This window comes from Dendrobium catenatum, unplaced genomic scaffold (assembly GCF_001605985.2).
Source record: "Dendrobium catenatum unplaced genomic scaffold, ASM160598v2 original_scaffold_67303, whole genome shotgun sequence".
Classification (NCBI taxonomy): domain Eukaryota; kingdom Viridiplantae; phylum Streptophyta; class Magnoliopsida; order Asparagales; family Orchidaceae; genus Dendrobium; species Dendrobium catenatum.
Genome location: NW_021385752.1, coordinates 675537 through 802619, shown reverse-complemented (window position 1 = coordinate 802619; position 127083 = coordinate 675537). Strand labels below are relative to the sequence as shown.

The 127083-nt window shown below is 35.7% G+C and overlaps 2 protein-coding genes across 2 annotated transcripts; both read left to right on the top strand.

Annotated features, from left to right (window-relative positions):
* Nucleotides 1–10388: 10388 nt before the first annotated feature.
* Nucleotides 10389–15771, top strand: LOC110101786 (3-dehydrosphinganine reductase TSC10A). The gene is made up of 3 exons (XM_020829853.2): nt 10389–11075; nt 11406–11553; nt 15138–15771. The coding sequence occupies exons 1-3, from the start codon at nt 10533–10535 to the stop codon at nt 15440–15442; spliced, it is 996 nt and encodes a 331-aa protein (XP_020685512.1). The 5' UTR covers nt 10389–10532; the 3' UTR covers nt 15443–15771.
* Nucleotides 15772–19556: 3785 nt separating this feature from the next.
* Nucleotides 19557–51735, top strand: LOC110101784. Its single transcript, XM_020829846.2, has 5 exons — nt 19557–19733; nt 19821–19870; nt 19971–20076; nt 20169–20227; nt 51434–51735. Exons 1-5 carry the CDS (start codon nt 19611–19613, stop codon nt 51480–51482), a joined length of 387 nt encoding a protein of 128 aa, XP_020685505.1. The 5' UTR covers nt 19557–19610; the 3' UTR covers nt 51483–51735.
* The last annotated feature ends 75348 nt before the right edge of the window (nt 51736–127083 follow it).

Below are 127083 nucleotides of genomic sequence, written 5' to 3'. Positions count from 1 at the left end.
CGCCGGTGGCGGCAGCGGCGGCCGACCGGCTGGTTTGGCCGATTCGACTGCCTACTCAATTTTAGGTCTGATTTTCACCCTCGAAAGGCCAAATCAGACATTTTTGGGGTCCTCAGGACCATTTTTCGATGTTACGGACTCAATTTTAATAGTTTTAAAGCCATTTAAGGTTCCTACAAGCAAGATCTGATTTCAAATCACATGGAAAATTCTCCCAAGTTTGTGATGCATGTTTTTGGACTCCTAGAGCTTTGAAATCTTAAATAGGAGGGAAACAGATATATCCTATATAAAATTATCTTGATCGGGCACGAATCTTGAGATAAAATCAAGCCATAAACTTCAAAAATTAAATTTGGGATCACCTAAACACTGATTTCAGCAAACTTATATTCAAACTGGCCATCTCAGAAATACAAACCCAATGACACCATATATATATATTGGGCTAACAGCTCGGGCAACCTCCATCGACGGGCCCGAACCGGCACTCGGCCCCAAACAGCGCGGGTCAGGAGGAATGAACGCGGGCAAATACTAGGCCCATGCGAGTCTTGGAGTGGGCTGCGGGCGGGTTGAGTAGGGCTGTGGGAGGGCCAATCGATCGTGGGCCAGGCAAGGCACAAGAGAGAAGTTCCGTGCCGCCGGTGGTGGCAGTGGCGGTCGACCGGCTGGTTTGGCCGATTCGACTGCCTACTCAATTTTAGGTCTGATTTTCACCCTGGAAAGGCCAAATCAGACATTTTTGGGGTCCTCGGGACCATTTTTCGATGTTACAGACTCAATTTTAATAGTTTTAAAGCCATTTAAGGTTCCTACAAGCAAGATCTGATTTCAAATCACATGGATAATTCTCCCAAGTTTGTGATGCATGTTTTTGGACTCCTAGAGCTTTGACGTCTGAAATAGGAGGGAAACAGATATATCCTCAAAAAATTATCTTGATCGGGCACAAATCTTGAGATAAAATCAAGCCATAAACTTCAAAAATTAAATTTGGGATCACCTAAACATTGATTTCAGCAAACTTATATTCAAACTGACCATCTCAGAAATACAAACCCAATGACACCAAATTCGACTCAATCCAAGTTCAAATCAAGGACCTGAAGCATTCTAGAAAGTTCAAACCACAATTTGAGTTACCAAATGATTTCCAAATATGATGTTCTTATAGTCAAATCGAGTGGCCCGATGAGGCAAATCCAACATGCCTATGTTTTCCAAATTCTGACCTTCAAATGTTTGATGAATGGTACACGATCAAGGGATTTAATATTGGCCATCCATCCAACAACTCCCTATTTACCCCTAATCTCTCACCTATTTACAAGCCATGCATTACCAGAATATCTATAAATATACCCCTCATTTCTCATGAGAGGGGACCAAGCAAAAAGAAGAGAAGAAGGAGAGAAGAAGTAAAGAAGAAGAAGAGAAGGATAGGAGGGAAGAGCTCCTCCTCGACCACCGCCAGAGTTCTGCCCGACACCAGAATTCTGTCTGACTTCCAAACGATGTCGGAGTTCTACCCAATGCTCAAGTGACGCCAGAGTTCTGCCCGACGCTATAATTCTTCCTGACTTCTGAACGACACCGGAGTTCTGCATGATGCTCAAGTGACGCCAGAGTTCTGCCTGATGCCAAAATTTTGCCTAATTTTCGAACAACGCTGGAGTTCTTCCAGATGCTCAAGTGACGCCAATGTTCTGCCCGATGTCAGAATTCTGCTCAACTTCTGAATGACACTGTAATTCTGCCCGACCTCTTAAGGACGCCAAAATTTTGCCTGGTCTCCAAGTGACGTCGGAACGTAGCCCGATGTTGTAACTAATTTTCAGTCCTGAAGTGATTCATTGTAATCTGATCATCCTAATTTTTAAGGATGAGTTGTATTTCAAGCAAACACTAGTGAAACTCTTTTAACTGGGTGTGGCCCCATATCTTTTCCCCTTTTAGGGTTTTCCACGTAAAAATCCTGGTGTTGCTATTTCTCCTCTGTTTGTATGCTATATATTCGTACAATGCTGAGACGAAAAATTTTTAACTCTATCGTCGCGTATATTCTAGTCTGCAACATGTATATACATATTTTTAATGCAAACTTTTTAAAAGAACATTAACCATGCGTATAATTATAATTAAATGTGTTAGGCGTATACATATTTTTATACTATTTTTTTAATTTATTTTTTCTTATATTAATCCTTTATTATTAAATATATAAATTTTAAAAGGATATTTTTTATAAAATATATTCAATTATACTATATTATTTAGGGTGTGGGGGGACTAAATTAAAATAGTTATGTTTATTATCTAATCTGGATTGTTATAATACATTAAAATAGTTTTATTTGTCATCTCATTAACAGAGCCTAGAGGAGGGTTAAGATCAAAATTAAGAATGCAAATAACATTGCTCGGGGGGGGGGCGCACATGCTCCCCCTTGACCTTGGTGAGTTTGAGTTATTGCTGGGCTTTCTAGCTCATTTTGTATATTTTAATGATTTTATGTTAGGAAATGGGTTAGGAATAGTTAGAGTGTGATTGACACAGATTTTAGGGTCTTTCTTTAGATTTCATTATATATTTTCTCTTACTCTTTTATAGTTAGGAGCTTGTTATAGGTTATTGATTGTAATGATCTCCTAAAAAGTGTATTCAAAATTTTGGTAAATAAAAATAGTAAAATATTTTGATGTATATGTTTCAATTGCTTTTATTGGATATTTGATTATATTGATGATTTATAGAAGCTCTGATATATTATTAAAATGATAAATATATAATTCTTTTATATTTAATTATGAGCCATAATAATTTTTTATCATGACAATTATTGGAAGAATTAATTAAGTTATTACCAAAGCAATTGAAAATAAATTACGAGTCAGATAGATTGGGTATATTAAAGTGTATTGGTTTGCATCCATAATTAATTTCATAAGTGAATGATATGTGATTGAGTGAACTGTATGAATGTATGATAGGAATTGAGTGAGTTTAATGAGTTTGATTTGTGATTTATTTGATTCAATTTGAGTTTTGATTTTACAAAAAAAACTTGTATTGATTATGTGCCCAAATCCTTAAAGAAATTATCAAGGATGACTTTTTTTTTTCAAAGATTGGTAGATTGTAATAATTCAAATTTTGAAATAATTTTTTTAATTAAAAATTTTAAATTTTAACATCGTGTTTTACCAAAGAAGGAAGAGAGAGGGAGGAGAAAAATATTTGTTTATGAGCTTTTTCTTCTGTCAATTTGTTTAAAGATTTCTTACATTCGTTGTATGTAACTAAAATCTTATTTTAGTTTTTCATGATTTTGAGTTTGACAGATTTCTTCTCACCTTAATCGATAAAAATGTATTTTTTTGTTCTAATTTATTGAGTTTTGACCATATAACTTTTTTGTATATAATAGATATGAATAGTGTTGACATTTTGATAGCAACATCATTGAATTTAATTAGGTAGAATTAAAGTAATGATTTTTTTTATGTGATAGATATTATATAATTTTTTGTATTGAGCAGAATTGACTATTTATTACTATATTTTGATTGTAGTATTGGTATAAGCAAGATAGGCTGGTTGTTAATACTATAAAATAGATTGATTGTTAAAACATAGTACTCTATATATGAGGGTGGGCCGACAAACATTTCTTTAAAGATGATTTATGATATTATTCTGGTTGTAGCATATAACAGATGAATGAATTACGCCGAAGGGTAAAGGTGCGACTCTTAATAATTTTTTAAAGGCATATGTAATAATAATGATAAAAGATGAATGATAAAGATACAATTATATAAAGAATGAACAAATGAATGGTTGAAAATACAATATTAAAAATAGATGTCCTACCATGCTGAACTACATCATGATGCATGTATATACTAATAACATTGATAGATAGAGTAGTAATATGTGTACATATATAACATATGAATGGATACAAGTACTTATTATATATAATTGAGATGATGGGTGTAAGAGAATAAGATTGATAATATTGGTAAATGTGTACCTATAATTCTTTTTACTAATGCTTGAATGATTGTAGTACTGTTATTTTATTGATTTATTAATTCTCATACCCATAAATGATTCCTAAATTCATTGTAATGATTTCCATACATTTATTATTGATTTCTTGAGTTATATAAATGATAATTCATCATTGATGAGATTAATTTTATTAATTGAATTGAGTATGCATATTAATTCTTCTAGCCTTGTGTTGAAATCTTTGGTGAGTTTGAGTTACTGTTGGGCTTTCTAGCTCATTATATAGATTTTAATGATTTCAAGTTAGAGAAGGGATCAGGAATAGATGGAGTGAGATTCATAGATATTTTTATATTTTTTTTAGATTTTTTTTTTGTATTTTCTTTCAGTATTTTGTAGTCAAGAGTTTGTGATAGATTAGTGGTTGTAGTGATCTCCTAACAGGTGTATATAAAATTTTGATAAATAAAAATAGTAAAATGAGTTATATTCTCTTTTGGAATTATAGAGGGGCCAATTAAAGGGAGGCCTCTCTTTATTTGAAAGAGGTTGTAGAGAAATGGGATGTTTTGTTTGTTGGTTTAGTTGAAACAAAATTACATCTTCTGATAAAGAAGAAGTATGTAAGAGTTTGGGGATGTTTTTATCTTCCCGTCTGATGGACAATCAGGAGGCATTATGGCTATGTGGAGGACAGATTTAGCTATGTTCTCAGTTTTAAAAAGTTTCTCTCAATGTGTAGTGAGGGAACTGATATCTTTGAAGAATAATTCTAAGTGGCTGATTTCTACTATCTATACAAAATGTGATTTGTATAACATGAGAAGCTTATGGGAGTTTTTGGAATCTATTTCTTGCAAAAATCTTCCCTCTATTCTAGGGGAAGATTTTAATTATATCTTATCTCAAGATGAAAAAAGAGGAGGGAAGAAGTTTAAATTTTCCCTAGGACCTCAAGAAATGAAAATTTTTATGAATTTGAATGATTACCATGAAATTGGATTTGTTGGACCAAGGTTCACTTGGTGTAACGATAAAAGTGGAAGTGCAAGAATATTGGAGAGGCCAGATAGATGTTTGTTAAATACTAGAGCTCTTCAAGTTATTCCCCAAGCCGCAACCAGACATTTGAATAGGATTGCATCGGACCATTGTCCGATCAACCTGAATATCTTCAATTCTATTGAGAGAATGGAACATTGCCTAAGGTTTGAAGATGTCTGAGTATCTTACCCGGCATCTACAACTATCGTTCAGAAAACATGGAATAGAGAAATCTAATGGAGAGACTGAATTCAAAGTTTGATAGAACTCTAAAAGCGCTTCATTTCTGGAGTAGAGAAAAAATGAGAAATTTGTCTGAATTAAAAGAAAAATTAATGGTTGAAGTGGCTGATATGCAATTGGAGGAGTCTAACAATGGACTAACAGAGGAAAAGTTAATGTTGCTTCAGGCAAAGGTGCATGAGCTCAACGTTAAACTTGCTAGGATCAACACTTAGTGGAGGCAAAGAGCTAAAGTCAAATGGTGGAGTGAAGGAGACAAGAATTCAAAATTCTTTCATGATGTGGCTAATGGCAGGAGGAATTCTAATGCTATTCATCAAATTAAGGATAATCAAGGTAAATTGGTTGATTCTTAAGCTGAAATAGAGAATATTTTGCTGCAGTTTTTTAAAAACAAATGGAGGGAAATGGATTGTAATCTATCTGGTTGGCCTAACTCTCTATACAAATTAAGCTCAGAAGAATCGAATTGCATGGAAACGGATCTGTCTTTCCAGGAAGTGGAGGTTGTAGTAAGAGAGCTTGGTTCGAACATTGCCCCAGGTATGGATGGGATAACTTATTATTTTTTTTTAGCATTATTGGAAAGTTATCAGTCAGAATGTTTGGATTGTGATCCAATATTTTTTCATTCACGGGAAGATGAGTGAAAAATGGAAGAAGACTATGGTGGTTCTAATTCCCAAAATTAAAAATCTAGCTCTTCCTTCTCACTACCGTCCAATCAGTTTATGTGTGTCTTTTTATAAGGTGATTGCTAAAATCCTTTTAAATAGGCTCATGAAAGTAATCTTCAAATTGGTTTCAGAGGAGCAAATGGCTTTCATTAAAGGAAGATCGTTGTCAGACAATATCTTCTGGGTACATGAAGTGTTTAACAAATTTAAATTGTCCAAAGCTAAAAATAGATTGATTACTATAAAAATTGATATAGAACAAGCCTATGATAGTATGGCTTGGCCGACTATCAAGCAAGTCTTGAATTATTTTGGCTTTCCTAATATATTTGCTAATCTAATTTTGGAATGTATTATGGATCCAAAATTTACTATTTTGGTAAATGGTACAAAGTCGGATTGGATTGAGGCTAAAAGTGCGCTTCGTCAATGTTGCCCTCTTTCTCCATATATTTTTCTACTTTGCTCTCAATTATTATCTGAAGAGTTTCATTGCAACCGGAAAAACTTGAGAATTAAAGTGGCTCCAAATGCACCTAGAATAAGTCACTTGATGTATGTGGATGATATTTTATTATTCTCGGAAGCCAAATTTGATCATGTTAGGAGGATCAGGAGAATTATTTCAAACTATTGTTCTTGGACAGGACAAACTGTTAATAGAATCAAATCCCACGTTTTGTCAGGAAAATAGTGGGAAGGAGAAACAGAAAGAAAATTCTTAAAATTTTCAATTTTAAAGAAGTGAAGGAGATTATCTATTTGGGGATTATAATGGCTTGTAGGAGAATGATGACTTCGGATTTCTTAAACATCATTGATAAAATTGCTTGCAAGCTCAATGTTTGGGGCAATAAACTCATATCATTAGCATAAAGAATTGTGCTGGTTAAATCTGTGTTGCAAGGCATTCCCGTTTTTTTTTTTGTATCTCATTCATTGGTTCCAATGAATATTTTGAGGAAAATTGACAAAATATGTAGAGTCTTTATTTGGAATAAGTCTGGAGGAAATCTAGCAATGCACTATCTGTCCTGGAAAGAACTTTGTAAACCAATTTCAGATGGTGGAAGAGGTCTTAGTTCAGCTGCAACCATTTCCGGTTCTCTGAGAGCCAAATTCGCATGGAGCTTTCATAAAAAACCTGAATCTTACTGAATAGAACAATTAGAACTAAATATGGGGATTTATGGAATGCTAAAATTAAGAAGAACAGTTCTATTGCTTGGAAAATCCTCATAAATGGCATGAAAGCTCTTAAATCTTTGGTGAGATGGAAGATTAGTTATGGTGCTTCAATCGACATCATGAAAGATGTTTGGATCTTAAACAAATGTCTTGAAAAGTGGCCAACTTATTGGCAGTAATTTATGAAGAATTTCCAAACTTACAGAAATTTATATATGATTGAAGTTGGAATTTCACAATGCTAACAAGATGGTTTGGAAGGGAATTGCTTGAAAACATTTCTCTAATACAAATTCATAAAAACTGTAATAATCAATTAGAACTCATGTCAAAATTTTTTGGGTACACTATCTCGACAATGCTGGCTAAGAACAATATAATTCATAAAGAGAAGGAATACATCAATTGTTTCAAAAAGTTCAAGCTATCTCCACAGGTTGAATGCTTCTGGTGGCGTTTTCTCAACAATGCATTACCTACAAATGATTTTTTATTTTATAGAAGAATGATAAATAACAACTCTTGTCCTAGGGGCTGTTTTGATATTGAAAAAAATAATCATGTGGTAGGTAATTGCTCTATGATTATCTTGGTTACAACCAAACTGGAGGAGTGGGGGTTCAAAATTCCAATGGCTAATTCGTTAGTACATTATTTTTCTAAAATGATGGTTTTGTCTGAAAGAACTATTTTCATTGGTAATCTATTTTGTTCTATGGTGTTTTTTACTTGGAAAAGCAGAAATCGGGTCAAGCATGGAGATGAAGAATACAGCGTAAGTTTCATTGCTTCCAATGCTATCATATAGCATCCAATGCTTTAAAATTTAATCTAAATTCAGAATTTTGGGGTACTAACCAGCTTCGTCTGAATTCTTCTTATTGGCACTCTCCACCTCCCGAATGGATTAAATTCAACTTTGATGCTGCTCTGTTACAGTCTAATAAGGCAGGTATTGGTAGAGTTTTTAGAGACCATAAAGGGAGGTTTCTAGCAGCATTTGGTGTGAGCTGTAATCATTGGGATATAGGAGCTTTGGAGTTGGTGGCTTTTCAACATTTGAAAGTGGCAATTAAAGATTGGATGATGGAAGCTAAAGGAATGATAATAGAGGGAGATAATGCTAATATTATCAAGTATCTTCAATTTTCGATGAAAAGGGTTTATGCGACCTTTTTAGAAAATGAACTTGAAGACTTATCTTTCCTTAAAGATTTTGGTTCATTCATTTTTAATTTTTGTTATAGAAATTGTAATAAGTTGGCACATTATTGTGTCAACTTAACTTTACATGGTGATTTTTTTTGGATCACCTCTTAGGCAATTAAACAGATTGCTAAACTCTTAGCAAAATTCCTTTATTTTGGTGATGTTTCGGCTAGAAAATTACATTTGGTTTCCTGGGTTAACACTTCTAAACCTAGAAATAAGGGAGGTTTGGGTTTGCCCTCTCGTTAATCTATCAGATATGCTTTTGACTGTTCACTTATTCTCAGAATTTACAATTCTACTTCCCCCCTTTAATCTTTGGTCTTATCCTACTACTGCTCTCCGTGGAAAAAACCTTCTACTTCTTCTTCTTCTATGTGGAAAAGTATACATTCTTCTGCTGGTATTGCCAAGCATAATTTGAATTTTAGAGTTACCACTCACTCTCTCATTAATCTTAAATGGGACCACTGGTGTAGGGGTCGTTGCATCCAAGAGCTTCAGCAACATCAATTTTTAACTAGTTTATATCCTGATAATGCACCTCTATCCAGATTATATGTTTCTGATGGTTGGGATATTCCTTCTGCATGTCCTGATACCATACACAATCTCATTACTTCTATACCCATTTATTCTGATGTGCCCAGCTGTTTACTTTGGGGATCTGAGGTTAAGACTGTTTTCAAAAAATTCATTGTTGATTACTATTCTGATGAGAATGAGGTTGATTGGTGCAGTTCTTTCTGTGTGGCATGCATAAACATTATGCGCTGAGATATTCGGTGTATGCCTGGTTTTGTTTTGTTGGAGGGCTAAAATTTGTGGATGAATTGGAAAAAAGAAACATTATGGTGGATAAAAGATGCATTTTTTGCCTAACCAGTGATGAAAGTGTGTCACATCTCTTCTTTGAGTGTGATTACACTTTTAATATCATCTCTTCTCTGATTTCTCCTCTTGCCTCCTTCCTTACTAGACCGAATCTTTACCAGGCTTTGGATTTTTTCTCTGGTTGGCCCTGCCTAAGTACTGACAGGCGGCAGTTTTTTCTACTGGTTTTATGGGCCTCTGTCTACTATATATGGAGGGAAAAAAATGAAAGAAAATTTATGAATGTTGCTAAAAGCTCTAAGACCATTCAAATTTTGATTAAGAAGGTTGTTATGCTTAAACTTCAAAGATGGAAAAATGGTGATGAACTCAAAGCTATGCTATAAGTTTTTTTGCTATGTTGATGCTTGGTCCCTTAGACATCCTCGTTCGGCCTTTCTTATCTGCTGGGAGTCTATTTTTGATTTTGGGGGAGATGATGTTCAGGGAACATCCTCCCCCCCAGGATGGCAATTTTTTACAACGAATTTTTATTTGATGGCAATTATGGCAACCGAGGGATTGTGTAGATGGAGGATGTTCTCTATTTATTATGCTGAGCCCGTCTGTTTTACTACTTCATCTCTTCATCAGTTTTTCAGTGGGTTAAAGTTACGATTCTGGCTTCGTTTCCAGTTGTTTGATCACTATTCTGAATATGATAATTTTTTGGGCATGTGTATTTTTGTACCAATTTTTGTGACTGATTTTAAGCCAATCCTGCTGGTTTTTCTTACTTTTTATTCTGAACCTTTTTTACACATGTAACTAGTTCTTTTACTTAATGAAATTTAGGCTCTGCCCTCAATTTTGCCAAAAAAAAAAATGTTCCTCCATGTTTTATGTCTATTTCGATGGAGGACGGTGATATATGTGCTATCACCTAGTAGCTTGTATTTAGGCTTGTTTGTTTCCTTTTCTTCTTTTATTTTAATACATTTGGCATTTTCTTCAAAAAAAAAAAAAAAAAAGGTTCCATTTTAAATTTCTGTTGAGTTATAATTTTATCTTATATAATTATTTTTCATAATAAATGAAAGAACTTTTTTCTCACTCCTCTCTCTCTCCACCCCCTCTCTCTCTCCACACGCACGTGTTATCTATAAGATGCCCGTTTTATCAACGAAACTTTTTAATGAATAAAGCAGCCGCCCAGTCCATTCCAACAGCCGGCCGTGTCCTTACCGGCGACTTTCCATCATTTTAATATCTCCTCTTATCCGAGCAATGCGTCCCATCTCCACAGGATACACAAATTCCCCACATCCTTGACATCCATGTCTTCCTCTCTTTTTTCTCCCCTCCTCCTCATCATCATCGTCCCTGTTTCCGCCCTCCTCATCTTTCTCGCCCTAATCACTCGCCCCCGCCCCACCCGCATTCCCATCAAAGGTCGACATGTCTTCATTACCGGCGGATCAAGTGGCATAGGCTTCGCCATTGCCCGCCTCGCAGCCGCCGAAGGCGCACGGGTCTCCATCCTCGCTCGTAACCGCCAGCGCCTAGACGAGGCTCGAGATTCCATCCGCCTCGCCACTGGCGTGGAGGTTGGCGTTTACAGTGTCGATGTGCGAGATGCCGAAGCGGTGGCTCGTGCGATCGAGGTGGCGGGGCCAATCGACGTGTTGATATGTAATCAGGGCGTGTTTACGCCGCAAGAGCTTGAGAAGCAGGAGATGGATGAGATTAAGTTTATCGTGGATGTGAATTTGATGGGCACGTTCCACCTCATTAAGGCTGCTCTCCCAAACATGAAGCGGAAGACGAGAGAGACTGGCCTTCCTTCCTCTATCGCGATCATGTCCGCACAAGCTGGCCAGGTTTTGACTGTTCTCTCTCTTTGATGCTGGTGACTTATCGCCGTTTTTAAGGTTTCAAGGGCGTTTCTTTTTCTTTTTTTTTTTTTCTCACCTCTTCTATATTTGCTCAGCGAGATTGTTATCCGATGGCTTTCTTTTCAATCCCTGCGGCCTTTCCTTTTCGAAAATTGAGGAAAATACCCGCCCGCCGGATTATATGATCACCAGTATCTTATGATTTACCATGTCGATATATGCCTATGAGTGGCATAGTTTATTCAGGAAGTAGTTATACTGGGTGCTATTTTAGGACGTTGTTGGTGTTTTTCTAATTGTATCTTATGTACCTAGGTGGGCGTCTATGGTTACACGGCATACTCAGCAAGCAAATTTGCACTTCGAGGATTGTCAGAGGCATTGCAGCATGAGGTCATTGCAGATAACATTTTTGTTTCTTTGATATTTCCTTCAGACACCGACACCCCGGGTTTTTCTGAAGGTTTGCAGCAGAAAAGCTATCCTGACTATCTTCTATCGCTATTTTATTTGATTTTTCCTTTAAGCTGAGCATGGTAAGGGTTCATTTTTCTATGAGTTACTTGACTATATTGAAAATCCTATAAAAATTATACTTAGCAATTCTGCGGAGATCTGTGTAATATTCCTTAATTTCTTGTACTGTCAGCTTCTAATTGATAACTAAGAATCATATCATGCACAAATCAATTGAAATATCGTACTTATTAAGCTCGGAAATCATCATGGACACAATTGCCTCCTGCTACGTGGTTCTAGTGAGCAGCTGCTACTACCAAAGGATGTCCTTATATTAGTGAGGCCTGCTGGCCTATACTCTTACCGTCTCCTGCTACTTGGATTTGTTGAATGGCTTTTTATAAATTAGGTTAAAACTTTTACTGAAGTTTGGGAGATTTTCTAAGCATCTTTAATGATTGTTAACCAGTGTTAGTTCTGAAAGGTTTAATATGTTCTGGTGTTACTACAACAATAATGTGGGGTCAGCTACATGAATCCATTTTCTACATTGTGTTATGTTAAGAGTCAAATTCTCATCTAAATATAAAAAAGAAAGATTATTTCTAATATTTTCTAACCAAGCCTTTTTAGATCTACCTCTTAATATAAATCAAATCTAATACATCTGCTTTCAAAACCGGATCATCGGAAGGCCGTCGTTTTATGTGACCAAACTATCTAAGGCGACTCTATCTAATCTTATCTTCCATTGGAGCTACTCCAACCTTTTCACGTATATGCTCATTTTGTATCCTACCTTTAAGAGTAAAGTCACTCATCCACCTGAGCATCCTCATCCTTGTAACACTTAACTTAATATTATGCTTCTCTTTTAATGGCTAATATTTTACACCATAAAGCATTGCAGGTCTCACAACCATCTTTTAGAATTTTCGCTTAAGTTTGAGAGGGCCTTTTCTATCACACAACAAGCCCGATGCAGTCCTCCACTTCAACCATCCAACTTGACTTCTACTAATACGATCCCCATGTATATCACCATCACTCTGAACAATAGATCCAAGATATCTAAAACGAGTGCTCTTATTAATGACTTGATCGCCCAAAGTCACAATCTATTGTTAATTTGGCCTCCATAATAGATCCAAATTAATGACTAGATCTATTATTACTAAAATTACACTACATATATTCAGTTTTAAATCTATTCAAACGAAAGCCTTTCGACTCTAAGGTTGACCTCCATAATTCAAGTTTAACTCTAGTCTTATCAACAAGAAAAATATCATTAGCCAAAAACATACATCAGGGTACAACCTCTTGCAAATGTCTAGTGAGAACATCCATGACTAAAGCAAAAAGATAGGGGCTTAAAGCTGATCCTTGATGTAATTGAATTGAAATTAAAAAATACTTAGTCAAACCACCTTGTGTCTAAACACAAGTAACAGCTCTTACATACATATCCTTAATGACTATAATATAAGCATTATTAAACCCTTTCTTTTCTAGAACTCTCCATAACACTTCTCTTGGAACTTTATCATATGCTTTCTATAAATCAATAAATATCATATGTAGATCCTCCTTATTCTCTCTATGCTTCTCCATCAAACCTCTCAATAAATGTATAGCTCCATAGTAGACCTACCCGGCATGAATCCAAATTGATTTTGATAAATGTTAATATCACACGGTAACCTATGCGCAATAAGTCTCTCCCATAGTTTTAAAGTATGACACATTAACTTAATTCCTCTATAATTCGCACTATCTTGTGCATTACATGTTATTCTTAAAAATAGGAATCAACACTCTCATTCTCCATTTATCGACATCTTTTAAAATATTTCGTGCTACATGGGCTTTTTTTAATGATATATATGTAATTAATCATTACTATAGATATGTGAAAGCTTCTATAATTGGATGGTTGCATTTTTTATGAGTTTCCGCCTTTTTATGATCATTGCATTTTTTTTAACCTAGTTTGCTTTAATTTTTGTTAACCAATATTTTTGCTGGATTTATATGCTAGTTTAACTTGAAGATATTTATTTCATCGGAATTCATATCAAGTCATGTTGGAAGATTTGACTATTACTAAAAGAATTTTGTTATTGAATATTAATATTTTTCACAGTTTTGAAAAATACTTCATGGAGGTCTTCTTTTTTACTGGATTATATAAGCCCAAGTTTTTAATGTGAAGGGTTTCAAGTCTGAATATATTTTCTATACTTTATATTGAGGCATCATTTCTTGATAAAGGAGATGTCAGAGATGGTTAACCTGTTATTTAGTAACCTATGACTGATTTTTGCTTGTGTATACTTGGTTCATCTTCATTATTTACAACCTTAAACTTGGCTTAATCTCAGGGACATCAACGATTGAAGGATGACCTTTGGAATTGGTGTTGCATTAAAGTCCCTATTTTTGAACTTAGAACACTTAGGCGTTGAATAGGCCGCTTCTGTTGCTTTTCTTTGCAGTTTTATGCTCATGAAGGGTTCTAACTTATCCACAGGTTATTGTGGGGAGGGCCAGAAGGCCAAGCTGTTAAGTTAGTTCCAATGGCTGCTGTGATAACAAGCAAAATTATCACCTTGTTGGATGTCTAATTCAGTGGGTTTTTGCCAGTTTATTATTAAACTAGGCAAAGCTGACTAATTTTCTAGATAGTTCCGGTCGAAATACTAGAGTTTTGGTAGAGTTACAACTAAAACTGCACTAATACTATCAAATAGTCCTCAAAACCTACCAGGTTGGTTTTCTCTAGGCCGGGAAACCATACCATGCACGTGTATGCTCGAGAGTCGAGTCCCATCAACTCTAAGATCGCTTACCAACCTTTTTTTTTCAGTATCTTGAATCATTTAATAAAGCTGTAAAAAAAGGTCCAAAAAAGACAGTAGTAATTTTTAGATTTTGTACTCATTGAGTTAATCTTATGAGATTGAGACAAAAAAATTGAGGGCTCAAACTATAAATTATTATCTATGTAAATTATGTTTATGATTTTTTTGAATCTCAAGGGACGAACTTAACAAGTGTCTTTGATTAAGAATTAGTATTATATTATTTGTTTTTAAAATTTATATAAAGTTTGATGATCCTCTTAACCTCTTTATTTTAAGTACTCATTGTTTAATTATTAATTTTCATTAATTTGATAATATTCAAGCAAATGGTATCTATGGCAGCGCAATTAAAATTGTTGAAATCACTGAAATTTACAGTTCTGCGAAAATTGCGTTTGATTTCCTCATCTAAATATATAGCATTTTATGGGTGCACATAATATTTGAAAATCAAGCAAACACGAAGTGTTTGGGTTCTTTATAAAAATATAGAGCTTGGTTGCTACTTTAAGAATTTGCTTCCGAGTCTAGTTTTATGAGAAATATTTAGTCCTGTTTATGCATGGCTTTCATCTGAATAGTTTAGTTAGCAAAGATTATCATAGGGAACAAATTTAATATGTTAAACATCATTGTTTGATTTGGCAATATTATCTTGTGTTGTCTTCAATTTTGGATTTAGTTGAAACAATTTTTTTTTTTTTTTTCATGGTTGTTTCAGAGCTTCGGAGAAGACCTGAGATAAGCAAAATAATTGCTGCATCGTCTGGTGGAATGAAGGCAGATGATGTTGCCAAAATATCTTTGAATGGCATCAAAGCGGGAAGATTTAGCATTCCTTGCAACTTTGAGGGAACCATGCTTTCTATTGTCACTGCTGGTTTGTCACCTCAGAGTTCATTCATGGCAGCATTCCTGGAGATTTCTTTTGCAAGCTTCATGAGATTTGTAGCTTTATGTTTCCAGTGGAACTGGTTCTCTTCTATAGAGAAGTGGCATGCCAAAAACTATAGCAAGCAGAATTAGACTTTTTGAATGCCTGGAGTTTGATTTGAAGAAGTAAACAAAAGGATCAAAATCTCAAGTTAGCAGCAGCAGGCTTTTAATCAAAATGTTAAGGATTTGCTAGAATTCATTCTTCTTTTTCGTCATTTTGTGTTATGTTCTTTGGGATTATATCCAGCAACGTTTTTAAGTATTTACATTTTACCTTTCGTTTTAGTAATTTGATAGTGCTTCTAAGAAGTCAGTTTCCGTTGTTCCTCCCTCTTCGCTCTCTCTTAGTTCATAATTTCACATGGACTGAAAATATTAGTTCATAATTTCACAAGGTTTTCACTGTTGTTTGTTTTCTATGTAATTTTGAGTGCCAATGGTTGACTGCTGGAAACATTTATGCTTAGAAAGGGAGTTTGAAATGCTTATAGGCTTCATCCTGATGTAGATAAAAAAGAATTCGACACAGATTTTAAAAATTCTCTAAACTGCCTCGAGAAGGCACATGAGGAAGTCAACCTGTTGAGCTCATAGCATGAACTGTTCTCACCATTGCCCAAAAACAAAGAGAAAAATTGGCAGCAATAAAAAGGAAGAGTGTATGGCCCATCTTCAGAACTCAGAACAGTCAGGTCTCCTTGGAGCAACCAATGCAGCCTCACGGTAATAGCAGTTGTGGAGGAAAGTAAGAAAAGGTGATCAAATAGTCATATTTGTGATGCGATGCTAAAAAATCAACTATTCTGTTCAATCCAAAGAGAATGAGCAGAGATTTGTACCGCAAGTAAAAAAATAAAAATAAAAAATTGTATTAACCTTGTCCGTGAAAAATGGGTTAGGATTTGAGAAAAATTAAAACCCAAATGAAAAAAATACCTATAAAAAATATCATGCTTCAAAGTGTAGAGGGAAATCAAACTTCCAAAGAACATATATGAAATAGGTAGAAATCATAAGATTTTATTGATTTTTTCAGAATTTGATAATTCTTTATTTAAAGCATGTAGGGATGTGATGATTTATGTAAACCTACTGTATATTTCAAATGTGGATTCTCTAGGTTTTATGCGAAGGAGTTCATAATCATGGAGCAGAAAATTTAACCTAAATTGTTTCATTTCACTTGTTACTTTGTAAGTAATGCATAGCATGTCCTAAATTTCTTTACTAATAGTACAAGTAGATACACGCATTTAGCATTAAGTTCGGTTAAATCTCGATTATCTGCACTCCATTCAGAAAAATGTATTTCAATTTTCACGCTATTTATAAAACGTGAAGGTGCATAATATCCTTCATAAACTAACTTCCACGTGCGATAATCTATATATTGCAAAAAGGTAAACATTAATTTTTCAAAAAGAAAAAGAAATATTATCAAATAAAGGTGATCGTGTGATTGAATATCCTTTCGCAGTATTACGATTTCTAAAGTTAGTCATTGATTGTTTTTCAAAAGCTATTTAAAACTTAATTTTTTAATTCTACTTTGATACTACTTGAAAGTTCATGAAGGTTATTAAACCTTTAAGAACTAGCCCAAGGCTAAACAAGAGGGGGAGTGAATTAGATATTTAAAAATTTTGTTAGGGAAAAAAATTCCTTAAAAACCTTTCACACCCACACACGAGAACCGACACATCGAATGCAAAATAAGCAAATTCCATAACAACGAAATAAATCAGATTTTTTAACCACACATATAATTGTAGAAAAATAAAGTGCAAAAAATAATCAGAATGAACATACCAGAATTTATAGTGGTTCCGTTAACTTGACATACGTCCACTCCTTAGAGATTCTCTCTCTAAGTATTTGCACTAAATAATAGTGACTCTCGTTTTACTCTCACAACAAGGTGGAGAAGCTCGTACAGATGTTGTTTCACCAACCCGGTGCGGCAGATAATCATGACACTTTTACAGGCAAAGAACCTCAACATTATTTTCACCCTCCAAGTGATGGTAAAAAAAATCACAACTCTATTTTCACCCTCCAGGTGATGGTGAGAGAATCATAACTCTATGTTCTCCCTCTAGGTGATGGTCAGAGAACCACGATCTTTCTTAAAGAACTTCTTCTCCAGAGTCACAGAGAATCCAGACAGACGCTTGTAGATACTAAGCAAGATTCTTACTTGGAACAACCTTATGAATCCCCTCATAAAATCTCCCTCTCTTCTCTCACAAATCCCATTCTTCTCTCCCTTAAGGCTCTCTCTCTTGAAGTCTAAACAATCAAATATTTTTTAATAAGAGTATTAGAAAATCTTTAAGTAGTGGGCTTCAAAAAACCCTAATTTTCAAGAATTTCATCTTATGTTCGTACGGTATGATACACGTATCATACCATACAATCAGTGTAATTTAGCCCCGTCCAACAATTTCTTGCAAATGAATTGTTCAACCTTTATAACACTTCGTATAGTACAATCAATATATCATTCGCTACAAACTCTAGAAATTCCTTCTATTCGTTTGAGATGACTCTTGGGACGGTCAACTTCATACACTGTCGATCGTCCAGCACTATGGACATTGTATAGTACGATTAGTACAAAAATCATGGATTTCATTTGGTACGATATCTAGGATGATCAATTTCGTACACTATCAATCATATTGTACAAACTGTATCATACAGTATGATCAGCGATAATAATTGTCCATGATTTGATTGCCTGATATCGAGGAGTTAATTAAGAAATATTTTAATTAGGTGTACAATACGAACCAAATCATATCATACGATCATCACATAATTAGTATATTCCTTAACCTCTGGCAGATAGGATTTTGACGGAGCACAATAGTTCGTATATTACAAAACAAAGTCGTATAGTACGAAGTAACAATTGTACAATACGATTTACTTAAAAAATTTCTCTCAAAAATGATTTTCTCTCTCCCCCTATGTGTGTGCAATATTACTCAATAATGATATCCACCCAATTACATGATACGACTAAAAGAAAGAAAAAAATACATAACAAATTGAAAATGCAGACTGTAACCCTAGTTTACCAAGTGTTGAGCTGATCAAAATTGCAAGTGAACGGTGATCTGATTTCCTGAAATGTTAGTACACATAAAACAAAACAAAATATCACAGAATCAGGAGAAAACAATAACATACACAATAATATTTGCTATAATCAAAATCATAGCATTTGGATCAGATTTGCAACATGAGGAATCATAATGAAATTAGCTAGAGTCATGTAAACCTTGTGAAGTCATTTGAGTATGAGTCAAATACATGTAAAATTAATGCAACATTAATTGAGTTCAAAACAATTTCATTTAAGATGAGTTCTTAGTGATCCAAAGTTGGGCTTAACACATGAAGACATGTAAATGCAATCATCAAGCTGACTATCAATCACTTAGAACTTGTATCCACCTTAAGGTTACATTTAGCTTTAAATGCATATGACAACCCAAAGTGGTGATTTACCTATGAGCAATCAATAATGCTATTTATAAGTCCAATAGGTCAAGGTGTTTGAGGTAGTGGGCTAGGTCAAGGCATCAATATTATATTGTAAGGGTCTAATTTTGGTCTATAAGATATTCGAGCATGTTTGAAGTTGTGTGAGTGATCAAATTGGATGAAATAAGTGTTATTAACATAACACAAGATATTTATAGTGATGTGTTATGCTAGTTTGATGATATATTTATCATAGTCTGTGCTCTTATTTGTCCCGCATTTTTCTTTTTAATGTGACGAAAGTCCATGATGAATTTGACAACATATATTTGAGTGTTGCGTTGGATAAATATAAGTTATCCTAATTTTAACTAAATATGTGGTTCATTCACATGGATGAGCATTAATTTAATTAATATAAACTTAAATGCGGTTCATTCACATATATTAGGATTAATTATTAGTCCTCACATCCCTAAGTATATTTAGTATCAATAGGAGTCCTTTTGAGTATTGAGCATAGAAATATGATAAAATTTTATGTTAAAATCAAGTTCTTTTAAATAAAACAATTCGAGCTTATCAAAAGCCGAATCAAATTAGTTATAGATCAAATCTTTAATTAGCCCTAGTAATTTTTTATTTTTTAAATAAAAAATTAATTATTAAAACGCAAATCACACTCATTTATATACCCAGCTCCCCATTTCCTGGGAACCAATTTAGTACAGCGGCGAAGAAATCTCAGCCGCTGAAATCGAAATCGATGGAGAAGTGTTTTCACCTCCTTCCAACTCCTCTCTGTTTCTTGTTCAACTGTTCCTTAGTACTGTTATTGATCTCCTCTTGCACTCCCTCGGCTCTCTCTGCAACTCGTCATCCGATTTCCGTGAGCTCTCCCACCTCTCCTCTCCTCTCATCATAGGTATTGATTCTTCCATTCTGTGCTTTGACGTCCTTTATCCACCTAACGCAGGAGGCTGAGATCAGGGAGAAGAAGAACGCCTGCTATGCGGACATCGAAAGGTAACCGCTCGATACCCTGTCTTCGTATTTTGCGGAATCAATTTGATTTGGTGAATTGTTCGTGGCTGATTCGATGTTATTTATTTTGGGTTTTGGAAAGTGGATTGTGGGGTTGGAAATGCAGATCTTCCATTACTGAGAAGGAAAACTGTGCTCTGAGATGCCTTTCTTCGGCGTGCTATCAACTGATCTACGAGAGCGATCCTGTATGATTTTATTTAGAGCTGTGTATTATTTTGGTTTGTAATATATTTGTTGGTTTGTGTGGTTTTTTCGTTTATTTATTTATTGTATGCAGCTAGAGGAAGGGGAGAAAGATCACAGCCGTAACCACGAGTACAAGTACTGTTTGCACAAGTAAGATTAATAGATTTAAAGTTTCATTTTCATTCTTGGCAACTTGCCAGCGTTTTTATATAAATTTAATTTATCTTTTTTGCTTATTAATTAGATAATAGAACCGAGTCTGTTTCCAGAAATGCATGAAAACCCTTGTTCTGCTACTCTGACACTTTCTGCCATAAGATGTCTATGATGCTCTGAAAATTCTACGTTGAACTATACTAAATTTATTTTTTTATGAAAGCGTTGTTTAATTGCTCGCTCGATGCAATTGAGTTCACCTACCTAGGTTTTTATTTTTATATTGGACTTCTTATGAAAGATTTTATCAAGAGATTTCATGATTTTCCAAGACCTGCAAGAAATTCCAGACACAGGAAAACAGAACCTGAAACAGAGAAAAGAGAGGCTCACCTCTCGTTAGGAGAAGAAGACGATATAGGCAGAACGAAGTTCTTCTTGGGGAATTATCAAAAGCTGCTTGATTACAGTAATTTCTCCTATATGTATTGGCTACCATTTGTAATTTCTAATATTACTAAAAGGAAATTACTAATTAGAGCAGAGCAACTAAAAAGTAGTATTGTACTATAATAACAGAATTGGTACTAGGGAACGTGAGGCTTGCTGAGACGTTCCATTGTGCCGGCGGTCCATGCTAAGCACTGCATCAGTCCTCCCCGGACGACGAAGTGCTCGACTCCGACGAGCTGATTGTGATCGGTGAGGAATCCGGTGGATGATACGGCCATATATCGGAGACGTTGAAAGTTGGGGGCCGTGTTATGGCCGGCTGGTAGCTCAACCGTATATGCATTATCATTGATTTTTGCAATGATAGGAACAGGACCAATTTTACGACGGCTGAGTTTGTTGTATGTGCCCGGTGGAAAAAGCTCACGGCGCATGCGAACCATAACAAGGTCGCCTACATTGAACAATGTCTGTCTTCGATGGAGATCAGCAGCCTCTTTGTATTTGGAATTGGCTTTCTCAAGTTGTATATGAACGTCAGTGAGCATAGTGGTGTACTGATTGGAGAAGTTGGCTGCGGATCCGGACTTGAACTTCGGTAACACAGCTACATCCACAACAAGGTTAGGAGGTTTGGTATAGACTATGTGGAATGGTGGCTTACCGGTAGAGCGATTCACTGAAGAGTTGAAAGCAAATTCAGCAATACTAAGTACTTCTTCCCACTGTCTTGGGTGGTCTTGTACCAAACAACGGAGCATGCTTCCCAAAGTACGGTTCACTACTTCGGTTTGTCCGTCCGACTGAGGATGGTAAGCCGAGCTAAGGCGCAAATCGGTACCCAATCTCTCCCAAAGTTCCCGCCAAAAGTGGCTTATGAACTTGACATCCCGATCGGATGTTAGACTTTGGGGAATGCCATGTAATCGTACAACCTGGTGAAAAAAGAGATGTGCTACATGAAGGGTGTTGGAAGTTTTCTTACAGGCGATGAAGTGAGCCATCTTCGAAAAGCGGTCGACCACCACCATGATAGAATCATTCCCCTTTGATGTGCGGGGTAATCCGAGAACAAAATCGAGACTAAGGTCTTCCCAAATTGAATCTAGTACCGGTAGAGGAGTATAGAGGCCTGTATTTTGGGCACCCCCCTTGTAGCTTTGACACACGGCACAGCGTTCGACAAAACGGAATACATCCCGTCGGAGGCGTGGCCAGAAGAATCGGCATTTCATCTGCGCTAAGGATTTATCCTTCCCCAAGTGAGCAGCCAGGGCGCCACAGTGCACTTCACGGATGAAGTGTTGTCTCCAGGATGATAACGGAACACATAGCAGGCCATTATAAAAAAGAAAACCATGCTTAATTGAGTAGCAGGGAACAATTTCCTTTTGTTGGCATTTGGCCCAAATGTCAGAGAAGTCTCGGTCAGTTGGATAGAGTTCTTTGAGGCAAGCCAAGCCCGAAAACTCCGTCTGAAGCTGGTTGACGAGTAAGACCTTTCAACTAAGAGCATCTGCGACCTTGTTGTCTTGTCCGGCTTGATGTTTCAGAACAAATGAAAACCTTTGAAGAAAAGCCACCCAACGAGCATGCATCCTATTTACATGCTTTTGACTGTTTATAAATTGAAGGGCCTTGTTGTCAGTGCACAAAATGAATTCCTGGTGTAGGAGGTAGTATTCCCACTGCTTCAAAGCGCGAACAAGTGCATACAATTCTTGTTCATAGGCCGACCAGCGTTGTCGAGAAGGGCAAAGTTTTTCACTGAGGTAAGCCATGGGTCTACCCTCCTGTGATAGAACGGCTCCAATACCGATAGAAGAAGCATCAGTTTCCACCATAAAAAGCTTGTCGAAGCTAGGTAGCCTTAGAACCGGAGCAAACGTGAGCGCCTCCTTAATGGCAGCGAAACTGTGTTGTTGTTGTTCTCCCCAGACAAAGTTTTTGGATTTAAGACAATCCGTGATAGGACTCATTATCACACTAAAGCCCTTTATAAATTTGCGATAAAAATTCGCTAAACCATGAAAGCTACGCACCTCAAAAAAAGACTGGGGAGTTGGCCAATTTTGTATTGCCGCGACCTTATCGAGGTTCATTTGGACTCCAATTTTTGACACCACGAAGCCCAGAAAGTGTGCCTGCGAGGTAGCGAACTCACATTTCGGTAAGTTGAGAAACAACCGATTTTCCTGTAAGATAACGAAGAGCTGTTTGAGGTGATCAACATGCTGCAGCAATGTATCACTGTAAACTAGGATGTCGTCAAAGTAAGCAATACAGAACTTTCCCCAAACCGGCTTGAGAATGTCTTGCATCATTCTCATAAACGTGGAGGGAGCGTTGCACAGGCCGAACGGCATGACTCGTCATTCATACAAACCGGATCCTGTCTTAAAAGCTGTCTTCCATTCGTCGCCGGGACGAATTTGGATCTGATGATATCCACTACGTAAGTCCAGCTTTGAGAAAATACTAGCGCCTTCCAATTCATCCAACAACTCGTCGATCCGAGGTACTGGAAATCTGTACTTTACAATGATCTTGTTTATGACTCTACTATCAACGCATAAACGCCATTCACCATTTTTCTTGGGCACCAACAATGCGGAACGGCACATGGACTGATACTGGACTGGATGAGCTGCTTCTTCAGAAGGTCTTCAATAATGGTCTGCAATGCTTGCTGCTCCTTGGGATTTAATCTATAATGGGGAAGATTTGGTAAGACCGCTCCAGGTACAAGGTCTATTTGGTGTTGAATATTGCGAAGGGGCGGAAGAGTGTCCGGTAGCTCACTAGGGCAGATATCCTGAAACTCCCGTAATAATTGTTGTACCTCCCCAGGAAGTTCCAAGGAGTTTGGAATGAACGGCTCGGTGATAACCACTGCCCATAACGGATCTGCTTCTTTCCAAGTAAGTAGTAGATTAGATCCTGAGACTAAATGCATTACCGCAGAAGGGGATTGGCCAGCAGCAGCGGGAGGTTTGTTTTCACGGACACCTGGAAGCAACTTGAGTCGTCTACCCTTCCACTCAAGTGAGTAAGAATTGGCCCGGCCGTCGTAAATGGCGCCCGAATCAAACTGCCACGGTCTGCCTAAGATCAGGTGGCAAACATCCATGTCCAGAACGTCGCAGAGGACATCGCATACGTATAAGCGGCCTATAGAAAAAGTGACTTGGCACATCTCAGAAACAGGAATATCAATTCCTTTCTTGACCCAACTGATTTTATACGGTTGGGGATTCTTTGTTGTTTTCAGCTGCAATGCTTGGACTACTGACCGGGAAATCATGTTTTCGGTACACCCGCTGTCCACAAGCAGATCACACACTTTTCCGGCTATGGTACATCGTGTTTTAAAAATTGCGTGGCGTTGCGAAGTGTTATGATGCCTAGGAGCGATTAGCAATTTTTCTATAACACAGATTACTGGTTCACCTTCATCACCCTCCAGTTCGTCTACATCCCGATCTCCCTGCTCATCAGGCTCTAGCGAATTTCCCCCCTCTACATTTTCCAACAGTTGTAGTTATTGTCACTGTGGACACTCATTCGACTTATGGCCCGGCTGAAAACAACGGAAACACTTCAAAGTGCCAGGCTTCGCATATGGATTATTCTGCTGAGGAGCTTTTGTTTTGGGCTGTGTCTTGGCATCCGCATTTGACGTAACAGGGGCTGGCTGCTTGGATTGTAAAGGCGTCGGCAACAGTGAGCCACTGCCTACATTTTGGAATTGAAGGGAGCGCCCCCTTGAAGCTTCGGCCACTGAATCAGGAGTTGGTCTTCGAGTGAACGTTGATCTGGATGAGCGACTGAGTTGTATTTCTTCCCTTAAGGCGAAATTGATGGCTTGCGACAGTGACCAAACCGCATTTAATTCTAGCCGGTCTTGAATACTATATTTAAGTCCCCCGATATATCTGGCGACCAGCTGATTCATGGACTCATTGAGATTGTTTAGAGCACTTAATCGATGAAACTCTTCCGTGTACTCACTTACTGACCGATTGCCTTGCACACACTGTTGATACTTTATGTAGAGGATTTGTTCAAAATCGGTCGGTAGGAATTGCGCTCGAAGGAGTTGCCGCATCCGCACCCAGCCACGGACTGGGCCTTTTCCCTCCCTTTGCCGCATTTGCAGTAATTGAGTCCACCAAGCACTCGCTCCACTCCTCAATCTACAGGCGACATATTTGACCTGTTTGGTCGGCTCAATCTCCATGTAGTCAAAAAAATTCTCAACGGCTTTCTCCCAATCTAAGTAATCCTCGATGTGTAAATGGCCATCAAAAAATGGGATGTCTACCTTGACTTTAAATTCTGCTTGGTGTTGATGGTGTGCAGGACGTCGTCTGCGACGAAAGTAATCTCCCGTCTGATCAAAATTTATCTCCTCCTCAGTTTCGCTTCCGCCTCTTTCTGGAGGTTCTTCGAAATCTTCTTCGGAATCGGATACTCCTTGTACAGGAATGGGAAGTCGACGCCGTGGTCGATCAAAACCCGCACCACGCCGGCCACCGCGAACAGTTGGCGGTGTCTGTCCCCGGCGAGGATGACAATTTGCTTCAGCTGCCCGGTTGAGATTTAACTCTCGGTGCAGTGTCAGAGAAAGACGTTGCACATCCGCGGACAACGTCTCCAGTTGGCGCAAGATGGTTGTCTGGTTTGCCCATAACGTTTCGAAGCTCCGATCGTCGTCGGCAGCCGGTTCTTTGCCCCGCTCCGTCATCCTTCCAGTCTGGATTCAATGGCTCTGATACCACCTGATGTTCCCAAGACCTGCAAGAAATTCCAGACACAGGAAAACAGAACCTGAAACAGAGAAAAGAGAGGCTCACCTCTCGTTAGGAGAAGAAGACGATATAGGCAGAACGAAGTTCTTCTTGGGGAATTATCAAAAGCTGCTTGATTACAGTAATTTCTCCTATATGTATTGGCTACCATTTGTAATTTCTAATATTACTAAAAGGAAATTACTAATTAGAGCAGAGCAACTAAAAAGTAGTATTGTACTATAATAACGGAATTGGTACTAGGGAACGTGAGGCTTGCTGAGACGTTCCATTGTGCCGGCGGTCCATGCTAAGCACTGCATCATTTCAGATCCTCCTAGTATAATTAATCCAATTGTTTCTTCCGGCTGTGCAAATGGTTCTCTGATACGAATTCATTGAAGGATGTGGTACCTCAGAAGGAAAACGCAGACTCTCGATTTTATTTCATGCCAGCATCCAGGATAGCATCGAGATCATATTTAAATTAATTTGTTGTGATTGTTAGAATAAATAATTGACCAATTGGTTATCTGGCTGTCTGGAACTTTTTAAATGACTACAATAACTGATGAGAAAGGAATATAGTAGAACGTACCTGAGTTTTTTCTTCTCTACCCTTGTTTTTCTTTCTTATATTTTTTATCTATTTTTGCATTCCTCCCTTTTTTCTGTTTTAACATCATTGGCAGTAACGGGTTTCATAATTGATTTATCCTCCTCGATCTCTACCTTCCATCCTTCAGCAAATTGTTGGTAAGTGCCACAACCGTGGCATTCTCATTCTTACCTTCTGCAGTCATCATCATGAGCCTTTGACAATTGTTAGATTTGGCTAATAGTGGGTGACACTTGTGTTATGGCTCATCTGGCATATGACTGTTGCATTCAAGTCAATAATTTGGAAGAGAAATGCACAGGATCATTCTGGGTGAAGATAACTTTGTTTGAAAATGCATAACCCAGAAAGTTGGATTGTGTAGCTTGTCTACAATACTTATTTATTGACAGCAAATAGCCCTTCCTCTTGTAGCACGACATCTTGGGTGGGAAATTCTAATTCATTTGGTGATAATACTGCATTACGAAAGGCAATCAAACTTTCCCTTGTTCAGTTCAGCAGTGTGGATTCTTGGGTTAGGATCTAAAAGGCAAATCCATATTTTTTCCTTATATCAAGATACCAATATGCAATGGCTATATATTTCTTCTTTTTATATCAATGTACTAGATCTTGTTGGTTAGAAAAGAATCATCATCCTCTTCTTGGCAAGATTTCACCCAATAACTTATTCATTGATTCAGTCCTTTTAGTAATGAGATTTGCAAGTTGAGCTTTCCAAATTAGCTTTAGATGATATCATCAGTTGCTTATTTTTCAAGTAAAGTTATTGGATTGACTGAATCTTTTTTTGCAATGCTGTTTTGAATCTAGATTATTTTTGGATATTCATTGGGAAATAAGAGCGTTCCTAGTAATCTTTTTAGTTTTAGGCCACAAGCATCGTTAAACCATGGGAAGCTAAACTCATGAAAACAAGCAAGAGATATTCACCACCTTTCCCATCTATTACCCAGGGTTGTTACCACACCCCCAAAGCCTTTATAGAATGCAACTTCTACAAATAAAACTTAGATGCCATTCAAGTACATGATTGTTACTGAAATGGTGGATCATCACGAGAAAGGTCTTTATTACAATTCCAATGAGAAATTCCATATAATCATGCAAGTAAAGAAAAATTACATGAATTACATGTAGAATCAGAAATTAAGGATTTAATTTCAAATGACATCCCTATTTTTTGGAGCCTGAATGACTTTACTCTTTAGGAAGTGCATGAGGATGAAATGGAACCTGAAATTACTTGTCTTGCTTTAGTGGATAACAGTTTGGCGGATAATAGTATCTTCATTCTTTTTGGCTTCAAAGTTTTCTTAATAATCAAGATATTCAAATCTCGGTTGATGTTTGTTCAACCCATAATTTCATCCAAGAACGTCTTGTTCCGGCTTTGAAATTACCGGTATACTTCTAGGCATTTTCAAGTGATGGTTAGCAATGGTGATCCTTTTCTATACCCCGGAAGATGCCCACACTTATCAATTATGATGGAAGGTTTTGAGTTATTCAATAATTGTAATTTCTTAGAGAATGAAGGGACTGATGTGGTTCTTGAAGTTTAATGGTTGTGGCTTTTAGGTAACATGTTTACCACTTATCGATATCTCACCATGAGTTTGATTGGAACAGTAAATACATTTGTTTGCAAGGTGCTAAGACATCTCTTTCTAAAGTTATGCATTATCATTGTCTTATAAATTGCTCTCTGTGGTCATTGTTTTCTGAATCTTTTGTTATTGGTAAAACAGAACTCCGACAGCCTTTTGGATTCCTCTATTTTGATTCCTGAAACCCAATCTTGATTAAAGGAATATGCGCATGTATTTGTAGTACCAGACTCTATTCCTCAGATTGATATTGATCATCATATCTCCTTGCAACCCAACTCCAAATCAATTAATATTCCTCAAAAATCTGTTTCTAGAGAGAGAAGGTCCAGGTTTCTAGAGAGAGAAGGCGATTTTCAAAAATACGTTTTACGCGTTTTCAGGTGTCCTATGGTGGTGGAAGGTTCGCCGGCCTCCATCGGCTGGTGGTCCTTTCGATGGTCGGCGTTCAATTTCTAGTACTATTTTTGGCTCATTCAAGTTCGGTCTCGTCTCCACCTGCTTTTGGAGACGTAAGCTCAGGAATTATGCAAGATGGGAAAATTGAAGTTTATGTCTGGTAAGCCTCTGATAATCAATGAAGGTGATATGTTTTCTTCTAAAAAACCTATCAAAGATATTGGTAAAGGGAAAAATATAGTGGCAGATAGCTTGATTAAGGTTTCAAATAAATCTGGACCTCTCCCAGAACCTATATTTGATTTGAAATCAAACATTGATGCTATTTCTTCGTCTGGTTCAAATAGGGGTTTGAATTTATTGGGGGATGCTAAGAATGCGGCTGAGGATTCCAAAAGGTTTGTTACTAAATTAATGGGTTATGATGGAACTAATATGAAGATGATTCATTTATTGAAAACTGATAAGAGAGATTTCAATCTTGGGAATTCTGTTGATACTTCAAAAATTGAAGATGCTCATTCTGTTCAATCGGTGGCTGATCTAGAGAAGGTCCGAATTTGTGAAACAAGTGATCTGGGTGAGTGCTATAAAGTTGACTATAGGCCGGCTATTCCCAAACAACCTTCTAGCAATGTGTTGCAAAATGCTTGGAGCAAGAAGTCGAATATCAATGAAATGGATTTGGATTATGGTGAATGTTTTACTGAAAATGGTTCAATAGTTAAGTTGCATTTACAAAATGAATTGGAAAACTCAAAGAAGCTTCAAAATTCGTTGTTGATCAAAGTTTTTGGTGAGAATGTTCACTTTCATGTGATTAGTATGGAATTGAGGAGACAATGACCTCAATTTGGTAGATTTCACTTGACAATGCTTGGAATTGGATGGGTTTTATGTGTCTTTAATGAACCAGAAATATTGGAATCAATTTTTTCTAATGGTCCTTATTATGTTAATGGACATATCATTGGATTGGATAGAAGGTCACCATCCTTTTCTCCTAGCTCTTTGAAGGGACTATCGGCTCCTATTTGGATTATATTGCTGAACTTACTATTACAATGTTGGGATGAAATTAATATATGCAGGATTACTTCCATGGTTGGTACTCCGTATATGATTGATGGAAACATGTTTCAATGGGGTGGAGTAGGGAATTTGCAAGAATTTGTGTTCATATCAAACTGGATGGAAAGTTGCTTTCGGATGTTTGGGTTGAGGGAAGCTCAGGTAAATTCTTTAGAAAATCGAATATGAAAGGATAGCCAACTTCTGCTTCAATTGTGACAAGATAGGGCACTTGAAGAAAACTTGTATGGACGTAGCTTTGGAGGTGAATAAGGCTTCTAATCCATTAGAAAATTCAGATAAAAATATTAGTCCAACTGGGTTGGAAAACTCAAGGGCAGCTAATGGGGTTGTATTTGATGCTGATGTAAGTAAAGCTGGATATGGATCGTGGGTTCATGTTAATTATGGGAAGAAGAGGTTTTAAAGTTACGGTTTCAGGAATTATGATCCCGTCCATTGAAGGAGGGTGGTGGGAAGGGGAATGAACCTATGAAGCTTGCTGGAATTGAAAAGGAACCTGTGGTTGTCAAGATGCCTAACGGAAGTGGAGAATCTGATCCAGTGTTGGGAGAAGTGTTATCTGAAGCTGCAAATCCTATTCCAGATCCAGTGCATATGCTGGCTTCGGAAATTGAAGGGGGTATGGTTTCTAATTCTTGTATTCTTCCTATTGATGATAGCAAATTTAAAGTACTAAATGATATGGTTGAGGAAGTGGAGATAGTCCTAGAGAAGGTTGTTGTGACTTCTCCTAATATTTTGGTTGATAATATAAGATTGGGTGAAGGAAATTTGGAAATGAAATTCGAGGTGATGAATGTTGATTTGGGCTTCAAAGATGGTGGTTCTTCTAATATCAAGAAGAAATGTTCTAAACAACTTAAAGGTTTGGGTCCTATTAAATTGGCTCCTAGAAGTAGGAGAGTTGATGGTGAACAAAAAGACAAAGTGGGGATCTCATCCCCTCTTGGACAATGATGTCATCTATAACTTTCTGGAACTGTAGAGGAGCTAGAAAAAAGAAAGATTCTCTATATCTTAAGGAGTTCGTGAAGGATCATGGTGTATTTTTTCTTGGTTTGTTGGAAACAAAAGTATCGTTGATTGATAGAAGGGATGTCAATTTGTTAATTGGTGCTGATTTGGATTATTTCCATGTGCCATCTGAAGGATTGTTAGGTGGCATTCTTGTGGTATGGAAGTCTAGTAAAGCTACATTTTATGTTTTGGAATCTTCTCCCCAATTAGTAATTGGAGAGTTAGATGTTGTTAATATAGGAAGATGGAAGATTGCATCTATATATGAGAATAATGATGTTACAGAAATAGGATTCTTTGGGAGAAGTTAGAATTTTATTCTTCCAAAGAATTGCCTATGGTGGTAGGGGAAGACTTTAATTGTTTACTTACTAAGGAAGACAAAAGGGGAGGGAAAAGATTTATTTTTTCCCAAGGACCTAAAGAAATGAAGTCATTCTTGGCTAGTAATGACTTTCATGAGGTTGGGTGTGTTGGCGTTCACTTTATGTAACAACAAAATTGGTGCTGATCTGATCCTAGAGAGATTGGATAGATGTTTTTTGAACTCAGTGGCATTAAGTTCTTCCCATCGTATGGTGGTTAGGCACCTGGCTAGAGTTGCATCGGATCACTGCCTGATCTTTTTGAATCTCCCGGAATTCAATCCTTTGATTAAGAAAGCAATTAAATTTGAAGATGTATGGGCTTTTATCCTGGCTTCAGCTGCTGCGGTGAGAGGAGTTTGGATGAAGAAATAAGTTGGAAGTTCTGCTCAAATTCTGAACAACAAAATGAAAAGAGCTTTGAAGGCTTTGTTTTACTAGAGTAAAGCTAAACATAAATCTTTAGTTCAATCAAAGGATTGCCTTTTGAAGGAAATCTTGGAGCTACAAGTCAAAGAAGCAGATAATGGAGGTCTTTCGGCAGAAGATAGTTGGATTCTTAAATCAAAAGTTGGGGAGCTTAACTCAACTTTGGCTCGGTTGAATACATGGTGGATACAGCGTGCAAAGGTCAAGTGGTTGGTTAAGGGTGATTGCAACTCTAAATTCTTTCAAGCATTTGCTCGCGCAAGAAGAAATTCTAATTATATTTTTAAAATTAAAGATGAAAATGGTTCTCTAGTGGAGAATCAACATCAAATTGAGGATGTTCTTTTTCGATTCTTTAAAGAGAAATGGAAAGATAGAAAATGTATTATGGAAGGTTGGCCTATCCCGTGGAAGAGTTTGGATTAGAATGATACAAGGATGTTGAGTAGAGAGTTCTCTTTAGAAGAAGTGGAAGTTGTGGTTAAGCATGCTGGCAACAATATTGTTCCAGGTAATGATGGTATTTCCTATTCCTTTATCAAATCTTATTGGGACATGATTAAAGAAGACTACTGGAATGCTATTAATCAATTATTTCATACGGGGGACATAGTGCTCTGTTTGGAAAGAGACCTTAATTGTATTGATCCCTAAGGTGAGCAATCCTATGGCTCCTTCAAATTATAAACCCATTAGCTTGTGCAACACTATTTACAAGGTGGCTGCCAAGGTTCTTTTGAACATATTGTCTTCTATTATTCCTAAATTGATTTATGAAGAGCAAGTGACATTTTTGAAAGGGAGATCGATGTCGGATCATATTTTGGTTGCTCAGGAAATATTCCATAAATTCACGTTCTCTAAATCTTCCAAAGGTTTTGATTGTTTCTTTTAAATTAGATATGGAGCAAGCTTATGATTCTATGAGCTAGCTTACTTTGGTAAAAGCTTTGGAAGATTTTGGGTTTCCGTCTAAGTTTTCTAAGCTGATTTTAGAATGTGTTCAAGAGCCAAGATTCTCTTTGTTGGTAAATGACAATCTTTCAAGTTGGATTAATGTTAGAAGCAGCTTCCATCAAGGTTGTCCTTTGTCACCTTTTTTTTTATTATTTGCTCTCAGTTATTATCAAATGCTTTTAGCTAAAAAGGTGACTCAATTGGAGTTCGAGTGTGTTCAAATGGCCCAAGGATTTCTCATTCGCTTTATGCAGATGACATTATTATCTTCTCATAAGATAAAATAAAGTTAGTAAAGGAGATAAAAGGTATTTTGAAGGAATTTTGTGGTTGGACCGATCAAAATGTAAATGTTAATAAATCTTGCATTCTTTTTAGCAAATCTGTAAATAAGAGGAAAAAGAGAGTTATTTCTCATTTTATGGGATTCAAATCAGTTAGTGAGTTTTATTACCTTGGAGTTAAAATAGCATTGAGGAGGCTAGTAGGAGCGAATTTCAAATTCATTATTGATAAGGCCTTGAGGATGCTGAATGTTTGGGGAGGCATGTTCATTTCTTTAGCTGGGAAAATCACTCTTGTTAAATCGGTTATGCTTTCTTATACTACATTCCATTGTACTCATTCTTTGATCCCAAAAGGTCTTCTTGATGATATTGATAAGTTATATAGAAGTTTTATTTGGAACAAGAGGATGGAAGGTTTGGACTTAATTTTGTGAATTGGAACATTATGTGTAGGCCATTGAAATAGGGAGGTCATGCTCTTCATTCCTGTTCAACTAAAGTTGGGCCTTTGGGGGCTAAACGTGCTTGGAAGTATGTACAAAATAAAGATTCCTTACTACATAAGGTTATATTTCTGAAATATGGTTCTCTGTATGAAGATGGCTCATTGAAGACTGGTTCAATTGCTTGGAAACTTATAACTGATGGAGGAAAATTTCTTAAGCCAATAGTTAGATGGAGCATTTCTAATGGTGAATCTACTGATGTCTTCAAAGATACCTGGGTTTTGGATAAAAGTTTAAATAGATGGCCGACGTTTGTTATGTCTCAAGATTTCAGTGAATTGAAGGTGGACAAGTTTATTGAAGACGGTTGTTGGAATATTGTCGAACTCGGTAAGTTTTTTGGAATTGAGCTTGTAAAACTTATTTCTCAAATACAAATTTTGTCGGGTTTGGGTGATAATAAGATGGAACTAATTTTTCAAAAATCTGGAAAGTCTATTTCTGCATTGGTTCTGATAACTATCATGATCAAATTTTGGAATGGATTAAAAAGGAGAAACTTATTCCACGGGTGGAGGTATTTTGGTGGAGAGTTTTTAATAATGCTATTCCTATATATCAATTCTTAAAATATAGGAGATTACAAAGGGAAATTGGTTGTCCTAGAAGCTTTAATGAGATTGAAGATATTGAACATGTTGCAATCAAATGTAAGAAGCTGTTAGAGGTTTTTCAACATCTAAATAGATGGGGCTTTGGAATTCCATCTTTTGTTTCTTTTGAAGAATGCTGTAAGTGGTTGTCTTTACAGAATTCTTGAGAGTCGCCTTAGATGGTTTGGTCACATAAAAAGGCGGCCTTCCGACGACCCAGTTAGGAGAGTAGAGGTATTAGATTTGACTTGTGTTAAGAAAGGTAGGGGTAGACCTAAAAAAACTTGGTTAGAAAATATTAGGAATGACCTTTCTTTATTAGATTTAAACGAGAATTTGGCTTTTAATAGGACACAATGGAGAAAAAGGATTCATGTAGCCGACCCCACGTAGTGGGATAAAGGCTTGATGTTGTTGTTGTTGTTGTTGTTGGAAGGCAAGAAACAAATTGATTCATGAAGGAAATAACGAAAGCTCAATGGTCATAGCTGCTAATGCTGTGAGCTATGCTTCAATTTCTACTCATAATGCTGCTTTTAAACCGGGTAAATGGTGTGCTAATCAACTTTTTAGGTTGTTGGAAAATCATTAGCATCCTCTTCCACCCGATTGGATCAAATTAATGTTGATGCATCGTTACTTCCATCATATAAAGCTGGAGTTGGTGGTGTCTTTCGAGACTTCAAAGGTAGATTTCTTCTGGCATTTGGACATGCTTGTGTTCATTGGGACGTATCTAGACTGGAGCTTTTAGCTATTCAATCTCTCAAGGAAGTTATCAAAGATTGGATGTTCAATTATAAGGGGATTATCATTGAAGGTGACAGTGCTAACATTATTGAATTTCTTCAAGCTGCAATTATGAATGGTGGTCAAGGAATGGAAGATCTTACTTTTATCATAGATTTCAATCATGTGATTTTTAGATAGGGAATGTAATAAGTTAGGGGATTTATGTGCTAACTATGCTGTTTTTAGTTCTTTTATTTGGGAAGACATTAGTATGGAAAATGTTCCTCCTTATTTTATTTCTCTGTTAAAGGAGGAATCTAATGTTATTAGTTTGTTGTTTGTACTTTCTTTTTTTTAGTGATTAATGCAATTGGTTACATTTTCTTCAAAAAAAAAAAAAGAAAAAAAAAAAGAAAAAAGCTATCCACGCTCCTAAAAGTCTGAAATTGAAGATCTGGTACAGGACATGCTGAATTCCAGAATCATACGTGCTAGTCGCGTTCCTTCTCGCCAATCTTAGTTAAAGAGAATGATGACATATGATGCTTTTGTGTTGATTACTGAACTTTAAATTAGCTTACAGTGACAAACTGATTCCCATTCCAACAGTAGATGATGCTTTGATGAGCTTTTATTCAATGTTTGATTTGCAAGCTGGTTATCTTCAAATACTAATGGCTTAAGGAAACAATCCTAAGTCAGTTTTCAGAATGCATGAAGGCAGATATTTTGGTTGTCATTTGTGTTGTCAAAGGCATTAGCAATTTTCCAAGAAACTATGAATAATATTTTCAAGCTTTTTCCGCGCCATTATGTTTTGCCATTTTTCAATGACATTCTTATTTATAGTGTGTTATAAATTTGCAGATTATTTTGAAATGTCTATGCATGTTAAGTTCTTTAATAAAATGAGAAAATATGTTTTTGCAAGTTCTAAGATTAAGTATTTGGGACCCATTGTTACTCAATAAGATATTGGCTCTGATCCATGGTTTTAAAAATTAGACCGGATCGACTGGTTCAACTGCAAACCGGTCCGGTGGCTGGTCTAGTTCCTTGAAGAAATAGTTTGGAGATTGGACTGGAAAAAAATCGGGTAATTAACTGATTGAACCGGACAACTACCGAATTTGTCAGTTTTAAAAGAATTGCCCGGTTCTTAGTTTCGTAAATCTTAGCCGCCCATGTAAGATCGAACGTCATAAATTAGCTAGGCAAATGTAATAACTTAAACGACTGCCCGAAGATACAAAACATGAAAATAGTTCGTCGAAATTCTCTTCCAGAACGCGATCCGGCAGCTTCTTTCCAGGCTCTCCATCCCTTGCATTTTGAAAGGCTGCCGCTCATCGAAGGCTTGAATTTGGATTTCTTCCAAGAGTTGTAGAAGGTACGCGATTGTGAAACTTCCTTTCTCGGCTTCTCCGCCCATATTGTTTTCTCTGTTAATAGTTTGTTTTCGACTAATGCTTAGAACATGTATCGATGAATGCTTAGAACATGTATAGATTATGTAAAATATTGCACAAAATCACTATGCATATATGTAGTGAATGATTCAACTAAATCTATAGGTTTTCTAAGTTGATATTTGTGGCTATTTGAAAGAACTCATGGTGGTAGATATACTGGTAGATGAGTTATATGAAAGTTTTACCATTTATCCATACGTAGCATTAATTCTTAACTCAATGCATGATCTCCTAATAAACATTGTGAGAAATAACATAAATTTTGGAGAAGCATGTAGCCAATTTGGTGAATCTTTTATCATTTCTTTGAATATGAAATGCTAAATGAATGGGAAAATCCATAATAATATACCCCGATAATGAATGTGGAATTGTTATGATTTGCAAAAATCACCATTTTGTTTATTTCCATTAATAATTTGGCATGCTATGCTTTGTGGATTGGTATGCTATAATTTGGCATCTTTACCAAAATTTCTAAATGCACTAGTAGGATTGGTATTATGATAGGCTTGTCCAGGATGGACTGGCCTGGCTGGCCCAACACTTGGGTCTGCCCCTTGTTTACACCTGGTGTAAGCCTGCTGTTTTTCCCCCCTAGTGGGTTCCGCCCCCTCCTATGGGGCCCATGGCTTAAGGAGAGAGAGAGAGAGAGAGAGAGAGAGAGTGAGGGATTAGGAGGAAGAATTTGAATTAGGAGGGTTGTTTAGTCTTTTTGTGTATTTTATATAGGGGGTTGGAAATAGGGTTAGGGTTATCTTGATTATTGCTTAAGTTTTGTATCCTGGGTGTTCTTGGGCTCTAGCGGCATCTAGAGAATCGCAAAAGAAAGATCCTCCTCTCGAATAAAGGATCAATTGTCTATTATCATTTTCTTTCTCTTTCCATTAATTCATATAATATAATTTTTATTTTTTCTGAGTTTGATTGGAGATTTGTGGTGAAATCTTGTTGAAATTTATATTGTTATAATATTTGCTTAAGATCTACAAGGGTTTCCTATCAAATTGGTATCAGAGCCACTTTTCGAGCTATTTTTTTGGCATTTTCCTGCAACCATTTTCTCTTCCGAACATTAGTTTTTTGGGATGAAATCGAAATTTTTGAGTCTAACAAAGATCCGGGTATTGATGGCGGCCAAGAAGGTGGATGCTTTGGAACGTTTGGAGGGGAGATGAACCAAATTAAAACAATGGTGGAGAATATAATTTCTTTAATTTCTTTCATGGAAGAGCTATTCTCGGACCTATGTGACATGGTGAAGAAGATGTTAGATCTCCACAGCCAAATGGCGGCATCAGAGGTGAGAGGACCGGAGGGGAAAAATTCATAGGGATGAAAAAGATGTGGAGATCATTGAGGGAGAAGGGAGAAGACCCCATCTGGAACCGTTCCAGAGGGAGAAGAGAGGTGGAAGATATGGGGAGAGGCGTGGATATGTAGGGTATGAGCAAAGGGGTATTGATTGGGAAAGCAAAGACTGGGATTACAATGGGAGAGGTACTAATTTTGAAGGAAGGAGGGGTGAATTAGAAGAAAGGTTTGGCTGTGAACGTGGAAGGGAGGAAGGGGGTACCATCCACTTGGGGAAGGGGAAGTTGTTGATGAATTAAAAATGGAGGGGATCTAAAGGTCAAGCAGTTGAAGATGCGCATCTTTGAGGGGGAGAATGCACATGGGTGGATTACATGATAGAGAGATATTTTGCCGTCAATGGGTTGATGGAGGAGGAGAAATTGATGGTAGCTGGCCTATATTTGGAAGGGAAGGCATTGGCTTAGTACAAGTGGGGAGACATTAGGCGGCCTATATAGAGTTGGAGAGAGTTAAAAGAGTACTTTATGAACGTTTCCAAACCAATAGGGGATGAGACTTCTATGATTAGTTATTTGCCCTAGTACAGGAAGGTTCAGTGGCAGAATATTATGAGAGATTTGAGTACCTCGCGAGTCGACTGGATCGGACGTCTAAGACTATTCTTGAGGAGAATTTCAGGAAGGGGCTCAATTCAGAGATCTGACCAGTAGTGATAGTCATAAGGCCTCGAGACTTGGGAGCGACAATGGAGCTAGCTTAGCCGGTAGAGGATTAGAAGTACCAGGAGAGGGGAGCCAGATGCGTTAGTTCAGGTGGTTCATACAGGATGACCACCACTTTCTTAGCACCCAAGGGGTCCAAAACCGAGCAACATTCGTGAGATTCCGAGGGAGAAGCCTGTAGGAGGAAGTGGAGAAAATTTCAAAAAGCTGACTGAGATGGAGGTGTAGGAAAAGAGGGCAAAGGGATTATGCTTCCGATTTGATGAGAAGTATACTTCGGGGCATAGGTACAAAGACTAAATTTTTCGGGTTCTCACCATTTGAGATGACGAGGAAGTTGAGGAGGGAGGTGGGAGTGAGATCGGGGTAGAGTAAGAGGAAAAACTGCATCTTGATGTGGTGGATGTCTCCTTGAACTTAGTGGTAGGATTTACTCTTTTTGCCGCACCATGAAGGTGAAGGGGGAAATAGTAGATTGAGTGGTGGTAGTGTTGATCGACAATGGGGTTACTCACAATTTCATCTTCAACTATGTCGTAGACCAATTGGGGTTGACATTGTTGGATACAAGAGCTATGGAGCTATGTTTGGCACGGGGAAGGTGGGGATGGGTTAGGGCATCTATAATGGAGTAATGTTGACTATACAAGGGATTCATGTGAGAGAGGATTTTCTCCCATTTGAGTCAGACAACCTTGATGTCATTCTGAGGGTGAAGTGGTTTCAGACTTTAGAAAATACCAAGGTTAACTAGGGGCACTGATTATGGAGCCGATAGTGGAGGGGAGAAGAGTAGTGATTAGGGGAGATACAATGCTATCTCAAGCCATGGCATCCCTTAAAACCATGGTGAGGTGCATACAGGAGGTGGGGGGAGGATTCCTGGTGAAGTTACAGAGATTAGAGGGGATCAGATTAGAGGAGGATGTAGACATTCCACCTTTAGTACAGCCGTTGTTACAACAATTCAATGTGATCTTTCAGCCACCTCAAGGATTGCCACCACTATGGGAGTAAGAATATGCCATCACTCTGAGGGAGAGGGTCTCACCCATCAGTGTCAGGCCATACCATTACCCTCAATTTCAGAAGGATGAAATTTAGAAATTGATCAGAGAAATACTGGAGGCAGGGAATATCCGGCCTAGTGTTGTGGGCTCTAAAAATTCGGCCCCGGCCTCCCCACCGCGCTGACTTGATGCTTTTTATTTTGGCGAGGGAGTTTTAACGGAATTAGTTCCGGGGTAAATTTTGGAAGGCAGATGGGTTTGTAGATAAAACACTACCTAGAGATTTCACCCTCATTTTGCGAGGACTTTATGATCTGAGTTCTGGTTTCCTATAGGCGCAAGCCCCTACAGTTAATTACCCCTCCCGATCATTAGAGAGAACTTTCAATTAAGGCTAGTCGCAATCAGATACGTATAAATACGTATTATCTGGCATATAGTAGCAGCATGGATTTGGGTATTTGGGATTTGGGTTTGGATTTGGAAAGGTTTGATATTTAAAATGGGAAATTGCACCATCTTGCACTTAAAGTGGATGGTGGGGGAATGAATGATCGACTCGATCAAGATCCCATGGTCCGTCATCCCGGGCCATCATGATCCCTGGTCTACTTAGTTAGAGAAGGTAGTCGGCCCAACCTGACAGAAGGATTCTTGTCGATAGTCATGGGTTGCTTCATCCAAGAGGATCTTGTAGACTTGGGTTAGATGTTTGTCTAAGAGAACAAATTTGAATCCACCTTAGCTGACCGAGGGCTTTGTGCCCTATCGATCATATCCTATTGATTCATATCTAAAGGATTTGATGTCACTAAGGAGTGTATTGACTCTGACCATAATCAATATTTCGTGGTGCCATTTGGCGGAAAACCCACTCGGTTCAGAGGGCCCGGGTCATAACTGTTTATCCTACAATGCCATTTGGAGGAAAAACCGCCGGTTAGAGGACACGTACCACGTCCTTATTGGCAGTAGATTGTTTGAGAATGGATCCTAGTGATATTTTCGACTAGGCATTTGGCTCTTTGTGAGCTGAAGTAAAATTTAATTTATCCACCTCGGCAAACTGTTGCGGAGGGTGGATGAATTTTGCTTAAAATGATTGATGATTGAATTTCAATTTTAAATATTTGATATTGAGATTTTTCTTGGAGTTTAAATTTTGGGGACATTTGGGATAATATTTTGAGATCATTTTAATTATTTGTGGATCCCTCTGGTTGAGATAAACATTCAAAACGGCCATCATCGGGGTGTTTGGAGGTCATTTCTCTTTTGTTGATCGAACCCTGACAACTCGACCAAGCTGTTGACCGAGAATCGGGTTTCTCGTAGGCTTTGTGCATTTGTTAGTGAATTCATATTGTTATAGGCCTTGAAGGCCTAATATGAATATATAAGTTAAATATTCCGATCGATTTCGTGACCGCATATTTATCCGATGGTTTGAACTTTGTCTACTCCTATTTACATGCTTAGGAGGATCGGGTTTCGTAGGCTTCATGCCTTTTGTTTAGTGAGTTCTTATTGTTATAGGCCTTGACGGCCTGATATGAATGCATTAAAACAAATATACCAGTCGTCGCAACCGTATACTTGTTTGTTGATTCGAACCCTGTCGACTTCTATTGACCCGTGTAGAAGGATCGGGTTCAAACTTGAATTCATTTATCGACCCGCGCAGCATCCCTAGACGTCACGTGTGTACCAATAACACGCTCGCTACAAATTATAGTGCACGTGCAGGAGTACTTTGAAAATATTGTAGTTGTGTAGATAATTATCGTTTGGATGCACACAACTTTTCATTTAAGAGTTTATACACGCCTTTTGTCCACTAGTACGAGTGTTGCGGATCCGGTGGCGGTATGGTCTTGATGTTATGAGGCATCTCCTCTTCTTGATGTTGACTCCCCCTTTCTCATTCACCGTAGAGGTCTTTTTAGGCTTTAAAATTAATGATTCCTACTTTGAAAAGAACTTCTTTCAAGCTCTTTAATGTCGTAGGCTTGTTACATCCGGTGTTTGTGGACACCAAAATGATTTTCTTCTTAAGTATAGGACTAAGAAGAAACTTTAGAACACCAGGAAGTTTAGTTCTAATTTTTTCAAACTTTCCTTCCGTTCTGCCAAGGCTGTCCTTCTCCGTACATCGAGTTGCCCTCATACTTGGAGTACTTGAAAATCTTGATCACCATTGTCGCAGGTGATATCCGTACTTGTGTCCACAGTGGTTTGTTGTACTTATAATACACTGTTGTTATCCATAAGTATTCGTTTGCAGGGAATCATTGTATCCACTACGATCTCCTGAAAATATTCGTAGGAGAACCTTTGTCCTTGCATCACATCCACCTTTCACCAATCTCAGGTGGTTTGCTGATTGTACTTGTTTATAGGGGACGGGTCTTCTATTATCATTTGCAGTGTTGCCCTTTCAATCTACAGGCAAACTTGTAAGGATTGTTTATAGAAGTCCACTGTATCTATCAGCATCATTTATTGTGTATCATATATTCAGGTACTGATGACTGATCCTCATTTGTGGTAACTCATTTGATAATCTTTTGTTATCCGTATGTCTGGAGGTATTTATTCATCAATTACCAACATCACCCTCTCAATCTACGGGGTAGCTGTTGTTTGTGTGGTTGGTCTTTGATTGCTACATGTTGGTAGTATTCATGCACATTGCAATTGTCTGCTGTTGCTTATAAGTACAGTGCATTGACTTTATAGAGACTATTGTAGGAGTTTATTGCATTCAAGTTCTACTTGATACTGCCCCACTCGAATTCAATGTTCACAAGCTTCTACTTTGAGTTCAAATCTATTGTGCTTCATTTGAGTTCAGGTTCTATTTCAATGAAGTTCTCATTTGAGTTTAAGTCTTATGAAATCTTATTCGATTCATGTTAGAGTTCACTTGCATATGATTTCAATTTAGTTCATTTAGCTTTGTTCAATAGTCTCCAATTCGAGCTCAAGTTCAAGTCCCTTGTTGTTCATACAAGTCCTCTGCACATTTAGTTCAAGTTCCGTGCTCTTCTGTTCAAGTACAAGTCCTTTGTATTGTTGCTCAAGCGAGGTCTTTATATTGTTCAGGCTTTGTGTACTTTAGTGAAAATTTTGACAGCACCCCGGCATATCCCTTGTTTGGGGGAAAGTAGGGGAGCTGGGCCTTCCCACCACGCTACTCGAGCATGTATGATAGGTGCCCTTAGACACCGCGGCCGTGAATCTTTTCATCCCACCACGCTACAACAGCGTGTATGGGGCCTTCAGCAGTAGCCGTACGAGAACACCAGTGACTTCCCCACCACGTTACAGGAGCGTGTATAGGGCTTACCCACCTCGCTGTATGCTTCGCATCGGGCTCCCTCCTACCGTGCTACAAGAGCGTGTATAGGTGGTTCTTCGGTTCACTGCAAACATCGAGAATGAGATTTGGGAGATTATACCTTTGCGTAGCAGTCGTTGGCGTCGATGTCGAAGTCGAGGACTGTCCCCACCACGCTACAAGAGCGTGTATAGGGCTTACCCACCTCGTTGCACTCATCGCACCAGATTTCCTCCCATCGTGCTACAAGAGCGCATATAGGGGGACCACCGGCACGTCGAGCGTGTCGAGGGTGGGATTTAAGTTAGAAATGTATACCTTGGGGTCCGGCGGACTGGCGGTGGAGGGCACGAAAATCGAGGCAAGGCAAGAGGAAATATTTTTCCTTTCTTTTTTTAATCAATTATAATTAATATTAATTAATTATAATTAATCAACAAATTATTTTAATTAATTATTTATAACTAATTATAATTAATTAATATAATTAATTAAATTTTATTAAAATTAATTAAAAATTATTAGTTATAATTAATCTATAAATAATTAAAACTAATTAATCTTAATAAATTATAATAGGTTTACGGGATTTGGCTGGAGAAGAGCCCGAAAGGTAGAAAGTTATCTTCCCACCGGCGAGCTCCCTTTGTTTCTTCCGATCAAAATGTCGGTCTTCCGATCCGACGAGAAGGGGAAAGTTGTTGAGGGGCTGAGCCGAACACCAAAGAAGGGATAGAGGATCGCGAGAGAGCTTCGTCGTTGGTTCCAATCAAAGGTAACTTCCGATCAAACAGGAAGGAACGGCGTCGGGAGAGCGAAGTCATCTAGCCACGAGGGATCCAAGGTCGAACAACACAAAGGAGCCGGAGTTGCGTCGTGAAAGGGAGAAAATTTCTTCACAGAGAGTGAGAGGGAGAGCGGGAACGAGAGAGATCGGGAGAGGAAGAACTCGAGGCCTCTCATTTCGTTCTGCTTTAATGACGTGAGGTAGGGCCGAGTCTATAGCACAGATCATGCGAGGGTCGTGTATAGTCTCGCCGTTGACGTGCAAAGCCATGATGCGGGATTTTCGGGATTTTGCGATTGTGTGAGTCGACGCCGGACAGGTAAGTTAATTTAGTCTTTTTTTATTATAGGTCAACAAGTGTGAGCCAGTTTCCTAGTCCAGTCTTACTAGTTATGAAACAAAGGACATGAATTGGAGGTTTTGCGTGGACTACAGGGCTTTGAATAAGAAAATTGCATTAGAGAAGTTTTCTATCCCATTGATAGATGAGCTATTAGATGAACTAATTGGGGTAGTTATCTTCTTCACCAATATAGATCTAAAGTCCGAGTACCATCTGATCGGCATGAAAAACAGGACGTGCCGAAGACTGCTTTTAGAATACATGAGGAATATTATAAGTTCCTGGTGATGCCTTTTGACCTCACTAATACCCCAACTATCTTCCAATCCTTAATGAACAGGGTGTTTAGACCCTATCTCTGGAGATTTGTGTTTTTTTTCTTTGATGATATCCTGGTGTACAACAAGTCATATGAGGAACATTGAGGCCACTTAAGGATGGTCCTATAGGTGTTATAGGAGCAACAATTGAAGAAAATTTAAAGAAATATTGTTTTGCATAGGCTAGTGTGGAGTAATTGGAATAAGTAGTATCTTAGGAGGGTGTGGATACGGATCTGACTAAGATTGAGGCAATGCTGAGATGGCCACTACCAAAGAATTTGAGAGAGCTGATGGGATTTTTAGGGCATACATGACACTACAGGAGGCTCGTGAAGGGCTATAGCACCATCACCTTACCATTGATAGAAAAATTGAAGAAGGATAATTTCTTGTGGGGGGAGGTGGAAATAACAGCTTTTGAGAGGTTGAAGAAGGCCATGACCACCATACCGGTCTTTGCCCTACTATATTTCAGTCAGGTTTTTGTAGTGGAGACAGACGCATTAGTGTGTGGATTGGGAGCAGTACTCATGCAACGCCACAGAGCCATTGTTTACTTCAGCTAGGTGCTAACAACTAGAGTTAAGCTGAAGTTAGTCTATGAGCTAGCTATCTAGAAGTAGCGACCTTACTAGTTGGGTCAACATTTCATTATCAGGACGGACTAGCGGAGCCTAAAGTACATGTTGGAGCAGAGGATGATGACAGAGGAGGCTGTCAAAGTTATTGGGATATGACATTGAAATTCAATATCGACCCTGATAGAGAACAAGACAGTTGATGCCTTATCCATATATATGGGGGAGCTCAAGGAGATGGTAGTATTGATACTGTTGATGTTAGATTGGGGAGCCATTAAGGATGAAAGTGCATGTGAAGAGGAGCTGGAGAGGATTAGGGCAGATTTACTAATAGCCATCGTGGTTATTCTCTAGTAGGAGAGAGGTTGTTGTACCAGGGGAGATTAATGATGCTGAGGACATCAATCCATATTCCACACCTATTGCAGGAGTTCCATGAGAGTGCGGTTGAGGGTCACCGAGGGTGCAGAAGACCTACAGGAGAATGGCAGCAGAGTTGTATTGGAAAGGAATGCACAAAGATGTGGAGGAGTTCGTAGCTAGTTGTGAGGTATGTTAGAGGAATAAATATATGACTATGGCTCCATGGGGATTACTTCAACCCTTGACTCTATCTGATTGGGTGTGGGAGGAGGTCTCCATGAATTTTTTAGATGGGTTATCCTGATTTGAAGGGTTTACAATGATTCTAATGGTACTGGACAAACTAAATAAGTATGCTCACTTCATTTCCTCCGACATCCCTACACGGTCGTGACAGTGGCAACAACTTTCATAAGAGAGGTGATCCGACTGCATGTGGTGTTGGAGTCTATAGTGTCCGACAGGGACAAGGTGTTCCTCAGCCATTTCTGGATGAAATTATTCAAGTTACAGGGGACAATCTTGAAGAGTAGTACAACTTACCACCCTTAGATGGGTGGGCAAATGAAAGTGGTCAACAGGAGCCTGGAGACATACTTATGATGTTTTGTGCCGGAGACACCTCGGCTTTGGGCGAAGTGGCTAGCATGGGAGGAGTACTGATACAACACTTCGTATCATTCCACTTCCCATATGACCCCATTCAAGGTGCGGTACGGACAAAACCAACCTCACTTGGTGCATTTTTGACGGAATAACACTCCAATTTCTTTAGTAGAAGAATATTTGGAGGAGAGAGACAGGGTGTTGGAAAAATTGAAAAGGCATCTAGTGAGAGAACTCAATAGATTATGAAGAAACTGACGGATGAGCATAAGGACATCCAATTTGAAGTTGGGGATAATGTGTTCTTGAAGCTTCGACCTTATAGATAGAGGATGGTAGCTAATAGAAGGAATGAGAAGCTGGCTCAAAATGACCCCACTATCTGCTAGGATGCAAATTCCTTATTTGAACATATCAATGACGTATTTAAGGATTGATGTAACAGGTGATTCACACACCTGATGACTAGCAAATGTTTCTTGTTAATCTTCTTGGATTTGATTTTGCAACCAAATTTAATCTCGGTATTAATAATCAGATGGCTAATGCATTATCCATAATGGATGTCATTTCCCAATCTGAATAAGAACTGCAAATTCTTGAAAGGCAAACTAATGCAGTGGGTTTGGCGGATTCCTTCTAGGCAGTTTTATAATTACTCCTTTACTTGAAGAACTTAGTGTGGAAACAACACGATTTGAAGATCTGCTGCTTTTGACAGCAAATCATTCCACCAATCCAAACAATTATTCTTATGTTCTTCTAGATGTATTAATATTGAGTTGGTGTCATGTTGTTTGTCTCCAAAATGTGATCTAAAGCTTTCAGCAATAAGAAAATTACATTTTAAACCCATCGTTGGCATGGAAGATTTAACCAGTTATCTGACCATATTCTTTCTCAATTTATTGGCACCAAATAATAGATGACATCGAAAGGGTTGTGCAAACTTGTCCAGCATGTCAACATGCAAAATCTAATACAAAATGACCACTCGGCTTATTACTTCTTCTAAAGATCCCAACTGCAATTTGGGAAAGCATATAACTTATTTTTATCGGTCTTCCTTCTCCAAAGGAAAAAACTTGCATTATGGTTGTTGATTATTAGTCTAAGTATGCTCACTTTTGTGCCTTATCAATGGGTTTTCCTATAATAAAAGTTGCATGTCGAAAACACAGCTAAACTTAATGGGTTTCATAAGTCTATTGTGAGTTATCAAGACCTCATTCTTGTGAAATTTTTTTCGGAAAGAGATATTTGTACTTAGTGTCAAAATACCTAATTTTTGCAGTTCTAACCAATCAGGGCCTCAAGTAATATTTGCATTGTTTAGTGATCGAAACACCTTCGGAATGGGTTTTTTATTTACATTGGGCATAATCATCTTACAGTATATCATTTCCATCACATTATACGTTGTATGAATATGGCAAATTGTTGAACAGTAATCTGCAACTAATATAAAACAGAGAAAAGCAAGATAGAAGAACAGGGCAGAAATTATGTAGCAAGCTTTTCATTAATTCATCCCTTAACCACTGTAAAATGTAATACTGTATATATATACAACTATAATCTTATATCCCTGTAGCTCAGTTAGTTATAGATGAATGGTGAAGATGAAATGCTCAGAGATCGAACGACACAGAGAGCAGACGGCTGCTGTAGCATAGAGATGATGCAGCAGGTCACATGGATCATTGAGCCGACTTATCTATAGCTGAGAATGCGTATCATTTCCTCTTATCTGACCCCCTCATGGTGACAATGGGTGGTTGAATTGTCATCTTGGTGTGGAACCGGTTGAACTGAAGGTAGCTGAGTGATTTAGTAAATAGATCTGTACCTAGATCTTCACTAGCAATGTGATGAATAGAGTTGTGATGCTGTTTGATGCAGTATTTAATAAAGTGACAATCAATTTCTATATGCTTAATGCGAGTATGAAACACTGGGTTATTGGCTAATGCTAGAGCAAATACATTGTCACAAAGGAGTTTTGTTGGAGCTGACTTGATGTGAAAATCCTGTAGTAGTGAACGAAGACAGATAGATAATATCTCATGCGGTGGTAGCCAATGCCCAGTATTCAACCTCCGTGGAGGATCAGGCAACAACAGTTTGCTTCTTCACACATCAGGAGACGAGAGTGGCACCAAGAAAGGCTCAATATTCGGTGATTGACCGACGATCCAAAAAATTTGCAGCCCAATTAGAATCAGAATAAGCTTGAAGAACAAGTGAAGATTGGGAAATTAGTAATCCGAATTGTAGAGTACCTTTGATGTAACGAATTACTCGTTTGAGGAGCTAAAAGTGATGATGTTCTAGTTTGCGCATGTATTGACACAAATAGTTGACAACAAATATAATGTTTGGACAAGTGATAGTGAGATACTGCAAGCTGCCTATTATAGTGCGATAAAATGCAAGCTGTGGGTTAAGATTTGATTCAGTTGTTAAAAGCGGATGCTTAGAAGGCAACAAAGTTTGAATTGTTTTGTAGTTTGTCATGCCAGCGTGTTGAACAATATCCAACGCATATTTGGATTGACTAATGTGAATCCCGTAGGTTTGATAGGTGACCTGCATCCAAGAAAGTAGCTTACGAGGCCAAGATTACGCATATCGAATCGTAAGTGAAGAGCTGAAAGCAGAGCCTTATTAGCTAAATCATGTGAGCCTGTTAATAAAATGTCTCTACATAAACAAGTATGTAGAGCTGAATAGAACCTTGGTGATGATATCATAGTAGAGAAGGATCAATAGGGTTTGCAACAAAGCCATAGTCAATTAAGTAGGAGGAGAATGTAGAAAACCACTGCTTTGGAGCCTGTTTAAGTCCATATATTGCCTTCCGAAGCAAACAAACATGATTTGGTTATTATAAATCCACAAATCCAGGTGGCTGTTTCATATAAACCTTCTTGTCCAGTTGGTCATGTAAGAAGGCATTTGAAACATCTAGTTGAAGGATGTTCCAATAATATGTAACTATAATTGTAAGAAAAATGCGGATGGTAGGGAATTTTGCTACAAGACCGAAGGTGTCATGAAAATCAAGTCTAGGCTCTTGTTTGAAACCATGAGCTACGAACTGAGCTTTATATTTGGCAATGGTACCATCAGAGTTTAATTTAGTTTTAAATAGCCATTTACTACCTAAGAGATTATGATGCGGAGAAGCTAGAATAAGGATCCATGTTCCTTAATTTTGTAAGGCTTCAAATTCAACACTCAGAGCCTAACACCATACTGGGTTTTGACAGCTTGAGAATAAGCAGTTGGATTAATTTGAATAACGGAATGCTCGAAATCAAAGACGGTGGTGAGCTTTAGATGTCTTGTTTTAGATTGAGTGACCATTGGATTACGGGAAACAAGTAGAACTTGTGAGGTTGGAGCTAAAGTGGATTGAGAAGAAAGATGGGGTGATGGTTGAGGTGAGGATTGTAGGTCAGCTGAAGATGGGAAATGTGGGTCTCCGAAAGGACTTTGCTTATGAGGTTTGAATGTAAATGATACGACTGCACTATCTCGTAGGACAAAACGATCGTAGACCTTTATACTCATCATAAGCAGGCCAATATAAGAGCAGATGGAGTCATACATACGATTAGCCATGAAAGATAGCTGCTTTCGCCTACACACTTCGATTGATAATAATATATATAACTCAAAATTTTACAAGATTTTTCCCATTCGATACATCAGTCTCGAATGGGGTTTGTTTGATGTGGGGATCGGTTTCCTACGGGCGCAAGCCCCCGTAATTAATTACATCTTAGATCTCGATCTAAAAAAACTCTCGATTAAGGATGTTATATTATCTTCTCAAATGGGTTTAGCGCAAAGGAATTTCTAGGCTTTCCTAATCAAAGGAAAGAGAGGCCCAATTTAGTTTAATCAACACACGTGGTTCATATCAACACTCGGGCTGTCTGAAGAAGAGTAAACTGAAGAAAAAGAAGAGACAATTGCATTCAAGCATGCGTGAGAGAAAGAGGGAGGTGACGTCATTTGTGTGACGCGAATGAGTAGGATTTATAGCCTCTGAAAGAATAGAAAGCTTACCCACCGATAAGGCGTGCAGTGGTGCACTCATACCACTCGCCTTAGACCCTAAATTTATAGAAGATGTAGTATCGTACACACGATACTAACATCAACGACCTAACTAATGTAGCCTGGAGTTATACCTTGCCTGAAAAGGAAGCCAGCTAAAACCTCATAATCACATAAAATCCATGATATCAGGTCTATATGAAAGATGGGCGGGTGGTTAAACTTTTGAAATTTGGGGTTGACATTTAGAGAAGTTCCTAAGTGACCCCACATTTATGAATGATGTTATGCTTCTAAGACTAATGCAATTAAGTTTTAATTTTAGTTAGTTGTTAATGTAATATATGCTAATTAAATTATCCAAATCAGATATGCTTGAAGTTTTAAAAAGGCTTATAAAAATAGTTTTTTTAAGACTAAGCTTCTCCAGGTCCAGCACTTCATCCTCATAGGCTAGATTATCCGGACTCTACCTGCAGGCGGGGAAGTGTATAAGCAAGGAAGAGAGAGTGCATTAAGATGCATGCGACCCCGGACGATTCCTGCTATTCCCTATATCATTATGTTTCTATGTGAGTTAATTCTTAAAATTTTATTAGTAATTACGAGTAGAAGAATTTTAACCCTAAAAGCCTAGCGCGTCAGGTACATGCACATGGAAGAAAGAAACCTATACAAAATATGTCAGTTCTACTGCACAAACAAAGTAAACAAGCATCTCAACAAATCACAGAAAAGTATCAAAAGTTCATGGCAAGTGCCATATAATATATATCACAGAGTACAGAAAAGTAGTGGTGGCCGGGCTTCACCGACAACAACCCGGTTTCTAATCCTAAGGAATGACACAAATCTTAAAACAAGGCATTTTTATCTCGGTCTTCGTCTTCACTTCCTTGATTCGTCTATGGATCGTTTCTTCCTTCCTTCAGGTTCTCGTAGGGTGTCCTCCAAAATGACGTCCAAATGAAAAAAGAAATTCCCAATAAGAGGTTTCCTTTTCCCTTGGACCCCTTTACATTTAAAAATGCCTTATTTTAGATTTTCACAACAATTGACACCAAATACATTACATAAAAAAAATTAAAATCTAGACTCTCCTGTAGGGTTATCCTAAGCAGTAATAATCAAAACATCTAAGCAGTTGTATATATGAAAATGAAAATGCTTAAAATAATCACACTTGACCATGCTCTTATTATTTGAGGGCTAAGTAGCTGAAGCACCTAAAGAAGTTTTACAATTTTATGAAATTTTAGCCCCCTTTAGCGCTGTGTGAGCACGAGTGCTCGACCACCTGCAAGAAAACATCATTAATATAAAAAGCATTCATAACCTATGAGTATTCTATTGCTCACAACACAGTACAGAAAAAGAACAAGTAACCATCACAGAAAAAGTATCACAGAAAGCTAAAGCAAGTAATAAAACAAACAGCACACGGGTCACATGCAAAGCGCCACATCACAGAGACAGAAATAAAAGAAAAAAAAACACTGGCCTAACCTAGAACTAGAAGTCATGTTCTAGCAAACAAGTCTAAATGTGTAGTAGGCCGTTTTAGTTTTAGATATGTCATATGTAGGATAATTTAGTTAAAGTTGCTTGTATTTGATTTGTTAAAGGACAAAAGTGAGATTTTAATTGAAGTTTAAATATTAGTATTATAAGATTTATTTAAAAAATTTTATTTTAATATTTAATTGATTACCACCTTTGTTTATCACCGAGGCCGTGAGTTTATTTCACCCTCCTTGGGGCTAACTTAATAGTCTCGTAGGCTTGAGTTACCCAACAACCAATTTTGTTGAATTATTTAGTTGGTTATAAATTATAAAAAAAAGAAAAGTTAATTAAGCAGTTTATTAATCAAGTTTGTTGATTGATTTTAAAGATTAGTCTAAGGTTTGATTTTTAGAAGTATTTTATCCTAATGAATTTTAGTTTTAAATTTGATTGATTATTGTAGTTTTTTATTTTTTATTTTTGAAAATTTCAGTTATTTTTCATCTCCTGATTTTTGTTGTAAGATTTCCTTTGTGGTAGAAAACACATTAATCTTTATGGGATCAGTGTGCTTATTACAATCAGTATGCTGATATGCTTACGATTTAGATTTAGAACCTATTTTCTAATGATAACTTGCTTGTATATCCTTACGTAATTTGTGATGCGTGTTAACTAGAGAATTAAACTGAAAATTCATTTCAAAAAGATTATAATCATATCTATGTCTAACTAAAATCAATCTATGTGGCAAGGCTTATTGTTTTATTATTATAATAGATGATTGCATATTTACATATTGAAGCGCAACGCATTTAAAATAGACACCCGATGTAAAATACTGCAAGTAACATCGGTCATGGCTCAATGAAATCATGGTAACTATTTTTTTTTTCGTCTGTTGCAGGGAATCATTAGGAGAGAGTCTGGAAGGTGTAAAGGGGGTATTTGACTAGGGTGACTTCTTATTACTTTCTTCATTGCCATGTCTGCCAAGTGTTCTGTATGAAAAAATCTTTATAAGCAGTTGGGTTACTGAAAATGCTCTACTTGGTTTGATAATGTCTACCAGAAGCACGTATTTATAAGCCTGCTGATCTCCACGATACATAGATGTGGGAGTGAAATCAATTATAAATGATATTTTTGTTAGGTGAAATCTTAATTTACATGCAAATTGAATAAAATTGATATTGTTCTATTTTGTAATTTATTTTTTTGGTAACCCAATTTCAAAATAATTATGAGCTAAACAATTTTGTTCATTTTGCAAAAAACTTTTACTCTGCACCATAATTTATTTATTTGTTTTACCCACACAACTTTCAAATTGGAGTAATTGCTTGCATTTTAAAAAATTTTAATTTTATTATTTTTTCTAATATATGCATTTTCTTGTTATTAAATTATTCTGGCTTGCAACATATGGTGAAAACAACCATAAATTTGCCAAACTGTACCCGAACTTAAAAATATTAAATTAGAAAAAAAAGAAAAACAGTATTATTAATGTTATCTTATTTAATATTGATACAAGTATTTATTATTATTATTATTGTTGCATCTTGGAGTATTCGCGGTGGGAGAGAAATATAAAGTTTAATATCTTAGCTTTGTATAAAGATTCAAAACGCAATCAGATAAGAGAGAGATTATGCATCATTAATAAGAGATCAAAATTTTTACGTGAAAAATTCCTGGAAAGGATGAAAAACCACGGGGGCTAGCCCAGTTCGAATGAATCGACTAGTATTTGCAGTTGATTACAAATGAGGTCCTTCATTGGGAGGAAGGCCTTGGCTTGATATAACAAATATACATCATATGGAATACAATGCATGGTGGGAATGCACAAAATCACTATTGACGTGTTCGTTTGGTCGGAAGGACCGTGGTCGATGGGCGACGTATGTCGGAAGGATCGTATTCGGCGGGTGATGGAGGTCATAAAGATCATCGATGGACAGAAGTCCAACGTTAGATAGAAGTCCGACGAAAGTCTGGCAACAGACAGAAGTCTGGTGTCAGGTAGCAGTTCGATGTTGGATATAAATATGGCGACGAGCGGAGGTCCGACGTTGGGTAGAAATCTGGTGACGAGCGGAGGTCCGACATTGGGTAGGAGTCTGAAGTTAGTCGGCGGCCGGATAGAACTTTGGTGTCAGATGGTATTCGTGTAGAACTTCGACGATGGTCGAGGAGGAGCATCTTCATTCTCTTCCTTTCTTCCTTCTCTGTTTCCTTCTCTTCTCTTCTATTCTTGCTCTTTGCTTCTTGCTTCTTGTTTCTTGCTTCTTGTTTGGGCTCCCTTCTTCCCCCCCCCCCCCCCCCCCCTTTGGGGTCCCTCTCTATGAGAAATGAGGGATCTATTTATAATTTTTTGAGAGTGGGATGACCAGTAAATAGCAGGAAGATCAAGGGTAAATTATGAGTGGTTTGAATGGACTACCGATATTGAATCCTTTGATCATAGAAAGTTTATTGGGCATTTGAATGTCTTAATGATATCTGAATTTGGCAATCTTGGGCTCCTTGGATTCGTCTCGTCGAGCCGCTCGATTCGACTATAAGCATGTCTTGTTTGGAATATGTTTGATAATCAAAATTATGGTTTGAACCTTCCAAATGTGCTTCTGGCCTTCGATTTGGACCAATTTGAGCTCGGATTGGGTCGAATTTGGTGTTGTTGAGTTCGTATTTCTGAGACGTTCAGATTGACTATAAGTTTGCTGAACTCGGAGTTACGATAGTCTCTAATTTAATTTTTTAAGTTTCCAATCTTTATTTTGCTTCGAGATTTGTGCCCGATCGACATAATTTTAAGATGATATATCAGTTGTCCCCCTATTTTCGGACGTCGAAGCTGTAGAAGTTCGAAACTATATGTCATAGCTCTTCAAATTGGTATTCGATGCTATGCATACATTGACTGGTGCATATGCCAAACCTATATTTGTTGATTGGCTTGGCGCAATTTTGGTTTGATGCTTAAGCTTTCACTCCATTCTGATAAGTGGTTTGTTCATGGTGGTCTTGCTTCTAAAATAATTTGTTGACTTCACAATTGCATTTCAAATGGAGTACCTTTGGCAGATTTTGGCCATGACCATCCAGACCCGAACCTTACATAAGGAAATTTGAATAATATCATCTCTTTAAGTTTCATTATTAGTATGACATCATTTTCCTCATTTATTATGCATCAGGTTTAATTAATTTATAATTAATTTTAGATTGAATGCAATTAATTATATATTAAATAGAATTAATTATAATTAATTAAGGCTAATTATAATTAATTTTTTAAATGTTAATTAATTTAAGTTAATTATAAATTAGTTATCTCTAATTAAAATTAATTAATATTAATCTTAATTTATTATAATTAATTGAGGTTAATTATAATTAATTATTATTAATCTTAATTAATTATGCTTGTCTCGATATGCGTGCAAAAACCATCGAATCCCACGAAGGTATGAATTCTGTAAAACTTAAATTCTCGCCCTCGAAGTTTGTGGCGCACCAAAAAATTGCATATACATGCCTTTATTGCACGTGGTGGGATGGGATCCCGGTGCGACGCCTACGACGAGGCAAGTAATCACCTAAAGCCTCATTTCGACATTTGTGGCTCACCGAAAAATCACCTATAGATGCCTTTATTGAACGTGTTGGGATGGGAACCCGGTGCAACACTTGCGGTGAGTCGGGGTCATTTATAAGTACCCTCGAGCAAAGGAAAAGCCAATTATATTTTAAGTCATGTACATTCGAAGACCCCATACACAATTTATTGCACATGGTGGGAATGAAAACCACGGCCACAGTGTCTATGGCCACCTATCATGCACGCTTTTATTGCGCGTGGTGGGAATGCCCAGACACCTATAGTTTTCCCCTAAACGGGGAAGACGCTGGGAGGTTGCCGAAATTTCGGATGAACACAAGACTTGATTTGGACTTGCATTTGGTCATAAAATGATTTATAAAAATACTTGAACCTAAGTTAAATAAAATTTAATATGAACATGGACTTGCAGCAAAAAAAAAAACGAATTGGACTTTGACTCGAATATGATTTGGTCTTAAAAGATCACATGAGACTTTGATTTGGAATTGAGCTTGACTAACAGAGAACTTGAAATTGAACTTGCAAAATTGTGAACATCAAAGGATTTACAAATTTGGACTTTAGCTTGATATGAACTGACTATAAGAACATGCAAGGACTTGTGAACTTGGACTTGATTTGAATCAAGCATAGTGGGCATCAACATAGCTTTAACAACAAAGAACTTGGATCAACTTTGAACAGCAGGGAACCAGACATTGAATTGGAGAATGCACAGTGTAAATTAAAATGCAAATCAATTGGACTTCTAAGTAATAAATGCATAACTACACTAAAACTACAAATGATAAATGATCTTGATTATCCAAATGAACATTTAAGGAGAAAAAGATTTGTAAAATATCATTTACTCAATAACATCAATGAAATATATTAGAGTTATTATTCCATTTGGATGGAAATGCTAACTAAAGAATACCATTCATTCAAATCTCATGAAAATGTGCAAGGATCCATGCATACATTCATTCCAAATTTTGCCATGACTTTTTTTGAACAATGACAATTAACTTGTAAGGGTCATTTCAATTAAGATGAAGATGTTAATGAATGGGGATATCAAGTTCATTACATATCATATATAAGGGCAAATAATTTACAAGTATAACTTGTTTGCAAGAAATAGGAAGATTGTGAAGGATATGTTTGATCACAAAGCCATGGCATGAGCTCTTTGGGACATGATAATGGACTAGTGGCATTGGATTTAACGCATCTTCAGGCAATGATCAATATGAGCACTCATAGTTTAAGCATAAGTGAAGATAAACAAAAATTGCAAACCATATGAAGACATCAATAATTGATTATGATGTATGTATCTATCATCCAAACAAGCACATTACTCTCCTACAAGTGAATGTGGAGAATAGGCTGTCGATGCAAGTTCTTATGAACTACTACAAAAGCTCATCATAGGTACAACACAATGTTCACAAATGAATACAAAAATACCCCAACAGATGCACCATAGTTTGTATATATATAGGTACATAAAGGTACATAAGGGGCAAGTGCAATCATAACCCGCATGAATCCTAATGTGTGTTATAAGTACATAAATGATGTTGCAAATCTGTTGTTTCATGAATTACACTTTTGATGATTAGCAAACAGTATGATTTCCTTTCTTATAACTGACATTTCAGGGCCAAGAAATCAGATGACAAATCAAGCTAGTTCAATATTGCGTAGATTAGGGTTGAGTCAGTCTGTATTTTGCTTTTTCTCTTCTTGAGTCAATTTGTAATGTTCAAAGAGACTGATGCTAAGTAACCCTACACACACACACACACTTGAGAAAGTTAGAATTTCTGTTTTTAATCAAATCGACCAAGATGATATTTACATCGTCCTGGACGATCGGGCTCAAAACAGAAGTTCTAATCAGGGGTTCTTAATTAAGACAGCCGTCATTAGCCAATCATCCTGGACAATATGCTCAAAAAAGAAAGATATTGCCTCCATAAACAATTAAGGTATTCTGTATTTTTGGCAATCGGCCAGGACGATCTTGGATCGGCCTGGACGATATTCACAATTATGCCTTAATTAATCAGACAAATCAAGGAAGTAATTAAGGATAATTGATACGATCACATCGTCCTGGACGATTGCAGGATTGGCCAGGACGATCTATTCAAAAACCTTAGTTTCTTCTAGACAATCAAAATCGGCCAGCACAAATTCAGGGCGATGCTCTGGACGATTTTCCTTTGATTTGAACTGATCGGCCTGGATGACCAATCCAGTTTTCAATCGTCCAGTTTGCATTCAGGGCGATGCCCTGGCCGATCTCATGGGATTTGTACTGATCGGCCAGGACTATTTCCATATCGTTCTAGACGATATAGTCGGCAATTTGCAATTAATGAGCTCCTTTGAAAGCTCTTCTATTTAAGAGCTCTTGTTCAACATTTTTGAAAATCCTTGGCTGTTGTCTTGACCTTAGAAAACCTAAACGAGAGGGAGAGAGAGAGAGAATCTTGTGAAGGGGAGCTTATGAGGGGATTCACAAGGGTTGCTCCAAGCATTGTTCCACTTCTTCTTCCCTAGAGTCTCTTGTCCTTGGAAGGGTTGGGAGAGGTAAGTTCCAGCAAGCTATCGAGGTTCTCTGCCTGCTTCACGAGGAATCAAAAAGAGAAAGGTTCTCTACCTTGCCGGGTGTGGCAAAAAGAGGTGTTTGTAAATGCTTCTCCGCCTAGCTATAGGGGCTAAAAGAGAGTCACGATTGTAGTGCAATACTCGGAGGGCACCTCCGGAGAGTGGACGTAGGTCGAGTTGACCAAACCACTATAAACCATTGTGTTCTTATTTTTTACTGCTTCTACATTTATTTTCTTTCTTGCTTATTTTTTTGTGGTGATTTGGTTTGTATTCGTGCTTTGCCTAAAGAATTTTTTAAAATACCAATTCACCCCCCCTCTTGGTTAGCCTTGGGCCAGTTCTATAGGGCTTAACATCCCTAACGAACTTTCAAGTGGTATCAGAGCGGGATTAAAAAATTTAAGTTTGAAAACTTTTTGAATTTGATCCATGGCTAACTTTGGGAATAGAAATATTACTGAAGGTTATTCAATTACACGACCTTCCTTGTTTGATAACCTACCTTTTGATTTTTGGAAAACCTGCATGTCAACATTTTTACAATCTACTGATTATCGTATGTAGATGCTTATTAAAGAAGGGTATTCTCCACCTTCTCGTGAAATTAACGGAATTAAAACAGAAGTTGCTTTTAATGAATGGACTTTCAATGAAAGAGATTTAGCTCAATTGAATGCAAAATATTTGAACTATTTTTTCTGTGCTTTAAAGTCTGAGAATTACATGCGTGTCTCCACTAGCAAAACTTATAAAAAATTTTGGGATAAATTGTGTATCACTTATGAAGGAACCAATGAAGAAACAATCTCGTTTGAATATTCTCTTGCATGACTACGAACTTTTTCGTATGAAACCTTCTGAATCTATTTCTGACATGTATACAAGGTTTACTTAAATTTTTACTTCATTGCATACCTTAGGAAGAGAACTTTCGAATTTTGAAAAAGTAAACAAAATTTTGAGATGCTTGCCTTCATCGTTTGATGCTAAAATCACTGCTATAATTGAATCTAAGGATTTGAACACGTATTCGATTGACAACTAACTTGGCTCGCTCATTGCTTACGAGCAAGGGGTGAATCATAGAAATCTTGATGCAGGTTAGAAAAAGAAAGAGAAAACGATGGAACTTAAGGCACACAAATCTGACTCCGATTCTTCTGGGTCTGAGAGCGATGAAGTTGCCTTCATCTCAAGGCAATTCAGAAACTTTCTAAGGAAGAAGCAAAAGCATCATTGGAGAAAAGGTAAGGATAACAAATATTCTAAAGGATCTTCTGATGTTGTTTGTTATGAATGCAGGAAGCTTGGACATATGAAAGCCGATTGTCCTACACTTCAAGATCACTCAAGCAAAGAAAAGGAAAAGGGTGAGGAGAAATCCAAGTTCAGGAAGGACAAGAAAAAAGTTCAAAAAGTATTCTGGGCAGAATCTGCATCAGATTCTTCTGAGACTGAACCTGAGGAAGAGACAACAAACCTGTGCTTAATGGGGGAAGACCATCTTGAGCAAAGCAATAATGAAGAGGAATGTAAACCAACTTATGATCAATTTTTTGAAATTTGTGAGAAAATTCATGCATCATACAAAAAACTCAAGAAGACTCATGCTAGTTTAAAGTTAGAGCTTTTGAATTTACAAAAAGAATATGAAATTATTCTCAAAGATCATTCTACGATTAATTCAAATCACATGGCTCTACTAGTTGAATTTGATGATTTAAATAAAAAACATTTGAAATTAATTGATGAACATGATGCATTAAAAGTTTCACACACCCCACTTAAATATGATTTTAATAAATCTAAAGAGATAGAAAAAGATTTGAGGGTTCATAATGATATCTTAAAAAATAATAACTCGAGGCTTAAAAATGATTTGGACTCACTTAAGGGAAATTGGAAGACTCTCACTTTGAATCCAAAGCCAAAACCTAGGAAGAGGCATTATAACTCAAATCATTTAAGAAAACATTTTGCTGGAGTTAGATGTTTTTCTTGTGGCATGCTAGGACACATCTCACACACTTGCACCGTTCACCGTAGTACACATTAGGTGTGGAGACCTAAGGTACATGATTTACAGCATACCACACCTGCATTATATTCTACTTTTCCTAAGAAGGGACCCAAACTAGTTTGGGTTCCTAAATCTGACTGTTGTTGAGTTTTGCAGGTGTGCTCTCACCAAAGACCTCGTGGGAGCATAGGATAATTAGACATATGAAGGCTCGCAGCTCATAATTACTTAAACTTGCTGCTTCATAATTTCTTGAAATGTTTTTTAATTAATTTTGTGTTATTTTTTGTTGTGTGCTAGCTTTTTGTTGTTCTAGATTGTTTTATTTTCGCTTTACTTTTATGATTGGTTTTCTATATAATTATTTTTTAAGCTTTTAGATTTTGAAGATTTAAAGCCATTGATTATCATATCTAAATCGGATAAAGGGAGAAAAATCGTTGATGGTTTCCCTACCTCTTACCTATTTTAGTGACATAATTTTCTTTTCTAGAAAAAAATCTATCTCATATTGACAACTGGTTTTTGAAACTAAGATTCTTTTTATCTTGCTATAATAATCTATCTTGTGCATAATATCCAAAGTTCTTATATATCTTTCAAGTTAATTGAAATCTTGCCATTGCATTTATCACATGATTATGATTTTGTTATGTGGCTTGTTCTTCCCTATGTTAGAGAGAGCTCCTATTCTCTAATATTTGGAGGATATACTCACAACTAAGGTTCTTTTTAGGTATTTTTGTTAAAGAGATTTTAGCTTGAAAGAATTAAGAGGAAAAGTGGTAAAGATGCAAATTTGAAATGAAAAATATATATACACAAATGTGTATAAAAATCAAGATGCTCAAAGAGCCAAATCAAAGATACAAGAGGCATAAATGAGCCCACTAAATACAAGCTATTATCTCTTTTCTGAACTCTTAAAACTTAAAGAACTCATTGATTATTTGATGCTTTCAAAGGCTTGATTTCAAAATTCCATGATTGAGAAAAATTACTTTCTTATATTATTTATAAGATATTTTCTTTGTAACCAAGTTTTGATTAGATCTTATTTTTACCCAGTAAAGTTTTTCTGAGTTAGACCTTTTGTTAAAAAAAAAAAATTATTGCCCTGAAAAATGTCTGAGCTAGGGATTAACAAGATTAGATATTCTACCTTTTTCAAATTTTGACTTGTTAACTCTTTGATCTTTTGAATCTCTAAAATTTAATTGTTTGAGAAATTTATCATATGGATACTTTGCTAAAAAAAAAAAATTAAAACAAAAAATAAGAAAACTTTTCCTTTTCTTCGTTTTTCTTTTTCTTTCTAGTTTTTTTAGCCTTTTTATTGTTGTTTCTAGCTTTGTATTGTGAGTCATTTATTTTTTAGGGCTTTGATCATCAACATCTTTTCATTGGATTCAAATTTCTTGTCACATCGTCCTGGCCGATAACTTTATTGTCCTGGACGATAGGATAATTACTCTTCAAATTTCCATATGCTGAACTTTTCTGTGCTTACTGTAACTCTTCGTCCTGGAATTATCGTCCTGGACGATCTGATCGAACTCTGTTGCAATCATGTTGATAGTCATGAAAAATAACATATTTCATTCTGGTCGATGCATTTTATGGTCATCATCCTGGCCGATACACTAGATCATCCTGGACGATTCACGTATCAGCACGTTTAAATCTTTAAAATCGGCCCCGGACGATCCATTATTAGACAATCGTCCTAGCCGATCCATTGTTCGTCCTGGACGATACACATGACACAGATTTAAAACGTTTTAACTTCGGCCGGTACAATCAATTATTATGCATCGTCCTGGATGATACACCTAATCGGCCGGACGATCTACTTTTTCAACTGTCGTCCGGCTTGACTCCTCGGGATGATCGTATGTGTTTAATTGTCCTGGCCGATATCTGATCTGCCCGGCCGATCGGATCACCTTTTTGACCAATCGGCCTGTACGCAATAATTGAACCAAATCGTCCTGGACGATTCTGCGATCGTCTTGGATGATTCAGCGATCGTACTGGACGATATGGCCGTTTCTTTAAAATCAGGCCATTCCAGCCATTATTTTCACCTCAACCTTTTTCTTCTCTTATGTTTTCTTAACTGATTTCTTGCTATGGCTGGTGGGAAGTGAGTCTGACAAGCTTCTGGAAGTTCCTCAAGGGCCACTCTGGACCCTCGATTTAGGGAAGTGGAGGATCAAGCAGCTTACCGTCGCTACAAAGAATATGGCATCACCCTTTCCAGAACAATCAATGCTGCCCACCTTTCATATTCGGTAATTGATCTCTTTGCTCACACTTCTCTCTGTTTTATTCTTACCCTCACTGTCCCTTTTTCCTCAGAACTTATGTTAGAATTTTATGCAAATCTTCGTATAAATTCTACTTTCATAGCCCTGACCTCCTATGTGAATTGATGCCCCGTCGAGATTACATATCAGGACTGTGCTGAACTTTTGCAGCTATCCACCACCGGGGATAAGCTACATATAATCATTTCAGATCCTGATTTTGACTAGTCCACGGCAAATCATTTTTTTTGCCAAACCAACACACCCTTTCATGTTGGAGAGACTAGCTCTTTATTCAAAGATGCTAGGATAATTCAGCATGTCCTTCGCACCTCCATCATTCTAAAAGCCGGGGACCGAATCCATATCACTCCTCTACTTTCTTTGACTACCTTTTTCATCATGGCCCGGAGAGAATTTAATGCTACTGATCTAATCTTTCGATACATTGATCATTTAACAACTATTCACTTACTCACCAGCAGTAGCAGCATGACCAGGACATCGCCTGGTTCAATGCTCAATTTACTACGCTAGCTGGCTACTTTCAGCAGCCACCTCCACCACCTCCATCTGATGATCAGGATCCCTCATTTTTCTAGTTTTTGTTTTCTGTTTTTTATTTTCTGTAGTTTATCTTAGTTTCTGTTGTGTTTTTTTTCTTTATGTGTGTATAGGACCCTCTTTTTGTGATGACAAAAGGGGGAGTAGGATGTGGTAGGAAGAGTTGATGCTTGTAACTTTGAAATTTTTAATGAACTGCTATTTTTACTGAGATTTTCCTACTTGTGTTTGCCATCATAAAAAAAGGGGGATATTGTTACAAATCTGTTGTTTCATGAATTACACTTTTGATGATTAGCAAACACTATGATTTCTTTTCTTATAACTGATATTTCAGGGCCAAGAAATCAGATGACAAATCAAGCCAGTTCAAGATTGCGTAGGTTAGGGTTGAGTCAGTCTGTATTTTGCTTTTTCTCTTCTTGAGTCAATTTGTAATGTTCAAAGAGTTTGATGCTAAGTAACCCTACACACACGTACACACACTTGAGAGAGTTAGAATTTCTATTTTTAATCAAATCGGCCAGGACGATATTTACATCGGCCTGGACGATCGGGCTCAAAACAGAAGTTCTAATCAGGGGTTCTTAATTAAGGCAGCCGTCATTAGCCAATCAACCTGGGCGATACTTGTATCGGCCTGGATGATATGCTCAAAACAGAAAGATATTTCCGCCATAAACAATTAAGGTATTATGTATTTTTGACAATCGGCCAGGACGATCTTGGATCGGCCTAGTCGATATTCATAATTATGCCTTAATTAATCAGACAAATCTAGGAAGTAATTAAATATAATTGAAATGATCAGATAGTCCTGGACGATCATAGGATCGGCCAGGACGATCTATTCAAAAACCTTAGTTTCTTCTAGACGATAAAAATCGGCCAGCACAAATTTAGGGCGATGCTCTGGACAATTTTCCTCTAATTTGAACTAATCGGCCTGTTAGATCGTCCTGGACGATCAAGCCACTTTTTAATCGTCTAGTTTGGATTCAGGGCGATGCCCTGGCCGATCTCATGGGATTTGTACTGATCGGCCAGGATGATTTCCATATCGTCCTCGATGATATAGTCGGCAACTTGCAATTAATGAGCTCCTTTGAAAGCTCTTCTATTTAAGAGCTCTTGTTCAATATTTTTGAAAATCCTTGGCTGCCGTTTTGACCTGAGAAAACCTAAAGGAGAGAGAGAGAGAGAGGGAGAGAGAGAGGGAGAGAGAGAGAGAGGATCTTGTGAGGGAGAGCCTGTGAGGGGATTCACAAGAGTTGCTCCAAGCATTGTTTCACTTCTTCTTCCCTAGAGTCTCTTGTCTTTGGAAGGGTTGGGAGAGGTAAGTTCCAGCAAGCGATCGAGGTTCTCTGCCTGCTTCAGGAGGAAGCAAAAGGAGGAAGGTTCTCTTCCTTGCCGGGTGTGGCAAAAAGAGGTGCATGTAAAGGCTTCTTCGCTTAGCTATGGGGGCTAAAGAAGAGTCACGATTGTACTGCAATACTCAGAGGGCACCTCTGGGGAGTGGACGTAGGTCGAGTTGACCAAACCACTATAAACCCTTGTGTTCTTGTTTTTTACTGCTTCCGCATTTATTTTCTTCTGCACTTATTTTTTGTGGTGATTTGGTTTGTATTCGTGCTTTTCCTAAAGAATTTTTTAAAATACCAATTCACCCCCCCTCTTGATTAGCCTTGGGCTAGTTCTATAGGGCTTAACATCCCTAACAAACTTTCAAATGACATCTACGGATGCTGCGCGGGTCAATATGTGAATTCAAGTTTAAACCCGATCCTTCTATGCTGATCAATAGGAGTCGACATGGTTCAAACCATTAAATAAATACACGATTATGGCGACCGATATATTTATCTTAATATATTCATATTGAAATTTCAAGGCCTATAATCAAGATAATTCAATAATAAAGGCATAAAGCTTATGAAACACAATCCTCTGTCGACACCTCAGTAGAGTTGTCAAGGTTTATCCATAAAATGTAAATATTTTCAAATGAAAATGATCCCATACACCTCGATGATGGCCGTATTAAATGCTTATCTAAACCGGAGGGGTTCACAAATACTTTAAAATGACATCCAAAGATCCAAAATCCAAATTTTAAGAATCATCCATGTCCAAGTCATTTAAAATTAAAATTCAACCATCAATTACTTAAAGCAAAATTCATCCACCATCTGTAACAGTATGCTGAGGTGGACAAATTGAAATACTATTTCAGCTCATACATAGCTATTACATAGTCGAAAATATCACTATGATCCATTCTCAAACAATCTCATGCCATTAAGGACATGGTATGTGTCCTCTAATCAGTAATATTGTAGCCAAACGGCACTGCAGGATAAATTGTTATGATCCGGGGCCCTCTGAACTGAGTGGTTTTGCTACTAAATGGCATCACAAAATAATAGTTATGTCCAGAGCCAATACATTCCTTAGTGGCATATAATCATTGAGATATGAATAAATAAGAAATGATCGATAGGACATAAGTCCCTCTGTTAGCAAAGGTGGATTTAAATTTATCCCCTTAGACAAACATCCAACTCAGGTCTACAAGGTCCCCTTGGATGAAGTAACCCGTGGATGCTGAGAAGGATCCTTCTATTATGTTGGGTTGACTACCTCCTCTGACTAAGTAGACTAGGGACCACGATGGTCTGGGATGAAAAAACTATATAATCTTGATCGGGTCTATCATCCATTCCCCCACCATCCGCTTTAAGTATAAGATGGTAAAATTTTAATTTTAAATATCAATTCTCCAATCATTCCAAATACTCATGCTGCTACTATATGCCTGATACTAAGTATCTATAGATATAATGTATCTGATTGATGACTAGCTTTAATTAAAAGTTCTCTCTTATAGGCGGGAGGGGTAATTAACTATAGAGGCTTGCACCTATAAGAAACCAGAACTTAGACTATAAAGTCTTCACAAAATGAGGGCGAAATCTCTGGGTAGTGTTTTACCTACAAACCCATCTTCCTTCCTAAAATTTACACAAGAACTAAATTCGTTAAAACTCCCTTGAAGAAATAGTAAAGCGGGCGGAGGCCGGGGCTGAATTTTTAGAGCCCACAGATTTCTAGTGACTCAACTGGGGATTGGTTTCTCTTTTCATCTTTGGCTAGTCGTCTCAATGATGTAGTAACAACAAAAATTAATATGAGTATAAATTCTTAACTTTTCCAAAGTGATCATTTAAAGAATTAAAATTTAAAATATTCTAAAAAAATGATCATTCAATAAATTCATTGAGATAATGTATTTAATAAAATTTTAAATTTATTTTAATTGCCTTCTAATGTTATCTACTTTCATTTCTGTATTGTGTAAGTCTCTGCATTTTGAAAGTGTGGGGTGATGTATCAGATGATGATTAACCCTTACCTTTCGTTTGTGCAGATGAATCTACAGACCACTGCATTTATAGCTCAATTGGGATGCGGTGCTAGCATCTAACTAGCGAACGCTATGATCACTACTGGCAACACTAGGGCTACCATCTAGTTTAATAGTCTTGACTTCCCTGTAATTATTGTAAGAGCTGCTGTTGTCCCCATGACCAACATGAATACTTAAAGACCTGCGAGGAGACTCCATCCCTCTGGAGCTCTTACCCCGCATGCTTATCTGCCTACGCAATGACCCACTATTGAAGTTGATACATGTTAGACGCATCTACTAGCATCGCGGGCCACTGCTACTTCTGAAAATCCTTACAAGAGGGCTCTGTGTTTGAACGACTTTCACAGTCAAAAACCCCAGCCACCAAGAGAGTTGTGCATGGCCAGAGGATTTCTGTGGTGGCTGCAAACACCACAACTCTGTCAACCGGGTTACCTGCACTGGGGAAGAATGATGTTGAGGCCTCCTCATTTGGAGGAAGGCTTACAAGAAGGTAGAGGAGAAAAAATAATGCTGAATATCGAACTCAGCAACAATTCTCGACCCATCCCTCTAAATTGCCTGCCCAAGAGCTGGAGGTAACCACCTGGAATGGGTTTGCGGGTCTGAAATGGGTCAAAATAAACGGCTCGACTAGTGAGCTGAATAAATCATTTTGGGACCAACAGCTTGAAGTCCCAACTCCTCACAAGAAGAAGGAACCTGAATCTATATCGGTCCAGGTCTATAAGGTCTTAAAGACTGTGAAAGAGAGAGGACTGAAGAAAAGAAGATATTAGAGGCCACTGATGGTTGAGACTAAGATAACGCTTATCTGTTGTGGTGGAGAGAAGAAAAAAAATATGTCCCATGCGACGAGCATCGAGGCATGACACCTGAACTTTGGGCTCAGGGATCTACCGCTGAAAGGTCCCAGCTAAAAGAAAAGAAAATCTCAAGGCCAAAACCTCACAAAGAAGAAAGAGAAGATAGAAGGGAAAGAAGAAATGATTTGGGCGTGAAATCTGGTGCAACTTCCTGGAGATCCGCCCCTAATAATAAACAACATCAGAAATGGGTCCCAAGGAAGGCCCATGATGGTGGCCATTCCGATGGTCAACACCTTGAAGAATCCTCCAAGAGATCCCGTCACTCACTAACTCCACCCAAAGAGTTAACTAACTTTGAACATAGGTCACTGGTCGAAGAAATCTCCTTACATAACCAAGAATTAGAGATCCAGTGGCATCGTCGCTCAGAGATCCAAGTACTGAAGGAGAGAGGAGAATAAATTATGGAAGTGGAAGAAGACATGGAAAAAGAAGAAGAGTATATTGGAAGATATGGAGGAAGAAATAAATAACACTTTGTACATGGAAGTGATCTACATGGTAAGACACACTAATGCCGATGATGGGGCCTACTACGACGACGGTGTAGATGATGATCGTTGGTAACTGCCACCTAGGCAAGTATATCGACATCACCATGAAGTTGGATCTACCACTAGCAGAGGTGGCCATTCTCAAGGAGAAGATGAACAGAAGAAGTCGAGGAGAATTTGTTTGATGCTGAAGATGTCATGCTTGCCGATATACAATGATAAATAAAGTGTTAAATGAGAGCGAAGGATAGAGAAATCTCTCAGTTGAATGATAAAATGACTGAGATGATGGCCCAAATGATGATGATGACATAGATGATGCAAAGAAATGCTGCAGTCGGTCCCATGCCCAATCCTCCTCCGGATCCTCCAAACTTCAAAGTGCCACAAGTATTAGGAGTAAGGGGAGTTCCTGAAGGTGCTTGTGAAGTCCATAATACCGCCCGCTAGCCCACCCCATAAAATGTTGTAAGTACTTTCAAAATTATGACTGCTACATAGTTAGAAGGAATCATTACCAAAAAGATTAAGGCTATTATAGCCGTTGATTAGGCGAAGAAGTTGATGGGCAAGGGTCGCCCGTATCCGGCATAGTATGATCAAATGCCGTATCCAAAGGAATATTCTGTACCAAAATTCAACACTTTTGATGTCAACAAAAATCCCAGACAACACCTGGCGCAGTTCAAAGCTACCTGTGGGAACATAAGGGATAATAATGCTCTATTATTAAAAAAATTTGTTAGTAGCTTGACTCAGCTGCTTTCGAATGGTATGCTGAACTTCCAAATAATTTTGTGAAAACCTTTGCAGAATTAGAAATTATATTTGTGAAGAGATTCGTTAGTGTAACTGAAAAGATAACAATCGCTGACCTTACTTTGTATAAGAAAAGAAGGGATGAATCTGTGACTAAAATATATCACTCGCTGTCATAATTTAAGTATGAAATATGAGCAGCAACTTAAGGAAGAACATGCCATGAAATTACTGATGTGGAACATCAATTATAAGATGTAACAATTCTTGTGCATGACTACCATTACCACATTTAAAGACCTGCTTGACAGAGTGGCAAAGTTTGAGAAACTAAACTTGTCCAGATTAGAGAGTCATTCTGATAAACCAAAGAAGGCTAAGGCCCCAGGTGTTAGAAGGGGTGAGTCCGTATCTATATTTTTCTTCAAAACTAATAAAGAAAAATGTGTGGTTTATAACATAGATAAGGGCAAACAGTTAATACAATATGAAAAAAAAGCCCAAGTGGGCCTACAACCCTAACCCCCAACCAAAATTAATACTCGGGGGAAATGATAGGCCACGGACCTTCCAAGGTGGAGTGGAATGCCTGAAGCAAGCAATGAGAATTGGTAATAGAACATTCACATATCTCAAAGATAAGATGAACAGAGAATATTCATTTAGAAGAGATAATATCTCCAAGTTATTTTGACAGACATTAAAAGCGGGTTTAGAACTGCTAGAATGCAAGAGGCCTAAGGAATCGAAGCACACCGGTGACCCAAATTTTTATCCATACCATCAGATAATCAACCATCCTATTGAGGATTGCTACGTCTTCAAGGATTAGTTGGAAATAAAATATCGAAAGGGATAGCTCACATTATCAAATAATATTTTGACTAATCCCAAAAATGAATCAACTAAGGTCGTTATGACTTCCTCCATACCTCCGGTTGAAGAAAATAGAATGGAAAAGAAGCCGATTCAAAAAGAGCAATGGGAGATTGCGGTCTCCAAAAAGACTGTAAAAATATTGAAATAGCTCGAAGAAGTTTTAGGGGTGAAGTGGAAATCTCCTATTGAGCTGATAATAAATCTTAAAGCTCTGCCTATGACACGAGCATCTACTTCTAAATAATTCTCCAACCAAGATGGTCCTTCAACATCTAGAAAGATAAAACCCTCTAGAATGAAGATCAAATTGAAAAAGCCAAAGGAGAAAATAACTACAACTCAATGGATTATTGATAAATTGAATGAATACTACTATACTGTGAGGCGACTTATTAAGCTCACTGACTTTATGTCAGAGCTTAAAATATATGAAGCTGAAGAAGGTGATGAGGAATCCATTCTTATAGAAGTATGTCAGGTTATCTCAGTAGTGCCAAATACCATGACAAAAGAAGAATGCATTGAAGAGGCAGCCCCTGAATCCTGTATGATGGTGTCGCTAATGGATTAAAATTTAGAGGAGCATCTATATTTTCTAAAGATAGATGAGTCAGATCCCAATATAGCATCACAGATGGGACATGTAAACCTGGGTGGTGACTTTGAATCAATAGATGAATCCCTAGACACACTAATAACTGACTTATAAGAAAATGCACCATTAAATTAAAAGTTTGACAGGGATGTTAAACCCTTATAAACTAGTCCAAGGCTAACCAAGAGGGGGGCTGAATTGGTATTTAAATTTTTTTTAATCAAAACACAAACTAAAACCAAAGTTCATCACAGAGAAATCACAGTGCAGAAATTAAATGCAGAACCAATAATAAGAAAACACACCATATTTATAGTGGTTCGGTCCAACCCGACCTACATCCGCTCCTCGGAGGCGCCCTCCGAGTATTGAACTAAACCTTTAGTGTCTCTCCTTTAGCCCCCACAGCTAGGCGGAGAAGCCCTTACAAAATCACTTCCATCTTCCCTAGTGCGGCGGAGTAGCCGGGTCCTTTGACACCAAAGATATCTTCTTCTTCCAAAAACTTTCCTCAAGACAAACCTTGAATCCGATGGTATTAAGGTACAAGATCGCCAGAGCAATCATGTGAAACCCCTTCCTCACTCCCTTGAAACCCCCTCTAAGGATCTTCTTCCTCTCTCAAACTCCACACTTTCTTCTCTCCCTTTTAAGTTCTCTCTTTAAGTTTTCTCCAGAAGTACAAAGCTTTAATTGTTGCCAAAGACACTTTTAAAGTCTTTGAGAAAGCTTAAATAAAAGAGCTCTAAAAAGGCTCTTAAATGCACCAAACTGACATTATCATCCATGATGATATTCCTATTGTCCTGTACGATAAGTACAAATTTAGCTTAATCAGCCAGGACGATTTGGGATGATTAGAAGTTTTTTTGTTCATATCGTGCATGATGATAGGATATCGTCCTATATGATTAGTACAAATCATTGAATATTGTCTAGAACATCACCCGGAAGGATGTCTGGATAATGTAAAAATAACTTGATCGTCCAACCCAATCTCATAATTTTCCAGGATGATTGGTTCAATTCAGTACATATCATCTAGAGCATCGCCTTGAATAGAAGCTGGCCGATGTTTAATCGTCCAGGAATAACTAAGGTTTTTGAATTGATTGTCCCAGCTGATCCTGCGATCATCCAGGATGATATGATTGAGAAATAAAAATTTAATTACTTTTCTTAATTATCAGATTAATTTAAACATAATTTCATTGCATCGTCCAGGATGATGTCTAGACGATGTCCAAAAATAAAAGATACCTAAGTAGATATGTCGGTTGATTCTTTATGATTTGAGCCTATTGTCTAGGCCGATATGAATATCATCTAGGACGATGTGCTTAATGATGGCTGCCTTAATCAGGATGCCCTAATTAAGATTTTTGTTTTTAACTTATCGTCAAGGCCAATTTTTGGATCATCCTGGATGATGTGTTAAAAACAGATGACTCTAAAAAGCAGACAAAAAATTAAGTGCAAGGTTACAAGAAAGCAAACACCCTTACAGGACATGACTAAGAAATACATCAATGAATATTATAAATAAAACTTGTTCTATTAAATCTTGAGCCTTGAAAGGTGCACTGTAATCATGAAATGTTAGTATACACACAAATAAAATTATATTGTAAATACAAGTAAATAATAGAAAGTGATCCACAATATTTGTTATGATCAAAAACATTAACTCATAAGTAGGAGTTGCAAAAATTTTTTCCTTTTTTGATGATGACAAATATTAATGATTGAATTTGTAAAGTTGAAAATATTTTCTACAAATATTCCCCTCACTAGAATAAAACTTTAAAATTAGGGGAAATAAAAAATGTTTGTTATATATATATATATATATATATATATATATAAAATAAAAAATTAAAATTAAGGGAAATAAGAATTTTATTTTTATTTAAAAAAAAAGATATAAATAAAAAGATATAAAAAGATATAAATACAATAGTACGTTCCTTCCCTTTAACATTATCAAAAAGAGAAGACGCACAAACAATTAAAAATGAAAACAAAACGATCCCTGATCTCATGAAAAAATCGAATATTCTTAAAATGAAAAAGTTACCTCTTGATTTTATTCAAAAACTTAATAAGGAGTGTATTGACAATGTATAACCCAGAAATGCTAGAAATTTAGAAATTGTTAATCCAAGATCAAATTCTTTTAAAGGCTCAAAAAAATTTTAATTCAATATCTATATTAAGAAACAAATTAGAAAAAGAAACACTGCTTTTTTGAAAACTGCTTTCATAAAATATATCTAATAGAAGATTAATATAAAAATTGGTGAATCAAGAATCATGATTTTCAAGCTCAAGTATCAAATATGCCAAGGGCTTTCTTAAGCTTTAAGAAGTACAAGAAAGATTAACTTACATTTTGTTGGCTCATTTTATGCCTCTTCTCAGTTATTTGGCGCACTTTGCGTATCTTTTAACTTTTGATTCACTTTATGTATCTTTTTCAATTTGACATCATTGCACATCTTTTGATTTGGAGTCAATGACCAATTTTTTTTTTCAATCAAAAGTGCTACCTTTCTGAAATTTTAAAATCTAAAGCTAACTCATTCTATTAACAAAATGAACTACTTGATTAAGAAAATTATGAGGTAGATTCAACAACTTATAAAAGATTCCTATGCGATAGACAAAATATAGGAAGATGAAAAAAAATCAATTTTAGAATTTAATTTATAATATGATGAAGGTTTTGAATCAAAAGTAGAATAACCTCTTTAAGAGAAGAGATAGAGAGATAAAATCATGAGTTTCCTTCCTTTAACTATTTTTAGAAAATTTAACCAAAATTTATATAAAAAATCAAAAAAATAGAAAGTAGATTTTTTATTTTTAGAAAGAAAAAAAAATAACCTTTAAAAAAGATTTGGTTTTCGAAAGTGTATACGAAACAAAAATATGAAATGTGTGTGTTGATCACAGAGAACATCATAAGAAGAAAAAGTGAAGAAAATTTTAAAAAATTTAACAAAAGAAAAAAAAAAAGAACGAAAAAGAATAAACCAAAGGAAAAAAACAGAAAATAAATAAAAAAATAAAAAAAAACATGCATACACAAACAAATAAACACACAAATAATGCTTTAAACATCATCTTGCTCCTGGTATTATGATTCAAAAGCTAGGTCTGTCTAGGAGATTTTTTGCTCTTCATTATTTATCCTGATTATAATTTGATTAGCTTTATCCTTTTCTTTTGCAGGAAGAGCTCTCAAATTAGGGCACTGATTTTTCATATATCTAGGTTTCCTACATCCAAAGAAAATAACATAAAAAAAAATATTAACGTTCTTACCATTTTTACCTTTATTCCACTTTTGTTGATGCTTATGCTTTAGTGAGATTTCATGTTTGCTTGATAAGTCATCGCTTTCATTACCAACTAAGTCACTTTTCTCCCTATTTTCAATATGTAACACTATCGTTTCACCTACATCCAAAAGTCTTTGGCTCAAACTTTACTTGTAGGCAATGAGTAGGCGGGCTCCTAAAAAAAGCAATCTTTCTTTTTAGGCAATCAAATTATTAATAGAATATTCATTCAAATTTTTTGATTCACAAATTATAAAAACTTTGGCTTCAAACTTATCAAGTAGAGAACGTAAAATTTTATTAGTTTTTTTAAAGTTCAAAAATTCTTTACGTAAAGAATGTAATGATTTCATAATTTGAATAAACTTACTATATATGTCTAAGATTATCTCATAAGGTTTCATGCAAAATAATTCATAATCATGTATTAAAGTATTCAATCTGGATTGCTTGATTTCACTAGTGCCTTCGTAAATAGTGTGTAACTTATCCTAAATTTCCTTGCCAGTAGTGTACGTGGATATAAACATACAATCTTCAGAATTTAAAGCACAAAAAAATAGTTTAAATATTTTGCATTAAGTTGCGCTAAATTCCGTTCATCAAAAGTTCATTCAGTAAAAGAAAGTTTAGTTTTAATGTCATTAATTTCACATGACAGAGGTGTATAAACATTCTTAACAAGCATCCACATGTTATAGTCACTCGATTGTAAAAACATAGATATGCGAGTTTTCTAAAAATCAAAAGAAATATTATCAAACAAAGGTGGTTAGGTAATAGAATACCCTTCTGCAGTATTATGATTACCAAAGTTAGCCATTGATCAAAATTCAAAAAGTTTTCAAAAACTCAATTTTATGAATCCCACTCTAATACCACTTGAAAGTTCGACACGGATGTTAAGTCCTTATGAATTAGCCCAAGGCTAACCAAGTTTGGGGGGGGGGGGGGAATTGGGAAGTTTGGGGGGGGGGGGGTGAATTGGTATTCAAAATTTTTTTTAATTAAAACACAAACTCAAACCAAAGTTCATCACAAAGAAATCAAAGTGTCAAAATTAAATGTGCTGCAATAATAAAGAAAAAATACACCAGATTTATAGTGGTTCGGTCCAACCTGACCTATGTCTGAAAGTTTGTTAGGGATGTTAAGCCCTTATGAACTAGTCCCGAGGCTAACCAAGAGAGGGGGGGGGGGGGTGAATTGGTAGTTTAAAAACTTTTTAAATAAATTACGAATCTTAAATCAAAATATAATTCACCACAATAAAACTAGAGTGTGGAAATTAAATGCATAAGTAAAAAATAAAGAAAGAACACACTGAATTTATAGTGGTTCGGTCAAACCTTGACCTACGTCCACTCCTCGGAGGCACCATCCGAGTATTATACTAAGCTGAAGCAGGAAGGGAACCTAGACCAATTGCTAATGTAGACCTCCCTAAAACCACCAAGGACAAGGGATGACGATCGAAGAAGATGACTTGGAACCTTGCTTGGAGTAACCCTTGTGAACCCTCTCATAAACTCCCTCTCACAAGTTCATCCCTCTCTCTCTCCCTCTCTCTCCCTCTCTCTCCCTCTCCTCTTGGCTCTCTCAGGTCAAGATAGTAACAAAAGATGCTTGGACCTAAGAAAACATGAGTCCTTTAAATAGATTTTCAAGAACCGACTTTATTATCCAGGATGATACTCATATCATCCTGTACAATCAGTACAAATTAAGCTCAATCAGCCCAGACGACATAATACTATTAGAAGATTTTTAGTCATATCGTCTAGGATGAGAATTATATCATCTTATATGATTAGTTCAAATCGAGGAATTTCGTCCAGACCATGGCTCTAAATGGGAGTCTAGACAAAAACAAAATGACTTGATTGTCCCGGCCTATCTCCTGATCGTCTTGGCTGATTAGTTCAAAATATGCCCAAATCATCTAGAATATCGCTCTGGACAGACGTTGGTCATCTAGGAGAAATCAAGGTTTTTGAACTGATTGTCCTGGGCGATCCTGCGATCGTCCAGGATGATATGATTGTATCAATAAACCTTAATTACTTTCCTTAATCTCCAGGTTAATTTAGGCATAATTATGCTGCATCGTTCAGGCCGATATCCTGGATGATAATTAAAAAATAAGTTTCCTAAATTGATCTAGCGGCTGATTCTATCTGATTTGAGCCTATCATCAAGGACAATACAAAAATTATTAAGGATGATATGCTTAATGATAGTTGCCTTAACTAGGATGCCCTAATTAGGGTTTTTATTTTTGACCGATCATCTAGGATAATTTTGAGATCGTCCTGGACGATGTGGGTAAATTTAGAAAATTATAAGTCAGACAAAAAAATTCACTCAAGTGTGTGTGCATAGGGGTTACTTAGCATCAGGCACCATGAAGATTACAATTGACTCAAGAAAGGGAAAAAATACATTACAAATTGACTCAGACCTAATCGACCCAAACTTGAGCTGATTCAAATTGCAGTCTTGATCCTGTGGACCTGAAATCTTAGTAGGCAAGATAGTCGTAGTAAAATAGAAATATTTGTAATCATTAAAATTCTATTTTGAAAAACATATATGCAACAATCTTCCCCTTTTTGATGATGACAAACACACAATGAATAATTCTAAGTAGTTAAGACAACAGTGTACTAAAAACATTACAAACATAGAGAACATTCAAATTTCAGAATAGAAAAGTATAAGTACAAATATACTACTCCCCCTTTTGATATCTCAAAAAGGAGAAGGCAAACAGAAACAATGCAAAAACTAAACAGTAGAAGAGAAATAGGAACTAATCAACAGAAAAATAGAGACAAACTACAACAAAAGAAAATTAGTAAAATGATGGGCTTTGATCATCTGAAGGAGGAGGAGGTGGTGGTAGAGGCTGCTGAAAGTAGCTAGTCAGAGTGGCGAACTGTGCTCCAAACTAGGCCATGTCCTGGTCGTGCTGTTGCTGCTGGTGTGCGTCGTTGGCATGAAAAATGGGCTAAGTCCTCAGCATGTTGCTGCTCTTGTGCAGCAACATAAGTGTCAAATTGGGCCTCCCACTAGTCAAAGCGCTCCACCAACTAGTCCAGCTAAGAGTGCTGGCGGAGCAAAATAGGTGCAGGAATAGGAGCGGGAGCCTTTTCTTCGGCCCCCTGAGGTTCCTCGTCCCCTGGGTGGAGACGAGTATTATGAAGGACATTGAAAGAGTTGTTGGAGTAGAAGGCAGGCTGGAAATTTGGAGGAGCAGTATATTGGAGGTTATATTTGGATTCTTAGACATAAGCGATAATATGTCCTAAGGCTAGGTTTGGCTTTCTGCTATGACCTAGATCATGAATTGTGGTCAGGTGTTCGATGTAGCAAAAAATCAGTTCAGTTGCATTAAATTTATGATGGACGAGTATGTAAAAGGTGGTGATCGAAAGAAGAAGATGAGTAATATGGACGTGATAACCAGCTTTTGGGATTATAGAGGTGCGAAGGACATGTTGAACAGTCCTAGCATCTTTATGTAAAGCGCTAGTCTCTCCAACATGAAAGTGGGTAGTACTATTTCGAAGAAAGTGATTGGTCAGAGCTCATTTATAATCAGGATCAGAGCAGAGAGTGTGAAGCTTATCTCCTGTGGTGGAGAGCTATAAAAAATTGGCACAATCTTGGTATGTGATCTCGATAGGGCGTCGATTCACATACGAGCCAAGAGAAGTGAATGCAGAATTTATTCTAAGGCTCACAAAAGATTCAAACAAAAGCTTAGAATCGAAGGGGATTGCGATCGTTAGAATAAAATACAGAGAGGTGTGAGTGAAAAGGTCGAGTAATAAATAAGAGAGATGGTTGGGATTGGTTGACTGAGACATAGTGATGCTTGCCATTTTATAGCGATGATAGGTGACTTGATCATCCGCCTCATGAAGCGAGGGTCCAAGGTGGCCCTTGAGGAACTTCCCAAAACTTGGAGAAAGTGCTTCCCTCCTGCCATGATCTCTAAAAAGTAAGAAAATATGAAGTAGGAAGCTAGAAGGGGAAGAAAGTGCGAGAAAAAAAATGGCTGGAGGGGTATAAAATTAAAGAACTGGACGGATTGTCCAGGACGATCGCAGGATTGTCCAGGACGATCACAGGATCGTCCAAGATGATCTGGTGCAATAATTGCGGCTGTACGATTGGTGAAAAAGGTGATCGTATTGTTCAGGCTGATCAGATATTGTCCAGGATAATAAGACACAAGTGATTGTCCCGAGGCAAAAATCTTGATGACCATTGAAAAAGAAGATCGTCCAGGATGATATGTGGATCATCTAGGACGATGCGCAATAATGGATCATACTGGTCGAATTTAAAACGTTTAAAGGCACTGCCACGTGTATCGTCTAGGACGAACAGGTGGATAGGCCAGGACGATTCTCCAATAATGGATCGTACCGGCCGAATTTAAGGCTTATTAAACATATCTCCCCGTGTATCATCTAGGACGAACAGGTGGATCATACGAGATGATGACTAATAATTGAGCAACGAGTGAAAGCATCATCCAGGATGAAGGAGGATCATCCAAGACGATTGAAGATGATTGAAGCAGAAGATGATCAGATCGTCCAGGATGATAATTAATCGTCTAGGATGATAAAAAGCAGAATGGTCAGAACAGTCAGTAGATGGATTTTGAGAAGTGAATTGAACAGATCGTCTAAGATGATATGAATATCGTTCAGGATAATCTGTATAAAAGTTTAAATCAGAGGATGGATAGAGATGATCAGACAAGGCCCAAAAATAGTAAAATCAAGTGAAAATGACAAAAATAAGATACGAAAAAGACATAAAACAAACAAAAATAAGGATTTTTTTATCAAGGCATGAATGTGACATAGTCTCAATGTGATTGATTTTAAAAATTTTGTAAAGATCAATGAGTTAACATTGCCAAAATTCAAAAAATAATTAGAACAACCGATCCTGTTAACCCTAATTCGGTCTTCTTTAGGGTAAACCGTCTTTTGAAAATAAAAATCTAAATAAGAAAAACCAATTGGTTTAGAAAAGGAGATCCGTTCAAAAACTTGTTACCAAAAAATATTTTATAGAAGAATATATCAAAGTAATTAGTTACAATTAGAAATTTGAAATCAAATCTTTTGAAAATTATCAAGTGACATATGATGTCTTCTAAGATTTTAAAAAATTTTAAAAGAAAAGAAGCTTGCTTTTGGTGGGCTCATTTTATGCCTCTTGTCAATTTGATTGGCACTTTGCGCGTCTTTTGATTTTTGATACACTTTGTGTATGTATATATGTATATATATATATATATATAAAAATTCACTCTCTAATATAAGGAAGAATGAATCATAAAGCAGAATCAGAAATCATATGATAATTTTAATGACAGGATTATAAAAATCTGAAAGTAAAATAAAGACTTTGAACATTATATTTATAAAATAGATTACTGTAGCAATATTGAAAAGATCTCAGTTTCAAAAACCATTTGTTAATTTGAAATAGATTTTTATTTAGAGAAGAAAATTACACCACTAAAAGAGGTTAGAGAAAGAGACAATCAACGGTGTTTTCACCCTTTAATAGATTAAGAGATGAAAAAACATTGACTCACAAAATTTTAAAATATAAAACAAGGTATAAAATATCAATTTCAGTGATGATTGATTTTTTTAATTTAAAAGTATACAAAAATATAAAGCAACAAAGACAAAAGCAGTAAAAATAGCAATAAAAAGTTAAAAAAACAGAAGTAAAAAAAAAAAAAAACAACAGAAAATAGATCAGAAATAATTAGGAATTAAGTTCATGCATTTATGTCAATCACACTCAATCTAGTTCTTAAAGTACTGAAAGTGTAGAAGGCCAGTAGTTTAGTAAAGATGTCAGCCAGTTAATTTTCAGTTGCCACATGGAATAACTTAATGTCTCCCTTGGTCACATGGTCTCTAATAAAGTGATGTATTATGTTTATATGCTTAGTCCTTGAATGTTGGATAGGATTTTTAGAAATGCAGATGGCACTAGTGTTGTCACAAAGAATTGAACTTATGACTACAGGTAATCCTAAATCCAAAACTTGCTGTTTCAACCAAAGGACTTGGGCCACACAACTCCTAAAGTAATGTACTTAGCTTGAGGAGTGGAAAATTCAATAGAGTTTTGCTTTCTACTAGACCAGGAGACTAAAGATGTCCTATGAATTGGCAAGTCCCTAAAGTTTTTTTCTATCCACCTTACATCCAATAAAGTCAGAATCAGAAATTCCAATAATCTCAAAAGAAGTGCCATTCTTAGGGTACTAGATTCCTAAGTTTTGAGTCCCTAAAAGGTATATAAGAATTCTGTTAACTGTAGTCATGTGAGATTCCTTAGGATCAGCTTAAAATCTTGCACAGAGATAAACACTAAACTTAATATCAGGTTTGCTAGTAGTCAGTTAAAGTAAAGATCCAATCATCCCTCTGTACTTCTTTTGATCAAATGATTTTCCATTAGGGTCATTATCCTACTGAACACCTGAGGTCATGGGAGTATTAATTAACTTGGCTTTATCTATTTCGTATTTATTCAAGATGTCTTTTGTGTACTTTGATTGATTCATAAAGGTTTCATCATCCAATTGTCTTATACTAAACCCAAAAAGTAGGACAACTCTCCCATCATTCTCATCTCAAACTCCTTACTCATTGTTTTAGAAAAATCATCACATAGCCTTTTATCAGAAGATCCAAAAAGTATATCATCGACATAGATCTGAATAATGAGTAAATCATCTCCTACTTTCCTTAAGAAAAGGGTGGTGTCTACGCTCCCCTTAACAAACTCCCTTTCTAGTAAAAATATGCTAAGCCTCTCATACCAAGCTCTTGGTGCCTGTTTTAACCCATACAAAGCCTTTTTTAATTTAAAAACATGATTTGGACATTAGAAACTCTCAAAATATGAGGGTTGTTCTACAAATACATTCTCTTTTATTACCCAATTTAAAAAGGAACTCTTAATGTCCATTTGAAAAAGATTAAATCCCTTTTAACAGGCAAAGGCTAATAGCACTCTAATGGCTTCCAATCTAGCTACAGGGGAAAAGGTCTCCTCAAAGTCTATCCATTCTATTTGGTTATACCCCTTAGCCACTAATCTTATCTTATTCCTAACCACCACTCCAAAATCATTCATCTTATTCTTATAGACCCATTTGGTTCCAACTACACTTTGTCCCTTTGGTCTTTCTATAAGCTCCCAAATATTATTCCTAACAAATTGATTCAACTCCTCTTGCATGGCTAAGATCCAAAACTCATTAGAAAAGGCTTTATTGATGTTGGTGGGTTCTGTCATTGAGATAAAGGTAGAGTGGTTCACTTCCTTCTTAAGTCCATGCCTAGTCCTAACTCCTTCAGAAGGGTATCCTGAGATCAGTTCTTTGGGGTGACTTGAAGAGTATCTCTAATCTCTAGGCAAGGTGTGTGTAGTTTAAACCCTTTCATCCAGATCTATATTTTCTACTCCTTAGGTAATCTTTCCTACTCCTTCAATATTTTTGGGCACTACTCTCTTCTCTAAATTTTCATCTCTAGTGGTATTCTCTCCAACTTCATCTTCCTCCTCAATTCTAGTCTTCCTAGGATCAGATTCATCAAATATTACATGAGTAGTCTCCTCTACCATTAAAGTCCTCTTATTAAACACCCTAAAAGACTTTCTAACACTAGAATATCCTAAGAACACTCTTTCATCAAATTTTGGGTCAAATTTTCCTAAGTGAGACTTCCCATTATTATGAATGAAAACCTTACAACCAAAGACATGAAAGTGTGAAAGATTGGGTGTTCTACCCTTAAGGATCTCATAGGGTGTCTTATTAAGTTTGGCTCTAACATTCACCCTATTCAATACATAACAAGTTGTACTAATTGCTTCAGCCCAAAAGTATTTTGAAAGTGAATACTCAGCAAGCGTAGGTCTAGCGACTTCCACTAAGGTATGATTCTTCCTTTCAGCTACCCTGTACTGCTGAGGGTCCTAAGAGCTGAGAAGTTGTGGCTAATCCCTTTATACTCACAAAAGTTTCCAAATATCTCTTTTTCAAACTCTCCCCCATGGTCACTATGGATGATCAAGATCTCACACCCTAACTTTCTCTGAATCCAAGTGAAGAAGGCTCTAAACTCATCAAAAGACTCATTTTTATGGGGCAAAAATATAATCCAAGTAAACCTCGAGTAGTCATCGATATTCACAAAATCATAGATTTTTCCTCTTAAGCTGGCAGTGCTAATGGGTCCAAATAAATCCATGTGAAGGACTTCTCAAGGTCTAGAGGTACTAATGTCCATAATGGAGTGAAAATGTGAGTGGACTTGCTTTCCTAATTGACAGGCATCACAAAGGTGGTCTTTTGAAAACATAAGCTTGGGGACACCTCTAATTAGGACTTTCTAAGTCACTTTCCTATGGGTTTTCATATTGGCATGACATAATCTCCTATGGAACAACCATGAATCACCAACAAAAGTTTTTAAGCAAAATGAAGCAGTACATTCAATATTATTTAATCAAACATATAAACTTTATTGATCCTCTTGCCTTGCAAAATAATGTTATTATTTATGCTTATGATGTAAGAGTTAGCCATGAATTTAATGATGAAGCCTTTATCACATAGCCGACTGATGCTGAGCAGGTTGTGTTTCAGTCCATATACAAGCAAAATATTTCCAATCAAAAGGTTTTTGGAGTTTCCAATTATACCTGCCCCCACCACTTTCCTAGTGGTATTGTCTCCAAGAGTCACCTTGCCTCCAGCCCTGGCCTCCTGCAAAACAAATTGATTAGCATCTACAGTCATGTGTTGTAAGCATCCGCTGTTCAAGTATCACATGCTCTCATGAAGCCTTTTGTGAGAGTAAGCCTACAAAGTCATCAAATGTTAGATTTAGGAGCCCAAACAAGTTTGGGTCCCTTCTTATGGAAAATAGTATGCAATGCATGTGCTATGTTGTGAATCATGCAGTTTGGGTTTCCACACCCAATGTGTGCTATAAAGAATAGTGTAAGTGTGTGAAATGTGTCCTAACATGCCACATGAAAAATATCTAATACCAGAAAAAAGGATTTCTTAATCTGTTCGAGTAGTAGTGCTTCCTTTTAAAGTTTTGAAATACATGCAATGGTTTATTTTCAAAAGCTTTAAGACTTGTTAATTCTTTTTCTAACTCAGCATGGGATGACTTTAAGGAATCATATGCATCAGATAACTCATTATGTTTTTTATTTAATGCATCAAACTTATCAAGTAAAGACATGTGATTGCTATCAATTTGGGAATGATCTTTAAGAAAATTTTCATGCTCTTTTTGTAATTTTAAAAATTCCAATTTTAAGCTAGCACTTGTTTTCTTAAGTTTCCTATATGATGAATGAATTTGTTCAAAAACTTCAAGTAATTGCTCATAGGTTAGTTCACATACCTCTTCTTGGTCACTTTGACCAAGATGATCGTCAGCTATTAAGTACAAGTTTGTTATCTCTTCTTCAGCTTCAATCTCAGAGGAATTCAATGCAGAGTTCACCCAGAATGCCTTTTGGAACTTCTTCTTATTCTTGTCCTTTTTGAAGTTTGATTTCTCTTCACCCTTCTCCTTGCTTGGGTGAGCCTTAAGCATAGGACAATCAAGTTTAACGTGTCTAGGCTTCCTGCATTCAAATTATCTCATTAGAATTTTCAAAATTTTTGTTGCTCTTACCTTTATTCCACTTTTGATGATTCTTCTGCTTCTTCCTTAGAAAGCTCTTAAATTATATTGTGATTAAGGCAATATCATCGCTTTCAGACCCGAAAGAGTCAGTGTTCGAATCGTTCGCCTTAAGTGCCACCATTTTATCCTTCTTTTTCTCACATGCATCAAGATTTCTTTAGTTCACCCCATGCTCATAATCAATGAGTGAACCAAGTAAGTTATCTATCGAATAGGTATTGAAATTTTTAGATTCAGAAATTGTAGTAATTTTAGCATCAAAAGAGAAAGGCAGACATCTTAAAATTTTGTTTACTTTTCAGAGTTAGTGAGTTCTCTTCCTAAGGAATGCAAAGATTTGAATAAATCTTATATACATTTCAGTAATTGATTCAGATGATTTCATACGAAAAAGTTCATAATCATGCAACAAAATATTCAATCGAGATTGCTTGACTTCTTTAGTTCCTTCATAAGTATTACAAAATTGATCCCAAATCTCTTTATCAGTTATGCAAGTTGAAACTCACATGTAGTCTTCATATTTTAAATCACAGAAAAATAGTTTAAATATTTTGCACTAACTTATGCTAAATCCCTATCATCAAGAGTCCATTCAGAAAAAGGAAGTGTAACATTAACACCATTAAGTTTACCAGTCGGAGGTGTATAACTATCCTTAACGAGCATCCACATGCGATAGTCAATCAATTATAAAAAAATAGACATTCGAGTTTTCCAAAAATCAAATAGAATATTATAAAACAAAGGTGGTCAGGTAATGGAATATCCTTTCGCTGTATTACGTTTACCAAAATTAGCCATGGATCAAAATTCAAAAGCTTTCAAAAACTTATTTTTATGAATCCCGCTCTAATACAACTTGAAAATTCGTTAGGGATGTTAAGCCTTAAGAACTAGTCACGAGGCTAACCTAGAGGGGGGGGGGGGGGAATTGGTATTTTAAAAACTTTTCAAACAAATCATGAATCTTAAATCAAAACATAATTCACCACAATAAAACTATAGTGCAAAAATTAATTGATAAGTAAAAATCAAAGAAAGAACACACAAGATTTATAATGATTCGTTCAAATCATGACCTACGTCCACTCCTTGGAGGCTCCCTCTGAGCATTACACTAACTTGGTACTCTCCTTTAGCCCCCACAGCTAAGCGGAGAAGCCCAGTGCAGTAGAGAACCAAATGTTTTTGCTTCCTCTTGAAGCAGGCAGAAAACCTAGACCAATTGCTAAAGTAGACCTCCCTAGAACCTCCAAGGACAAGGGATGATAATTGGAGAAGATGACTTGGAACATTACTTGGAGCAACCCTTGTGAACCCTCTCATAAACTCCCCCTCATAACTTCCTCCCTCTCTATCCCTCTCCTCTTGGCTCTCTAAGGTTAAGACAGCATCAAAAGATGCTTGGACTTGAGAAAACATGAGTCCTTTAAATAGATTTTCAAGAACCGACTTTATCGTCCAGGATGATATTCCTATCATCCTGTACGACTAGTATAAATTAAGCTCAATCAGTCTGGATGACTTAGGGTGATTAGAAGATTTTTGCTTATATCATCCATGATGATATTATATCATCTTGTATAATTAGTTCAAATTGAGGAATATCATCCTGACCATCACTCTGAATGGGAGTCTAGACGAAGACAAAATGACTTGATCATCCCAGCTAATCTCTTGATCATCTTGGCTGATTAGTTCAAAATCTATCCAAATCATCCAGAACATCGCTCTGGATAATCGTCGGTCGTCCAGGAGAAATCAAGATTTTTGAATTGATCGTCCTGGTCGATCCTGTAATCATCCATGATGATATGATTGTATCAATCAACCTTAATTACTTTCCTTAACCTCTAAATTAATTTAGGCATAATTGTGCTGCATCATCAAGGCCAATGTCCTGGAGGATAATTAAAAAATAAAGCTTCCTAAATTGATATGGCGGCTAATTTTTTCTGATTTGAGCCTATCATCTAGGATGATACAAAAATTATCCAGGATAATATGCTTAATGACAGTTGCCTTAACCAGGATGTCCTAATTAGGGTTTTTATTTTTGACCGATCGTCCAGGATGATTTTGGGATCGTCTTAGACGATATGGGAAAATTTAGAAAACTCTAAGTTAGAAAAAAAAAATTCACTAAAGTGTGTTTGTGTAGGGTTACTTAGCATCAGGCACCATAACGATTACAATTGACTCAAGAAAGGGAAAAAATATATTACAAACTGACTCAGACCTAATCTACTCAAACTTGAGCTGATTCAAATTACGATCTTGATCCTTTGGACCTGAAATGTTAGTAGGTAAGGCAGTCATAGTAAAGTAGAAGTATTTGCAATCATCAAAATTATATTTCCAAAATTAATTATGTAATAACGCCTACTCCTCGTAGGCACCTTCTGAGTATTGAACTAAACATTTAGTGTCTCTTCTTTAGTCCCCACAGCTAGGCGGAGAAGCCCTTACAAAACCACTTCCACCTTCCCCGATGCGGCGGAGTAGCCGGGTCCTTTCATACCAAAGAGATCTTCTTCTTCCCAAAACTTCCCTCAAGATGAACCTTCAATCCGATCGTACTAAGGTGCAAGCTCGTCAGAGCAACCATGTGAATCCCCCTCCACACTCCCTTGAAATCCCCTCCAATGATCTTCTCCCTCTCTAAAACTCCATCCTTTTTTCTCTCCCTTTTAAGTTCTCTCTTCTAGTTTCCTCCATAAGAATGAAGCTTCAATAGCTGCCAAAGATACTTTCAAAGTCTTTGATAAAGCTTAAATAAAAGAGATCCAATAAGGCTCTTAAATGCAAAAAACTGACATTATCATCCAGGATGATATTCCTTCATCCTGTATAATCAGTATAAATTTAGCTTAATCAGCCAGGACAATTTGGGTCCATCAAAAGGTTTTTTGTTCATATAATGTAGGCCAATAGGATATCGTTCTGTATGATTAGTACTAATCATTGAATATTATCCAGAACATCACCCTAAAAGGATGTCTGGACGATGTAAAAATAACTTGATCGTCCAGGCCAATATCACGATCATCCTGGATGATTAATTCAATTCAGTATATATCATCCAGAGCATCGCCCTGAATAGAAGTTGGCTGATGTTTGATCGTCTAATGATAATTAAGGTTTTTGAAATGATCGTCCTGGCTGATCCTGTGATCGACCAGGATGATATAATCGGGCAATTAAACCTTAATTTCTTTCCTTAATTACCAGAATAATTTAGGCATAATTGCATTTCATCATCTAGGATGATGTTAAAATAGAACTGGCGGTTGATTCATTTTGATTTGAGCCTATCATCCTGGTCGATACAAATATCATCCAGGACGATGAGCTTAATGATTGCTTCCTTAACCAAGATGCTCTAATTAGGGTTTATATTTTTAATTAACCATCCAGGCCAATTTTTTGATTGTTCCGGATGATGTGATTAAGAACAGATGACTCTATAAGGCAGACAGAAAATTGAGTGCAAGGTTACAAGAAAGCAAACACCCTTACAGGACATGACTAAGAAATACATCAATGAATATTATAAATAAAACTTATTCTATCAAATCTTGAGCCTTAAAAGGTGCACTGTAATCCTGAAATGTTAGTATACACAAAAAAAATATTATAAATATAGGTAAATAATAAAAAGTGATTCATAATATTTGTTATCATAAAAAATATAAACTCATAAGCTTGAGTTGCAGCATAAATGATTCTGAACTAGAGGAGATCACTCAAGTGTACTTGAGAAGTAGTAAGATACTGCTGTCTCCACCAAAGAAAGAGGCTCCAACAAGGATAAGGGGAAGGAGATAATTATCAATGAATATATCATCCCCTATGACTCAAAAAAAAAAAAAAAAAAAAAACCCACTACAAGGGGAAAAAAAAAAAAAAAAAGAGACACTTCATCAAAGGGGATATATTACAATATTTTAACTCATTTGAAAAAATACCTACATAACTTAGCATATACGATGCCTTAGTAATGTCTAAGGACCTTCGGGAGACTTTGATTCAGGCTCTCAAAGATCCTGAAAGATATGAGACATATTCTGTTGAACATAATCATATTGAGCTTATACAAGCTCGTAATGAGCCGTTCATGACCTTATCTAAAGAGGACATGATACTCAGATCTGCAGCCCATAACCATCCTCTTTATGTTACTGTAGAGAGCGATAAGATGATAATCAGTCAGATCTTGATCGATCCTGGATCTTTCATAAATTTCATGGGTCTTAAAACACTAAGAACACTCTATCTCGATGTGGAATACCTTGGGCCAGATAAGCTATTGGTGCATAGTTTTAACGAGAAAGGGAAGATGACTCTCAGATCATTTATGCCCCGATTATATTTGGAGAACTCCATAAAAAAGCCAAGTTCCATATAATTGATGTAGATACTTCATTCAAGGCGCTACTAGGTTGCCCATGGTTGTATGAATATAGCGTCGTCCCTTCAATATTACCCCAGTGTGTGAAGTATCTCAGAGATAGAGAAGAATTTAGGATCTTTGGTGACATTCATCCCTTTATAGTCCATGAAGCAATAGTTTATGAAGATGCGCAGTACTTCATGCCAAAGAAACAAAAGTCTTCGAGTTCTCTCGAGGCTAAAACATCAAACTCAAAGGCTGTGAAGCGACCTGAACAGGAAGGTGAGAAAAAGTAGGCGAGGGAGAAAGAAGGCAATGCTGATTCTTCCCAAGGAAACATCAACTCTTCCCAAAGTAGCAATCACTATTTGACCAAAGAATTATGTGCCTCATCTAGGGAGTGATACGGATGAAGATGATGTCACTCCAACTAAATCCTGAAGAGTATGCTAGTCTACGAACAATTGGAGTACGGATATGGAGTATTCAAATGACGACTATGATTATGAATTTATCTATATGAATACAATGTAGGGTGTATTCTTCAGAAGAATAGACAGCCTGTTGATCTCAGATAGTATACTCATAGTCACGTGTATTCCCCTACAACACTTCAAAGAAATCATTCCATGCGAGGTGCATAAGGTTAAAGAACTCACTATCCTTTGTTTGTCTCCACTTAAAATGGAGACTATGCCAGGGAACATACTATATTCTGCTGGAATGAATGAAAAATATAATAATAATTGGTGTTATATGTTCATCGATTCTGAAGAGTTACTATCTACAAGGCTACCTAGGTTTAATTCTAAAGGTATTCATAGAATTTTACATAAGAAAATTAATAATTCTACCACCAAATGACAACTTTGTACAAGCCTAGGCCTCTGGTATGGAAGGAATCTGCATCCATTATGATAGAAGGATATAGTTGCATGTATTGGTATCAGATTCATCAAGAAAAAATTACTCTAAAAAGAGACTTACTGAGCCATCATATATAGGGAAATTGAATCCGATGACATTGATGCAAAGTAGCATATAAAATTGAAAATTATGAGGATCAGCCATAGAAGCCAAGCCTGCACCAAAAGAGCTTGAAGATGGTTGACAGACATCCATTATGGATGAGCTAAAAGAAGTCAACTCGAGAATTGAGGAGGACCCTCACCCAACCTTCATTAGTTCTCACCTACCCGAGCATAAAATAGAAGAAATAAAAAAACTTATCTATAAATTCAGTGACTACTTTTCCAAAACATATGCTAAGATGCTTGACCTATCCCATAATATAGCAGTTCGTAGACTGGCAATTAAACTAGATGCAGCACATCGTTCAGAATGCCCATTGGCAATTTCTATTTACAGTCAAGCCTATTGGCCTGAAGAATGCTGGTTCCACCTACCAGCGGGCAATATCTTATATGTTTGATGAATTAATACATCAGAAGGTCGAGTGTTATGTGGATGACTTTGTTGTCAAGATGATTAATCGAAGAGACAATCTGGATGACTTGAGGTTTGTATTTGAAAGGATTAGGAAAAATAATCTAAAGATGAATCCCCTCAAGTGTGATTTAGGGGTCTCTTCCAACAAATTCCTAGGGTACTTAGTTTGACACCGAGGTATCGAGATCGACCCTAATATTATCAAGGTAATCATGGAGATGCCGACTCTTAGAAATCTCTGACATCTTTGCACTTTGCAAGGACGACTGGCTTTCATTTGACAGTTCATATCGAATCTGTCTGTTAGGTGCCAACCATTTTTAAAGCTCATGAAGACTGATGTTCATTTCAAGTGGGATGAAGAGTTCCAGGAAGTATTTGATAGTATCAAAAGATACTTGTTAAATTTTCCCATTCTTGCAGCGTTAATTCTAAGAAAGTCTCTTATACTGTACACAATAGCTCTAGAAGAGTCCCTTGAAGCATTTTTGACGCAACCTAATTATGAAGGCAAAGAAAATGCTCTATACTATATCAGTCAGAGATTGATCGGAGCAAAAATCAATTATTCCCGAATTGAGAAGTATTGCCCCGCATTGATTTTTGTAGTTTAAAAACTCCACCATTATATGCTCTCTCACAAAGTTATATTGATATGAAAGATCAATCCACTGAAGTTCTTGATGATAAGAACAGCATTGATATGTCGTGTATCTAGGTGGGCAGTCATACTACTACTATTTGATATTACGTACATGCCACAAAAGGTTGTGAAAGGGCAAGCCTTGGCAGATTTTCTCACCGGGCATCCTATTCCAATAGACTCTTCGCTTAATGATGATCTATCCAATGAACATATCATGCAGGTCAAGGAAAAGGAGAAATTACCATTCTAGGAGATGTACTTTGACGGGGCATCATCAATTAAACCTGTTCGACCTCCAAATCTTGCAAGGGCCCAAGCTAATATCAGTCTAATTTTGATTGCACCTGTGGGAGACATAATGAGATTTTTATTCAGTTTAACTAAATCTCGGACCAACAATGAGGCCGAATATGAAGCTCTAATAGTAGGACTAAAGATTACGATTAATGTCAAAATTCAGAATCTCCTAATCTTTGGCAATTCTCAACTTGTGAGAAATCAAGTCCTAGGAATTTACAAGGTTGGCAAACTTGAATTGGCCCAATACCACCGACAAGCTCTCAAACTTCTGAAATAAGTTCCAAATATTAGAATAGCCTGAGACCCTCGAGGTCAGAATGCCAAGGTAGATTGCCTAGCCCAATTAGCCAAAGATATGGTGAACATAGATGAGATGTCTATACCAATTATTATTTAGGGTAGTCGATTCTTAGAGCCATCAATCTTGCAATTCTCGCAGGCAGAGGGAATACCAGATTCAAGCAAGCGGGATACAACCCCAGTTGATCCTCAACCTCCCAAACAAATTGTTATTAAAAATTAACCAGAAGAATGCCATGTAGTCAAGAGACGTAAAACTAGCAGATGCTCAGAGTCATGGCTACATTGCTTAGACATTGAGGAGGAAGATGATTAGAGGCAACCTTTCATCAAATATATCAAAGAAAGTAAATTCCCAATGGATAAATCTCTAGCTACTCAAATTTGAAAAGGGAATTGAGATATACATTTGTCAATGATACATTGTACCGACGAGCTTTTGTTTAGATTTAGCTATGGTGCCTAGGGACCAATGAAGTTGATAAAATAGAAGTAGAATTCCATGAAGGACTTCGTGGTGCACATCAGCCATGTCCCAAAATAGCTACTAAAATCAAGAGAATGGATAACAATTGGCCAATCATGGTACGAGATTGTATTGACCACACCAAGAGGTACCATGAGTGTCAGATTCATGGTGATATTATGCATTAGCCTCCAAATCCACTGCACCTAACAGTAGTGTCCTGGCCATTTGAATACTGGGGCACAGGCATAATTGGTCCGATAGATCCAACATCCTCAGCAAGACATCACTTTATTCTAGCAGTAATAGACTACTCGAAGTGGGCAGAAGCGGCTCCTTTCAAGGAAGTCATATCTGAGCTTGTGATACATTTCTTTACCCATAATATTATCTACAGATTTGGTGTTCCTTGTTGCATAATCTCAAAGAATGGTACTGTATTCAAAAGTATAAAAAATTATGAGTTCGTTGATCGGCACCAAATTGATTGGCGTTATTCATCCATATACAACCCTAGAACAAATGGCTTGGCGGAAGCCTTCAACAAAATGTTAGTGAAAATTTTGAAGAAGATCCTCACTAAGAACAAAGAAAGTGGCACACAAAGATGATACAATTACTAGGGGCATACCCTACAACCTACAAGACGCCAATGAAAGCCACTCCTTATTCACTGTTATTCAGAATTGAAGCCGTATTTCCATTAGAAGTTGAACTACCGTCACTCCGGGTAGCAATCCAGAATGATATCACTCAAGCGCAAAATGCTCGCCTAAGATTGGAAGATCTCGATGCACTAGATTGATGGCAAACTCAACAAAATTAGAAAATCTATCGAGGAAGAATGAAAAAATCATTCAATTGTATAGTGCATCCTCGGGCATTTCATGAAGGGGAATTGGTCATGGTGTTGAGAAGGCCAATCATCCCACATCGAAAAGTATATGATAAATTTGTATCAAACTGGGAGAGTCCCTTGGTCATCGAGAAGGTGTTCCGAGATGGTGCTTATCAGTTGATCAATTTTTTTGGACATAGGCCTATGCTATCAATCAACGACCGACATTTAATGAAGTATTATGTATGAAAATTTCATATTCAATGTACTTTACAATGATCAAAGTGTTATATACATATTTATCAACACATGCATATATTTATATTTTGAAATTCTCTTGTGTATCAAGAATATATTTCAAAATCCCTAATCAAACTGAGGGTATTTTAAATATTTATTTGGGTCGATATTACACTATGTGCCGAGATTCCTAAATAAATATTTAAAATTTAAAAAATATAAAGTCTATCCAAAATCTTCCTGCAAGATAGGGGGCATTTTGAATATTTATTTTGGTTGACATCGTGTTATGTGCTGAGATCCCTAAATGATTATTTAAAATCTCAAAATTCAAAATTTATTCTATTATAAAATGTTCTTACGTGATATGGGGCATTTTAAATATTTATTTGGGCTGACATCATGCTGCATGTCGAGTCTCTGAAAAAATATTTAAAATTATCAATATAAATATTCCTTTATACTGAAGAATATAATAACTTCTTTTCAAAGTATATACAGATGATCTTCCTAAAGTTAAAGACACCACCTTCTTCAATGTACAAAAGTTTAAAAGTCAGGAAATAGACTTTCGTGCTATACACTCAAATAAATTGGGCCACAACAGCTTAAAGTCTTCAAATAGCCTGAAGCTTGAGGTTCGAAAAAGTGTAAAAGGCCAAATCTAATACTCCCAAATATGACCGGATTTCTAGTAGCTCTGCCTACTCAATACGCCATAAGAAAGATTATAGTAGTGGAAACCCCACTTCGTCAACCCGTTAGTAGGGACCGTAGGATGTATAAAGGCTAATTTGACTCAATAAGTTCAAGTGATCATATTATACTAAATTCTCCTAATCGACCGGAGAATCAAAGTTCCAGTGGGATGAAGGAGTCTCAAATAACCCCTGAATGCTCGTAAGCACCAAGTCTTCAACCACAAAGGAGTACTCCAAATCTATAAACTTTATTAGAATCACTATTCAAAAACATGTTTCCCATAGTTCAAGTCTGAAGCATGAATGAGTGTAAGAGGTCAGATCCAACATGCCCAAATATGGTTGAATCACTGGTAGCTCTGTTTACTCAACATGCCATAAGAAAGGCCATAGTAGAGGAACCCCCATCTCAGTAATTGGAGGATGAAGAGATATCAAATCCTAGCTCTCCTAATCTGATGAACTCAAGTGACTCAGATTAAAGTCTCATTAAGTGGTTAAGGATCAAGATACTACCCACATTTGGTATTATCAATCAAATTCAAAACTTGCAAATTCTTTAACAAATTCATAAAGTACAAAGAGAGGATCGAAGGAACTTTTTTTAACAAGTTCCTTAAAGAAAAAAGCATAGGATCGAAGAAAATATCCTACAGTTTACACAAAGCCTACGCTGAACTAGGAGAATTTTATCATCAACAAGTCCTCTATGTACAAAGCTCTGGACCGATAACTTCTCGCTACAAACTTAGTACAAACCTATAGGGTTTAGGTCACTAGAATCCACTGCTTTACCAAGCCTGCCAAGGCAAGAAGCAAAGGGCAGAAGGTAGGCAAAAAACTACTTGACAAGTAAGTAAAGTAAAATTAGGTAGTCATCCATCAATGTCTGCAGCACAAAGCATAGGGAAGAAGAAACAAAAATCTCAGGACTCAAGATAAAGCTATGAAAAGAGCAACCTGGTTGACATCTACAAATGTCTCTAAGGACTGGGGGAAATTTTAAATATTTATTTGGGTGGAGAACCCCAAATAAATATTTAAAATTCTTCTAAGATACAACTAGACGAGAGAAGAATATGGAAGATCCTCTGTAAACTGAATGTGCTATCAACATATACTATAATTTAAGCAATATAAAATCAATTTATGAGGCAGTAATGTCTCGCCATATGATGAATCTACAAAGCTTGGGCAAATTACGAGCAACTGTTGTTTATATACGATATAAGTATCACATCCATATATAATTATGATAAAGAAAAATGTTGAGCATATATAGAAATGTTATAAACTAAAGTGACAGTGGTGCCAATAGAAGAACAAAAACCAGCAGTGCTATATACCATCGTCAATCTATGAGGTAATATTCTAGGGATCTAATTATGAAGTACTTTATTACTATCCCATAGATCTCTACTTGACCAAGAGAAAATATATCAACTATACTGAAGATAAAAAAATGCATCTAAAAGATTTACAAAGACACATACATAGACTATTGGAGATCTACAGAATAAAAATCTTAGTGTGACATCCAAACAAATTTTTGGAGATCCACTAAATGAAGATCTTAGTGTGACATCCAAACAAACTTTTGAAGATCCACTAAACAAAAACCCTCAGCGTGACATCCAAAATAAATATCTAGAGATCCACAAGTTCAATTAGCATATAATAAACGTTGTTTACTTTAGACGCATACCACATTTATTGGAGGGCATTTATTGACCTCTGTATAATACCCACGGGAAATAAAAATCAAGCATATCTTGAATCTTGTTAAATGAACCCCACTCAAATCTATGAATCTAACAATAATACTGGAGCTCGGCACCATTCGCATCACTTCCTCATGAATCTTGCGACGACAACCTCGATCCTACACCCATCCGAGGTTAATACAAGAGAGAGGAAGCCTGATTCGTTCCTGTTCCTATGATGCTCCACTCTTCCATGCACGCAAAAGCTCTGATCCCTCTCTACCAAAGCTCCCATCGATCTTTAACCACCTTTCCATTTCCCAAAGCCTTTCTCCATACATACATTCCCACCTACTGCCCGAGCCCAATTTGACTTCTACCTGTTGGATTCATCTGCTTCACGCAAATCACCCTCCCCATTTTTCTACAGGAGCCCGACGCCTCCCTCCCAACAAGCCACAAACCCCAAACAAGCCGAACTCACCTTGCTCGATTCCTTCTCTGCCCTAACCCGACGCCACTCCAACACTTCCACTTCCCTCTACCTCCTTCAACGACACTCCCTTCTTGTTAGATTTGGAGACATAACATTTTGATTGGAAGAAACAATGGGAGCTCGCTTGTCGTGTAAGTAACTTCTCCCATTCGTATGCTAGTTCAGCCAAATCCCATAAAGCCATTGATCTCTAAAGAGGGAAACATATGATTTTATGCTAAATCCTATCTAAATACTAATATTTAAATGGGATTTAAATCAAATCATATTTTTGCATAAGATTTAGCTCAAATCCTCTCTGAATCCTTTTATAATTAATTATTTAAATATTAAAACATAATTAGTTTTAATTAATTAATAATAATTATAATTAATTAAGGTTAATTATAATTAATTATTATTGATTATAAATTAGTTATATCTAATTATAATTAATTAATATTAATCTTAATTTGTTATAATTATTTAAGGTTAATTATAAATAATTATTATCAATTCTAATTAATTATTCTTGCCTTGATATGCATACCAAAACCATCGAACCCTATGGAGGTATGAATTGTCTAAGACTTAGATTCTCATCGTCGAAATTCGTGGCGCACCAAAAAATTGCCCGTACACGGCTTTATTGCGTGTGCTAAGATGGGACCCCGGTGCAATGCCTATGATGAGGCGGGTAATCACCTAAAGCCTCATTTTGACATTCACGGTGCACTGAAAAATTGCTTATAGATGCATTTATTGGGCATCGTGGGATGGTAACCTAGTGGGACGCCTATGATGAATAATGGTCACTTATAAGTACCCTCAAGCATGGGGAAAGCCAATTGTCTTTTAATATAGGTACCTTCGAAGACCTTGTACAAGCCTTTATTACACATGGTGGGAATGAATATCATAGCCGCAGTGTTTAAGAAAACATACCATACACCTCTTTATTATGCATGGTGTGAAGGCCCAGACTTATGTAGTTTTCCCTTAAACAGGGGAGACACAGGGAGGCTGCCAAAATTTGGGTGAACATGAGAATTGATTTTGACTTCCATTTGGACACAAAATGATTTATAATAATACTTGAACCTAAGTAAAATGAAATTGAATATGAACTTGGACTTGAAATAAATTAAAATGAATTAGACTTTGACTCGAATATGATTTGAACTCAAAAGACCACAAGGGACTTTGATTTGGACTTGAGCTTGAATAACAGAGCAAAGGATTATGCTTGGACTTGAACTCAACAAAGCAACGAGAACTTAAAATTGAACTTGCAAACTTGTGAACATAGAAGGATTTACAAATTTGGACTTTAACCTGATTTGAATCAAATATAAAAACTTGCAAGGACTTGTGAACTTGGACTGGATTTGAATCAAGCATAGTGGACATCATCAGAGCTTGAATAACAAAGAACCTGGATCAACTTTGAACAGTAAAGAACCAGACATTGAATTGGAGAATGCACAGTGTAAATTAAAATGCAATTCGATTGGATTTCTAAGTTATAAATGCATAACTACACTAAAACTACAATTGATAAATGTGTTTCAACTCTAACTTATGAGTTTATATTTTTGATAATAACAAATATTATGACTCACTTTCTGTTGTCTACTTGTATTTGTAATATATATTTGTTTGTATGTATACTAACATTTCAGGAATACCATGCAACATCAAACAAAGAATCAGAGCTCAAGATTGGGTTGAATAATGTTATATTGTAAAAGGGTATGTAATATTCATTGATGTAATTTTTGATTTCTTGAGTCAAGTCTTGTAAGGGTGTATGATTGCTTGGTGACCATACACATACACACTCATGGGAGTGAGATCTAGTCATATCCAGAACATCAAGTTTTGAACTAATCATATTAGACGATTTTGGATCGTCCAGGATAATCCTTTATGATCTTAGAAATCAGTCGCCAATGCTAATTTAGAGAAGATTTTATTTTTGTTCTAATCGTCCTAGACGATTAATACAAATCATGCCTAAATTGATCTTGTGATTAGGGGATTAATTATGGATAAATTTTTTAATCCGCTTGTCCTGGATGATCTGTATATTGTACAGGATGACGTTTGCCGACATACTTGATTTTCTTAAATCATCTAAGACAAAATACCATAATTTTTCTTCTAATCATCCTGGAAAATCCATAATATCATCCTGGATGATCTGTATATTTTTGTACTAATCATCCCGGACTATCCAAATATCATTCGGGACTATCAGGTCAAATTATGCACATTGTACTAGACGATCTTGCGATCGTCCATGATGATTCTGGGCACCAAAATTGAGCTTTTAGGATTTTCAGAAGCCCTCTTTTTAAGCGCATCATACGGGATGATCCTGCGATCGTCCTGACGATGTTTAGCATCAAGATTAAGTTTTTAGAGTTTTAGGAAGCTCTCTTTTTATGTATATCGTACGGGACGATCTAGCGATCATCCTAGACGATAATGTCAGTTTTGCAAATCTATTTAAAGGCCTCTTGCTTTCTCATGAAAAGTATCTTTGGCAGCCATTGAGGCTTCATTTCTTTTGAAGAAAACTTGAAGAGAGAGCTTAAAAGGGGGAGAAGAAAGGGTTGAGTTTGAGAGAGGGAGAAGATCCTTGGAGGGGGTTCCACATGGTTACTCCGCCAGATTCAAGGCTTATCTTGAGAAAAGTTTTGGAAAGATAATGATCTCTTTGGTGTCAATGGGCCAGGCTACTCGGCCGCACTGGGGAAGGTGGAAGCGATTTTATAAGGGCTTCTCCGTCTAGCTGTGGGGGCTAAATGAGAGACACTAAGTTTTGTACAACACTCGGAGGGTGCCTCTGAGGAGTGGACGTAGGTCAAGATTTGATCGAACCACTATAAATCTGGTGTGTTCATTCCTTTATTATTTTTGCATTTAATCTCCACACTATGATTTCTTTATGGTGAATTGTGGTTTTGGATGTGATTGTATTTTTGATTAAAAGTTTTTTAAAATATCAATTTACCCCCCTCTTGGTTAGCATTGGGACTAGTTCATAAGGGCTTAACATCCTTATCGAACTTTCAAGTGGTATTAGAGCAGGATTGATAAAAATAAGTTTTTGAAAAATTTTGAATTTCGATCCATGACTAATTTTTGAAATCATAATATTACGAAAGGTTATTCAATCACCCGATTACCTTTATTTGAAAATATTTCTTTTATTTTTTTGGAAAATTTGCATGTCTACTTTCTTGTAATTTATTGATTTCCGAATATGGCAAATGATTTTAACTGTTTATTCTATATCATAACGTATTATAGATGAAATTATAACTGATATTCCTTTTAATCAATGGAGTAGAGAAGAATAAATCAATACTCAATTAAATGCTAAATTATTGAACTATTTTTCCTGTATTTAAATTTTGAAGATTTTATATTTGTTTCCACGTGCACTACTGGTAAGAAAATTTGGGATAAATTATACACTATATACGAAGGCACGAGTGAAATTAAGTAATCCAGATTAAATATTTTAATGCATGATTATGAATTATTTTGCATGAAACTTTATGAGTCAATCTTAGACATATATACTAGGTTTATTCAAATTGTGACATCATTGCATGCTTTAGGTAAGGTATTTTCAAACTTTAAAAAAGTCAATAAAATCTTACATTGTTTACTTAATAAGTTTGATGCCAAAGTTGTTGCTATTTGTTAATAAAAAAATTGAATGAATATTCTTTTGATAATTTGATTGGCTCACTCATTGCCTACGAGCAAATTTTGGGCCAAAGACTTTTAGATGCAGGAGAGATGATGGTGCTAAATGCTGAAAATATGGAGAAATGTGGCTTTCTTGGCGATGAAAGTGATGACTTATCAAGCAAATTAAAAAGCTCACTAAAGCATAAGCATTAATAAAAGTGGAATAAAGGTAAAAATGGTAAGAATATTAAGATTTCTTCTAAAGTTGTTTGCTTTGGATGTAAGAAGCCTAGACACATGAAAAATCAGTGCCCTAATTTGAGAACTCCTCCTGCAAAAGAAAAGGGCAAAGCTAAGCAAATTATAAAAATAACAAATAAGAAAAAGCAAAAAATCTCCTAGGCAGACTTAGCTTCTAAATCATCAGAACAAGAGCAAGATGAAGTTTAAACCACTATTTGTGTTTTTTTTTTCTGTGTATGCATGTTTTGTTCATTTTTGTGTATTTTATGTATTTTTTCTTTGGATTTATTTTTTATTCTTTTTTACCTTTCTTTTCTTTTTAATTTATCTTTAATTTTCTTTTTTTGAAGTTCTCTTTGATCAACACAACGTTCATCTTTCTAAAGATGAAAAACATATCCCCTATTTTTCTTGAATTTTATATAAGTTATGGTTGACTTCTCTAAAAACATTCAAAAAAAGAAAACTCATGATTTTGTCTCTCTATCTCTTATCTTAAAGATGTTATTTTACTTTTCATTCAAAATCTTCATCATATTATAAATTGGATTTTGAAACTGATCTTTTTCATCTCCCTACATTTTATTTATCGCATAAGGATCTTTTGTAAGTTATTGAATCTATCTCATAATTTTCTTAATCAAGTACATTTTATCAATAGAATGGATTTACTTTTATTTTTAAAATTTCAGAAAGGCAGCATATTTTATTGAAAAAAAAAGTGGCCAACTATGCCAAAATCAAAAGATGCATAATGACGCTAAAATTAAAAGATACACAAAGTATATCAAAAATTAAAAGATGTGCAAAGTGCGCCCAAAACCTGACAAGAGGCATAAAATGAGCCCACAAAAAGTAAAGCTTATCTTTCTTGTACTTCTTAAAACTTAAGGAAACTCTTGATATTTTTGATACTTAAGCTTAAAAATCATGATACCTGATTCACCAAATTTTGTATTAATCTTCTATTAGATATATTTTATGAAAGAAGTTTTAAAAAATCAGTATTTCTCTTTCTAATTTATTCCTTGATTTATTTATTAGATTAAAAAGTTTTTGAGCCTTTAAAAGATCTTGAACTTGGATTACCAATTTATGAATTTCTAATCTTTTTTGGATTATGCATTGTCAATCCATTCCTTACTAAGTTTTTGAATAAAATTAAGAGGTAACTTTATCATTTTAAGAATATTTGATTTTTTCTTTTCACTAGATCAGGGATCATTTTGGTTTTTATTTATTTTTATTATTCTGACGGTTTGTGCCCCTTCTCTTTTTGATAATGTCAAAGGAGAGAACATACTATTATATTTTTATATGTTTTTTATTTTAAAAAAATATAAAAATAAAAATAACAAAAATTTTGTCTTCCACTTTTTTTAAATTTTTATTCTAGTGAGGGGGAGATTAGGAGAAAATATTTTCAATTTTATAAATTCAATCAGTGATATTTGCCATCATAAAAAAGGGGGAGATTGTTGCAACTCGAGCTTATAAGTTAATGTTTTTTATGATAACAAATATTATGGCTCACTTTGTGTTGTCTACTTATATTTGTAATATATATTTGTTTGCCTGTATACTAATATTTCAGGAATACCATACAACATCAAACAAAGAATTAGAGCTCAAGATTGGGTTGAATAATGTTATGTTGTAAAAGGGTCTATAATATTCATTGATATAATTTTTGATTTCTTGAGTCAAGTCTTGTAAGGGTGTATGCTTGCTTGGTGACCTTGCACACACACTTAAGGGAGTGAGATCTAGTCAAATTTAGAAGATCATGTTTTGAACTAACCGTACTGGCGATTTTGGATCATCTAGGACAATCCTTTATGATTTGGAAATCAGTCGCCAATGCTAATTTAGATAAGATTTTAAGATTTAATTTTTGTTCTAATCATCCTGGACGATCTTGATCATCATCGTCCAGGACGATCAATATAAATCATGCCTAAATTGATTCTATGATTAGGGGATTAATTATGGTTAAATCTTTCAATCCGATCGTCCTGGATGATCTATATATCGTACAGGACAATGTTTGCCAACATACTCAATTTTCCTAAATCGTCCAAACTGAAATACCATAATTTTTCTTCTTATCATCATGGACAATCCATAATACCATCCTGGATGATATGTACATTTTTGTACTAATCATCCTAGACTATCCAAATATCGTCCAAGACTATCAGGTCAAAAGCACATTATACTAGATGATCCAACGATCATCCAGGACGATTCTGTGAACCAAAATTGAGTTTTTAGGGTTTTCTGAAGCCCTCTTTTTAAGCGCATCATGCGGGATAGTCCTGCGATTGTCCTGGATGATGTTTGGTGACAAAATTGAGTTTTTAGGATTTTTGGAAACTCTCTTTTTATGCATATCATGCGGGACAATCCTGCTTCGTCCTGAATGATATTATCAATTTTGCAAATTTATTTAAAGACCTCTTGCTTTCTCATGAAAAGTGTCTTTGGCAGCAACTAGTAATAGTTGCCCCCTAATTGGGAATCACTTTGGCAGCCACTAGTAATATCGTCCTGAATAATATTAGGATGTTGATAAGTGCGAACTTTTGAGATTGGAGCAATAGTTGCCCCCTAGTTGGGAATCACTTTTCTAGAAACGTTGCCAAACTATTACATCATGTAGTATTTGCGGCGATAAAGATATATAAAGTTTAACATCTTAGTTTTATACAAAGATCTAGCACGCAATCAGATAAGAGAGAGAGAGAGAGGATTCATCATTAATAAGAGACTCTAAGATTTTTACGTAGAAAACCCCTGAAAAGGAGGAAAAACCATGGGGCTAGCCAATTCAAATGAATCCACTAGTATTTGTAGTTGATTATAAATGAAGCCCCTCATTGAGACGAAGGCCTTGGATTGATATAACAAATATACCTCATATGGAGTACATTACATGGTGGGAATATAAAAAATCACTTTTGACGTGTTCGTTTGGTCGGAAGGATCATAGTCAATGGGCGACATAATTTAGAAGGATCATAGTCGGTAGACTACTGAGATCATAAAGATCATTATTTGATGATAGATTTCAGAAGGACGATGTCAGGTAGAAGTCCATCAATGGTCAGGAGTCCATCGTTGGATAAAAGTTTAGCAAAAGTTTGACAACAGGCATAAGTCTTGTGTCTGGTAGAAGTTCGGTGTTGGGTAGAAATTTGATGACAAGTGGGGGTCTGGCTTTAGCAAGAAATCTGGCGATGAGCAGTGGTCCGGCATAGGGTAAGAGTTCAATGTCAGTCGATGGCTGGGTAGAACTCTAGCATCAAATGGTGTTTGATAGAACTACTGTGTTGGTCAAGGAGGAGCTTCTTCCTTCTCTTTCTTTCTTCCTTATCTTCCCTTCTCTTCTTGCTCCATGCTTCTTGCTTCTTGCATGGGCCCCCTTCTCGTCCCCCTTTGAGGTCCCTCTCTATGAGAAATGAGGGGTCTATTTATAGTTTTCTAAGAGTGGCATGACCAATAAATAGTAGGAATATCAAGGGTAAATTATGAGTGGTTTGAATTGACGGTCAATGTTGAATCCTTTGATCATAGATAGTTTATAGGGCATTTAAATATCTTAATAATATCAAAATTTAGCGATTTGGGCTCGTTGGATTTGTCTCGCCGAGCCGCCCGATTCGACTATAAGCATGTTTTGTTTGGAAACTGTTTGATAATCCAAATTGTGGTTTGAACCTTCTAATTGTGCTTCAGGCCTTAGATTTGGACCAATTGAGCTCGGATTGAGTTGAATTTAGTGTCGTTGGGTTCGTCTGAGACGTTCAGTTTGACTATAAGTTTGCTGAACTCGGAGTTACGATAGTCTCCAATTTAATTTTTGAAGTTTCAATCTTGATTTTGCTTCAAGATTCATGCCTGATCAGCATAATTTTAAGATGATATATCAATTATTATTATTATTATTTATAAAATACAAGTACTAGTTGAAGAAAGAAAAAGGCAGTGACTTGGTGGCCAATGTATTAATCATTTTTTTGTTGCCAACTTCAATTTAGTATGAAAGGTTTACAATTTTTGATATTTCTATTATATATCGTTGAATTTAAAGAGAAAATGCAGGTTCTACAACTTCAAAGGGGCCTACTTTCTCATATGTCTTTTATCAGCCTCTTCATGCAATTCAAATGAGTAGATCTTAAAATACTTAAAAGCTATTGGTGTTGTGTGATAAAAAGTTTATAGTGATGGAGATTTAGTTATAATTTAGTTTGCGTAAAAATTGTCATGTACACTAAAAGTGATAAAGTTACAATAATTTCGAAGGCATAGATAAATTTTAAAAATTTTAGAGAAAAAATATGGGGCACTGTTTAGTTAGAATAGATCCATTAATTTTATATTGAAAATACGATGGTTTCCTTTCCTTGCAGCTAGAGAACATAATTGGCAAGAGTTAACTGAAAAAAGTTATTAGGAGGTTTTCTCTTGAGGTAGTATTAGAAGATAGTAACATTGATAAAGGGCGATGGAAACAGCAATAACAAGGTTTTATCTCACTTAGGTTAGGTCAACTAAGTAGCCTAAAGACTATAATACTAGGGATCATAATGCTTGGGATGATAAAACAATGATTTCTTTTGATACTTTCTCTTCTCACTCTTTAAAAGGTTGTCCCAATCAAGGTTCCTAGCTATGAAAAGGGTTGTCATTATGAAGAAGACATCTTTAATAACTATAAACACTACTGCCTTAACAAATGGACCCTTTGCACCTAGAAAGAATAACATTGAGACTTCCTTATATGGTAAAAAGCCATCCAAGGGAAAAAAGAGGAAGATGAATGATAAACTATGAGCTCAGTAATTACACCTTGTACACTTGTCAATACTGCAACTGTAGGAGTCAAAAGCGAGTGTTCCTAACTGCAATAAATTCATAAGTTGAAAATGGGCGAAAAGGAGTAACTCCAATGGTGAATAAAAGAAGTCATTTTTGGTTCAACAGCCTGAATCTCCAATTCCACAGAAAAGAGCATGAGTCCCTATATGCTTAGGCATATAAGGTCTTAAAAGATGTAAAATAAAAGGGGTTGATGAAGAGAAAGTATCAAAAGATGCTTATAATTAGGGCTGAGAGGACCCCAGCAGAAGTTTCCATCTTTGTGGTACTTGAGAAAGAAAAGAGTCTCCACAAGTCCTAATGTTGAGGAATGACATTTGGACCATGTGTCCAAGAATCCATTGACAAAAGGTCCATGTAGAAGGGAAAGTAAATATGAATATCAAAGTCCATCCCAAACGAACCCCAATGCAAGAAAGTGGGTAGCTTATTATAAAAGAGAGTGCCCCAATTACGGTGAAAACAAAGGAAAGTTATATACTCATAAATGCCTTGACATGTAGATACAAGGTCAAGATGAAATAGAAGATTGGTCCCTTTAAGAAATTCACCTAAGATCATCGAAGGATCTTGCCTGAGGAGATCAACAGGCTCTTCCTACATAAGCTTACTAAGAAGATTTCCTTGCATAAGGGAAATTAGAGATCCCTCAAGCACCCACTCATCGCTACCTCTCTTTGTTTCTCTCCCCCATAACATTCAAGCTCACCCAACTTAGCTGTAGGAAAGAACCTATCAAAGAACTCCTCACACCATTTAGCTACTAGTATCTATCCTAAAGCTCTTCATTTCTAACATGTCTCACTCACATTTCTTCTCAAGGCTTCCCTAGATCTTCTAGAGAAGTTATTAGTCACACCCAACCACTCATGAGGGTTCACTCACAAACTTACCCAGAGTATACTCAATGCCATCGAGCTCCGCTGTTGACTTCATCCTCCTCCAATCTATCAAAAGGTGACATTTATTTGGATTAATGTGTAGTATTCTATAGGTATTTGATAAGAAAAAAATGGTTCATTCTAAATTGCCTTTATTGTGTTATTTTATGTTTTGCAATCCTTATGTTTTTTTTAGAAAAAGAAAAAAAAATATGAAAATTGAACCAATGATGCAACACCATAAAGATAGTGCTACAATACTGCAGTTGAGAGCATAACACTAAAGTGCTATCCAAGATGTGACATAGTTCTGAATTACCTTGCAATGTGGTGGGAGTCAATTAAACCGATGAAACAAAGTTAAAATTAGTGAACCAACATGCTGGTTTAGCAGTGCCACCAACTCAATGCCACATCGCTCAATCAATTAATTTTTAAAACTATAAGTAGTAGCCTAATACTTATTAAAAAGGGGTTGGCATATTATGCAGTCATTTTGTGTGAGTGTGTGTGAGTGTGAGGGCTATCTTGGGAGAGTATATATTGTGTTGTTGTATTTGGAGTCTTATTTGTATATGGAGCAAAGTAAACCTTATTTTAAATAATTTATCTTATTGTATTATTTTGGTCAATTTGTAACTTATTATTTTATTTAGTGAAATAAAATCTTTATTATGTTAACAATAACTCTATATGTAGTTAAATAATTCCTTTGAATCTATAATTATTCATAAGGCATCTATCACTTTGAGTAGATATAATTATTAATGTATCCATTCTTTTTTTTATTTTTTTGGTGCTTTAATTAGTTTATGTATAAGCCAAACAAAAAATAAAATTATAGTGTGATCTACAGCCTTGGTGAAGGAATATAAAATTAATTAGAGAGCCTAAAAGGTATCCTAGCAATAACATAGATATGATTACTAGGATTAAGTGGTCTTAAGAAGATAAAAGAATGGTAGTTAGGAAGGATCCTAGCTAATACTCATACGAGCTTGATAGAGATGAGGAGCAACTATTACTTTGATCCATATCAAAAAAAAAAAAAAAAAGTAAACCTCTTTAAATCAGTGAAGTTCTTTTGAAAAATTATATGTTTAGAATTTCTAAAATTTAGTGAATTATCTTTCTATAATTTAAAGCTTTTTTACTTTTAACCTGCACCACTTATTAAATTATTCATCTAGATAAATTTAGTAGTTCAGTAAGCAATAGTAAAGTGAGTTTAGGATATTTTTAGTTTTTTTCTCGTGAGATTGATACTCTTTTCATCATTATATTACTTGATATGACATGTGTACTTGTATTTAAATATGACATATATAATATAAAAATTGAACTTCCATTTGATAATTGAGTAGAGTTTGCAAGCAAAAGCACGAAGCTTTGCATTTATATAAGCTAAAAACTTAATTATAGCAGTGTCTCTATCAAGTTTTTGGTGTAGTTATCAAAGAATAAACTAATGAAATTTATTATCTTACTTTGCATTTTATACTGCTGAATCAATTATTAGTTTAATATAAATATCTTTTTATTTTTTACTTGCCTAACCTTTACTTGCTTAGTGTTGTTTTGATATATGATTAGCTATTACTAACCCTACGTTTGAAGGTATTCATGAAAGTATAAACAAAAATAGCATTTAAGCCAATAATTTTTAATTGAAACCTACCATAATCCAAGTGCAAAACTTATAGTTTGGGGGAACATCTATAGAAGATTCTAATCTATGTATAACAAGTTTTCTTAAAATTTGTGCAACTTTTAAATGTACTAGTGTTATTGATCATGATGTTAGATTTAGATTGTTTTCAAGGATAAGATTTTCTTAAGGTTTTTGGAAATCCTTAAAAAATTAATTATTATAATTCCATTTGCAGAAGCCTCAAAACAGATGCCCACCTATGCTAAATTCATGAAGGACATCCTTAGTAAGAAAAGAAGATTAGGAGTTTTCGAGACTATAGCTTTGACCGAGGAATGTTATACAATTCTATAGATGTAACTTTCTTAAAAGCTTAAGGATATTGGTAGTTTACCATTCCTATGTCTACAAGGTATAAATTTTTTGCTAGAGCACTATGCTATTTAGATGATTTTAATGTCGTTGTCCATATTTTTAGAAGACTAAATCTAAGAGAAGTCCAACATACCACAATTTCACTTTAATTAATAGACTGTTCATTCACCTATCTAAAGGGGGTAATAGAGGATGTGCTAGTTAACGTAGATAAGCTTATCTTCTATATGGATTTTTTTTATCATAGATATGGAAGAAGATAGAGAGATGTCAATTATCTTATAAAGACCTTTTCTAAATATAGATACAGCCTTAATAGATATTCATAAGGGTTAATTGATAATGAGAGTGCAATATCACAAAGTAACCTTCAATATCTCAAAGTCAATGAAGTTTTCTAGTGACCAAAATGAGGATTTTCATAGAGTTACTAAAAATTCTAAGGTCATCACAAGTCATTTGAACAGAAGAGTTAACCTTACATGTTATCATTTAGGTTAAATTATGAGAAGAGTAATAAGTAAGTTGATTAGGGTTATTATCTTGTATAAAGAGCTTTTGGATGGACCATACTGGATATTAAGGGAATAAGTTCATCTTTGTGCATACAAAAGACTCTGGTGGACGAAAATTCTTTTCTAAAAGTTGATCCCCAAAGAAGACTGAACCCTATTATTAAAAAGAGTGAAGAAGGAGATACTTAGGTGGTTAGATGAATGAATCATTTATCCCATTTCAGATAGTGCATCAATTTATCCTATATATTATGTTTTAAATAAAAGAGGCCTAACTATAGTAGCGAATGAAAAAATGAACTGATACCGACAAGGATGGCTACTGGTTGGAGACTTAGAATAGATTATAGGAAGCTAAAAAAATTTGAAGACCATTTCTTATTTCCTTTTGCTAACTAGATGTTAGATAGTTTAGTAGGACATCCTTTTTATTGATTTTAGATGGATATTCACGATACCATCAAATTCCTATAGCTTTAGAAGACCAAAATAAGACTAATATTACCAATACATATGAAATATTTGCCTATAAGAGGATCATTTTAGTTTGTGCGATGCCCCTACTACTTTTTAGAGGTGTATGATATTAATTTTTTTTAATTTGATTAAGTAGGGAATGATATTCATTGTTAATTTATGTATTATTGGTACCACATTTGATTCTTGTTTAGAGCATTTAACTTTAGTTTAAAAAAGATGTCTTAAAATAAGTTGGTACTTAATTGATGGAAATGTTAATTCATGATAGCATAAGGTATAGTCCTAGGACATATAATTTCTAAGAGAGGTTTAGAAGTGGATATGGCTAAAGTGCAAAGAATTAAAAATGATATACTACCCTATTAGAGTAATAAGAAGGTTTTAGGATATAATGGTTTCTATAGACAATTAGAGATTTTATAAAATTTAAAAACCATTATTAAATTTACTTGAAAAATTTATCCTTTTTAAATTTAATAAAGAATGCCTAAATTCTTTTAACATTTTGACATAACACTTGATCACTACATATATCATTATTACACTTAATTTGACACTATATTTTTGAAATTATGTGCGATGTTAGAGATTATATTATTGGTGATATGTTAGGGCAAATAAAAGATAGAAAATTTCATATTATTTATTATGCTACTAGAAACTTAAACTCTACCAAATATAAATATACAACTACTAAAAAAGAACTATTACCATTTTCTTTGCTATTAATAAGTTCAAACCAAATTTGATTGGCATCCATGTTCTAGTTTATAATGGCCATTTTGCTATCAAAATTTTTATCATAAAAAAGATGCCAAGCCTTTATTATTGAGGTGGAATCTTTTGTTACAATAACTTATATAGAAATCCTTGATGAAAGGGGATAGAGAATTAGATGATTGATCATATATTTTGAATTGAGCTAGTAGAACCTACATGTGATGAGTGTAAGATTAATGAAATCTTTCCAGATGAGCATTTATTTGCCTTAAATTCATATTTTACATGATATTATATTTTTGGATGAGTAATTCTTATTTATGAAATGTGAAGAGTGAATTATTAGGCAACATGTCCGTATAAAAGGAAATTGAACATATTATTAGGCAATGTTATGACTCTGAATATGTAGGTCATTTTGGAGGTTTTAGAATTGCTTCTAAGATTCTTCAATCTAGAATTTATTGTGTTACTCTATTTTTTTTTTTTTTTTTTGAAAAGAGCAATTAATGCATTAAAAATCAAAGGAAGCAAAAATAAAGGACTACAGGGTCGATTCCTCCTTCAATAACTTTACAAATGAAGGAGGAATCATATTCAAGCAAATTTCTTCCCAAAAAAAATTGTTAGCCGAGGCATACTTAGCACACCAGTCGGCCAAATAACAAAATTAAATTCTGAAAAGAAATCAAACTCTTCTTCATCCTTGAATCCATTGATCCTTGCCTTTTGAAGCCTTCTAATAACATTTGCATTATCCCCTTCAATGATTGCTCATTTGTATTTGAACATCCAATCATTAATGATTTCTTTTAAAGAATTGATTGCAAGAAGCTCCAAATGGAATACATCCCAATGAATGTATTTTTTTCCAAAAGCCAATAAGAATCTTCCCTTGCAATCATGTATAACACCTCCAATACTAGCTTTATAGGAGTTATCAATAGAAGCATCTACATTGATTTTTAACTATTCGGGTGGAGGGGGATGCCAAGTTTTGGACAGCCTAGGAGTCTGGTTAACATCCCATTGTTCCGAATTAGCATTAACAATCAATTTAGATATAGAAGAGTAGCAAACTGCTTTAGCAGCCACCGAGATAGCTCCCTCAACCACTTTGTCATGTGTAAATTTGTTTCTAGCTTTCCAAGAGAAAAACAGGACATTGAAGAACAAATTAAGAATCATACCGTTATGAGCTGCTGTATGTTCCATCCAACTGCAACAATCATGTAAGTTATCAAAGAAAGGAATCCAAAATCCCCATTTATTAATTTGAGAGAACGCCTCAATCTTTAAGCATTTGCAGATAATATGCTCCATATCTTCAATGCCGTTCATGCACCTTGGACATACTTAATTCCCTTGCAATCTTCTATGAACTAGATAATGGTATGTTGGTATAGCTTCCTTGAATAATCTCCAGCAAAAGATTTCCACCCTCGGGCTGAGATTAGCTATCTTCATCCACTTTGAGTATTTGCACTCTGACAGGTTTTGAAATATGGAATTAGCAATCATACCAGAAATAGTTCTCCTCGATCCCTTATGGATGAGCTCTTGTTTATCCTCCCTTTGTTCAGTCCTTATGTTAGTTTGTATAATGAGTTCCACCATTTCATTACCAAATACTTTACTAAATTCAGCCACATTCCATTTATTGTCTTCAATGAACCTTTCCAGCAAAATCGGTTCTTCATTTAAGCTCCTATCAAGCAGCCACTTATCTTCAAATACTCTAATAGATGACCCATTTCCCACACTCCATTTCAAGAATGGTTGAAGATCTCTACCTCCATCAGTAATGATTTTCCAAGAGGAAGAAACATTCCTCTTCAAATTGTCATCAACAATCTTGGAACCGTATTTTGGAGCCAATAATCTGAATAAAAAAGAATTTTTATTCAAAAATCTCCATGTAAGTCTTGCTCTCAATTCAGCCACTTTGGAAGTAGGAGAGCACAAACCCCTTCCTCCTTTATTTACTGGTTTGCAAAGATCCTCCCATTTAACATAATGAATGCCAATATCACCATTGGGCTTATTCCAAATAAAAGATATGCAAATTTTGTTAATTTGTTCAATAATACTAATAGGGACCAAGGAATGATTACTATAGAAAGTAGGGATAGCCAAAGTAACCGACTTCACAAGAGAAATCTTCCCAGCCAAGGATAGGAGCTTGCTTCCCCAAGTGTTGATCTTCTTTAATGATTTCTCAATGATGAATTGATAATCATTAGCCTTTAATCTCCTTAGTGCCATTTTGATTCCAAGATATATAAATTCTTTTACTTCATTGATTCCCAAAGTTCTTGTAATAGCCTTCCTTCGCCTTATATCAACCAATTTCTCAAATAAAATTCTAGATTTCCCCATATTAATACATTGTCTAGTCCAATTGCTGAAATTGGAAAGGTTTCCTTTCACCTCCAAAGCCACCTTCTTACTTGCTTCCGAATATAAAAAAACATCATCTGCGTATAGCAAGTGTGAAATCCTAGGTCCATAAGTAGAAATGTTGACTCCAATAGAAGTCAAAGCAAGTGCAACTGCATTTGAAAGAAGCTGGGAGCACAATATGAAAAGAAATGGGGACAACGGGCAGCCTTGCCGGAACCCACTCATGGCTGAAATCCAATCTGATTGGCTCCCATTAATAATAATAGAAAACCTTGGCATTAACACACATTCTAAAATTAATTTAGAGAATAATGGAGCGAATTCAAAGTACTTCAAGACTCCTTCAAGAGTATCCCAACTCATTGAGTCATAAGCTTGTACCATATCAATCTTGTAAGCTACTAACCCTTTACTAGAATTGGAAAACCTGAATTTGTGAAACACCTCTTGAGCAATCAAAACATGATATGAAATAGATCTCCCTTGGATGAATGCCGCTTGCTCCTCTAAAATGACTTTGGGAATAAATAAAATGAGCATATTAAGAATAACTTTAGCCACCACTTTGTATACAGAGTTAAAAAGGATGATTGGCCTAAAGTTTGGAGGACTCAAAGGATTTGAAACCTTTGGAATTAAAACTATCAAAGTATCTTTCCAAGACTTATCCATTTCTCCATGCTGGAGAAAATAAGTGATAGAATTCAAAAAATCATGTTTAATAATATCCCAATAAGATATCAAAAATGAATAAGTGATTCCATCACAACCTGAAGCAATGTTGTTCCCCAAATCTTTTATTACCAGCTCAACCTCTTCCACCGAGAAATCTCTATCTAGCCAAGTTCTATCTCCATAATTCAAGGTAACATTTGGTTTGGGCCATCCCTCCAGCGAGCTCTCCCTATACCTCCACTTTTGTTTGAAGAACCTGATAAGAATTTCCTCAATTTTATTTTTCTCTTCCAGAACATTTCCATCCTCATCCTTTATCATCACAATATTATTCAACCTTCTTTTTACACTAGCATAGGAATGAAAAAACTTAGAATTGCAATCTCTATCAATCATCCATTTCACTTTAGCTCTTTGTTTCCACCAAGTGTCAATCTAGCCAATGTAGAATTCAACTCCAACACTTTGACTTTTAATTTCCAGCTATCTTCAATAGACAGATGACCCATTTCAGCTTCTAGATTTTGAAGTTCCAGTTTATCCTCCATCAACTTATCTTTAGCTAAATTCAGGTTCACCTTCTTAGCCTTACTCCAAAAGAATAAAGATCTTAGAGATCTTCTAAATTTTGAGTTTAAAATGTGAGCATGACTTCCCTGATAGTTAATGGCCCAAGCCTTCTTGACCACCTTAAGTGCAGCCGGATAAGAAATCCATACATCCTCAAACTTAATAGATTTAACGGATGGAAGTTTCAAATTGAGGATATTAAGGATTAAAGGGCAATGATCGGAAGCTACTCTAGCTAAGTGCATTACAATCAATTGAGAAGATAAATTTAATGCATTTGAGTTAAGAAAATACCTGTCAAGCCTTTCCAATTTTCGAGCCCCTCCAATTTTGTTGTTGCACCAGGTGAACCGGGGACCAATGAAGCTTACCTCATGGTAATCATTATTGGAGAAGAATGACTCCATTTCCTTTGAACCTTGAGTATATTGGAACCTTTTCCCTCATTTTTTGTCTTCTCTTAAAGTGAGACAGTTGAAGTCACCAGCAACCACCATAGGGCCTTCAATGGATGAATGAATCTCTAGCTTCTCCCAAAGTTCCCTCCTTTTACAGCAATCTTTATTTACATAAATAGCAGCCACCCTCCATTTGCTTTTATTTTTAATCAAAAGATCTCCAATAATGCATTGATTAGAAGAATCAACCATTGTAAAATCAGCTACATTTGCATTCCATAAAACAATAATGCCACCTGATAATCCGTTAGAGGATACCATAACATAATTCTAGCCATCTCCAATAAGATAATTAACTTCTTTCCTTTCAATAGAAGTCAATTTAGTTTCCAACAATCCCACAAAAATCATATTATGCAATCTCACAAATTCTTTAAGGAATAGAGAAGCACTCATCTTCTTTGCTCCTATACAATTCCAAAAAGCAAATGAATACATTAATGAGTGATGGGGGATTGAATCCCCAAGGTACCTTTGGCTTCCATTTCCATCCTCCTGCTCCTCAAGTTTGAACTGATAGGACCCAAGTTCTTCAATTGCTTGGATTTTTTCTTCTTCACTGTAATACTTTCATCTTCACTACAATGTATCAAAGGAGTTATGATACTACTGGATCCAGTAATTGTCTTATCTGGAGGTCCTTCCGTGACTTGATCTTCAATAGTGAATTCTGGAACTATTTCTCCCTCTTCCACTTGACTGCTCAATAAACTGAATCTGTTGTTACTGGATTCTTTTAGAATGCTCACGCCACTTGGAATGTTAATTTCAGATTCAGAATCATGCCTTGGTTGATCTTCAACTATTACTTCTTGCTCAGTGACTTTGACCATAGGATCTTCAATAAAAACATGAGCAGATCCCGAATTCTTCTTATCAGCATTCCCAGAAAACCTTGTGGCCTCCTTTTTCCTCCACAAATTTTTCTGCTGTTGATGGTTATTAACTTGATTTTGATTCTGATAATTGGATTTCTTCCAGCCTCTATTTACAATCAGCCATGGCCCTTAACCAGGTTCTTCTATAGATTTTTCTATATTAACATTTTCAGAGACAGAATCTTTTCCTGCTTTGATTTTATCTTCTACACCTTCTTTGCAACCTTCAATATTGTGGCCAATTAGACCACACTTGAAACAAAAATTTGGAACTCGTTCATACTCAATTCTTTGGTAAAATCTTCTAGCTTTCCCTTCAACCCAAACACCAAGAGGAAGCTTGCTATCAAGCTGAATCCGGACACATACTCTTCCAAATTCTCTCCTTCCCCATTGGAACATGTTTCCATCAATCAAATATGGTTTCCCAACCATTGATGCAATCTTACAAAGATTGATATTATCCCAACATTAAAGAGGTAGATTCAGCATTCTAATCCAAATCGGAGATGTCAAGCCTTTTAGAGAGTTTGTAGAAAATTTTTGGGACCATTTATACATACCAATAATTTTCCTGTTGACAAACCATGGACCATTTGTCATCACAGCTTCCATGTGCTCTGGTTCATAAAAAGAACATAACACCCTTCCCATGCCTAGCATAGTTAAATGAAATTTCCCAAACTGCATCCACTGTCTCCAGAGCTCAGAACTAATAATTCTTAAAGGAGGATCCCCACCAAATACATTGATGATAATTGAGTTACAGAGCTTGTCTGCATTTTCTTTTTCATTTTGCTCATGTAATTTAATAGTCACACGTCTTCAGCAATGAAATTGCCCAGCTGTAATTCTGATACTTTGATATTTACCTTTTTCCTCCACACATTTTTTTTCTCCATCATAATCTCCGTTCAGGCTTGGAACAGCATCTCCATAGACTCCTTTATCAACTGACTCTACCGCTCCGACTTTTAATAAATCAGAGAATAAGATTTTCTCTCGTCCACCATTCATCTGCTATTCAACTGAGATCTTCCTTTCTTCCAATTTTTCCTTGTATGCAGAACTTGGACTTCCTGACCAATTACGAACTAGCATCTTCATCTCTTTTCCATTTGTAATTCCATTGGAAGAGGGGCTATCAATCAAAATTGATTTCAAAGATGGCGAAGCATCTGGAACTTCAGAGGGTATCAATGCAATCCTTTCTTTAAGTAATTTTTTAACATCTTCTTCAATAGCTATACTCTTTCCTTTCCTGATTACCTCCGATTCTCTCCTTGCTACTAATCCTCCTTCTTTGATAACAATTCCTTTGTTGCTTTTGGATTTGTTGAGCAGACCAAATCCAACTTTTTCATCGCCGAACGCCAGAGGGGAGAGCATTGGGCGAGATGAACGATTCATGAACTTTAGATTTGAATGATGAACTTTTGTAGCTCCGCAGGCCTGATGATGTTGGCGAACGTCCACTGCATCAATCTCCACAACTCCCACGAAGAGAAGAATTTGAAATCCCATGAAAAATTTGAACCATTTCCTCAGAGTTTCTCTCACTAGCAGTAAATTCTTCAATTATGTTACTCTATTTAAGGATGTAAATTGCTATATTAGAAGATGTGATTAGTTAGAGGGTAGGCAACATAACTAGAAGAAATGAAATATCTCATAGCATTATGTTAAAAGTAGTGATTTTTTATGTTTGTGAACTCGATTTTATGGGATCATTTTGTTGTAAATATCAACCCAAGTTCTGTGGTTTTGATGATAACAAATATTATTGTTCTTTGACTACTTCAATACATATATATCTATTTTATTTGTCCTTGTCACTAACTTTCAAGTCCACAAGTTCACTTAGAAGGTCAATCAGCTCAAGATCAGGTAGACTACGATTGAGTCAGATTATAATTTTCATTTAAATGTAATTTTTACCTTTTCTTGAGTCAAATGTACTTGGATGGATCCTGATGCTAAGTAACCTTGCACACACACACACTTAGGGGGAGAAATTCTATAAGTTTAAGGTTTTATATTTTTGATCACATCATACAAGATGATTTACAATCATCTTGGAAGATCAGTTAAAAATAAAAAACCTAATTAGGTCATCTGGGTTCTATAAAATTGCTTAAGCAATTTGTCCTGGATGATATTTACATCATCCAGGACGATGTGCTGATATCATAAATACTTAGCCGCCAAAGTCATTTAGGCAAGATTTTATTTTTAGAATTTTGTTCTAATCATACAGGACGATCCCATATCATCCTAGATGATTCATTACAATCATGCCTAAATTAGTCAGGTGATTAAAGATAGTAATTAAGGTTAGATTTATCGATAATATCATCCTGGACAATCATAGGATCATCCTGGACGATTAGTAAGAAAAACCTTAATATTTTCCTAAATTTCTTGGATGTCTCGAACTATTTGTTGGGCAATAATCATTGATTTTGAACTAATCGTACATGATGATCCAAGCATCATCATGTATGATAAGTCATATTTCATTATCATCCAATATATATCTCCTGGATGTATAGAACTCTGTGTTGGATGATATGTATGATTTTGAACAAATCATACATGATGATGTCTACATCATATCAGACGATTAGAATAAACAACGTGTTCTAATCATACAACACACCCAGATCATCCTAGTTGGAAGGCTTGAAATATACTGATCGTACAAGATTATCCATCGATTATCCTTGATGATCTTTGACAGCAATTTATAAATTAGGGAATTTTTAAGGCCTTATTTATAAGATCTATTGATTGCTAACAAGTGATTCTTTTGTTATTATCTTGACCTGAGAGAGCTTAGAGAAGGAGAGAGAGCTTGGGAGGGAGAGAGAAAATCTTATGAGGGGGAGTTTGTGAGTGTTCATAAAGGTTGCTCCAAGCAAAGATTCAAGTCATCTTCTATAGTCATCATCCTTGGCTCCTTGGTGGCTCTAAAGAGGTCTTCGTCAGCATTAGATTAAGGTTATCTACCTACTTAAGGAGGAAGCAAAAGAAGTTGGGGGTTCTCTGCCTGGCTTCGAAAGGAAGTAAAAGGAGTCAAAGTTCTCTGCCTCACTAGGGTCGGTGAAAAGAGTTTGTATGGGCTTCTCTATCTTGCTGTGAGAGCAAAAGGAGAGTCACTGTGGTTTTAGTGCAATGCCTAGAGGAGAGGCTCCAGGGAGTGGACTTAGGTCATGTTGACTGAACCACTATAAAATTTGGTGTGTTCTTTCTGATCATTTTTTGCACATTATTTTTACTATGATTAACTACTTGGATGAAATCTCTGATTAATCATTTTGATTATTAGTTTAATTTGTTTTTGCTGTAAGATTTGAAAATATTTTCTTTTAGTTGAAGAAATTTTTTAAATATCCAATTAATCCCCCTTCTTGGTTAGCCTCAGGAATAGTTCATAAGGGCTTTACAATCCTAATGAACTTTTAAGTGGTATCAGAGCAGGATTCATAATATCAAGTTTTATAAAGCTTTTATATTTTGATCCATAGCTAACTTTGATAATCGAAACACGATGGAAAGTTATTCCATTACTCTACCATTCTTATTTGATAATATACCTTTTGATTTCTAGAAAATTGGCATGTCCACATTTTTGCAATCTATAGATTATCGTATGTGGATTCTTATAAAATAAGGTTATTCTGCACCAACACGTGAAATAAATGACATAAAAACTAAACTTCTATTTTATGAATGGAATTTTGATGAAAGGGATCTAGCACAACTTAATGCAAAATATTTAAACTATTTATTTCATACACTGAAATATAAAGATTACATGTATGTCTCAACTTGTGTTACTAGTAAAGAAATCTAGGATAGATTATATATTACTTATGAAGGCCTAAATAAAGTTAAACAATCTATATTGAATATTTTACTTATTGACTACAAACTATTTCACATGAAACCTAATGAGTCAATTTTTAAGATGTATACTAGATTAACACAAATAGTAATATCTGCATGCCTTAAGAAGAGAGCTAACTAACTATGAGAAAGTTAACAAAATTTTGAGATGCTTGCCTTCTTCCTTTGATGCTAACATTACTGCTATAATTGAATCCAAGAATTTGAATATTTATTCTATCGATAACTTACTTGTATCACTTATTACTTACGAGCAAGGAGTGAACCAAAGATAACCTGATGCAGGGGAGAAAAAGAAGGAGAAAACTGTAGCCTTAAAGGCTAATGATATGAATATAGATTCTTCTTGTTCTGAAAGTGATGAAACTATCTTAATTTCTAGGCAATTCAAGAGATTCTTAAGAAAGAAACAAAAGTACCATAAAAAATGGAACAAGTGTAAGAATAACAAGAATTCTAAAGTTTCTTCTGATGTTATTTGTTTTAAATGTAGGAAACCAATACATGTAAAAGCTGATTGCCCTACCCTTAAGGCTCACATAACCAAGGAGAAGGGTGAGGAGAAACCCAAGTTTATGAAGGATAAGAAACATATCCAAAAGGCTTTCTGGCCATATTCTACATCTTAGTCTTCTGATACTGAAGCTGAAGAGGAGACAACAAACTTGTTTTTGATGGCATATAAACATCTCGGTTATTCTGACTAAGAAGAGGTATGCAAATTAATATATGATCAATTGCTTGATGTTTCAGAGAAAATACATTCATTTTATAGAATACTTAAAAATTGCATGCTAGCCTGAAACTTGAATTTTAGAACTTACAAAAAGAGAATGATATTTTGATTAAAGATAATTCTTAACTTGATAGCAATTACATAACATTATTAAATGATTTTGATACTTTGAATAAAAAGTATTCTTAATTGACTGTTGAGTATGATGCCCTAAAAAGTTTACATGTTGAGCTAAAAAATGCATATAAGGACTTATATACTCTTGTAACTAATTTATATAGTAGGGAGCATGCTTTGAAAGTTGAAAATACAAATCTTAAAAATACAAACTAGTTTTTAGAATTCAAGTTAAATGTTTTGAATGAAAATAAAAAACCACCTTCACTTGAAGAGTTTTGCAATCCATCACAACTGCATGAATCATTCAAACCTAGGAGGAGGTACTATAACCCAAGTAGATTAGTAAACCCTTTTCCTGACATTAGATATTTTTCATATGGCAAGCTAGGACATATTACCCACACATGTACCATTCACCGTAGAACACATTTGGTGTGAAGACCCAAATTACATAATTCACAATATAACATATATTCATTGCATTCTTTTTTCCATAACAAGGGAACCAAACTTATTTGTGTCCCTAAATCTAACATTTGATGTTTTGTATGGTTGCTATCACACAAGACCTCATGAGAGAAAGTGGTACCTGGATAACAGATGCTCATGCCATATGACTGGAGATGATAATGAATTTATTTTGCTGGAGGCGAGGGCTCGAGGCAAGGTCACTCTTAGAGACAACACCACTAAGAAAGTGGTGGGCACAGGTATAATCGAAAACACCAATAATATCTTGATTGAAAATATTTTACTTATTGATGGCTTGAAATATAATTTGCTCAACATCAGTCAGCTCTGTGATAAAGGATTTAGCATAATTTTTTTTTTTCAAATAGCTACATTATAAGCTTAAATAATAACATTATTTTGTAGGAAAAAAGCATCAACAATATTTACATACTTGATTTAAATAATATTGAATGTGTTTCTTCATTTTATTTAAAAACTATTGTTGATGAGTCTTGATTATGATATAGGAGGTTATGTCATAACCTAAAAAGCCTTAGAAGAGGAATTCCCAAGCTTATGTTCACTAAGGACCACCTATGTGATGCCTGCCAACTAGGGAAATAAGTCAAGTTCTCTTTCCATTCTATTAAGGACATTACCACCTCTAAACCTTTAGAAGTCCTTCACATGGATTTATTTGGACCCATTAATACTGGAAGCTTAGAAGGAAAGGTCTTTGAATCTGTAGTAGTCAATGACTAGTTGAGGTTCACTTGGATTAAATTTCTGTCACTTAAAAGTGAGTCATTATGTGAATTTATATCATTCTCCACTTGGATTCAGAAAAAACTTGGTTGTGAGATTTTGACCATCCATATTGACCATGGTGTAGAGTTTGAAAATGAGATATTTAGAACTTTTAATAAGGAGCAAGGGATTAGTCACAACTTCTTAGCTCCTAGGACCCCTCAGTAGAATGGGGTAGCTGAAAGAAAGAACATGACCTTAGTAGAAGCCGTTAGAACCATACTTGTTGAGTATTAACTTACAAAATACTTTTCTATAGAAGCAGTGAACATAGTATGTTATGTGTTGAATAGGGTGAATGCTATATCCAAACTGAATAAGAAATCTTATGAGATTATTAAGGGTAGGACACCCAACCTTTCTTACATCCACATCTTTCATTATAAGGTTTTTATTCTAAATAATAATAAATTACTCTTAGGAAAATTTGAACGAAACTCTAATGGAGTGTTTTTAGGCTATTCAAGTGTAGGGAAATCCTTTAGAGTGTTTAATAAGAGGATTTTGGTGGTGGAGGAGACTAATCATGTAGTATTTGATGAATCTAATTATGAGAAGTTTAGAGTTTAGGAAAAATAAGAAGTAAGCAAGATTACCCAAGGAGCATAAACTAAAAATATGAAGGAAAGGATAGAACCTCAAAACACTGATGGAATAGGTGCGATTGCCCAAGGAGTAGAAACTAAAAATATGGAGGAAAGGGTAGAACCTCAAAACATTTTGCCTAGAGATTAAAGATATTCTTTGAGTCATCCTAAAGAATTGATCTTAGGAGACCCTTCTAAAGATATTAGAACTAGGCATAGACTTATAAAAGAAGTAAACCACTTTACCTTCATATCAATGATTGAATCCACCAACATCAATCAAGCTCTTTCTGATGAATTTTGAATCTTAGCCATGCAAGAGGAACTAAATAAATTTGTTAGGAATAATATTTGGGAGCTGGTAGAAAGACCTAAGAATCAAAGTATAGTAGGAACAATATAGGTCCTTAAAAATATAATGAATGATTCTAGTGTGGTTATTAGGAATAAGCCAAGATTGGTGGCTAAGGGGTATAATCAAATAGAAGAGATTAATTTTGAGAATACTTTTACCCCTGTAACTAGATTAAAAGCGATTAGAGTGCTACAAGCCTTTGCATATTATAAGGGATTTAATCTTTTCCAAATGGAAGTTAAGAGTGCCTTTTTAAATAGGGTAATAAAATAAGATATGATTGTAGAGAAATCCCCAGGCTTTGAGAATTTCCAATTTTCAAATCATGTTTTCAAGTTAAAAAAAGGCTTTTTATGGTTTAAAATAGGCACCCAGGGAATAATATGAGAGGCTTAACACATTCCTATTAGAATGGGAGTTTGTTAAGGGGAGTGTAGACACCACCCTTTTTTTAAGGAGAGTAAGAGATGAATTACTCATTATCTTGATATATGTTGATGATATACTTTTTTGGATATTTTGATAAATATTTATGTGATGATTTTTCTAAAATAACGAGTAAGGAATTTGAGATAAGTATGATGGGAGAGTTGTCATACTTTTTGGGATTTAGCATAAGGCAATTGGATGATGGAACTTTTCTTAATCAATCAAAATATATTAAGGACAGCTTAAAAAAATATGAAATAAATAAAGATAAGCCCATGAATACTCCCATGAGCTCCAATATTTAGTTAGATAAAGACTTAAATGGAAAACAAGTTGATCAAAACAAGTACATTGGATCGCTCCTTTTCTTGACAGCTAGCAGACCTAATATAATATTTAGTGTGTGTCTTTGTGCTATGTTTTAAGCTGATCCAAAGGAATCCCACCTGACTACAATTAAGAAAATTCTTAAATATCTCTTAGGAACCCAAACTTAGGAATCTAATACCCAAGGCATAATACTTCTTTTGAGATTATAAGATATTCTGATTGAGACTTTGCATGGTTTAGGGTGGATAGAAAGAGCCCATCTGGAACTTGTTAACTCATAGGATAATTCTTAGTTTTTTGGTCCATCAAAAATAAAACTCAATTGTACTTTCTACTGCTGAAGCTGAATACATAGCCTTAGGAAGCTATATGGCCCAAGTTCTTTGGTTAAAATAACATATTCTTGATTTAGGATTACCTGTAGGCACAATATCAATTCTATATGATTACACTAGTGCCATCTACATTTCTAAAATTCCTATCCAACATTCTAGAACCAAACACATTGATATAAGGCATCACTTTTTTAAGGATCATATTACTAAAGGAGATATTGAGGTACATCATGTAGCAACTAAAAATCAACTAACTAACATTTTTACTAAACCATTGGCCTTTGAAACTTTCAGCATCTTAAGGACTAGATTTGATGTCATAAATATAAATGCATGAACTTGATTCTTTCTGAATCTTCTATTTTTTTATCTTTCTTTTAGTTTTGTTTAATGCTTGTCTTTGTTTATGTCATACTATTTTTTTGTGTTTCTTTTTATGTTATTTTCTCTTTAGGTTTTTGGTCACTATTGGTATGACATTTTTACCTTACTTTTGCTTTTTGAAAATTTGCAAACAATGTGTGACATCCCTACATCTGTTAAAGGAAGAAACACCTTTGATTGTTTTCTCCTCTAACTCCTTTAGTGGTGTAATTTTCTTTTCAAAATAAAAATCTATTTAATATTAATAATTGAACTTTTAAATTGAGATATTTTATATCTTCTAACAATAATCTATCTCATATGAATAATGTTCAAAGTCATTAAGTCATTTTCAAGCTTTCATAATCATGTTGTTGTATTTATCATATAAATTTGATTCTACTTTATGGTTTAGTCTTTCTTATAATAGAGAGTGAGTCTTTCTTCTCTATTATCTAGAAGGTATTCTCACAGTTGAGAATCTTTAAAGTTTTTTAAAGTGAGCTAGCCTGCAAAAATAATAACAGGCATAAAATGAGCCTAAAAAAAACTAAAAAAAATGCGAAATGATTGCCAAACATTAAAAAGATATATAAAGTGTATCAAAAATAAAAAAAGATGCGCAAAGAGCGACAAATAACTGATAAGAGGCATAAAATGAGCCTACAAAAAGTTAGGCTTCCTTATCTTTTAGAGCTTTAAATCTTATAAGAATTTGTATGTCACTTGATATTTTCAATCACATAATTTTTTAAACTCATGATTATGACTAATTACTTTGCTATATTATTATATCAGATATGTTTTGTGGAATAAAGTTTTAAACAGATCACTTTTTTATCCAATTTTTTTTTGAATTAGATCTTTTGTTTTCAAAAGATGATTTGCCCTGTAAGGAGCTCGAGCTGAGGTTAACAAGATAGGTTGTTCTATAATTTTTTTGGATTTCGGCAATGTTAATTCATTTCTTACAAATTTTTTAATCCAATCACAAGGAAAATTTATCATTTTATAGTATTGATTAAAAAAATAATTGATTCTCTATTTTTTCTTATTTTTTCATCTTTTCATTATTTAGTGTTTCATTAGAATTCTTGGTTTTTTTGTGTGATGTTTTGTACTTATTCTATACTTTGTTCTATTTAGTGGTTATTTTTCTATTTCCTATTTTTTTGTGATATGAAAAGGGGGAGTAATATTAGTGTTGTATTGTTTGCTTGTTTTACTTTTTTGGTTCTCCTATGGCTTCTATTTTTTTTTCTTTGAAAATAAAAAAAGTGTGTGATTTGAAATGTTCCAACAACAATGTTTTCCATCATAAAAAATGGTGAGATTGTTGCAAATCTGTACTCAAGTTCTATGATTTTGATGATAACAAATATTATTATTCTTTGACTACTGCAATACATGCATATCTATTTTATTTGACCTGCTTACTAACCTTTTAGGTCTACATGTTCACTTGGAAGATCAATCAGCTCAAGATCAGACAGACAAGGATTAAGTCAGTCTATAATTTCCATTCAAAAATAACTTTTACATTTTCTTGAGTTAAATGTACTTGGATGGATCCTGATGCTAAGTAACCTTACACACACACACATTCAGGTGGAGAAATTCTATAAGTTTAAGATATTCTAATTTTGATCACATCATACATGACGACTTATAATCATCTAAGACAATCAATTAAAAACAAAAACCTTAGTGTAAACTTGCTTAAGCAAAGAGTCTTGGATGATTTTTCCATCATCTTGGATGATGTGCTCAAATTAGAAAAAATCAGTCGCCAAAGTCATTTAAACAATATTTTATTTTTAGAATTTTTTTTTCTAATCATACAGGACGATCCCATATTGTTCTGAATGATTCATTACAATCATGCTTAAATTAGTCAGGTGATTAAGGAAAGTAATTAAGGTTAGATTGATTGATCATATCATCCTAGGCAATCACAGGGTCATCCATTATGATCGTAGGATCATCTTAAACGACCAGTAACAAAAACCTTAATATTCTCCTGAATTTCCTAGATGACTCAAACTATCTGCTGGATGATAATCATTGATTTTGAACTATCATACAAGATGATCTAATCATCATCCTGGATGATAAGTTATATTTCATCATTATTTAATATATATTTCTTGGATATCCAGAATTATGTATTAGATGATATATATGATTTTGAACTAATCATACAGGATGATGTCCACATCATCCCGAATGATTAGAACAAACAATATGTTCTAATCATACAACACACCTAGATCATCTTGGTTGGAAGGACTGAAATACACTGATTGTATAAGACAATCCGTCGATCATCTTAGATGATCTTTGATGGTAAGTTACAAATTAGGTTATTTTTAAGGCTTCTTTATAAGATATCTTGATTGCTAATAAGAGAATATTTTGCTGTTGTCCTGACTTGAGATAGCTTAGAGCAGGAGAGGAAGAGCTTGGGAGAGAGAGAATCTTGTGAGAGGGAGTTTGTGAGGTGTTCACAAAGGTTACTCCAAGCATGGATTCAAGTCATCTTCTCCAGTCATGATCCTTAGCTCCTTGGTGGCTCTAAGGAGGTCTTCATCAGCATTAGATAAAGGTTCTATACCTGCTTCAAGAGGAAGCAAAAGGAGTAGGGGGTTCTCTGCTTTCTTGAGGAGGAAGAAAAAGTAGTCAAGGTTCTCTACCTTATCGAGATCGGGTGAAAAGAGTTTATATGGGCTTCTCCACCTTGCTGTGGGAGTAAAAGGAGAGTCACTGTGGTTTTAGTGTCATACTTGGAGGAGAGGCTCCATGGAGTGGACATTGATCAAGTTGACCGAACCACTATAAGTTCTGGTGTATTCTTTATGATTTTTTTTTCACATTATTTTTATTATGATTAATTGCTTGAGTGAAATCTTTGTTTAATCATTTTGATTATAGGTTTAATTTGTTTTCGCTATAAGATTTAAAAAGATTTTCTTTTAAATGAAGAAATTTTTTAAATATCCAATTCACTCCCCTCTTGGTTAGCCTTGGGACTAGTTCATAAGAGCCTTATAATCCTATTGAACTTTCATATTTGTGCAATCTTATGAAAATTAATATGTTCTAATAGCAATTTATTATGTACCTAGGTGATTGAAGGAATAGTGACCCAATAAATGGATGTTCAGGTGGTTATTAAATTCTTAAGATTTTTTATTTTTTTTAGATTTAGTGTACATAGAGTAATTGTTAGTGATAGAGGAAGTCATTTTTATAGTAGAAGAGTATAGGTGTTGATTTTAAAATATTGTTGTAAGTATAGAATTACAACTGTTTATCATTTCCAGACTAATGGCCAACATGAAATAATAAATATGGAAATTAAGAGAATTTAGAAAAATAAATGTATGTCCTTATAGGAAAAATTAGGATTTGAAATTAGATGATGCACTTTGGGCTTGTAGGTTTGCATTTATGACACCTATTGGAATGCCCCTCCCCGCTATAGATTAATCTTTCGAAAAGCCTATCATTTACCATTAGAATTTGAGCATAAACCCATCTGGGTAGTTAAAGAATTGAATTACAATCTTAGGAAGGCTAAAAAAAAAGATTAATATAATTGAATGAGTTAGATGAATTTAGACATGAGGCTTATGAGAATGAAAAGTTGTATAAGGATAAAATTATGAAGTGAAATCATAAGCTTATTAAGAAGGATTTTTTTTTGGGATAATAAATTCTTTTATGTTATTCAATATTGAAATTATTTGAAGGAAAATTAAGGTCTAGGTGGTCAAGAGCTTTATAATCCTTATGGAGATGTTGATTTATAAAACTATAAATAGTAGCCTTAGACTTCTTATAAAGGAGTTGGCACATCATGGGGTAATTTTGTGTGAGTGTTTATAAATATGAGGGCCATCTGGGGAGAATACAACTTATTTTCTTGTATTTAGAGTCTTGTATTGGTGTGGAGCAAAGTGAAGAATTGTAAAGGGGTTGTAATCCTAATTTTGGGTCATTTCTAAACCTTGTTTTATAAAGTTGATCTTATTACCTTGTGTTTCTTAAAAGGGCTATGGCACTAAGAGGTGGGTTAATTGATAATTAAAAACGTTTCTTGCTAGAAATAAATAAGAGAAATGTGTGAGTTTTAAGAAAAAAATTTAATCAAAAAACAAGAAATAAATATACATATATTTTAAACATTTAGATTTTTTTTTTTTTTTTTTATCTTTCAACAAGGATTTCAATAAAAAGATTCTCAATCAAAACATTTCCAAAGATCAACAAAATAAAAAAAATTATAAGAATGTAAATGCAAGAAATTAAGAATATGCAAACTAGATCTATAGTGGTTCAGTTAAATTACTACATCCACTCCCCAAAGGTCCTCCTCTTTGCTTATTACACTAACTCATGCTCCTTTGGCACTCACCCAAGTGGAGAAACCCTTCTCTCTTACCATGTGGAGACTGACCTTTTAAAACTCTTTTGACTCCAAAAAATATCCCTCCTTCCACCTTCCATCTTGGTAGAGATGCCGCTCCCTCCTTCTGGTACTTGCAAAATAAAGATGCCAAACCCTGCTTCAGCTACTCACTATGGTGGAGATGTAATTTTCTTTTATCTCCTTGCTATAATAGAGATGACATCCCTTCTTCAACTCCTCACTATAGGGAATATGCCATTACCTGGCCTCATCGACTAGTAAATCTTGTACCTAAAAACCTTTCTTAGAGCTCTTCTCTAAGAGCTTCACAATCATAACATAGAAGACCAAGGGTGTAGTCTGACCAAAATAATTATGTAAAACCCTCAAACCCCTTAATACCCTCAATATAGAACTCCATCAACCTTATATTCTCTCTCCCCCCAATTGGTCTAAACTGTCACACGAGTAAAGAGACTCCCCTCTCCTTCTCTTAAGCTCTCTCTATGGAAAAGCTTTTTGCCACCCAACTTCAGACTTTGAAGCCTCTATTGAAAAAAAAAAGTGGACTTTTTAAATTAAAAATCTAATTTCAAGTTTTATTATATTGATCATATATTATAATACTTAGATCATATTATTTGATTAGTTTAATTCAATCATTGACCATCCAATACGATGTACAATCATACAATGTGATTAGGCATATTGAATCAAGGATTGTCCAAAGAGGGTTGGCCAGTGAGCTCTCTATTTGATTTGCATGTACAATACATATCATATATTATAATATTTAATTAGGATTTGATTCTAATTCAATTTTTTAACATATGGGGTAAAAATTAGACAACATTCATTAATATTCATATAGTACAATCGGCTTGAATTTTAAAATTCAAAATTGCCTAATTTTGATAACCAATATTAATGGCTGGGTTTAAGCAAAATAGCTGATCTTCCTATACGATTTGAGATTATACAGTATAATTATTTATAATTTAATTTAATTAAATATTTAAATTAATTTTTAGTTAAGTAGATCATACAATACAATTTGGATTGTACAATATAATAATAAAAAAATGCCCTCTTGTGAGTGTGTGCACGATTATTTTGTGAACACACTTAACATATAAAATGTTTTAAGAAAATAAAAAGGTACAAACTCTATCAAACACATACTAACTTAGACATTGACATTGCACTATCTTGAGTCATGATTCTTTAATTATGCTTAATATATGATGTACCTGAAATGGTTAGTTACACACAGAAAATAAATGTAATGAATAAAGTGAATAATTAAATCATTATCCAATAGTTTTTGCAATCATCCAATGTTAGTCAGACTCCTAGATTGCAACTATCTCCTCCTTTTTTACTATGACAAATATTTTTGGTTGAAAATTTAAATTTGTAAGTTGTGTTTAATTTCCCACTAAGTTCTCCCCCTCACTAAATAACTTCTTTTAAAAAAGGGGGAAACTTTTAATTTTTTTTATTTAAACACTTTTTTTTAATTTTAAAAAATTGTAAGAACAAAAATAAAAAAAATAAAACTACACTAGTAAAAAAGTAAATAATATAACCAACACAACTTGCTACTCCTCCATTTGACATCACCAAAAAGAGGGACTAAAACTAAACTAGAATGCAAGAAAAGAAAAAAACTAAATCATAAATTAAAATAAGATAAAGCTCAAATAAAATACAATACTCATCAAATAGACCGTAATCAAGTAGTGATGTTGGCAACTATAAGTAGTAGGGTAGGGAAGAAACATGCCTCTAAAATCAAGCATGACCAACCTTATGCTACTGATGAAGCTGCTCCCATTATTTTTTGGACTCTTAAATACGTGTATCTAATCTCAGGTCTTGCCAAACAAGTCACTTAATATATTAGTTGAAAGGTGGTGGATAAAAGTAGGGTGGAGGTGCCATATAGTCTAGTACTTCATGGGCTTGTGCTCTCCCTTCATCATCTGAATCGTGCTCCCTTACAACTAGTGGTCCTTAGTGTTGATAACTTTAGAGGAGATGGAAGGACCTATCCATAAAGAAAATTTGAAAGTGATTAGCTAGGATAGGGTATGCACCAGGCTGTATTTGGCATCTAATAGGTGGGCTATGATATGTCTTGATGCTAGGTTTTGCATATAATGTACCCAAGGTTACTAATAATGGTTAAGTTTTCTATATAAAGAATAATTATATTCGCTACATTAAATCAATTCTAGTTATATAGAAATATGTGACATTGGATAAAAGTGGACTGATGTTAATCTTATTGCCAACTTTAGGTATAACAAAAATTTTAAGGGTATATTATATAACATGGGCAATTAAGACTAAGGTGCAAACTAGAAGCTATTAAATGTTCATCGGCGTGCTCCTAAGAGTTAGGTTCACCTGGGAAGTTGAAGTAACTAGTGGAAGTGAAGTTGTGGGGTTTTATTCCAAAAATATGTAGGTGTTTATAAAAAT

What these genes read in the sequence shown, in the direction of transcription:
- LOC110101784 (XM_020829846.2), top strand. Translation starts at nt 19,611, where the DNA reads ATGGAGAAGTGTTTTCACCTCCTTCCAACTCCTCTCTGTTTCTTGTTC. An exon ending in TGCTATGCGGACATCGAAAG is followed by an intron (nt 19,871 to 19,970) that starts GTAACCGCTCGA and finishes GGTTTTGGAAAG; the next exon opens with TGGATTGTGGGGTTGGAAAT. An exon ending in TGATCTACGAGAGCGATCCT is followed by an intron (nt 20,077 to 20,168) that starts GTATGATTTTAT and finishes TATTGTATGCAG; the next exon opens with CTAGAGGAAGGGGAGAAAGA.
- LOC110101786 (XM_020829853.2), top strand. Translation starts at nt 10,533, where the DNA reads ATGTCTTCCTCTCTTTTTTCTCCCCTCCTCCTCATCATCATCGTCCCT. An exon ending in TGTCCGCACAAGCTGGCCAG is followed by an intron (nt 11,076 to 11,405) that starts GTTTTGACTGTT and finishes TTATGTACCTAG; the next exon opens with GTGGGCGTCTATGGTTACAC. An exon ending in CACCCCGGGTTTTTCTGAAG is followed by an intron (nt 11,554 to 15,137) that starts GTTTGCAGCAGA and finishes TGGTTGTTTCAG; the next exon opens with AGCTTCGGAGAAGACCTGAG.